At 40.6% G+C, this 144,179-nt stretch overlaps 2 protein-coding genes and 1 long non-coding RNA gene across 4 annotated transcripts; 1 reads left to right on the top strand and 2 right to left on the bottom strand.

Moving 5' to 3' along the window:
• Positions 1-9,003: 9,003 nt before the first annotated feature.
• On the bottom strand, positions 9,004-106,039 carry LOC125784811 (NACHT, LRR and PYD domains-containing protein 12-like; the record flags this gene model as incomplete). Its single annotated transcript, XM_049468555.1, has 9 exons — positions 105,907-106,039; positions 105,415-105,475; positions 103,616-103,831; positions 102,464-102,529; positions 100,307-102,083; positions 99,694-99,864; positions 19,886-20,059; positions 14,028-14,074; positions 9,004-9,095 (listed from the first exon to the last, which is right to left on the bottom strand). Coding segments are annotated over exons 2-9 (2,589 nt in total), but the record flags the coding sequence as incomplete, so codon positions are not given.
• LOC125784813 (uncharacterized) lies at positions 14,760-18,703 on the top strand. 2 transcript variants are annotated; one of them, XM_049468564.1, is made up of 3 exons: positions 15,323-15,407; positions 15,611-18,055; positions 18,217-18,703. In XM_049468564.1, exons 2-3 carry the CDS (start codon positions 16,617-16,619, stop codon positions 18,437-18,439), a joined length of 1,662 nt encoding a protein of 553 aa, XP_049324521.1. In that variant the 5' UTR covers positions 15,323-15,407; positions 15,611-16,616; the 3' UTR covers positions 18,440-18,703. The 2 variants fall into 2 exon arrangements, with proteins under 2 accessions (XP_049324515.1, XP_049324521.1); XM_049468558.1 differs by having other exon boundaries at positions 14,760-18,055.
• A 26,781-nt stretch (positions 106,040-132,820) lies between the features above and the next one.
• LOC125784820 (uncharacterized) lies at positions 132,821-133,830 on the bottom strand. The gene is made up of 4 exons (XR_007427418.1): positions 133,753-133,830; positions 133,367-133,661; positions 133,178-133,258; positions 132,821-133,088 (listed from the first exon to the last, which is right to left on the bottom strand). It is a non-coding gene; the product is annotated as an uncharacterized LOC125784820 (long non-coding RNA).
• Positions 133,831-144,179: the final 10,349 nt, after the last annotated feature.

Here is a 144,179-nt window from a genome sequence, read left to right on the forward strand (position 1 = left end):
TTCCACCTTCAGAGAGTCGCATTTCTCGGCTATGTCATCAGCTCCCAGGGAGTTCTCATGGATGACTCGAAGGTAGACGCCGTAACTAGTTGGCCAGTTCCCCAATCCTTCAAAGACCTCCAACGTTTCTTAGGGTTCGCGAATTTTTACAGGCATTTCATACGAAACTTTAGCAGTATAGCTGCCCCACTTACAGCGCTCACTAAGAATGCCACCAAAATTCTTAAGTGGTCCCCTGAAGCTGACCAAGCTTTCCAGAAGTTAAAAGCCACCTTCGTCTTTGCTCCCATTCTCAAACATCCTAATCCTGACCTACCCTTTGTAGTTGAAGTCAATGCTTCTAATACTGGCATAGGAGCAGTTCTCTCCCAACGCAGCGGTTCACCGCCTAAACTACATCCCATAGCCTTTTTCTCACGGAAAATGTCACCAGCGGAGCGTAATTATGGGATAGGGGATAGAGAGCTGCTGGCTGTTAAACTGGCTCTAGAGGAGTGGCGTCACTGGCTGGAAGGTGCTGCACATTCATTCACCGTTCTAACTGATCACAAGAACCTAGAATATCTCCGTACAGCTAAACGCCTAAACCCCCGTCAAGCTCGTTGGTCATTGTTTTTCTCTCGCTTCAATTTTTCTATCTCGTTTCGTCCAGGTAACCGTAATACTAAAGCTGATGCCTTATCCCGTGTTTTTAGTTCTCCAGACGACACATGCCGCGCTTCCGAACCCGAACACATTCTGCCACCCACTGTTAGAGTAGCAGCTATTAGATGGGAACTAGATGATCTCATTCAGCAGAGTCTAACTAACACACAACCTCCGGAGGGTTGCCCTCCTCACAAGATTTATGTACCCGAACAATTTTGTGATCAACTCATTGGCTGGGCACATGCTGCCCTTACTTCTGGTCACCCTGGTGTTACACGTACGCTACAACTAATCTCAGCTCGGTATTGGTGGGAAACCATGCGAGCTGACATTCAAGCTTTTCGTAGTTCCTGAACGACCATGGTCACATATTGCTGTAGACTTTGTTACAGATTTACCCGAATCTGAAGGTTACACTACTATCCTTACAGTTGTAGACAGATTTTCTAGGGGAGTTAAATTTATCCCTTTTCCTGCACTTCCTACTGCTCTTCAGACAGCTCAAGCTATATACACACACATTTTCAGACATTTTGGGGTCCCCGAGGACATTTTGTCAGATAGAGGTCCTCAATTTACTTCCCGGGTATGGAAATCGTTCTTTGAACACTTAGGTGTACACGTGAGTCTCACTTCTGGGTTTCACCCCACTAGCAACGGTCAATGTGAGAGAGTAAACCAGGAGTTAGGAAAGTTTTTAAGGCTATACTGCTTTAAACATGCTACGGAATGGTCACAGTATTTGATTTGGGCTGAGATAGCTCAAAATTCTCTAATTAACTCCACGTCTGGTCTAACCGTGGTACCACCCCCCAATACCAACCCGGAGACAGGGTGTGGTTGTCGACCCGGGACTTGAGGTTTGAGGGGGCCTGTAGGAAACTGCTGCCTAAGTATAATGGCCCATTTAAGGTTTTGTCTCAGGTTAACGAGGTGACTTATAAGATTGAGTTGCCTGCTCAGTACAGAATGCATAACTCGTTCCATGTCTCTCTGCTCAAGCCTCTTGTCCCAGGTCCGCTTGCTGAGGGTGTTCCTGATGACGTGCCGCCCGCGGCAGTTTAGGGGGAGGATTCGTCTACCTATGCGGTTCGAGAGGTGCTGGATTCACGCAGGCGTGGCGGTGTGCTCCAGTACCTCATAGACTGGGAGGGTTACGGCCCTGAGGAGCGTTGCTGGGTTGCCGCCGGTGACGTGCTGGATCCTGCTCTACTGGCTGAATTTCATGCCCGTCACCCTGGTAAGCCTGCTCCTAGACCCCGTGGGCGTCCCAAGCGCTCACTCTCTTCTTCGGCTCCGGTGCGTCGGGGTTCCCAGTCTCGCAACCCCCGCCTGCCCGGCACCTCTGAGGCTACGCCTGGTCCTCCCGCCGGTACTCCCTGCCCGTCGGGTGGACGTCGTTGTGGTCGTCCCCGTTCCGGCTCCGTTCCGACTCCCTTGGTGGGAGGTACTCTCACATCTGGTACTGTTAGCTCCTCTGTCCCTTCCACACCCAGCTCTAACGGAGGTTCTCAGGTCAACAACTACACTACCCAGAATGCACCACCCGCTGACATCACGCACTCACCTGATCACGTGACACCTCACCTGCTTCCTCCAGGAAGTCCCGAATACTGATTAATGGCACTATAAAGGTGCACGCCACACAAACACCCACGCCGCGTATTGTAGGTTCTCTTTACAAAGCGTTCTATATCTCTTGTCTCAGTTTATCTTGTGTATGACCTTGCTTTTGTTTTCTCGACGCCGATTATTGCCTTTGCCTCTGATACTGGATTGCTTATGTATTACCTGGACTGTGTTTTCACTACTGCCTCTTGGATTACCTCTGACATTGGATCTCTCGTGTATGAACTCTGGACTGTCTCTCGTTTATGGTATGGTTTTGTCTTCATTGCTCTGTTTACTGGTGATCACCCATTTTTCTGTATCGACTACGATTACATCTGTTTATTTTTATAATAAACTTAATATATTTTTATCAGTACCTGCACGTGTCTGCAATTCTGTGCTCATCATGACATTAGTAGCAGTAGTATAATTTATTTTTTTTTACCTCAGAGTGATCAGCACTTTCTGGGAGCTTGACTGTTTGCCTCTTCATACCCGCTTGGAGAAGTACCAATTCTGCAGATGATGTAGGTGTTTGTTCCATGGTTTTGTCAACAAGGTAAAACTGCAGTGATACGGTCTTGCCACTGGTACTGACCTCCTTGGAGGGAGAAAATCTTTTCTTCCCCCTTAAAACACCTTAAAAACAAATTAGGTTTATGTCATCCCCAAACCCAACAATCATATGACAGACAATATTTTTTAGATAATGCTTTAAATTAGAGATGGACTGAACGGGCTGAAAGGATGCACTGCTGAGAGTGGTAATTTCTGGTTGGTGGGATTAAATTCTTTATTCCCTTTTCTCCACAAGACACATTAGCTCCACAAATATGAACTGAAGTAACAGCAAAAACACTGAGCTGAGTAGCAACATATGAAGAACAGCTGAATAGAGTTATTCAGAGCTACATCTAATGGTTGGGCAGGGTTTTGCATTTTCATTTGACAGTGAGGCACACAGTGCTCCTGTAAACCTTAAATTCTGAATCGTACCTGATAAATTGTGAAAATATTGACATATTGATATTGATTAGCTGATCAATCTTTCCATCTCTACTTTAAATACAGGCTGACAAAATGAATGAATATTTAAAAATACAGATACAATGAAATATGGCAAAGTCAGTGCAGGTACTACAGATTTCTAAATATTTCTTCCCTAAGCATAAATAACCTGATCATTGCTTGCTGCTCTGTTACTGCTGCTGCTGCTGCTGGCCGTTATGTGACTACTTATTAAAGTAATCAGTTGACGTGTCACGTCATCTATTGATCCAGTCTGTTAAAGTATAAAACATTTAAATAGCTATTTTAATTAAGCTCACCACATACACAGAAACATGTAGTTATGGCCAGGCCAGAAGCATATAAAAACATAATTAAAAAATGTATTTATTTCATGATTACATTCAAAATGTGAAACTCGTCATAAAGATTCATTACATAAAAACTGATCTAATGAAATATTTATTATGAAAATTATGAATATATTCTAATTTGATTAATATACAAAATCAATTGGAACGTTTGGAAGCGCGGACAGGTACCAAGTGGAGAAATAAATCCACATCTCCATAAAGCTTGTCAGAAGAAGGAAGCATGAAGCACCCTGAAATGTCCTGGTATAGGCTGCACAGACATAGGTCTTGATATAACATGAGACCACCACCAGCAGGGGGCGCTATTTTAAAAGTCAAATGTAATGCTTTTAAAGAACTTTTTAGGACCTCAAAAATTTTTTCTTTAAATTGTGTTCCCTTGTGATGCAGAAGAGAGCCAACATAGCATGTAAGTTGCATTACGTTAAACAACACACTGCATTGCATATAGGAAGCAAAAAAGAATAATGAAAGAACACTTTAAGCAGTCTCCATTATACATTATTAATCAACTCAAAATGAAAAGCCTGTCCTGAGCCAATAATTTATTAATTTATTTATTAATTAATAATTTATTAATTCTCTTTCCCGATAACTTTAGCTAGATTTCTGCTAACCTCGGTTCTCTAATGTTAGCTAGCTCTTACACTAACCTTAGTCCTCTCTCCAAAATTTCTACTTAACTGAGGTAAAGAACGTCGTTCCTTAACACCTGGCAGGTTAGCCTATCTAGCCTACGGCTTGCTAGTTAAGCTAGCTAGCTTAGCGTTAGAGATCCATTTCCACAATGGCTAAGTCAGCTAGGCAACTAACCTAATTCTGACACGGCAGATCGGCTATGTTAGTTAGGTAGTCTCTAAATCTGTTTCACATTCGTAATGCCATAATATATTTACATATATTCCACAGAACATCATATAAAGTAATATGAATACATATATTAGAAGTTACAGGGGGCAGGATGGCGGGGGGATTTCATCGCGTTTTTTTCTACCAATGAGAATGCTGAGCAAGCGGTATTAGGAATTTAATTGGTCAACTGCTGTTGCAACGTCTGATTGGCTTGAGACTTTTGGCAGCTTTGTTGCAGTGAAAAGCTCGGCGCTCGAGCAGAGAACGCTCCGCGAGCACGCAGGGGGAAGTTGAGCGAGCGCGGACGCTCTCGAAACATTAAGAACAGCCAGATACCACACGAGCAAGATATATCCGAGAGAGCGCAGATTCCTACAAGAGGAGAGTTAATCTGAGAGAGAGCATGGTAAATCCGTGAGAGCGCACATATATTTTACACCTGAGCAAATAAAATCCGTGAGAGCGCACCTATATTTTACACCTGAGCAAATAAAATCCGTGAGAGCGCACATATATTTTACACCTGAGCAAATAAAATCCGTGAGAGCGCACATATATTTTACACCTGAGCAAATAAAATCCGTGAGAGCGCACATATATTTTACACCTGAGCAAATAAAATCCGTGAGAGCGCACCTATATTTTACACCTGAGCAAATAAAATCCGTGAGAGCGCACATATATTTTACACCTGAGCAAATAAAATCCGTGAGAGCGCACCTATATTTTACACCTGAGCAAATAAAATCCGTGAGAGCGCACCTATATTTTACACCTGAGCAAATAAAATCCGTGAGAGCGCACATATATTTTACACCTGAGCAAATAAAATCCGTGAGAGCGCACCTATATTTTACACCTGAGCAAATAAAATCCGTGAGCGCTGAATGAAGTAGGCTCTTGCATTCAAAAACTCCGCTCTCGACTTTTGGCAGTAAAATGACGCCATATTAGTGGTGTTTTTACCGGAGATGGAGTCGCTCCACACGGTTTACACGTTATCTTGTTTTTTCGCGACGTCAAAGGAGAAATATATGGCCTCTCCCCTCTCTCTCTCCCTGCTGCTGAACACTGTGGAGTTAATATCTAGCTCCGTAAGTAACGGCAGGTTAATTCCCGGGTTTTGTATTTAACCGTGCAGCGGTTTCGTCTCGTTTTTATTTTTTTAATACTGTTTTTATTTAGTTATCGTCTCGTTTTTGTCTTGAAAAAAAGCTTAGTTGACGAAGACTATGACGAAAATTATTCCTCAACGAAATGAACACTGATTCTAAAGCAGTGATTGGTCGATCTCCTCTGATTTACTCTCTTAGATCTCTGAGATCATCACCCCACAATTTGCTGGCTGGATCTCAGACTCTTCTTAATTCTAAAGGGGAACTCTGGTGTGAAATGAAATAATACAGCGCTTTTAGCCAAAGCTCCCAACAGGCCACAATGCTAGGAGCATAAAGTTACCTGTGGACAGAAATCACTATTTTACACCATTAATAAGCCTAAAGCTGTTTCACACTTCATGAGTAGAATTCAGAGAGCCCTGATGTTTAAAAAAATAGGCACAGAGAAATTTTAAAGTGATCAGAAAGTTTACTAACTGTGATTTTTAGTGTTGATAATGCTGAGTTCCCTTTCACTCACAGGGTCTCGCATCACTAATCTACTCATCAATGATGTTCATAAACATCAGGACCTCAGAGCATCTAAGAGCTGTGTGGAAGGAAGAACCTGGATTAGAACTTTCAGAAGAAGAGTGGAATCATGCACTGTGAAAAGGTCCATCACTGTTTACATTTCAGTAGAAACAGAACAGCTTACTTTTATCTAAGTGTTGATAATCTTGTAATAGGTGTTATAAAGCTCTATGAAATTAGAACATGTATGTTTGGAAAGTACTGTGTTTATCCCTGTATTCAGTCATTTTATTTACTTTTTATTATTTCTTCTTCTGTATGTAATTGTGTAAAATCCACTGTATTGTATTGTTGCATGTATTTGTAAATTCAGACCTGAAAATGTATAAATCAAGTAAAAAAAAAAGACTCAGGACTCAAATACTGCAACTCAAATACTTTATTAAATACGTAGGGGTACAGTGGGTTCTCTAAACGAGCAGATTCAACACCAGTAAACAGCAGCCAGAGAAAATCAACATACCATAAACGATATATATATATATAGTACATAATACAATATATATATATATATATACTAGGGGTGTCATGATGGAAATGATGTCATGGTCTCGAGCCTCGAAGTGAAAAAGAGGATGGATGATCCCTCCCTCTAAGCTACGCTAATGGTGCAGCACACTGTAGCCGACGGCGCGGACATTGTGACTGCTGAAAGAGCAGCTCTTTCTCCAGAGAATGTGAACATTCTCATCTTCTTAAAGAAAAACTTAAAAAATATAAAAATAACAGTTGTTTTGTCTAGCCTCAAATATGTTAATAGTTTTGGTACCTTAAGGAGCATCTTTCTCTCAGATAAAGTTAATAATATATCTTTATTAAAGAAAAAGTCTTAAAGTCTTATTTTTCATGTTTAACTGTTATAGTAGGATACAGTTCAGTTTGTTAAGGCTCTAATTGTTCTATTATTTTGTACATGACTGTTCCTGTATTATTTTATTATTTATTTTGTTATGTTGCACATTGCTGTTTTAATAGTGCACACTGCTGCTTCCAAAAAAAAGCCACTACATGGTATTACATATATATCTTAATTAAATTATTTAGATTTGACCATTAGTGCCTAATGTGGTGTATTACAGATCACTTGTATCACTTTGCATCACTTATATCAAGCCCACCTTTTGAAATAAGATATTGTAAATTTGATGAATTAAACCAGTGACTGACCATAGACTAATCTAAAACTGGCATAGACCTCTCTGCTGTAAAAAAAAGAAAAAAGAAAATGGAGAATCGAATCGAATCGTGATCCTAAAATCGGAAATAAAATGGAATTGAGGATTTAGAGAATTGTGATATATATAGTACAATAATCACTAACAGTGTGCTGAATGATAAAGGAATAAGGACTTTTTTGTGATTATATATATTTATTATTGAAAGAATGTAAAATACAGTTTATCATATACAGATAAAGAATAGATGAAACAAAGCGGTTAAAAAATTAAGAAGAGCAAAAGAGAAAAACAAAAAAACAAAAAGTGACGTTTAAAATTTAACCCACAGCAATGGTGCCATCACACACACACACACACACACACACACACACACACACACACACACACACACACACACACTCACTATACACACACACACACACACTCACTATACACACACACACTCACTATACACACACACACACACACACACACACACTATACACACACACACACACACACTCACTATATACACACACACACACTCACTATACACACACACACACACACACACACTCACTATACACACACACACACTCACTATACACACACACACACACACACTCACTATACACACACACACACACACACACTCACTATACACACACACACACACACACACACACACACTATACACACACACACACACACACACTATATACAAACACACACACACACACACACACACTCACTATACACACACACACACACACACACACTATACACACACACACACTATACACACACATTCACTGCACACACACACACACACACACACTCACTATACACATACACACTCACGTGCACACACACACACTGATATATACACACAGATAAACACACACACATACTGATATACACACACACACACACACACACACACACACACACTATACACACTATACACACACATACAATACACAGAAACACACACAGATAAACACACACACACACACACACACACACACACACACACACACAGGGTTATTCTATTTTACACAGAGTCACTGAGGAGCCAAAACCAACCCAAATCCCTGCATAGAGGGGCTGAGTGAAGGTGGTGTAGAGTGTGTGTAAGTGTGTGAGAGTGTGTGAGGGTGTGTGTGAGGGTGTGTGTGAGTGTGTGAGAGTGTGTGAGGGTGTGTGTGAGTGTGTGAGAGTGTGTGAGGGTGTGTGTGAGTGTGTGTGTAAGTGTGTGAGAGTGTGTGAGGGTGTGTGTGAGGGTGTGTGTAAGTGTGTGAGAGTGTGTGACGGTGTATCAGTGGAGACGCTGTAGAAGGACAGAGTGCCGGCGGGACAGTCCACATACACTCCTACTCTCCTACAGCCGGAGGGAGGAGTGGAGAGATAAGTGGTGTTATTATTGTGAAGAACAGAGTAACTGTTATCAGAGCAGATCAGACTCCAGGAGTTTATATTCTCTCCAAACCCACAGTCTGATCCTCCTCCTTTCCTGCTGATGGTTTTATAACTCAGAGCTACTTCAGCTCCTCCTCCTCCATCTCTCCACTCAGCCTCCCAGTAACAGCGTCCAGTAACACTCTCTCTACTCAGAACCTGCAGACACACATCAAACCTCTCTGGATGATCAGGATATGGCTGCTGCTTCTCTCTAAACTCCACCCTCCTGTTCTCCTCACTCAGAGAGAGAAGAGGGTTTACTGTGTTTGGATCCAGTGTGAAATCACAGCCGTCTGAACACAAGAACACACATTACACACACACATTACACACACATTACACACACATTACACACACATTACACACACATTACACACACACTACACACACATTACACACACACTTTACACACACACACACACAGTGTGTGTAATGTGAGTGTGTATGTGAGTGTGTAGTGTGTAATGTGTATTTGATGTCTGTAGTGTGTGTGTAATGTGTGTAGTGTGTGTGTGTAATGTGTGTGTAGTGTGTGTGTAATGTGTGTGTAGTGTGTAATGTGTGTGTAGTGTGTGTATGTGAGTGTGTAGTGTGTGTGTGAGTGTGTAGTGTGTGTAGTGTGTATGTAGTGTGTGTAGTGTGAGTGTGTAGTGTGTATGTGTAGTGTGTGTAGTGTGTGTAGTGTGAGTGTGTAGTGTGTGTAGTGTGAGTAGTGTGTAGTGTGAGTGTGTGTAGTGTGTGTATGTGAGTGTGTAGTGTGTGTAGTGTGAGTGTGTAGTGTGTGTAGTGTGTGTATGTGAGTGTGTAGTGTGTGTATGTGAGTGTGTAGTGTGTGTAGTGTGTGTATGTGAGTGTGTAGTGTGTGTAATGTGTGTGAGTGTGTAGTGTGTATGTGTAGTGTGTAGTGTGTAGTGTGTGTAGTGTGTATGTGTAGTGTGTGTAGTGTGAGTGTGTAGTGTGTGTAGTCTGTAGTGTGTAGTGTGTAGTGTGTGTAGTGTGAGTGTGTAGTGTGTGTATGTGAGTGTGTAGTGTGTGTAGTGTGTGTATGTGAGTGTGTAGTGTGTGTATGTGAGTGTGTAGTGTGTGTATGTGTAGTGTGTGTAGTGTGTGTATGTGAGTGTGTAGTGTGTTTAGTGTGTGTATGTGAGTGTGTAGTGTGTGTATGTGAGTGTGTAGTGTGTGTATGTGAGTGTGTAGTGTGTGTATGTGAGTGTGTAGTGTGTGTAGTGTGTGTATGTGAGTGTGTAGTGTGTGTATGTGAGTGTGTAGTGTGTGTTGTGTGTGTATGTGAGTGTGTAGTGTGTGTATGTGAGTGTGTAGTGTGTGTAGTGTGTGTATGTGAGTGTGTAGTGTGTGTATGTGAGTGTGTAGTGTATGTGAGTGTGTACTGTGTGTAGTGTGTGTATGTGAGTGTGTAGTGTGTGTATGTGAGTGTGTAGTGTGTGTAGTGTGTGTATGTGAGTGTGTAGTGTGTGTAGTGTGTGTATGTGAGTGTGTAGTGTGTGTATGTGAGTGTGTAGTGTGTGTTGTGTGTGTATGTGAGTGTGTAGTGTGTGTATGTGAGTGTGTAGTGTGTGTAGTGTGTGTATGTGAGTGTGTAGTGTGTGTAGAGTGTGTATGTGAGTGTGTAGTGTGTGTTGTGTGTGTATGTGAGTGTGTAGTGTGTGTTGTGTGTGTATGTGAGTGTGTAGTGTGTGTATGTGAGTGTGTAGTGTGTGAGTGTGTAGTGTGAGTGTGTAGTGTGTGTAGTGTGTGTATGTGAGTGTGTAGTGTGTGTATGTGAGTGTGTAGTGTGTGTAGTGTGTGGTGTGAGTGTGTAGTGTGTGTATGTGAGTGTGTAGTGTGTGTATGTGAGTGTGTAGTGTGTGTATGTGAGTGTGTAGTATGTGTAGTGTGTGAGTGTGTAGTGTGAGTGTGTAGTGTGTGTGTAGTGTGTGTATGTGAGTGTGTAGTGTGTGTATGTGAGTGTGTAGTATGTGTAGTGTGTGAGTGTGTAGTGTGAGTGTGTAGTGTGTGTAGTGTGTGTATGTGAGTGTGTAGTGTGTGTATGTGAGTGTGTAGTGTTTGTAGTGTGTGGTGTGAGTGTGTAGTGTGTGTGTGTGAGTGTGTAGTGTGTGTATGTGAGTGTGTAGTATGTGTAGTGTGTGAGTGTGTAGTGTGTGGTGTGTGTAGTGTGTGTATGTGAGTGTGTAGTGTGTAGTGTGTGTTGTGTGTGTATGTGAGTGTGTAGTGTGTGTATGTGAGTGTGTAGTGTGTGTATGTGAGTGTGTAGTGTGTGGTGTGAGTGTGTAGTGTGTGTAGTGTGTGTATGTGAGTGTGTAGTGTGTGTAGTATGTGAGTGTGTAGTGTGTAGTGTGTGTAGTGTGTGTATGTGAGTGTGTAGTGTGTAGTGTGTGTTGTGTGTGTATGTGAGTGTGTAGTGTGTGTATGTGAGTGTGTAGTGTGTGTATGTGAGTGTGTAGTGTGTGGTGTGAGTGTGTAGTGTGTGTAGTGTGTGTATGTGAGTGTGTAGTGTGTGTATGTGAGTGTGTAGTGTGTGTAGTGTGTGTATGTGAGTGTGTAGTGTGTGTAATGTGTGTGAGTGTGTAGTGTGTATGTGTAGTGTGTAGTGTGTGTAGTGTGTAGTGTGTGTAGTGTGTATGTGTAGTGTGTGTAGTGTGAGTGTGTAGTGTGTGTAGTCTGTAGTGTGTAGTGTGTAGTGTGTGTAGTGTGAGTGTGTAGTGTGTGTATGTGAGTGTGTAGTGTGTGTAGTGTGTGTATGTGAGTGTGTAGTGTGTGTATGTGAGTGTGTAGTGTGTGTATGTGTAGTGTGTGTAGTGTGTGTATGTGAGTGTGTAGTGTGTGTATGTGAGTGTGTAGTGTGTGTATGTGAGTGTGTAGTGTGTGTAGTGTGTGTATGTGAGTGTGTAGTGTGTGTATGTGAGTGTGTAGTGTGTGTAGTGTGTGTATGTGAGTGTGTACTGTGTGTACTGTGTGTAGTGTGTGTAGTGTGTGTATGTGAGTGTGTAGTGTGTGTAGTGTGTGTATGTGAGTGTGTAGTGTGTGTATGTGAGTGTGTAGTGTGTGTAGTGTGTGTATGTGAGTGTGTAGTGTGTGTAGTGTGTGTATGTGAGTGTGTAGTGTGTGTATGTGAGTGTGTAGTGTGTGTATGTGAGTGTGTAGTGTGTGTAGTGTGTGTATGTGAGTGTGTAGTGTGTGTAGTGTGTGTATGTGAGTGTGTAGTGTGTGTATGTGAGTGTGTAGTGTGTGTTGTGTGTGTATGTGAGTGTGTAGTGTGTGTATGTGAGTGTGTAGTGTGTGTATGTGAGTGTGTAGTGTGTGTATGTGAGTGTGTAGTATGTGTAGTGTGTGAGTGTGTAGTGTGTGGTGTGAGTGTGTAGTGTGTGTAGTGTGTGTATGTGAGTGTGTAGTGTGTGTATGTGAGTGTGTAGTGTGTGGTGTGAGTGTGTAGTGTGTGTATGTGAGTGTGTAGTGTGTGTATGTGAGTGTGTAGTATGTGTAATGTGTGAGTGTGTAGTGTGTGTAGTGTGTGTATGTGAGTGTGTAGTGTGTGTAGTGTGTGTATGTGAGTGTGTAGTGTGCGTATGTGAGTGTGTAGTGTGTGTAGTGTGTGAGTGTGTAGTGTGTGTAGTGTGTGTATGTGAGTGTGTAGTGTGTGGTGTGTGTAGTGTGTGTAGTGTGTGGTGTGAGTGTGTAGTGTGTGTAGTGTGTGTATGTGAGTGTGTAGTGTGTGTATGTGAGTGTGTAGTGTGTGTATGTGAGTGTGTAGTGTGTGTAGTGTGTGGTGTGAGTGTGTAGTGTGTGTAGTGTGTGTATGTGAGTGTGTAGTGTGTGTATGTGAGTGTGTAGTGTGTGTATGTGAGTGTGTAGTGTGTGTAGTGTGTGGTGTGAGTGTGTAGTGTGTGTAGTGTGTGTATGTGAGTGTGTAGTGTGTGTATGTGAGTGTGTAGTGTATGTATGTGAGTGTGTATGTGAGTGTTTAGTGTGTGTATGTGAGTGTGTAGTGTGTAGTGTGTGTAGTGTGTGTATGTGAGTGTGTAGTATGTGTAGTGTGTGAGTGTGTAGTGTGTGGTGTGAGTGTGTAGTGTGTGTAGTGTGTGTATGTGAGTGTGTAGTGTGTGTATGTGAGTGTGTAGTGTGTGTATGTGAGTGTGTAGTGTGTGTAGTGTGTGGTGTGAGTGTGTAGTGTGTGTAGTGTGTGTATGTGAGTGTGTAGTGTGTGTATGTGAGTGTGTAGTGTGTGTATGTGAGTGTGTATGTGAGTGTGTAGTGTGTGTATGTGAGTGTGTAGTGTGTGTAGTGTGTGAGTGTGTAGTGTGTGGTGTGAGTGTGTAGTGTGTGTAGTGTGTGTATGTGAGTGTGTAGTATGTGTAGTGTGTGAGTGTGTAGTGTGTGGTGTGAGTGTGTAGTGTGTGTAGTGTGTGTATGTGAGTGTGTAGTGTGTGTATGTGAGTGTGTAGTGTGTGTATGTGAGTGTGTAGTGTGTGTAGTGTGTGTATGTGAGTGTGTAGTGTGTGTATGTGAGTGTGTAGTGTGTGTAGTGTGTGTATGTTATTAATAAACATTGTTATTTAATAATAGGTCTTTGCTTCTTCAGTGCTGTAATGTTAATTTACATAATTCTGAACAGATTTCGCTCATTTAAAAAGCCTGAAAAAGTTTTTAAAACGCTCAGTTTTAACTTTTTACTCACGAAGAAATGTGGGGTTTAAATCAGGCTCGGGTTCATAATGACAGTTTATGGGTCGGGCTGGATTCTTTGGGTCTGATCTTAACTCTAGCGTACACTGTGTGATTATTTTAATGGAGAGCGTTGTGGATAACTCACACTGCACGTTTGAATGGTTTGTTGTATTTGAACAGCGACAGATGCAGCTGAAGCTCATTCTCACTCATTCTCTCTCTAATCGTACAGTTTTAGAAATAAAAAATCACATCGAGAAACTGAGTTCAGACAGAGATAAAACTCAGTTCAGTTCAATAAACCTAAGATGAGTTCATCAAATATTGTAGAAGATAAAGAAGAGGATGAGCTTTTGCTGATTCCATCATTTAAAAGTGAAATGTAATGTAATGTACGTATAGTGTGTGTGTGTGTGTTGTGTGTGTGTGTGTGTTGTGTGTGTGTGAGTGTAGTGTGTGTGTGTGTGAGTGTAGTGTGTGTGAGTGTTGTGTGTGTGAGTGTTGTGTGTGTGAGTGTTGTGTGTGTGTGAGAGAAAACTTACATTTCTTTAATCCAGGTTTGATTCTTATTTCGCCTCCATGTTCCATTCTAAACACACACAGACACATACACACACACAGATCAGCAGGGTGTGAGAGTGAGTGAGAGTTTCTCTCTCTGGGTTTATATTAGTGAACATGGTGAAGGAATATGAAGTTCTGGATTTTCCTGATACACAATAATTAACGTTAATCCTTAAGAAGAAACACCCACTCCTTTATAACACCATTAACACAATTAGAGGAAACCAGAGCATCAGATTTAAATTTTAATATCTAATAACAGATTCAATATGCTGTCACACTTTAGCTTCTTCTTTTATTCCCAGCCTCTAGGGGGCGTGAGGGAGAATTATAGGGTCTCTGTTTAGAACAGGTGAAGAAGTAAAGGCTGAACCATAAAGATCCAGCTACAAAGGAAACATGGAGTCTTCAACTTTTAACCAACAAACATGTGGACTTCACTTTACTCTAAACTCTGATGAGCTCAATCCATTTTATTAACACCTGAAACACTGTGATTTATGAATAACGTACATTGAGGGTTCATCACGCTACGAACTCTGTAGTCCAGAACTTTAATCTTTACGTTCTGTCTATGGGCAAACCCTGATCCTGATTATTATTCCTAGTGTTGATCTGAAGCTGGATAATATGAGTTGCTTTCATCTTATAATATAATTTTAGTTTATAATACAAAATTCACAACAAAAGGCTGAATACACCACATCTGTATATCGTCGCTGTCCGATGAAAAACACGTATCTCCAGTTTTTGCGTTTTTTACTTTTTTTCATGTGTTGAATGTGGGAATGCATCTCTACCTATCCATACAAGTGAAGATGAAAATGACCAATCAAAAGTCTGAAAAATCGCTCATCTGTTTTCCGCGTATCTCCATTGGCTGCTAGACCTGTCTGTCAAACCGCGTATCTCCTCCTCCCAACCCCCGCCACCTCTCTCTGTGGACGTGAAGAAAGTTGTTCTCCGGCAGCGTAGCTCAAACACTTAAGGTAAGAATTAAACTGTATCCGCTTTAACTAGTCGCTAACACGTGTAAATATGTGTCACAGTTCTATGTTACTTCATTTGAGCAGTGTTTATTACAGATTTTCGTTCGTAATAAGGTTAACTTGCTTAAAGGCTAGTCAGCTAAGTTAACTAGCTAGCTAGCTAGTTGTCTAAAACACACATTAGCTAGCTAGCTAACTAGTTAACCGAGGGTCAGGCAGTTAACGTTATGTTTTGTGTGAAATCTGTCTCTTTCAGACCAGAAATGTCTCTCTCATTGAAAGACCTATGTGCACTGGTAAATGTACCGTATGATAGGACACTGGAGGAAAAGGTGTTTAGTGAGGAAGATGAGGAAGACGAGGAAGAGGGTGAGGCTGTAAGGCAAGAAGAAGTCGTGTTAGGATGCATTGAGTCCTCTTGTGAGGAGCAAGGTTTATGGAAAATGTGTATTAGCATTAAGTCAGACAGAGTAAAGATTTCAGAATTTAAGTTTTTACTCTTCAAAACAAAGCCTGAATTCGGTCAACTAGTGCAGGCACTGTTACAATATTTTCTTTTCTTTTTATTGAAGATGCACTTTGCCCCAGAAATATCTCTGGACAAGAACAGGCCACTGAGGATGTGCAAGATCAGGTGGAACATAATGAATCCGAAAAAGACAGTATGTGTCTGAAAAACACACAGAGGGAGAGAAGTGTGGGTGTGAGAGAGAAAGAGAGACTATTTAACCCATAAAAGTTTAGACCCAGTTTTGAATATTGATACAAAATCCCTAAGATACTTTACCTGAGATATTTACCTGTTTATTTCTTATTACATGAGAAAGGGGGTACATAACTTAATATTTTAAGGTTAAAATTCCAATGTAACATAAATGATAAGAATAATTTAGTAATTTGAATTTTAACATTTTGTTCTAGAAATAATTTCAGAGCTAGTTATATGAAAAGTAAAGGGTTTAGGACACGTAATTATGAGATCTATTGGGCTGAGCACTGGAAATGCAAGAAAGCAAATAGCAAATTTTTCTGTTGTTTTTTTATTAAAGATGCACATTGTTCAAAAAATATCTCTGGACAAGAGGATGCTGCTGATGGACAAGATCAAATGGCACACAATGGATCTGAACTACTGGGTATGTGTGTGTCTCTCTCTCTCTCTCCCTTTTTCTCTCTCTCTCTCTCTCTCACACACACACACACACACACACACACACGGATGGACTTGTTATCCCATAAGAGCTCAGACCCGGTTCTGAATATTGATACAAAATCCCTGAGATACTTACCTGAGATACTTACCTGAGATACTTACCTGTTTAAGGTTAAAATTCCAATGTAACATAAATGACAAGACTAATTTCATAACTTGAATTTTAACATTTTGTTCTAGAAATAATTTCAGAGCTAGTTATATGAAAAGTAACACTTTACACTTTAGCGTTTGGGACACTCGTTGTGTTTTTTTATTTTTATTAAACACTTGAAATGAAGTAAGAATGTTTGTTTGTTTTTTTCCTTCAAGAGGGCAATAAAGAAAATGATGTAGCTGAGGAGGCTTTAGGTGGAGAGTCTCGCATGGGAAGACCAAAAAGGCGGACAAACACAGAGACCTGGAAAGTCAACACTCAGAAAAGGAGAAGAATGATGGGTCAGTCATATCTTGGAAGAAGGCAAAATGAGGAAGTGACGAGGGAAGAAAGAAAAATGGGTAGGCCATGCCAGTCTGTATTTTGTAGGAAATCGAAAAAGCTGCACTGTGAAGCAATACAGGAAGCGGACAGGGAGGCAATTTTTAAATACTTCTGGGAAAAATTAGACTGGAGGGAGAGGAAAATTTATGTTGTGTCACTGGTAGATGTAGGCCCTGTGAGAAGACGACGGACAGGAGAAGAACAGTCAAGGAGGTCAGCATCCATTCTGTGTCACCTTAAAGTGGATGGCAAAAGGACCAGGGTATGTCAGAGCATGTTTCTTTCAACACTAGGGATCAAGCAGTGGTGCTTTCTAAGTTGGGTTGGCCGGAGAGAGCCTGAAAAGATAAAGAAAACCAGCATCAGGAATGAAGAGGTTGAGTTCCTTCAGCAGTTTCTAAAGGACCTTCCTAAGGTTCCATCTCATTACTGCAGATCTTCCTCTACAAAAATGTACTTGGAACCTCTTTTTAAATCCATCAGTCATCTTCATTCTGAATACACCCATGCTTGTGCAGAAAATAATGTCCAGTCTCTTTCAAGACAAGTGTTCAGTAGCATTTTTAACAAATTAAATCTCTCGCTGTTTCACCCCAAGAAAGATCAGTGCAATACGTGCTGTTCATATAAAGTTGGAAACATAGATGCTGGCACATGGGAAGAACATTGCAGGAAGAAGGAGTCAGCAAGAGTGAGCAAGCAGGAAGATAAAAACAATGCAACTGAGAAAACAATGGTGGTGTGTATGGATCTGCAGGGTTTACTTCTTTGCCCCAAACTTCAAGCCTCAGCACTCTACTATAAAACCAAGCTTGGTGTCCACAACTTCACAATGTACAACATGGCAACCCATGATGCTACTAATTATTTGTGTCATGAAGGGGAAGGTGGACTCACAGCTAATGAATTTGCTTCATGTATCATCCACTTCCTTGAGGAACACAGCATGCATGATGAATACATCTTATGGAGTGATGGATGCAGCTATCAAAATCGCAACATAGTTTTAAGCAATGCTCTGCTGAAGTTTGCAACTGAGAAGCAAAAGGTCGTTACCCAGAAGTACTTGGAAAAAGGGCATACACAAATGGAATGCGACTCCGTGCACAGCGTGATAGAGAGAAGACTGAGAGACAGAGACATCCATGTTCCAGCCGAGTATGCCACGGTGATCAGAGCAGCACGGTCCAATCCCAGGCCATACAATGTGCAATATGTCAACCACAGTTTCTTCCAGGACTACAGCAAGCTGAAGCTTTGTAAGTCCATCCGTCCTGGCAAAAACCCTGGAGAATCAACTGTGTTTGACCTCCGGGCTATCAGGTATGCTCCATGACATAGATTCTCATCTGTCTCACTCTAGTACGCTCAATTATGTCTCATTGAGTTGCACAAACATAAATAAAAAATTAACAAAACAGACATTCGCGATTAAGATCTCCTGGCCCCTTTCCCATTCTTACTTTTCACCCTCTTTTTCTCAGGTACAACGTGGATGGTACCATGGACTACAAAACTGTCCATGCAGATGACTGGACACCTTACCTCTCACCCACTCTTAGGAAGAGGAACAGTGACACCACAGTGCTGCCACTGTACACATCCAGCCTGAGAATCAAGGCGCTGAAATACAAGCACCTCCAAGAACTTAAGAATTTCATTCCCAAGGACTTTCATGGATTTTATGATTCACTTAACTATGAGTGATATGCATCACCAGTCTGCAGGTTCACTGTTTAATGTGGAGTTGGCTCACGTGTGTACATAAAAAAAAAAAGCCACAGACCATTTTCTTGAGTCTGACTGTGAGTCTCAAAACATGATTTATGTGTTTTCCTAATGATTTCCCACAAGTAATTAAGATTTGTATCCAATATCTACATGGAATTTAGTTATTTATCAAAAAGAGATATAACATTTTATTAGTAGTTGATACAGGTTATTCTATTGAAATGTTTGTTGGTTCGTATGTTTTTTTGTACATATCTGAAATTTATATGAGGTTTTTATTAAATGATTGATGTTTCCTCGTACAGTAAATAATAACTTGATTTATAAATTACATTGTCTGTAACTTTTAAATTTGTATTAGTTGAAAGGTATCTAAGTGACATAGTAAAACATTTCTTAATAAATCTATAAATATCTGTCATGTTGTGTTCTTGATGCAGAATAGATTAAAATATAACAAATATTTTACAATGCAGTATTTCTGAATTATATTTCTGAATTATTCAGATTTTAGTGTTAAGAATTGTTCAGTAGGAATTTCCTAGCTAGTTATCTGGCTAAACTGATTTGTGAAAGACGTATGCATTGGTTGATTCCAAAAGGTGGGAGCAGAGGAAACCAGGAGCATGCATCCTGCCTCTTTAAAAGGCAGTAAGGTATTGTGCAAAACAATATGTAAACAGTCCAGGTCTTGCTAATATAATCAACTGTTTAAATATGCTGTGTTGGGGAAAACCCGTTTTGTAGAAAAATATTTTCGTAGTTTTTTTTAATGTAATGTTTGGTCTCTTTTGGGGTATGAGGATCAGCTGATCGCGCATTTCCGCGCGTCAGATATTAAACCAGCATGGAAACAATAAGTCACACTAAGGATTCAGTGTGATTTTTAGTCAATAACAGTAATACTAGACTCTGCTCCCGTTAAAACATGATTTATACCGGTAGAGTGTAAGGAGAGCGTTCAAACTGCGCAGCTTGGTGGACGTGACTCTTTGGAATTCACTGTAACGCCCGCGTATGGAACACCCGCGTATGTCCTTTTTGCCGTGTACAAAGCACGTAAGTCCATTTAACATATAAAACTATAGAACTTAAGAAATCAAAATAATATATATGAATTTTAGAACTAAATTATATGTAAACAGCGTTATCTGTTGTTTATTTTACCCAATATTATTTAATTAAAAACGTTTTTTGCTTTCCCTGAAAAGTCCGGTTTTTGGAGATACGTGCTTTTCATCGGACAGCGACGATATGCACTGTGCACTTTATTATTAAAATATATTAATTTAACTGAGAAAATGTAGCTCATTCTAACACAGGGTAACACTGGACTCTCTTTTTTTATCTCTAACTGACCCTCATCACTCTATCTAACATCTGCAGCACACCTGAATCTTCCCCCTGAGTACTTCTTCAAACCTGAGTGTCTCCAGTGAGTAGTGTGGATCCTCCAGTCTGGCAGAAAGCAGCTTCTCTCCTGACTCTCCTGGGTGGTTGTAGGTCAGATCCAGCTCTTTCAGGTGGGAGGGGTTTGAATTAAGAGCTGAAGCCAGAGAAGAACAGCCTTTTTCTGTGATCATACACCCAGATAATCTAAAGAGAGAGAAAATTAGAGTAAGTTATTAACAGAGAGAGAAAGAGTGACAGAGGCAGACTGAGAGAGAGATTATACACTTCTGTATTAAACAGAAAACACAACAAACTACTCTAGTCTCTAGGAACACTGGAAAATGAGTCATGAATCCTCTTAAACTTTGTAAATATTGTAATTAGTAATATAATACAGGAAATTGTCAAATCCTGCACCTAACAGCTGGGGTTATGCATAGGGCTCAGCCAGGATCTACTACTCACTCAACTAACAACAATAGCCAAAACCACCACAATCTGATACTGGCTCGACAAGGATCCAGAAGCACAGCCTAACACTATGTTCATGGTCCATCGCCTCAACTGCCAAGTAACAGACCTACCGAAAAATAACCAATGAACAAACAGAATCCCTCCTTAATCTAAGCTCACTTCCTTAATCTATGGCAACAACACACTAACCACAGCACCCTACCTAAGCACAATCACACACAATAAATGACATTATAAGTTGCGTGAGCAGAACACAGCAACCACTACCATCTGATACTGGCTCGACAAAAATCCAGAAGCATAGCGAGCTATGTTCATGGTCCGTGCCTCAACTGCCAAGTACTCAGACGTCTGCAAAAACTCATGAGACAAATTACTACAAGAACAGCAAGACCACACCAATCCCCTTCATCCAAACTCTAACACAAACTTCAGTGCAAGCTCTTCTCGGGGGTCTTCAGGTAGGCACCTTCCTTCGTCAGTGTTTCGCTGAATTAGGCCCACGACACCTCCAGAAGGCTCAACAGTGAAGTCTGGCGTCCCAGACCCACCACCCTCCAAGCCTGCTGTAGAAGCACAAACTCATTCCCTTCCCCACGTAGCCTCAGCCCTTCTGAACCACAACCACTGACTAGATCTTTCAGCTACATCTGACAACTCCTTCACTACTGTCCTCAGCACACGACCTCCAATTCCGAATTCAGACAGCAGTCTTGTGGCAGACTTCGCAACAAAGCCTCTAGTACCTACCTCCACCGGTCTAATATACGCTTGCTAGGGTTGTCACGATACCAAAATTTTGACTTTGATACCGATACCAACTGTAGTATCACGATTCTCGATACCAAAACGATACTTGGAAGAAAAAAAAAACAATAAAAATATCTGAACATAAAATGTTTATTTTTGACTGAACTGGATTGAACACTGAACAATCGGTGCAAACGTTTTTATTCTAAAATGAAACATTTGAACAAAAAACAAGTTTCGTTATTATAACCTTAACTATAACATAATTATCTAAACACTTCCTAAAAACTAAAACCAGAGGTAATGGTAGCCTGACTATGTGAACCTGACGGGCGGGCAGAAGTTAAGTTCTGAATAAGGAAAATAAAGAGACAGAAGAACATTACAATGTTATGTTCATTTTAACACTCACTGCTCCGTTTTATTAATCAACCGTTTACCGTTTTTAATAAGCCCATGTTCAGTGTAACGATCAAGCAGGCTACGTGCCTGACCACAGATTTGCGATGGAAACGCGAAAACGTGAACATCTTGTGTTCATGTTTCACAGCCAATGGGATAATGGAGAAATAGAGAAAACCACGGGTCCAAAACAAAACTCCTGCACACTCCTCTCCGTGTTAACGTGATTTACTAGCAGTCGCTAGTAAATCTTAGTAAAGCTACAGACAGAGTGTATCTTGACTAACTCCACTAACCTGTCGACTTCTCAGCTCTTTGTAGAGATCAGGGTGCTTGTCTGCTAAATGAATGAGCGAAATATGATCAGAATTATGTTAAATAACACTGTAACACAGAAGCATAGAACTATTATTTAATTAAAATGATTTTTAAGAACAGCTAAACACAGTGCTGCAGGTCAAATGCGGAGGCATTCACGTGCGAGAGAGAGAGACACAGAGAAAGAGACACAGCGAGAGTGAGAGAGAGAGACACAGAGAGAGACACAGAGAAAGAGACACAGAGAAAGAGACACAGCGAGAGAGAGAGAGAGAGAGAGAGATTTGCGTGTTCTGGTGTGAGCTACTCACAGGTAAAGGTTCTCTTTTATCTTCTCGTGCTCATATTCTAGTCCCACACATAATCCTGCAGCTCCCTCAGTGTTTTCTGTTGTATTTTGCGGCTAGCGCGAGCGCTTACAACTAACACCGCGGACCGCGAGGCGCCGCCGCGCTTGTGCCGAATCCGCTACTGAATCCGACTCCCGCTTCGCGGACAGAATCAGCACAACACCCCCCGCTGTACAACTGCGGGAGTGAAAACAGCGCTTATAAATAAAGTAGTTTAGTTTCACTTTTCGTTATTTTCCTTATTTTATTTAAAAATAAAAATATAAATAAAAAACAGACGCCTACATCTCAGACTATTTTCCCACACTTCACTCCTCGCGCCCGTTTTGTCCACAAGTCGCGGACGAGAGACATCTGTTATTTTAGCCGTCGCCATTCTACACTCGCTGCTGCTCTGCTGGCTTGCGCATGAATCGATTCATTTGTTCAGAACACTAAGTTTATCTGAATCCTGCCACACCGACTGCTGCGGTGTGAATCAGTTTTCTTATGAACTGAATCAAATCGCGCCTACTAATTTGACTCATTTGAAGCTAGTGACTGGGCTATATACAGTATCGAAAGCATCGAACGCTAAAGAACCGAATCGTTTTTGATGACGTAGTATCGAAAAAGAATCGAACCTTCGGTAACGTGCAACTCTAACGCTTGCCACCCATGCTCTCTTACCTCAGCCACCAAGTCTGTATACTTCAGCCTTTTCCTTTCATAAGCTCCATCTACCTCGTCTTTAAACGGAACAGTCAGCTCTATAAAATACACTATCCGCTTACTTTCAGAGTACAGCAGTGTTATTGATGTGGAAAACAGAATCTTTAAAGTAATTTAGTTTATGTTCATCTCACCCCTTTTTCTTAAATTGTTTTGCTTTTTGCGTGAAATTTCAGTACATTTAAAGCTAATTTTTTTCTGAGGACAGATCTTAAAAATCAACGGCACTGGTCAGTTTAAAGAGTGAAAAGCCCTTATTTTACTTTATAAATTAAGCTGCTAGCAATTAACTGGTGACTAGTCAAGACAAGTTCATTTGTATTGTATCTTTCATACATGCCATCAGTTCTATGTTTTACAGAAACATTTCACACACAATGCAGAACAATTATAAAAAAAAGTTTCTTAGAATTTATAAGAAAACTGAGAACAAAAACTAATAAAATAATTAATAAGGAATTTGAATAAAAAAATAAATAAAACAAAAGGACATTTGTGCTGGTTTGAATCCTAGTGTTGGGGGCATTACTAGTGTGGATGGGGTATCTGGTCTCCCAAACTGGGGAGGACATAGGAGAAAAAAAAAGAACAATCATGTACTAAGAGTTTACCAGAATGCACAAAGATAAAACGTTAAATAGATACGTTTTCAGTTTTTTTTAGAGGTTATAGTCTACGCAGAACATCTCACAGCTTCTGGGAGTTTATTCCAACTGCAGCATAATGTCTCGTCATTGGTTCTAATTCTAGGTAGTGTTAACAGATCTGCCTCTACTGATCTGAGGAGTCTAACAGGGCAGTATTTCTCCAGCATATCAGAGATTTACGTTGGTAAAAACCTTTTTAGTGCTTCATAGAAAAGGAGCAGTATTTTAAACTTTATTCTCCAGCTGATTGTATGATATGAGCACTGGAGTTACACGTCCCTGCCTCTTTGTCCTGGTTAGTATTCTGGCAGCAGCGTACTGAATAAGCTGCAGTTGTCTGACAGATGTTTGGGGAGGCCAGTGAGGAAGCTGTTACAGTAATCTTATCTACTAGAAATAAAGGCGTGAATGAGTTTTTCTAGATTTGCCTTCATAAAGTATTTAAATCTTACTGTTTTTCAGGTAGTATAAAGCTGAATTGATAATTGATTTGATATGGCTGTTAAAACTGAGCTCTGAGTCAATTTCGATTAGGGATAGGTGTTAAAATTCAATACTGAAAAAGCACTGACTGAAATGTCTCAGTACTACAGAGTACAGAAAAGTCAAAGGAAATTTGGTGCCTGTTTTGTATTTGAGTCTTACTGATTGTGTGGGGTGGACAGGTGTCTTTATGCAGCTAACGACCTCAAACAGGTGCTTTTAATTTGTGGAGGCGGACTAACAGGTCTTTGAGGCCCAGAATTTTTTGGTGATTGACAGATGTTAATTAAAAAATTATACTTTTTTTTTTTAGATTATATCTCTCATAGTGGACGTGCACCTAAGATAAAAGTTTCAGACCCCTCCATGATTTCTAATTTGAAGAAGTCGCATTCAATTACTTATTTTACCTTTTTTATATGTAAAAAAGCATGTATAACCCTGTGTGAAAAAGTGTTTGCTGCTCTAAATCTAATACCTTAGTGGATGCCCCAACAAATAAAGTCAAGGAGGGTTTTTGAGCATAAATGTCCTGTTTAATATCAGCTTAGCCACTTAGCCACTCCAAAACCTCCAAAGCCATGTCCTGCTGTCAAACCTGAAAACATCTGAGCTTGAGGTCACGAACAGATGGCCAGATATTCTTTCAGGATTGTCTCTTACAGCAAGTTGGGCAGGTCCTAAAGCAGCAACGCAGACTCTGACCATCATACTACCACCACCATGTTTTACGTTCAGTATGATGTTCTTTATCTGAAATTATGTGCTAGTTTTACACCAGAAGTTACGGGACTTTCCAAAAAAAAAAAAACTTTTGTCTCTTCAGTCAAAAAAATATTTACCCAAAGTCCTGGAGATCATTAAGATGTTTGTTGGTAAATGTGAGACGGGTCGTTGTGTTATTTTTGGTCAGCAGTGTTTTTTATCTTGGAACTCTCCCATTGTGACCATTTTCACCCAGTCTTTTTCTTATTATTGAATCATTAACACTGATCTTAACTGAGGCGAGTGAGACCTGCAGTTCTTTAAATGTTGTTCTAGGTTTTTTTGGGACCTCCTTTTTCAGATTAATGACTTTGTTTTCTTATCTGTTTTTGAACTTCTTCAGATCAGGGCAAGATGTGCTGCTTTTTGAGATCTTTTATCTGCTTCATGTTGTTAGACAGTTCTATTTAAGGGATTTCTGAATTTATTGTACAATAATCCAGCCTGGTTGTGGTTAGGTAAATGTAACTCAGCTTTCCAAAAATGTGATTAGTCACAATTAATTTATGGGGGGGAGGGGAAATACTTTTTTTTTATTTTACAAAGGGCTAGATTGGTTTGGAGTTTTTCCCCTTAAATAATGAAATTATCATTCAAAACGTGCTTGTTCATATTTATAGGTTATATTTGTTTGATATTAAAGTTTATTTGATCATGAAAGGTTTTATTTGATCTGAAAAATGTTAGTATGACAAAAAGAAATGTATATATATATATATATATATATATATATATATATATATATATATATATATATATATATATATATATATACATTACCGTTCAAAAGTTTGGGGTCACATTGAAACATCCTTATTTTTGAAGGAAAAGCACTGTACTTTTCAATGAAGATAACTTTAAACTAGTCCTAACTTTAGACAAATACACTCTGTACATTGCTAATGTGGTAAATGACTATTCTAGCTGCAAATGTCTGGTTTTGGTGCAATATCTACATAGGTGTATAGAGGCCCATTTCCAGCAACTATCACTCCAGTGTTCTAATGGTACAATGTATTTGCTCATTGGCTCAGAAGGCTAATTGATGATTAGAAAACCCTTGTGCAATCATGTTCACACACCTGAAAACAGTCTAGATCATTACAGAAGCTACAAAACTGACCTTCCTTTGAGCAGATTGATTTTCTGGAGCATCACATTTGTGGGGTCAATTAAACGCTCAAAATGGCCAGAAAAAGAGAACTTTCATCTGAAACTCGACAGTCTATTCTTGTTCTTAGAAATGAAGGCTATTCCATGCAAGAAATTACTAAGAAATTGAAGATTTCCTACAACGGTTTGTACTACTCCCTTCAGAGGACAGCACAAACAGGCTCTAACCAGAGTAGAAAAAGAAGTGGGAGGCCGCGTTGCACAACTAAGCAAGAAGATAAGTACATTAGAGTCTCTAGTTTGAGAAACAGACGTCTCACAGGTCCCCAACTGGCATCTTCATTAAATAGTACCCGCAAAACACCAGTGTCAACATCTACAGTGAAGAGGCGGCTGCGGGATTTTGGGCTTCAGGGCAGAGTGGCAAAGAAAAAGCCATATCTGAGACTGGCTAATAAAAGAAAAAGATTAAGATGGGCAAAAGAACACAGACATTGGACAGAGGAAGACTGGAAAAAAGTGTTGTGGACGGATGAATCCAAGTTTGAGGTGTTTGGATCACAAAGAAGAACATTTGTGAGATGCAGAACAAATGAAAAGATGCTGGAAGAATGCCTGACGCCACCTGTTAAGCATGGTGGAGGTAATGTGATGGTCTGGGGTTGCTTTGGTGCTGGTAAGGTGGGAGATTTGTACAGGGTAAAAGGGATTCTGAATAAGGAAGGCTATCACTCCATTTTGCAACACCATGCCATACCCAGTGGACAGCGCCTGATCGGAGCCAATTTCGTCCTACAACAGGACAATGACCCTAAACACACCTCCAAATTGTGCAAGAACTATTTACAGCAGGAGCAGGCAGCTGGTATTCTATTGGTAATGGAGTGGCCAGCGCAGTCACCAGATCTGAACCCCATTGAGCTGTTGTGGGAGCAGCTTGACCGTATGGTACGCCAGAAGTGCCCATCCAACCAATCCAACTTGTGGGAGCTGCTTCTAGAAGCGTGGGGTGCAATTTCTCCAGCTTACCTCAACAAATTAACAGCTAGAATGCCAAAGGTGTGCAATGCTGTAATTGCTGCAAATGGAGGATTCTTTGATGAAAGCAAAGTTTGATGTAAAAACAATGTTATTTCAAATACAAATCATTATTTCTAACCTTGTTAATGTCTTGACTCTATTTTCTATTCATTTCACAACGTATGGTGGTGAATAAGTGTGACTTTTCATGGAAAACACAAAATTGTTTGAGTGACCCCAAACTTTTGAACGGTAGTGTATATATTAGGGGTGTCACGATCTCGATATTTTATCGAAATCGAATCGAAATGAGGTCATGGTCTCGAGTATCGAAGTCAAAAAGAGGATCGACGATCCCTCCCGCGCACGTTACGCAAATAGCGCAGCGCGCTACGCAAATGGCGCGGCACCAACACAGCGCATCCTATTCATTTAAATAGAGAGAGCCTGCATGAGCGCAGCCCCGCCCTCAGTTCTGCTGTGTGAGAGACAGCTGCCTTTCAACCACGGAGGAGAAACTGAAAACGGATTTATAGAAATATAGACAGGGCTCTCAGGTTTTGAGTGTCGGCGGGAGTGTGATCACTGTTTTTTATCTGTCCAACGGGGGAGGGGGGGCGGGGGTTGGGCGCGCAGGTTTTGTATCTGTATCTAACGGAGGGGTGGGTGCGCGCAGGTGAGAGCGTGTGAACTCGCTGAAATGCGTGTGTCAGTGTCACTTGAGAACACTGACTATAGATCACAGTGAGGTGCATTAAAAATCTTAAACTTATAATTGACTACACCTGTTGCTTTCCATTGAATTAAAAAAACATCTTTCTCTCAGATAAAGTAAACACAAGCGTGTTTCTGACTAAAATAAAAGCTTTTCAGGAGAGATATAAGTTATGTGTAAATATTTATAAGACAATACCTGACAAAATCTGTTTTAATGACAATAATAAACATCACTGTGACAGCGCTAGTCACAGTTTCACCACATCACTTATCTAACCAGCCTGTACTGATTTCTGCCCCCCAATAATGCTTTCAATAACCTCTAATAGCCTTTAATAGTCTTCAGTAGCCTTTAAAAGACTTACCTGGCGGCCGTGGTGTGTCCACTAAACTCCGTAGTTATAAACATCCTGAGGTTAGCAGCGCGCTAACTGACCTGTTTATAATGTAATCCGAGCAGTGACTCCGTGTCGGCTGTTCTAACCTGCTGCTGTTAGCTGCTTGGGCTGAAAGATGAACTGTAGTGAGCTGTATTATCCGGTTAGTGGGGTTAAAACCTTTATTTGTTTACAGAAACAGTAAAAACGGACTGGCTGAGCTCTGTAGCCCGTGGCTGGGCTGTACTGAAGTAGTGACTGAGTGAAGAGAGCGGGGCTTGTGCTGCTGCTGCTAGTGGTTGGATGAAGAACTGCAGCTTCATGTAAGTGAGCAGTTTCACCAGCCATCCACACACAGCTCTGATAAACTGCTTGTTTTAATAGTGCACACTGTTGCTACCAAAAAAAGTCACTAGATGGCATTACCATATATATCTTAATAAATAATAATAATAATATTTATAATATTTATAATAATAATAATAATAAATATATTATTTAAATTGTATGAGGCATAAAATAATAACAAGAAAAAAAAACAAGAAAATCGAGAATCGAATCGAATCGTGACCCTCAAATCGAAAATGAAATCGAATCGAGGATGTATATATATGTACATAAAACATGTAAATACACTTTTGGTTTTTAGCTCAGTGTCAGTAGGCTGGATTAATAACTGAATATAAGGTTGAAAACTAGCTGTGGTTTTATTAGGACTTAAAAAGTGAAGCTTTCCAAGAGACAGAACAATAATTATTGCAAGGAAGTAGGTGGACTCGTCCTGTTTTCCTGATTGTACTGGATTGTGTAGTTATAGAGATGTGGATGAAGGGTAAAGAAACAATATAAAATACTATAGTAACAGAATATACATTAACTATTAAACAGAAAGCTCCAGTTCCACAGCTGATCAATTTTACTGTCACCTACATCTATATGCAGCTCATGCTCTTACGGGCTACAGATTATATTCTTCAACGGGGTTAAACTTTTTTTTTTGGAAGCTAGAGTGATTAATCCTGCATATCACTGTAGAGGACATGTTCAGCAAAGCTATTTAAGAGCATCTGCAAGTAAATTAATGATTTTCTTCAAAACATTTGTGATTAGTGTGTGCCTACTTAAAAAATATATTAGTATGGACATCCTAAAGACAACTGCAAACAGAGTTCACATTTGATTGACTGGTGTACTCTGGCCTTGAGTAGAAGCTTCCTATTGTGTGATTTGATATATAAGTATCTCGTTAAAGCTTTAAATAACATATTTTAACACTTATAATTTCCAACTGAACCAACTCACCTGAGAATCTGCAGTTTACAGTCTAAACTCTCTAGTCCAGCAGAGAGCAGCTCCACTCCTGAATCCTGCAGATCATTGTTACTGAGATCCAGCTCTTTCAGGGAGGGGTTTTCCAACTTTAAAACTGATGCCAAAGTTTCACACATCTTCAATTGAAGATTACACAAAGCTAATCTGAAAAATGTGATATAAACACAAAAGATTTTACAATAAACACAAAGTTTAAATAACACATTTTGGTGATTTTCTTAACATATCATATTTCTTAACAATATCAGATTGTGGTGGTTTTGGCTATTGTTGTTAGTTGAGTGAGTAGTAGATCCTGGCTGAGCTCTATGTATAACCCCAGTTGTTAGGTGCAGGATTTGTCCTGTATTTGTCACGCTGGGATGAGACGGGAGGCGGATTTATATGCGGGTAAGACCAAACTTTTAATAAATAACAAATAAACAAACAAGGGAATAACGAATAAATATATATACATAAACAAACAGGGAAAACCAACACAGAGCTAAGCTAAACAGAATAGAACAAAACAAGGTTAGGGAATATATACAAAGGAATAAATACGTAAATAAGTACAAAACAAATAAATAACGTGAAGCAATAACGTGACGTGGTAAACAATAGTAAACGTGGCGAGACAAACGACAGAGGAAGGTGCAAAGACCGACGGAGGACAAGGTGGCAGAGCAGGGCTATTTATAGTAACATAAAACACACTATAATTAGAAACACCTGGGGAAGGGGCGGAGCTACAAATTACACACACGTAATGGAAAAGTACAAGAGAAACACACTAGGAAACGGGGAAAACACAGGAAAACATAGCAAGGGCGTAACAGTATTATACTACTATGTCATTATTTCTGCTCATACTGCAGAGGGAAAGTGGCCTAAATCCATATTTTAGTGTTCAGTGTGATTTTTTTAATATTCACACTGCCTCACAAATGACACCTATATTAAAACAAGATTTGGGACACATTTATCTGCAGTTTAGACAAAGCCAGAGTTACTTGAGGTTTTGTTAAGATCAGATAGAAATGTGGATAAAACAACTTAAGCAGGAATAAAGAATACAGGAAGCGTGGACACAACTGTTACATCACAGTAAAATCTATGCAAAAATATTGACATTAATCCCTAAATACAGAGATATAAACTCATCAATCCAGCACCCACTCTATGCATTACTTTCAGTTAAGACGTGACTCCTATTTCCCTTTAGTCTGTTTAAAATAAAGCGACAGAAACACTGACCTGAGAGTCTGCAGTTTACAGTGTGAACTCTTCAGTCCAGCAGAGAGCAGCTCCACTCCTGAATCCTGCAGGTTGTTGTTACTGAGGTCCAGTTCTATCAGTGAGGAGTTTTCCAGCTTTAAAACTGATGCCAAAGTTTCACACATCTTCAATTGAAGATTACACAAAGCTAATCTGAAAAATGTGATATAAACACAAAAGATTTTACAATAAACACAAAGTTTAAATAACACATTTTGGTGATTTTATTAACATATCATATTTCTTAACAATATCAGATTGTGGTGGTTTTGGCTATTGTTGTTAGTTGAGTGAGTAGTAGATCCTGGCTGAGCTCTATGTATAACCCCAGTTGTTAGGTGCAGGATTTGTCCTGTATTATACTACTATGTCATTATTTCTGCTCATACTGCAGAGGGAAAGTGGCCTAAATCCATATTTTAGTGTTCAGTGTGATTTTTTTTAATATTCACACTGCCTCACAAATGACACCTATATTAAAACATGATTTGGGACACATTTATCTGCAGTTTAGACAAAGCCAGAGTTACTTGAGGTTTTGTTAAGATCAGATAGAAATGTGGATAAAACAACTTAAGCAGGAATAAAGAAGACAGGAAGCGTGGACACAACTGTTAAATCACAGTAAAATCTATGCAAAAATATTGACATTAATCCCTAAATACAGAGATATAACCTCATCAATCCAGCACCCACTCTATGCATTACTTTCAGTTAAGACGTGTCTCCTATTTCCCTTTAGTCTGTTTAAAATAAAGCGACAGAAACACTGACCTGAGAGTCTGCAGTTTACAGTGTGAACTCTTTAGTCCAGCAGAGAGCAGCTCCACTCCTGAATCCTGCAGGTTGTTGTTACTGAGGTCCAGTTCTATCAGTGAGGAGTTTTCCAGCTTTAAAACTGATTCCAGACTTTCACACGTCCTTACTCCAAGATTACATGAAGCTAGTCTATAATATAAGAATAAAGATAAAATAAAGATTTTACTTAAAAATACACTTAAATGAAAATGGAAAATAACAGCGTTATTCATACCATAGCATTTATCAAAATAAAGGTATTTATACAAACACACCCTATTCTTCATGGTGTCCTGATCTAAAAGAATATTTTAACTGACATACAAATAGAACACAAAATGAAACTGTGAAATACAGTATCTGTGAGATGGACTGGTGTTTCTTTATACAGAGATAGTAATCATGCAGAAAGCTAGAGTTACCCATTAGAAAACAGTTTACAGTGAGGGCAGCTCAAGTTCTGGGACAGATTATGAGTTAAAAGAGACGAAGAGTGAAGTTTATTGGGTGCTTTTTTAACCTGCCACCATTTACTTTCTCCCTCCATTTATTTATTGGTTATTAAATAAGATCTGTGTTTTATACAAAAAAAATCAGAAATTCCAGCAAACCAGGCTAAATCTAGATGAGTCAACCCCAAAGCCTCATATACATCCAAACTTTAGTCTCTGTATCTGATTAGTGCAAGACCTCCCAGTGACCTCCTTTATAGATTATCTGATATTATTGATTAGATAACAATAAGGTTTTTTTTTTAATATTTATACTATCAGATATTAAAAGAGGGAATACTGTAAAAAAGATTATATTTTTATTTGACACATACATACACAGAGTAACAGATTATAACCTGGCCTGTAAGTACTTTAAAATGCTGTAAAATTAATTAATTTTCCATTAAAGACAGTAACTGGTTATTGGGTGAGCTACTTCTCTGTAATCCCTTTAAGTTTTGGGGATTTTCTAGAAAGCATGAATGCGTGTTTCTTTCAGCTGATTTAAAAGGTTAATTATGTATCAGCAGTTTTATCAGCACTCATTTTACTCATAACAGCAGCTAACTTTAATAGCTTACTCATTGACAGACTGAAATGACTGTAACACTATCTTGCTAACCATCGGTAGATGCTTGATTAAACTGTACCTGTGGAATGCAGAGTACTTGCCCTTAGCATGCTGGCTTTGTTCAATTTCCAAGTAAAATATAGCATTTTAGCATTTTCACAGTAAAATATCTCCCAACTAATAACTTTATAATCAAATCAGCAGCCAGACATTTAGTCACTGAGGATAAAACTGCTGTGTGTTCATTGTAAACTGTCGAAGTGGAATTTGGATTGGTGCTGTGTCTCATGTTGGTGTTACGTTGGGATTATGGTGTTTGCCTGATATCTAAAACAATAATTTCATCAATATCTACTATATCTACTAATATAAAACATTGTGATTAATACATATTCACCAGTGATTTAATGAAAACTGAGAATGCCTGAATAAAAATACTCACAAAGCTCTTTTGGATATTTTGACTACTGGCAGCAGCCTCAGAAAACACTGCTCTGATGGGTGATATTTTCTGAGGTTAAACTCCTCCAGCTCTTCTTCTGAATTCACCAACACAAACGCCAGAGCTGACCACTGAGCAGGAGAGAGGCTGGCCTGATGAAGACGATCACCTCCACTCAGGTATTTCTGCACTTCCTGCACTAGAGAATGATCATCCAGTTCATTCAGACAGTGGAACATATTGATGGATTTCTCTGGAGAGGAGTTCTCCTCAATCTTCTTCTTGATGTATTTGACTGTTTCCTCACTGCTGTGAGAGCTCTTCTCTTTCTGTGTCAGTATGAATCGTAAAAGAGTCTGATTAGACTCCAGTGAGAGACCCAGAAGGAAGCGAAGGAACAGGTCCAGATGTCCACTCTCACTCTGTAAGGCTTTATCCACGGCACTGCTGAGGAAGCCATTTATCGATGTCCTGCTGAAAAGCTCAGATAGTTCAGTGGTTTGCCGTTCGGGGGTTTGCATAGTCTGATCCTTTGTGTTGAAATAGAGAAACGCATATAAAGCAGCGAGGAACTCCTGAATGCTCAGATGTACAAAGCTGAAGACCTTCCCCAGGTTCAGCAGTTCATGTTCCTGTCTGAAGATCTGGGTACACACTCCTGAGTACACTGATACTTCTTTCATATTGATGCCACTCTCTCTTAGATCTTCCTCATAGAAGATCAGGTTTCCTTTCTCCAGCTGCTGGAACGCCAGTTTCCCCAGAGCCAGGATACTTGTTCTAGTCTGCTGAGGATCAGGGTCACTTTTCCCACTGTATTTCTGGCTCTTGTGTTTGATTTGAACGATCAGGAAGTGTGTGAACATCTGTGTCAAGGTTTTGGGAGTTTCTCCACCCTCAGCTTCACTCAGCATTCTCTCTAGAACAGTGGCTGTAATCCAGCAGAAGACCGGTATGTGGCACATGATGTAGAGGCTTCTTGAAGACCTGATGTGTGTGAAGACTTTTTTGGCCAGGTCCTGATTCCTGATCTTCTTCTTGAAGTACTCCTCTTTCTGAGGGTCATTGAAACCCCGCACTTCTGTTACCTGATCAACACACTCAGGAGGGATCTGACTGACCGCTGCTGGTCGAGAGGTGATCCAGAGGAGAGCAGAGGGAAGCAGATTCCCCTTGATGAGGTTCGTGAGCAGAACATCCACTGAGGTTTGCTCTTCTATATCCACCAAGTTCTCATTGTTCTGGAAATCCAGAGGAAGTCGACATTCGTCCAGACCGTCAAAGATGAACAAAGTCTTGTAGCTCTTATAATGTCTTGGTTTTAAATCTTGTGTTTCTGGGAAGAAGCGCTGAAGAAGATTCACCAGACTGAGCTTTGTCTCATTCATCAGATTCAGTTCTCTAAAAGGAAGTGGAAATATGAAGAGAACATCCTGATTTACTTTTCCTTCAACCCAGTCCAGAATGAACTTCTGCACAGAGACTGTTTTTCCAATTCCAGCAACTCCTTTAGTCAGCACAGTTTTGATGAGCCGGTTCTGTTCTGGTAAAGGTTTAAAGATGTCGTTACATTTGATTGGTCTTTCCTCTGTTGGCCTTTTCCTGGATGCAGCTTCAATCTGTTTCACCTCATGTTCCTGATTGACATCTCCACCTCCTCCCTCTGTGATGTAGAGCTCTGTGTAGATCTCATTCAGAAGTGCTGAGTTTTCATGGCCTGAGATTCCTTCATTAATTTTCTGATATTTTTCCCTCAGTTTGGATTTGAGCTTTTGTTGACATGCTGGAGCCAATTCTGATTACAGAGAAAGACAATACGGAACATGTAATCAGCTGAGATCAACCATTAAAGATGCTGTGTAGAACGACTCTGTGATACAGTAAATTAATAATTTAATAATAATGATTTCATTATGTTGTTTTTATACTGCATTACAGTTTTTATTCTCTTTGAAAATTTGGACTTAAATAAATAAATTAGCACCAGGCTGATACCAATGGTAACTCTTACGTCTCTCTAGTGTGTTGGCGAGGTCTGTCTGCTTCATGTTCCTCAGGATATGCAGTGTGATCTTCAGCACCCCCTCCCTCTGATCATCCTCCACCTCTTTCTCAGAGCATGCTGGGTAATCTGGACTCAGGAGTTTCTTGAATGTGTTCAGCTCGTTCATTACTAGAGAGATAAATTTCTGCTGCAGCTCCTGATTATGAAGAAACATCAGAGAATCACTAAAGCTGTTACAGTACAGAGAGAGATGATCTGAACAATCTGAACATCATTAAGACATCGATCTGAGAAGGGGAGGAGTTATAGATGCTTTGGTGTGTAAAATGTCTAGAGCTTACATTCTCTGCCTGAACCGGACCCGACCCAAAGCCCTTCAGAAAATAGTCTGAGATGTAGGCATCTCTTGTTTAATTATATTTTTATTTTATATAAAGCTCTGGCGTGATAATCACCATGTAGCTAAGTAACCAATTATTATCGTTAACGAAAACGAAGGAAATAAAGAAAACTGAAAGTGAAAAAACTGTAATTAAAAGGAAAAAACATAACTAACTGGAACTGTATTGTGTGTTTATATAACTAACTGAAATGAATTGAAATTATGTTATATTATTATAACCTTGTAAGTTACAAATGAAACTGTTTAAGAAAGGTGCACCAGTTAGAATGTTATAAACACGTGAGCTCAAAGTGGGCACACTTGTCCGCTTTTGACTTGCAGTGCTGTGTTTAGCTGTTCTTAAAATATTTTCAGTAAATAATAGTTCTATGCTTCTATGTAGCAGTGTTAATTAACATCATTCTGAACAGATTTCGCTCATTCAAACAGCTCGAAAATAGACAGTTTATGGATCGGGTCGGGCTCGTAATAACAGTTTATGGATCGGGTCGGGCTCATAATAACAGTTTATGGATCGGGTCGGGCTCAGGCTGATAATAACAGTTTATGGATCGGGTCGGGCTCATAATAACAGTTTATGGGGCGGGTCGGGTCGGCCTCGGGCTGATAATAACAGTTTATGGGTCGGGTCGGCCTCGGGCTTATAATGACAGTTTATGGATCGGGTCGGGCTCATAATAACAGTTTATGGATCGGGTCGGGCTCATAATAACAGTTTATGGGGCGGGTCGGGTCGGTCTCAGGCTGATAATAACAGTTTATGGGTCAGGTCGGGCTCATAATAACAGTTTATGGATCGGGTCGGGCTCATAATAACAGTTTATGGGGCGGGTCGGGTCGGGCTCAGGCTGATAATAACAGTTTATGGATCGGGTCGGGCTCAGGCTGATAATAACAGTTTATGGATCGGCTCGGGCTCGGGCTGATAATAACAGTTTATGGATCGGGTCGGGCTCGGGCTGATAATAACAGTTTATGGATCGGGTCTGGCTCGGGCTGATAATAACAGTTTATGGATTGGGTCGGGTCGGGCTGATAACAGTTTACGGATCGGGTCGGGCTCGGGCTGATGATAACAGTTTAGGGATCGGGTCGGCCTGATAACAGTTTATGGATCGGGTCGGGCTCGGGCTGATAATAACAGTTTATGGATCGGGTCGGGCTCTGGCTGATAATAACAGTTTATGGATCGGGTCGGGCTCGGGCTGATGATAACAGTTTAGGGATCGGGTCAGGCTGATAACAGTTTACGGATCGGATCGGGTCGGGCTCGGGCTGATAATAACAGTTTACGGATCGGGTCGGGCTCGGGCTGATGATAACAGTTTAGGGATCGGGTCGGCCTGATAACAGTTTATGGATCGGGTCGGGCTCAGGCTGATAATAACAGTTTATGGATCGGGTCGGGTCGGGCTGATAACAGTTTATGGATCGGGTCGGGTCGGGCTGATAACAGTTTACGGATCGGGTCGGCCTGATAACAGTTTATGGATCGGGTCGGGCTCGGGCTGATAATAACAGTTTATGGATCGGGTCGGGCTCAGGCTGATAATAACAGTTTATGGATCGAGTCGGGCTGATAATAACAGTTTATGGATCGGGTCGGGCTCAGGCTGATAATAACAGTTTATGGATCGGGTCGCGCTCAGGCTGATAATAACAGTTTATGGATCGGGTCGGGCTGATAATAACAGTTTATGGATCGGGTCGGGCTCAGGCTGATAACAGTTTATGGATCGGGTCGGGCTGATAATAACAGTTTATGGATCGGGTCGGGCTTAGGCTGATAATAACAGTTTATGGATCGGGTCGGGCTGATAATAACAGTTTATGGATCGGGTCGTGCTGATAATAACAGTTTATGGATCGGGTCGGGCTGATAATAAGAGTTTATGGATAGGGTCGGGCTGATAATAACAGTTTATGGATCGGGTCGGGCTCAGGCTGATAATAACAGTTTATGGATCGGGTCGGACTCAGGCTGATAATAACAGTTTATGGATCGGGTCGGGCTAATAATAACAGTTTATGGATCGGGTCGGGCTGATAATAACAGTTTATGGATCGGGTCGGGCTCGGGCTAATAATAACAGTTTATGGATCGGGTCGGGCTCAGGCTGATAATAACAGTTTATGGATCGGGTCGGGCTGATAATAACAGTTTATGGGGCGGGTTGGCTCGGGCTGATAATAACAGTTTATGGATCGGGTCGGGCTGATAATAACAGTTTATGGATCGGGTCGGGCTGATAATAACAGTTTATGGATCGGGTCGGGCTCTGGCTGATAATAACAGTTTATGGATCGGGTCGGGCTCGGGCTGATGATAACAGTTTAGGGATCGGGTCGGGCTGATAACAGTTTACGGATCGGGTCGGGCTCGGGCTGATAATAACAGTTTACGGATCGGGTCGGGCTCGGGCTGATGATAACAGTTTAGGGATCGGGTCGGCCTGATAACAGTTTATGGATCGGGTCGGGCTCAGGCTGATAATAACAGTTTATGGATCGGGTCGGGTCGGGCTGATAACAGTTTATGGATCGGGTCGGGTCGGGCTGATAACAGTTTACGGATCGGGTCGGCCTGATAACAGTTTATGGATCGGGTCGGGCTCGGGCTGATAATAACAGTTTATGGATCGGGTCGGGCTCAGGCTGATAATAACAGTTTATGGATCGAGTCGGGCTGATAATAACAGTTTATGGATCGGGTCGGGCTCAGGCTGATAATAACAGTTTATGGATCGGGTCGGGCTCATAATAACAGTTTATGGATCGGGTCGGGCTCAGGCTGATAATAACAGTTTATGGATCGGGTCGCGCTCAGGCTGATAACAGTTTATGGATCGGGTCGGGCTGATAATAACAGTTTATGGATCGGGTCGGGCTTAGGCTGATAATAACAGTTTATGGATCGGGTCGGGCTGATAATAACAGTTTATGGATCGGGTCGTGCTGATAATAACAGTTTATGGATCGGGTCGGGCTGATAATAATAGTTTATGGATAGGGTCGGGCTGATAATAACAGTTTATGGATCGGGTCGGGCTCAGGCTGATAATAACAGTTTATGGATCGGGTCGGACTCAGGCTGATAATAACAGTTTATGGATCGGGTCGGGCTAATAATAACAGTTTATGGATCGGGTCGGGCTGATAATAACAGTTTATGGATCGGGTCGGGCTCGGGCTAATAATAACAGTTTATGGATCGGGTCGGGCTCAGGCTGATAATAACAGTTTATGGATCGGGTCGGGCTGATAATAACAGTTTATGGGGCGGGTTGGCTCGGGCTGATAATAACAGTTTATGGATCGGGTCGGGCTGATAATAACAGTTTATGGATCGGGTCGGGCTGATAATAACAGTTTATGGATCGGGTCGGGCTCAGGCTGATAATAACAGTTTATGGATCGGGTCGCGCTCAGGCTGATAATAACAGTTTATGGATCGGGTCGCGCTCAGGCTGATAATAACAGTTTATGGATCGGGTCGGGCTCGGGCTGATAATAACAGTTTATGGATCGGGTCGGGCTCGGGCTGATGATAACAGTTTAGGGATCGGGTCGCGCTCAGGCTGATAATAACAGTTTATGGATCGTGTCGGGCTGATAATAACAGTTTATGGATCGGGTCGCGCTCAGGCTGATAATAACAGTTTATGGATCGGGTCGGGCTGATGATAACAGTTTAGGGATCGGGTCGGGCTGATAACAGTTTACGGATCGGGTCGGGCTCGGGCTGATAATAACAGTTTACGGATCGGGTCGGGCTCGGGCTGATGATAACAGTTTAGGGATCGGGTCGGCCTGATAACAGTTTATGGATCGGGTCGGGCTCAGGCTGATAATAACAGTTTATGGATCGGGTCGGGTCGGGCTGATAACAGTTTATGGATCGGGTCGGGTCGGGCTGATAACAGTTTACGGATCGGGTCGGCCTGATAACAGTTTATGGATCGGGTCGGGCTCAGGCTGATAATAACAGTTTATGGATCGAGTCGGGCTGATAATAACAGTTTATGGATCGGGTCGGGCTCAGGCTGATAATAACAGTTTATGGATCGGGTCGGGCTCAGGCTGATAATAACAGTTTATGGATCGGGTCGCGCTCAGGCTGATAATAACAGTTTATGGATCGGGTCGGGCTGATAATAACAGTTTATGGATCGGGTCGGGCTCAGGCTGATAACAGTTTATGGATCGGGTCGGGCTGATAATAACAGTTTATGGATCGGGTCGGGCTTAGGCTGATAATAACAGTTTATGGATCGGGTCGGGCTGATAATAACAGTTTATGGATCGGGTCGTGCTGATAATAACAGTTTATGGATCGGGTCGGGCTGATAATAATAGTTTATGGATAGGGTCGGGCTGATAATAACAGTTTATGGATCGGGTCGTGCTGATAATAACAGGCTCGGGCTGATGATAACAGTTTAGGGATCGGGTCGGGCTGATAACAGTTTACGGATCGGGTCGGGCTCGGGCTGATAATAACAGTTTACGGATCGGGTCGGGCTCGGGCTGATGATAACAGTTTAGGGATCGGGTCGGCCTGATAACAGTTTATGGATCGGGTCGGGCTCAGGCTGATAATAACAGTTTATGGATCGGGTCGGGTCGGGCTGATAACAGTTTATGGATCGGGTCGGGTCGGGCTGATAACAGTTTACGGATCGGGTCGGCCTGATAACAGTTTATGGATCGGGTCGGGCTCGGGCTGATAATAACAGTTTATGGATCGGGTCGGGCTCAGGCTGATAATAACAGTTTATGGATCGAGTCGGGCTGATAATAACAGTTTATGGATCGGGTCGGGCTCAGGCTGATAATAACAGTTTATGGATCGGGTCGCGTTCAGGCTGATAATAACAGTTTATGGATCGGGTCGGGCTGATAATAACAGTTTATGGATCGGGTCGGGCTCAGGCTGATAACAGTTTATGGATCGGGTCGGGCTGATAATAACAGTTTATGGATCGGGTCGGGCTTAGGCTGATAATAACAGTTTATGGATCGGGTCGGGCTGATAATAACAGTTTATGGATCGGGTCGTGCTGATAATAACAGTTTATGGATCGGGTTGGGCTGATAATAATAGTTTATGGATAGGGTCGGGCTGATAATAAAAGTTTATGGATCGGGTCGGGCTCAGGCTGATAATAACAGTTTATGGATCGGGTCGGACTCAGGCTGATAATAACAGTTTATGGATCGGGTCGGGCTAATAATAACAGTTTATGGATCGGGTCGGGCTGATAATAACAGTTTATGGATCGGGTCGGGCTCGGGCTAATAATAACAGTTTATGGATCGGGTCGGGCTCAGGCTGATAATAACAGTTTATGGATCGGGTCGGGCTGATAATAACAGTTTATGGGGCGGGTTGGCTCGGGCTGATAATAACAGTTTATGGATCGGGTCGGGCTGATAATAACAGTTTATGGATCGGGTCGGGCTGATAATAACAGTTTATGGATCGGGTCGCGCTCAGGCTGATAATAACAGTTTATGGATCGGGTCGGGCTGATAATAACAGTTTATGGATCGGGTCGCGCTCAGGCTGATAATAACAGTTTATGGATCGGGTAGCGCTGATAATAACAGTTTATGGGTCGTGTTGGGGCGGTTACTGAAAGCCATCCGAAAATTGTTAACATTAAAAAAAAAGATTGTTTAATTAGTTGCAAAGTCTAATCAAAACTTTAAAGTGAAATTAAACGGAGAAATCAAATAATACAGGATAATCCCCATCATGTATATTAGCACTAACCTTGAATATATTGTCCAGATTTCCCCATTTGTTTTTTTTCTTCTCTCTGTGGACAAATAGAAAATCCACACTGTGATCTACAGGAATAAATCAGCTGATATAGCAGCTCATATCTGCATGTACACCTGATATTTATTATAGCAAAAACTACAATAATAACAAAAGCATGAATTCTCATTTTTATTCCTGGATGCATCTTAGAAACAACACAAGATAAATCAAATAAAGAATACCAGACAGTAACTGATCAAATATATGAAGTTCATTTCCTAAAGGAAATGCAGAATGATGGCACAGAATACATGATTATATCTACATTTATAGGGTGTTGCTATAATATAGTTGTTGGTTGCTAAGGTGTTGCTATACTGCAGATGATGGTTAAGCTGTTCCTAGAATGCTGATAGGCTGTTCCTAGATGTTGCTATGTTATAGTTGTTTGTTGATGAGGCGTTGCTGTGAGCTCCAAGTGTTTACTGAATTTTGTAAAAGATGAATGTTGTAAAGAATGAATGAGTGAATGGGTTAAGGAAGACAGCCTACAGAAAAAAAATGTGATCATATGAGGACCCAGCTGGCACTTAATCGACTTCAATGTTGAAATGTGGTTAAAATATGGTTGAAGTAATGTCTGTTGTTGTTTCAATGTTGATGTTTTTAATTGGGCACCAATTCTTCACCATATCTGGGGAAAGGCTCATGTTTTATTAGTTTTACTGTTAGGTATTTAAAATTAAATGTTGAATCAGATTGGTAGTGGTGGATAACATTCTTTATACTCAGATTTACTGCAGTGATGTAAGTTTATTTTTAACACTCTGTTAACCATAGGATTTTCTACTTTTAGTGAGCTATGGTTTATTAAAGGTTGAACGTATGACGTTGAAACAACGTTGCCATATCAACATTGATTCCCTTTTCAAAATCAACACCAACGCTGATTCAACCATAACATTAACTTCACTACAAAAAACAACAGATAAACTTTATTGTTTTTTGCAAATATTCACTTATTTTGAATTAGATGCTGCAACACGTTGTAAAGAAGTTGTACAGGATGATGTTTATCTCTGTGTTTCATCATCTTTTTTATTTAACACTCAATAAGAGTTTGTGAACTGAGGACACTGATAGCTGAACTTTGTAGGTGGAATTCTTTCTCATTCTTTCTTGATGTAGATCTTCAGCTGATCTACAGTCCGGGTCTCCGGCGTCGTATTTTGAGCTTCATGACGCTCCACAGGTTTTCAGTGGGAGACGGTTCTAGACTGCAGGCGGGTCGATCTAGAACCCGCACTCTTTTACTATGAAGCCGAGCTGCTGCTGCTGAAACTCCTGCAGAATGTGGATCAGCATCGTCCTGCTGAAATAAGCAGCAGGACGTCCTGAAAAAGACGAAGCTCAGACGCAGCAGATGTTCCTCCAGAACCTGGATGAAGCTTTCAGCATTAATGGAGCTTCACAGATGTGCAGGTTCTCCAGGTCATGGGTTCTAACTCACTAACTCACCCCCACACCATCAGAGACGCTGCTTTAGAACTTTACTCTGAGAACAATCCGGACAGTCCTTTTCTTTGTCTCAGTCTTTGGTCCAGAGGACACGACGTCCATGATCTCTAAAAATCATGTTAAATAGTTCAGAAATAAAAAATCTGCTTTAATATTTTATTTTTGAGCCAATATTAAAAGCAAAAAAAAAAAGAATCTCTTTCAAGTTACTAATTTGTGTTTTTATGAGTGTTAAGGCATTTTTAGGCTGTAATGGTCATCTCTTTCTCTCTTTCTCTGGGAAGCAGGTTTAGAAATCCCAGTTTCAAACTAAATAGTCTATATCATGTTAATTGATGAAATCAGTTAATTCCGTTTTACACAATAGAGCTCTCAGGATTAGAGACACATTTTATTATTGAAGATTGTCAGCATTGCTGAAAGAAATGTTTTTATTATTTAAAAACATTGTAAGTAAGATATAGGCGTACTATAATCAGTTTTGGACTGGATTTTTTGTTTTATTGTTAATGTCTGCACTGATATTTTAAAGACTGTACGATCATGAAAATATGAAAAGTGTATGAACCCTGTAACCGCCTCAGACAGCCTGTCCAAAGCTGTGCACCTCAGTTTAGCTGTATAGTTGAAAATAGCGCCACCGGAAGTGTGGAAGGAACAGACATGTGCAGGAGCTTTATTATTGTTTTCCTCATTGAAACGGTCTATAGAGACAGTAAGGTGATCTGTGTTCTGAGATTGGTGTTTAGTTTTTTAAATACACTAAATTACTAAATTACTATATATCTATATTGTTTTCTGCTTTGTATACTTTTTCTTACAACCCCAATTCAATTAAGAGCGTTTTTTTGTGTTTAAAAGCATGAATTCAGCTTTAACTGGAAATATCTGCACTGCTGTCAGAATGAGAGCGCATATTTCACAAATCTCCCAAAAACAGAGCAAACATACGATCAGAAATTAGTAAAAAGTGATCAAACCTCTTTTCCTGATCCTTTTGATAAGGATTTAATAGGGAAGTTCTTTCCTCTGATTTAAAACGCTTGATAGAGGTGATCTACCCAGATCTGATCACTACCTTGTTGAAACGGAGGCAGTGAAAGAGCATTTAATTCATTTCTCAGTGTAAAAGTTGTGAATATTTGTTCCTGTAGTAGAGAAGCATCACTATGGTGAGGTTGTAGCAAGTCAAACGATATCCAGCACGAACTCTGCATGATTTATAGATCAGAAGGAGGGAGGAGTTGTGAGCGGACGCTGTAACTGCAGGCAGGTCAGCAGAGTGAAAAACCAAAGCAGGCGTGTTTACTATGGAGGACCAAAAATGACATAAGCATAAATAAAAAAATGTTGAAATAAATAAATTAATAAATAAATAAATAGTTAAATAAATACATTAATAAATAAATAAATGTTGAAATAAATAAATGCACATATTTATTTACCTATACAATTATTTGTGCATGTATTTATTTATTTATTTATTCACGTATATGTGCATTTATTTATATATTTATTAATTTCAACATTACTTTATTTATTCATTAATTTATTTATATCTTTCTACAGTTATATGTGTATTTATTTATACTTATGTAATGTTTGGTCCTCCATAGTTTACTTGTTTAAAGAACAATTTGACCTGATTTTCAGTGTTTGTGACTATCAGATTAGGTGAAGTTTGAATTCATGTTAAATTAAAAAGTTACGTCCACTGTTTTAAACGCTGTTTACCGCTGAACGGAAGTGTTCTAGGAACAGCGACGTCACTTCCTGTGCTCGTGAATATTCCTCTGAAACGGTCTATATACAGATATATGTGTAATTCTCCCCCCTGTAGCTGATCCTGTAGTTTAGAGCAGCGATTAAATAAATACATTGTTTTTTTTAAGCGTAAAATAATTAACGCTCCTCTGATTTTGTTCTCGTATTTTATATTGGAAAAAAGAGACAGAGAGACGCGTGCAGCATTCTTGCTGCCATGGTAACCACCATTCGTTTGCCGGTGTTGTGCCGTATTTAGCACCCCTCTCGAGAGCGTGCACTCACCTTTCTCTTGACTTTAACTTTACTTAGAAATACGTGGAAAAATGGAAATACCCAAGATGCTGTTCATGGTGGGGGTGGGGATTTCTTCACAGCTGTTGGAACATGCCCAACTGTCTCACTGACTTCCACAAAATACAGGTTAGATAAAATGCTCTTGTTTTGTAGTTTTATTTAATTTATTGTATTTCCCTTTATACCTGCAGTCAGCACGGTCCTTCTCAGTTTCTCACTAATGTTCTCTGAATACAGAGATATGCAGAAAAGTGAAATAGCTAATTTTTGGGCTTATTCTGATATTTAATTTGATTGTAGTAACTTTTATACATGTAGTTGCTTTTAAATTCACTTTGCATGTGTAAGGGGCTGGAAATTTAATAAAGGAAATAGACATCCCTTATGCTTTTATGATTTCTTTAAATAAACTTTATTAGTTTTTAAGCAAATTGAACTGAAGTACTAATAAATGGCACTAGACCAGCAGGGGGAGCGCCTTAATTAGAGATCGGGCCAGAGTACAAAACAGGCAGCGAGGAGTCACTCTTCAGAACGCCAGGTTTTTTGCAAACGCTGACTTCTGTGTCCGTCTCTCTTGTTTTTAAGGGACACGGACGTTTGTACCGTGCCCAAGGTTTCCCCTAGGCCTGAGGCCGGTAACACATGCATATGTATGTGTAAATGTGTTTTTGAGGGTATTTTTCAAAAATAAATTTGTTTGGTTTATATTCTATAAAAAGTGGGTTGTGATTTAATGACCATGAGAAAATTTGAATCTCTGAGGCTTTGATGTTTCACTCACTGTGGGTCAGAGGTCACAGCTTCACCGCTGAACATTGGAGGAGGATTCATGGACGCGTCACTCTTCATAGACACTCCACTGGGTTCTGGAGAAGCTCCTCTCTGGGTTTCAGTTCTGTTAACATTAAACACAGTGAAACTCCAACACACAGCACACCTTTAATAAAGATCAGGAACTGAAGAGCTTCACTCTCAGAACAGAACAGTAGTTTAGTGCAGTGATGTACCGAGACCCAGAGCTTCCTCCTCCACTGCTGAAGTTTAGAGGATGATTCATGGACCGATCACTCTTCATAGACACTCCACTGGGGGCTGGAGATGCTCCTCTCTTCTTCCTGTAAACAGATCTTCATGATGATCCATGATGAGAGTAAAGTGTGGAGTAAACTCATTCACAGGTTCCACACTAACTTTTTCATAACTGTTCCAGAAGCTTCCCAAAGCTTTCTGAAAATCCCTCGTCCAATAAACACACATCATTTTATTCTTTATCAAAACTGCTGCACAAATCTGTAACTTCATAAAGTCATCCGCCATCATGTCTGGATTATATTGAGGATGTGTTTTATATGTATTTATGACCAGCCATCCCATTAATTCAAATTAATACAGTATTATTACTTGAAACAATAATAATGAATAATATTACAAGTGCTCTTCAAGAGTTCAGTGGTTTTATTTGGTAATGCTTAGATTTGTTTTATTTCTGGTCTGTTTACAACCAAATATTTTCAACAAATTCCTGCAGTAATATAATTTTAAATGAAACATGATTAATAATATAATATGGAAAGTTGTTTCCTCTGATTTTCTTCTTTAATAAGACTTTAAATTGTGATCTATACATGATTTAAATACACAGAACCGAGGTTCTCCTCTCCAGAACTACAACCCCCAGCATGCACCTGACAACATCACGTGTTCAGAACTAGCCAATCGCTGCACTTTCTCACGCTCCTCATCTCCGGAATTTTAGAACTGAGTTCAGCTGTTAGTAATTTGTACGTGTATATAAACCCATTTGTTGGTATTATTTTTCTTTAAGTATTTCACTGTTTATCCAGCGACAGACTGAGCGTTTTCTTTCTGATTGTATTTCTGTAAATGTATCTTTTTTTCTCGTGTTGAACTTCGTCTCTTTTGCTCTGTTTTTACTGTGTTTTCTGGTGGTTTGGACTGTATTTCTGGATCAGGATTTCTCTTTTATTAGAGTTTATGTCTCTGATGTATGGGTTTATTCTTACTCTGGTTTTGAACACTGCTTGTATTACGACTACACGTTTTTTCCTTTAGTATTAAAGCCTCATCTACTTTTTACCACACTGATCTGAGTTCAGTCTGTAGAGTTACAAAAACTCTTGTGTTTATTTTCCATGTTCAGTTTCTCTGCAGTAAAAGCGAGCGCAGCTTTCTCCTCCAGCTCCGCTGTGCACACGGCTACCGTAATACACGGTTTATACTCTCACTAAAACTTTCACACAGATTCATCTTTCTTTTCTCCAGCAAATATGTTACTTTTATATTGTTTACATCTGTTAACATGCTTGACATATTTTTATTTTATATATATCGTTATTAAGATCACTATCATTATAATTATTTTACACAAGCCTGATTTTCTGGTGATCCCCCCTACGTGCAGATTATTAAATTAGTTCATTTTAATGAATTCACCTGAATTACTTATATTTATATAATTATTTACCATATACTTTTTTATAAAGAATGAACTGATCCGTAGGGACTGAAAGTTCTGATTAAACTAAATATTAATTATATTTATAATAACTGAGCTAAAGATAACTGATGGAGAGGAATATTATTTGAACTATGGATTTCTGTATTAATCTGCAGGTGAGAGATTTTGTTTTTGCTAGTTTGTTAAATGATTTTCTATGTTTAAAAGCAGCACAGGGTTCTGACTCTGGTTCAGGAGAACCTCGGTTCTGTGTATTTAAATCAGTAAAATTTGTGGAACACAGGTCCAGGATCAGAGCTGCAACCATTACAATATAAAAACTACTTTACTAATAAAATCTATCAGTTAATTTACTCACTTTAGGACAGAGGCTCCTCCTCCACTGCTGGAGTTCTGAGGATCCATCATTTACTCTTCTTCATTCACACACAGCTGGAACCCCTGAGAACAGATCAGCCATTACAATAAAACCACTATTCTTACAATAATAACATTATAATCAGAACTGCATTAAACAATTCCTGATAAACAAACAAAACCAACAAAAACAGGGAACATTTCATAACAGTGTGATTTAACCTCATTACAGATTAACTTAGATTACAGACATTTACTGATTTCTAATTATTATAATTTAATTATTACTAGTAATATAAAATAATAAAAACATTATTTAAGTATAATATAAAACAGCAGGATTAAAAACACTAACACTAATTATTTATATTAATAATTATTAAAATATTACTATTAATAGTATTAAATAAATGTTATTTAAGTATAATATAAAACAGCAGGATTAAAAACTCTAACACTAATTATTTATATTAATAATTATTAAAATATTACTATTAATAGTATTAAATAAATGTTATTTAAGTATAATATAAAACAGCAGGATTAAAAACTCTAACACACCACGTGATCTTGAGCTCCTGCTGGTTGAACAGCGCTACTGCATATAAACACGCCTTTATAGCAGCTCCGTGTTTTTATCTCCCAACAGATCAAAGTCCACATTAAGCAGTAATGCGCTTTAAACAGCACAAACTACACTGTGATCAATAAATATCGATCTATATCTGCGCATTTCTCTTCGGTTTACAGCATTATTGATCTGTTACAGCTGATTGTTCTCCAGCCGGTCTGATCTAGACCAGGTCCAGGTCTGATCCAGGCCCGGTTCAGATCTCCATGCTGATCCTGGTTCTTCCAGTGGAATCGGACACTGAGCTGAGCTTAAAGAACCGGTTCTGGATCTGAGGAACCTTTAGAACCGGTTCTGACTTTAAGCTACACGGTTCTGTTCTACATTCTCTTCAGTTCTGAACTTACCGAGTCAATCCGGACTTCTGTTCTCTTCTAATGGAGGAAACTAAACTTACTTTCACTTTCTCCTTCTATGCGTCACATCCCGCCTACTCTCTCTCTCTCTCTCTCTCTCTCTCTCTCTCTCTCTCTCTCTCTATTCTCTCTCTCTCTCACTCTCTCTCTCTCTCTCTATTCTCTCTCTCTCTCTCTCTCTCTCTATTCTCTCTCTCTCTCACTCTCTCTCACAATTCTAAAACATTATACACTCGTACAAACGTTTCGCATTATTTAAAATGCACGTCATATGCATAAAAATGGTTATCTATTAATCTCCTTATGTGTTAAAACATTTATTCATGTAAAATGTGCTGTTAAACCTGGCTTTCAATGAATGAGGTAAGCCCTCTGCTCCGAACACAAGAAGCTGGCTCTGAATCTGCTGATTTCTTTTAACCAATAAGCAGTGTTCCCTCAAAAAACGAAACAAATGGAGGGAAACTGTACTACATAAATACTAAACCCCTCTCAAAACCATTAGTCCACCATGGATACTGGAGAGTTTGTCTTGCTGGCTGTTGGAGCACTTTACCTCCTGGAGAAAGCGCAGTCACCGCTCTGCGTGGATCCATCAGACCCTGCTGTCCCGCACACAGCATGGAGAATTCCTTCGCCCTGTGCAGGAGCTGAGGCTGGATGATGACAGGTTCCAGCGGTACTTCAGACTGGACAGGAACCAGTTTCATTCCCTTCTTGCTAAAGTGGGTCCCCGAATTAGCCGAATGGACACAAATTACCGCAAGGTTATTTGTGCATCCCAACGCTTGGCTGTTTGCTTAAGGTAAGTGCAACTTATTTAATATAATATATTATAATATATACAAAATTAATAAACTTAATAATATAGGTAACACTTTATAATAAGGGTACATGTCATGACATTAATTCAGGCATTCATTAAGGATGAAGTCATGAGGAATTATACAGGAACAAATGAATGGGTTATGTATTAATAACTGTAAGGTTAAATTAGTCACCATTAACTAATGTCTGTATGAATTAATAAAGATAAATGGAATGAAGGCTTTATTCAGTACATGAATATACCAGGAATTAATGTGTTAATTAAGCCCATCCTGGGTGGGCTTAATGTGGGTTTTTTTTAGCACCACCCAGTCATATTTTTAAGAATGTTAACATTTTTAATCATTAATATAAGAAAATATATTTATAAGAACATAAACTTACATGTTTTAAGCTGTTGTTGAGTATACAATATACACCCACCTGCATGTCCATCCTGTCTTCTTTTCCAGAATGCTAGCTATCTATATCTATTACTACAGTACACATACTTACAGGTGAATGCCGCACAAAACTGTGGTGGTCATTTTAAGATCATTGCTTGGCAGAATTTAATACTGTTTTATTGTTATGTGATCTGTTGTGTCAAAAAAGCAACAAGCTACTTAAGGCGGTTACATTTTTTTCCGGAAAGGGGTGATAGGACACATGTAACCGCCTTAAGTAGCTTGTTGCTTTTTTGACACAACAGATCACATAACAATAAACATTAAAACAGTATTAAATTTTGCCAAGCAATGATATTGAAGTGACCACTACATTTTTGTGCGGCATTGAATAAAGCCTTCATTCCATTCATCTTCATTCATTCATACAGACATTATTTAATAGTGATTAATTTAACCTTACAGTTATTAGTACATAACTCATGTGTTTGTTCCTGTATAATTCCTCATGACTTCATCCTTAATGAATGCCTGAATTAATGTCATGACATTATATATTATATATAACTGTTTGAATAACAGTTTTAATATGCATTTAAACCATGCATTTTAACATTAATATTTTTACAGATTTCTTGCAACTGGAGACTCTTTTCGCACAATAGCTTACAGCTATCGTATTGGATTCAGTACTGTGGCCTGCATAGTTGCGGATGTGTCCAGGGCTATTTGGGCCTCTTTGGTGGAGGAGTACATGCCAGTTCCCACCACTGATGACTGGAGAGCTATTGCAGCAGACTTCCTCCATCGTTGGAACTTTCCAAACTGTGTGGGATCCATTGATGGAAAGCATGTGGTGATCCAGGCTCCTGCTAATTCCGGGTCCTTTTTCCACAACTATAAGGGGACCTTTTCTATCGTCCTCTTGGCAGCTGTGGATGCCAAGTACTGCTTCCGGATTGTGGATGTTGGCGGCTATGGAGGAACCAGTGATGGAGGGATTCTGGACAATTCACCCTTTGGTCATGCTCTCAAAGATGGAACCCTTGGCCTTCCAGAAGATGCTGTGCTGACAGGAGCTGAGCACCTGGGACCTCAGCCACATGTGTTTGTTGGTGATGAGGCCTTTCCTTCTGCGGAGAGATCTAATGCAGCCCTTCTCAGGTTCCAACCTCTCTAGTAGGCAGAGAATCTTCAATTACAGGCTTTCGCGAGCGAGGCTGATTGTTGAGAACACCTTTGGTATCCTCACATCACAATGGCGCATGTACCGCCGGGTCATTGGTATCAGCCCTGCCAACGTGGAAGCTTGTGTGAAGGCCACCTGTGTCCTTCATAACTTCATAAGGAGCACGACAAGGACGAGGAGGGAGCCTATGTCACGGAGTGGTGAGGGCAATGTTGCTGTCCTTCAAGATGCAACAAGATTGGGGAGCAACAACTCAACCCGGGAGGCAGTTTGTGTTAGGGAGACATATGCATCTTACTTCTCAACTGAGGGTGCAGTTCCCTGGCAACCTGCAGTTTGAACCAACAGACACAAAGGCTCTTTTAAGAGCCACAAACCACTCCAAAAGAGCAATAATTCCATTTACACACAGTAATAAGCATTAGTTCCTCCAAGTTCACTTAATAAAACTACACTGCAATATAAAGTATGTGTCATTGTATTATTGTCACCTCCAGTTGTAATTTAAAACATAATTTTATAACAAGAATATCTGAAATCACAGAGATTCATTTAAGTAACTTAGTTTATTAGTGTAGTAACAATTAGTATAGTATTAGTATAGTATAGTAACAATAACTTTGATTATTAACACAAATGTTGACAGTAATAAATTAACTAATTGCATTGAATGAACAAAAAACGAATTAATAACAAAAACAAAGACTTTTCCCTTGAAAAGTCCTTACATTTTTATATCAAAACTATATTAACTATATACAGTCATGTGAAAAAGTTTGGGCACCCCTATTAATCTTAATCATTTTTAGTTGTAAATATTTGGGTGTTTGGAACAGCCATTTCAGTTTGATATATCTAATAACTGATGGACACAGTAATATTTCAGGATTGAAATGAGGTTTATTGTACTAACAGAAAATGTGCAATATGCATTAAATCAAAATTTGACCGGTGCAAAAGTATGGGCACCCTTATCATTTTATTGATTTGAATACTCCTAACTACTTTTTACTGACTTACTGAAGCACAAAATTGGTTTGGTAACCTCATTGAGCTTTGAACTTCATAGCCAGGTGTATCCAATCATGAGAAAAGGTATTTAAGGTGGCCAATTGCAAGTTGTTCTCCTATTTGAATCTCCTCTGAAGAGTGGCATCATGGGCTCATCAAAACAACTCTCAAATGATCTAAAAACAAAGATTGTTCAACATAGTTGTTCAGGGGAAGGATACAAAAAGTTGTCTCAGAGATTTAACCTGTCAGTTTCCACTGTGAGGAACATAGTAAGGAAATGGCTCTGGTCACTAGGTAGGACACTCAGCAATATTCGCCCGCCCAATCCGGACACGTGAGACTGGCAGATGCATACTGGGAATTGTATTGCTGAAGCTGAGTTTTTCCATTGGGTTGAATGGTAAATGGACTACAGAACATGTTTAACCCTCCTGACCCCTTTAAAAGTTTGAAGACCTATGGAAAATAGATAAAAGTGTTTTTTTTTTTTTGTATAAACCTTATTCTGCCTGCCTTAATTAGTGTAAGCAACATATAACCCCCTGCAATAAACAAAAACTAAAACAAAATTAAATTGTTATGTTTTAATGTTATGTAAAACTGTTATTTCTAATATGTTGGTCTTTCAAAAGTAGTAAAGTAGTGAAACATAAAAAAATAACATTTTTAATAATTGTTATTTTGGATAATTGTTATTTTGGATAATTATTATTTTGGATAATTATTATTTTGGATATTAATAGGATAATTAAACATGCACCGGATCAAATTGACCCAGGAACACCATTGCTGTTCCTGACAAATGAACATAACAGGAGGGTTAAGGCATGAAGCCACAGGAAAGTAAAGGACAAAATGCCAAATAATGAATGTGACCAATTTACAGATTCAAAAAGAAGCGACTATTTCATAAAATCAGTCTAACAGATCCACAGACATAAACAGATTCAAACTGTTCAGCTCTTTGTGAAGTCAGTTCCAAATCGGAACCACTAATAATAGATACTGAGTTTATAGCACTTACACAATTCTTTTTGGTAGATGCTACAGCAGACACTAAAATTTAAGGTATTGCCTACAATACTATGCAGTATATTATCAAATTACACATTTAATTAATTTAATTACGCAGACATTAAACAAATAAATAAAACAGTGTATTTAATTTACTATTATTACTATTTTATTGTTTTGCTGCAATGTTTTACAATAAAAATGAATAAACAGTACAGCATTCTCTGTATGTGATTTACACACAAATTACCATCAACAAAACAACTTTATATTTAATGTAAAACAACACAACCACAGCATAAACAGCTCAGCCAATAATCTTACATAGGGCAACACTCCACACACTGAACACACACACACACACACACACCACACACACATACCTGGAATACCATAGAATCAACTTGCAACACCTCTGAAACCATCTAGGATATGATAATTTAAATTAGAGATTAAGATTTAACATTTTAATTCTGACAGAACGATTTGGACAGAACAGAGCATTTGGACTTGTTTTTTTACACTTCAGGGTCTAATGTTTTTACTTCTGTAACCTGTTGTCCCTTAGCTATTACTGACAGGTCCACTGGCAGCCTTTTGATTAGCTCATCAGCCTCTTCAGGTAAGAGCCCTGGGGGTACACTCAGCTCCTCCAGATCTCTTGTTAGGAGCACATTGCCATCATCAGACTCTGCCACTCCAACAACAGTGATTACTCTTCTTTCCTGTTTCTCTTCAGTTTCCTGTAGTAAAAAGTTTGAACATTAAAAATGGCGGGTATGTACTGGACACACATACACATACAGTAAAAGGAACATTTTTCAGTCCACACTTATACCTTCCCTCATCCACAGTTATACCTTCCCTCATCCACAATTATACCTTCCCTCATCCACAGTTATACCTTCCCTCATCCACAGTTATACCTTCCCTCATCCACAACTATACCTTCCCTCATCCACAGTTATACCTTCCCTCATCCACAGTTATACCTTCCCTCATCCACAACTATACCTTCCCTCATCCACAGTTATACCTTCCCTCATCCACAGTTATACCTTCCCTCATCCACAGTTATACCTTCCCTCATCCACAACTATACCTTCCCTCATCCACAGTTATACCTTCCCTCATCCACAGTTATACCTTCCCTCATCCACAACTATACCTTCCCTCATCCACAGTTATACCTTCCCTCATCCACAGTTATACCTTCCCTCATCCACAACTATACCTTCCCTCATCCACAGTTATACCTTCCCTCATCCACAGTTATACCTTCCCTCATCCACAACTATACCTTCCCTCATCCACAGTTATACCTTCCCTCATCCACAGTTATACCTTCCCTCATCCACAGTTATACCTTCCCTCATCCACAGTTATACCTTCCCTCATCCACAATTATACCTTCCCTCATCCACAATTATACCTTCCCTCATCCACAGTTATACCTTCCCTCATCCACAGTTATACCTTCCCTCATCCACAGTTATACCTTCCCTCATCCACAGTTATACCTTCCCTCATCCACAGTTATACCTTCCCTCATCCACAATTATACCTTCCCTCATCCACAGTTATACCTTCCCTCATCCACAGTTATACCTTCCCTCATCCACAGTTATACCTTCCCTCATCCACAGTTATACCTTCCCTCATCCACAACTATACCTTCCCTCATCCACAGTTATACCTTCCCTCATCCACAACTATACCTTCCCTCATCCACAGTTATACCTTCCCTCATCCACAGTTATACCTTCCCTCATCCACAACTATACCTTCCCTCATCCACAGTTATACCTTCCCTCATCCACAGTTATACCTTCCCTCATCCACAGTTATCCCTTCCCTCATCCACAGTTATACCTTCCCTCATCCACAATTATACCTTCCCTCATCCACAGTTATACCTTCCCTCATCCACAGTTATACCTTCCCTCATCCACAACTATACCTTCCCTCATCCACAACTATACCTTCCCTCATCCACAGTTATACCTTCCCTCATCCACAGTTATACCTTCCCTCATCCACAGTTATACCTTCCCTCATCCACAGTTATACCTTCCCTCATCCACAGTTATACCTTCCCTCATCCACAGTTATACCTTCCCTCATCCACAGTTATCCCTTCCCTCATCCACAATTATACCTTCCTAAACACAGGTAAACCTGTTTTAACAGTCTAAAAGGAAACCTGTATTAATGTGTAAAGTACACAAACAGAGCATATTAGCAATTAGCAAGAGGAGTACCTTCAAAAAGGAAACTTGAAGGAAGTTATCGATTTAGTGTGAGAAATTTATCTTACTCACCGAAACACTTGTGTAGGTGGTTGAATTGAAGTTCTTGCCAAAGGCTTTCTTTTCCCCCACTTTTACATGAGTAATAAGGACAGTTTGCCCAATCACCAGTGGCACAGTCGCTGCCTCCCTCCAGAGGGATACTGTGGCGGTGTCACCATTTTCCTCAAGGACAATATCCCTCACAGGGATGCAGCCATCTATTTGGACCTGCCGGGGAGTAGTCAGCTAAATAGGAAAAAAGGGTGGGTAAAGTAAGAACAGAGTACAGATAAAAAGATATTTATACAGTATGTTTTCTCCTGAAAGGCTTTGTCAGTGTATTGATCATTTTTGTTTTTTTTTCCTAGAACATAATTCTGATCTGAAATGCATTTCAATATATTTTCTCATACATCTGTGTTTATATTCAATATAAATTTATAATTTTTTCATCTTTTTTCACAGTAAAAGTGAGTTTACATTAGGGAGCATGAGCAAACTAATAAACCAGGTAAAATCATGATACTTGCCGAAACAATTTTTCCTGATACGGTTAAGTATCCTTCTTTTTGGTACAGTCCCGGGTCTTTCAGGTCCCCTTTTTCAGAGGACGGCATGACGCTTTCTCTTGCGAGGCGAATTTAATGTTCTTGCACCGTCAATGGGGTTATTCGGAACAGCCCTGCCCCATATCCAATGAACAATTTGGGGTAGGGGTGGTCCTGCTTTACTGTAGCGTTCTTTATAATGTACGTCTCCCCCTCCTTAAATTTAGAAATTTGGTCCTCTTTAAGAGGAACCAAAAAAACTGCTGTTCCATCAGTAACAGAACACATAGACTTTTTTTTCTGTATGTGTTATTTTTGCTGTGTCTTCAGCAAATTCAAATTGAGTGGCACGCTCTGATGTTCTAATTGAGATACATTGGACTTTCATCATTGAACAGGATGGGTAGGGTTGGAATTTTTTGTGCATTCTGTGGAAACAAAAAACATGAATTATCAATTAATGTAAATACGTTTTGTTTATATAAACAATATATACATGGTACATACACTGTGTGTGTGTGTGTATATATATATAGATAGATAGATAGATAGATAGATAGATAGATAGATAGATAGATAGATAGATAGATAGATAGATAGATAGATAGATAGATAGATAGATTTATATTTTGAAAGTGATAAGTTATAGAATGTTTTAAAAGAAGATATTTGTTTAATTGAACAAATTGTAAAATAATAAAATTATGTACATATCCAACTCAATGGTTTCTGTTAAAAAACATGTATATATATATATATATATATAGAGAGAGAGAGAGAGAGAGAGAGAGAGAGAGAGGTTTTTTTAAAGGATTGTTTTAACAGAAACCGTTATGAGTTGAATATGTACATATATTTTTTTTTAAATAAACCGAATGTCTTCTTTTAAAATATTTGATAACTTATCACTTGTTGAAAGTTCAAGAACATAATTATAATTGCTTTTAGAAAATGTCCAAAGGGAGGAAACTCTACACTGTGCTGGAGCTAAAAAAAACATACTAATACATGGTGGATCAATTATTATGATTTTTTTATATAGTTTTGTTTGTATAAACAATATATACATAGTACATACATTGTGTGTGTGTGTGTGTGTGTGTGTGTATATATATAGAATGTTTCAAAAGAAAACATTCGGTTTATTTACAAAAAAATGTACATATCCATCTCAATGGTTTCTGTTACAATATATATATATATATATAGACAGAGAGTGAGATAGAGAGAGAGTACCATTATAAGTTGAATATACACATATTTTTTTAATAATATTCTATAACTTATCCCTTGTTGCAAAATATAATATTAGGATAAGTACTGACTACCATACAAGTTCAAGAACATAATTATAATTGCTTTTAGACCATGTCCAAAGGGAGAAGACGCTACACTGTGCTGCAGATTCTCATTATTAGCTTTAAACTAAAATGAAAATCGTACTAATATGTGGTGGATTACAGGAAAAAGACATTTAGCTAGCTTTATTCATCCCATTCATTTTGGACTCGCTGGCTCCATCTAGTGGCGGGCCTAATTTTATGCAGCGTCACAGATGAGCATGGGCAGGCCCAAGCTAGGTAGCGACAGCGACTGGATTGGCTTTCCTCTGACCAATCACAGCATTTTACAGACCCAGCCTGATCTATTTATAGCAACAGTGCTAGAAAATGGAGTCTTGTCAGAAATGTTCTGGTTAGCACAGATGCTAATAAGAAAAAAACTGACTAGTTTTTTAAGCTAAAGCTTTTAAAACATTCAGTGTAAAGGACTTCATTTATTCAACATTACTGGCTAACACAACAATAATTCTAGTAAAATTAGTAGTAGGAAAATGGATGTGATAATGTTAAACTGACCCTTTTTTGGTATGACTTTTAAGTTGTTTGCCCGTGAGGTAAATTCATGGATCAATGTTAGCAACTAAGCTAATGGTCAGGGTCCCACATTTATTACAATAATAAGTTAGTAAAGCATTTATTTTTTATTATTTTATTTTACTTTATTATTATTATTATTATAATTATTATTATTATTATTATTATTATTATTATTATTATTATTATTTTATTATACTTTTTTTATTTTACTCATAGATTTATTACAATATTTAGTTAGTAAAGCTATGTCTTCAAAAACAAAAATCACTATTTTTATACACAAATTGTCCTGTTGTATTGCTGTATTTATTAAGGCATTAGCTAACTATTTTAATATGGTTTAACAATAAATATTCTATTATATATTTTATTAAAATACTTGAAACAAATAAGCAAAAAGACTGACTTAACTTTTAATTTTCCCCTAAAACTTCCTCATTTAAACCAACACTTCAGTAACCTTCAACACAAATCTGAGCAATTAATGCATTTTCTTTAGTGTATGTCTTGTATGTCTTGGACTTGTTAGAGATGAGAGAACTTGACAGACTGACCCACTGACCCACTAACCAGAGGACTAAATGACTGAGGTAGAATCAGTTCTGCAATTCATAATGTATCTTAAGTGTTAGGGTAAGCACTCTAAACCCTATCCCTAAAACCCTAAGCAACATAAAATAATAAAAAATAAAAGAATAAAGTAAAATAATAAAAAATAAAAGCTTTACTAACTTTATATTGTAATATATATATATATTTATATATATATATATTAGGGATGGGGGATATGGCCCTACAATAATATCACAATAATTCATGGTATTTTAGCGATAATATTCTTTGAGATATGACAAAATTGAAAAATTAAATTTTATTATTACATACAATATGATGGGGAACACCTTGAGATATTAAAAATACAAGAATTTTATCAGATTTGTAACAGAAGTCAATGATCCAGAATGTCATTACGCTAATAATGCACTCCAAATATCTCCATATATGCAGAATTAAAGTAAAATAAATGCTACTGGACAGACATAATCTGTCTCTAGTAGATATATAATGAGAAAATGAGACCAGTGTGAATTTTCTTTAGCTAAAAACAGCAAAAAAAAAAAAAAAGTAGAACCTTGATGTGATAATTAGGGGTGGGTGATATGGTACGATATTTCAGGGTATAATATTGTTCACGATATTCAAAAATATCGTACCTGTAAAAATAGTTGGTACCACTTTAAAATAAGACTACGTTTATAAAGGGTTTATAACATGTTTACAATGAGTTTATTAATGGTTACTAATTAGGTTGTAAATGCTATACAAATCATTAATAATCAGTTATAACACATGCGTAGAAAGGGCAACAATATAGATGGCTGTGGGTTCACTATTCGGCAAACAACAGGTCATTGTAGCCCTTTCTATGTATGAGTTATAACTGATTATCAATGATGTTTAAGACATTTACAACCTAGTCAGTAACCATTAATAAACTAATTGTAAACCATTTATAAACCCTTCATAAAGGTAGTCATATTTTAAAGTGGTACCAAATAGCTTTAGCATTACAGATATATATATAAAAGGAACAAAAATTAATAAATATATATTAGAAAACAGTAAAAGTACATCAATGAGTCGACACATAGTGTACTAAAATCTCGATAGATCAACACATTCACAACCCAGAGAGAGAGAGAGAGAGAAAGAGAGAGAGAGAGAGAGAGAGAGAAAAAGGCAGTTGAGGGAGTGAGGACCCTTCAGACTTCATCCAAGCAGTTATACATTTATGCAAATGACATGTGATTGGACAGAACTTATCAATATGATTACGTCAGCAGAGTCCAGTTAACAGCTTGTTGTCCAGTTTTAATGACGTGATCCGCTCCAGCCTGTCTGAGCAACAGGTTCTTATCATGGTGTTGTTCAGCTCTGTGTCCTTCATGAACACAGCAGACAGTCCTTAAGTGTCCTAAAGTCTGTGAGAAGATGAAACGGAGGAAAAGAGTGGATGGAAAGATCTTCTGGTCTGTGTGTGACTTTACGCCGTGTAGAACAGGCATGCGCTGACTATCTGAGGAGAGGTTCCCAGCACTTCACTCAGATAGCTTGTTGTCTCCTAGTTCATATGCACTGGTCCCAGAACAGCAGAACAGCAGTGAAGCTTCTCTGCCGCTCAGGGTCACGTTCTCCTCACAGCTCTCACTGTTGATGAAAACACTCTGACCTTCCTGATTCCTGAAAAAGTACAAACAACCTCCAAAGCCTTGTGTCACTGTGACAGTTAAAAAGAGAGTAAAGATCATAATATCAAAGTAAATTATTAAGTGAACAGTAAAAATAATAACTGTATATATAAATGTATAAAACAATTAAGAATAAGAGTGTGAAGGTGTGGTTATCTCCAATCACACCCATAAATATATATATTTATATAACCCACATATCACACCACATACCCCACCATTTAAACCCCACATACATGCCACACTACGTCACACACACACTACACCCCACACTGCACGCTCCACACACATGCCACACCACCCACACTAGCAACTGTCTGTGAAAACCTTAGCAACCAGTTTAGATAGCAACTGCCTAGAAAACACTTAACAACTTTTCAACGATATTAGCGTACTTTTCCAAGCCAACTTAAAGTTGGTTCAGGAACTTTGCCTTTTCTAGTTCTGGTTTTATTCTTGTTAATATTAGTTTAGGTCATATGTTCCATTCAGGTGCAGTTTTCAGCTCTGCTCTCTTCATACAGAATAACTTAGTAAACCTTATTGCTATTCTGAGGTGAATCCATGTTCCTATTATCCACATACTTCTTCATTATACTTATTTAATGCCTTATTTACCTTGTTATGAATATCCTGTCAATAATTGTGTGTTATTTTTGTGTTTCTTAATATTTGTGACAAACACGGGAGATCCCTGACCTCATGCAACCCTATGACCCATGGGATTCAAACAAGACTGTGTTTTTTACCACCTCTGATAATTAATTAACACAATTCATTGTCTTAGTTGACCAATTAATGAACTGAACACAATAGGGTTAATTTCCCCCTACAAAATACAGGTTAAAAAAGAATAATGACTTTGCTCCAGTTCCTGAAGTAAATCTTGCAGGTGGTTCATTAAGGTCACCTCCAGGTGTTCCTTATTTGACCCCTCCTCGCTGAACTCTGCCCGGCAAACTGACATGACAAAGTCTGCATCAGCCTGACACAATAAATCAGATGAATTAGTAAAACAAAAAATGTAGAGACTTGTTTTTCTACATGACTTTTTCCTGAATATACCGCAAGTTAAGAGTTAACCAATAGTAAAAACAATATTTGAACACATCTGTTGGTACCAGGCAGTACCAACATTTAGTGGTTCAATGAGTAAAATGTGTCAATTTAGAATAAAAAAACATGGACTTACAATCATTTCTACCCCAGGGGTGAAAAGTGGCTGGCAGATATCAGGGTATTTGGCCATTAGATCAGAAAGCCCATACAGCTGCAAACCATTCCTTACCTGCTGCGGTATTGGGAACAGCTTCAGGGTTGCTTCATGGAGAATAACAGCACTGTTTTGAAGCAAAACACAAAAATCACTAAAGTAATGAAATCTAGATATTTCCTGAAAGAAGCAATAAATGTAAAACCTTAACAAGTATTCAGAAACTATGCAACAAAAAATGATGTAGTGTAAAATGTCTGTGTGTGGGGGGGGGGGGGGGGAGTAAATAGTCAATCAGTTACTTTAAATTCAAATACTGACTTTAAATTGACAATTATAAATAAAATACACGGATTGCTTTGCAAGACTGCTACTGAATCTTCCATTTTTTTTATCCGATTTTCGATTTAAATCTATTTTTTCCCCTACTAAAAATAAAATAAAGATGATTCAAAAACTGGTTAAAAACGAAATACATATGGTCTGTAGAAAATCACTCTGATGGTCTTACCTTGGAAATAAGCTCAATATGTTGGTCATCTCCCAGAGCAGTTTTGTCCAGGTCTTCAAATTTCAAAGATCCACTGCACAGAAACTTGTAGCACCAAACCGCTAAAACATTTGGAGCCGGTCCACTTTGCGCCAGGCTGACAGCCATTACATACCTGTCAAGTCTCCCGTTTTGGCCGGGAAACTACCGTATTTTACTCCTCTTTCCCGCCGTCCTCCCGTATTAGTATTTTCCCGTAAATTTCCCGTATTATACTAAATAAAAAAATATATAGGCCACAGGCGACAATGCCCTGACCGCTGTGTGTCTCTTAACCAATCGTGGTCCGGTTCAAGGAGAAAGTCCCGCCTTTCAGGAGAAACAGCCAATCAGCTAGCTGGTTTTGCGGAGCGCAGTTTAGTGTGCGGGAAGCCCCGCCCCTCCCCTCGCTGTGAGTTCAGGCAGCTAGTCGGAGCAGCTGTCGTTAAAACTAATCTGGATATACGGAGATTTTTCTAAAAGAAAGGTAATTAACCATGTAAACTGTGATGAGATTGTTTCTGATAGCTGGTTAAAAAGACTCTTCTCTGAATCAAAACATAAATTAAACCCACTGTGTGTTTAATAAAATACAGCTTGTGACTCAGTTAGCTTAACTTTAGAATTAGCTAGATAGATATTCAGGGTTTGAGAAAAATCTACATATATATATAATGCCCTGCCCTGATGTGCCTGATCAGCCAATAACTATCATTTCCAAACTCTATTAGTTCAGGGCTAGTTTTAGGGTTTGTTAGAATTTGTTTAAATCTCAAGTATTGTGGTGTAATGTATTATATTATTCTGATACTGGATTGCTTGTGTATTACCTGGACTGTGTTTTCACTACTGCCTCTTGGATTACCTCTGATATTGGATCTCTCGTGTATGAACTCTGGACTGTTTCTCGTTTATGGTATGGTTTTGTCTTCATTGCTCTGTTTACTGGTGATCACCCATTTTTCTGTATCGACTACGATTACATCTGTTTATTTTTATAATAAACTTAATATATTTTTATCAGTATCTGCACGTGTCTGCAATTCTGTGCTCATCATGACATTAGTAGCAGTAGTATCATTTATTTTTTTTACCTCAGAGTGATCAGCACTTTCTGGGAGCTCGACTGTTTGCCTCTTCATACCCGCTTGGAGAAGTACCAATTCTGCAGATGATGTAGGTGTTCGTTCCATGGTTTGTCAACAAGGTAAAACTGCAGTGATACGGTCTTGCCACTGGTACTGACCTCCTTGGAGGGAGAAAATCTTTTCTTGCCCCTTACAGGAGTAGATTTGTGAAAACAGCCTGGAAATGATCTGTATAATCACAACACAAAGAAAACGACTTGTATTGAGTGTACAACTAATTAAAATACATCTTAATTTTACTGTAATAGTACTGCAATTTGATAAAATGTCTGCATAAATTACACACCTTAAAAACAAATTAGGTTTATGTCATCCCCAAACCCAACAATCAAATGACAGACAATATTTTTTAGATAATGCTTTAAATTAGAGATGGACTGAACGGGCTGAAAGGATGCACTGCTGAGAGTGGTAATTTCTGGGTGGTGGGATTAAATTCTTTATTCCCTTTTCTCCACAAGGCACATTAGCTCCACAAATATGAACTGAAGTAACAGCAAAAACACTCTGTACTGACAGAGCTGAGTAGCAACATATGAAGAACAGCTGAATAGAGTTATTCAGAGCTACATCTAATGGTTGGGAAGGGTTTTGCATTTTCATTTGACAGTGAGGCACACAGTGCTCCTGTAAACCTTAAATTCTGAATCGTACCTGATAAATTGTGAAAATATTGAAATATTGATATTGATTAGCTGATCAATCTTTCCATCTCTACTTTAAATACAGGCTGACAAAATGAATGAATATTTAAAAATACAGATACAATGAAATATGGCAAAGTCAGTGCAGGTACTACAGATTTCTAAATATTTCTTCCCTAAGCATAAATAACCTGATCATTGCTTGCTGCTCTGTTACTGCTGCTGCTGCTGCTGCTGCTGGCCGTTATGTGACTACTTATTAAAGTAATCAGTTGACGTGTCACGTCATCTATTGATCCAGTCTGTTAAAGTATAAAACATTTAAATAGCTATTTTAATTAAGCTCACCACATACACAGAAACATGTAGTTATGGCCAGGCCAGAAGCATATAAAAACATAATTAAAAAATGTATTTATTTCATGATTAAATTCAAAATGTGAAACTCATCATAAAGATTCATTACATAAAAACTGATCTAATGAAATATTTATTATGAAAATTATGAATATATTCTAATTTGATTAATATACAAAATCAATTGGAACGTTTGGAAGCGCGGACAGGTACCAAGTGGAGAAATAAATCCACATCTCCATAAAGCTTGTCAGAAGAAGGAAGCATGAAGCACCCTGAAATGTCCTGGTATAGGCTGCACAGACATAGGTCTTGATATAACATGAGACCACCACCAGCAGGGGGTTCTTGCGCTATTTTAAAAGTCAAATGTAATGCTTTTAAAGAACTTTTTAGGACCTCAAAAAATATCATTAATTTTTACACTTTTTTCTTTAAATTGTGTTCCCTTGTGATGCAGAAGAGAGCCAACATAGCATGTAAGTTGCATTACGTTCAACAACACACTGAATTGCATATAGGAAGCAAAAAAAATAATGAAAGAACACTTTAAGCAGTCTCCATTATACATTATTAATCAACTCAAAATGAAAAGCCTGTCCTAAGCCAATCATTTATTAATTTATTTATTAATTAATCATTTATTAATTCTCTTTCCCGATAACTTTAGCTAGATTTCTGCTAACCTCGGTTCTCTAATGTTAGCTAGCTCTTACACTAACCTTAGTCCTCTCTCCAAAATTTCTACTTAACTGAGGTAAAGAACGTCGTTCCTTAACACCTGGCAGGTTAGCCTATCTAGCCTACGGCTTGCTAGTTAAGCTAGCTAGCTTAGCGTTAGAGATCCATTTCCACAATGGCTAAGTCAGCTAGGCAACTAACCTAATTCTGACACGGCAGATCGGCTATGTTAGTTAGGTAGTCTCTAAATCTGTTTCACATTCGTAATGCCATAATATATTTACATATATTCCACAGAACATCATATAAACTAATATGAATACATATATTAGAAGTTACAGGGGGCAGCATGGCGGGGGGATTTCATCGCGTTTTTTTCTACCAATGAGAATGCTGAGCAAGCGGTATTAGGAATTTAATTGGTCAACTGCTGTTGCAACGTCTGATTGGCTGGAGACTTTTGGCAGCTTTGTTGCAGTGAAAAGCTCGGCGCTCGAGCAGAGAACGCTCCGCGAGCACGCAGGGGGAAGTTGAGCGAGCGCGGACGCTCTCGAAACATTAAGAACAGCCAGATACCACACGAGCAAGATATATCCGAGAGAGCGCAGATTCCTACAAGAGGAGAGTTAATCTGAGAGAGAGCATGGTAAATCCGTGAGAGCGCACCTATATTTTACACCTGAGCAAATAAAATCCGTGAGAGCGCACCTATATTTTACACCTGAGCAAATAAAATCTGTGAGAGCGCACCTATATTTTACACCTGAGCAAATAAAATCCGTGAGAGCGCACCTATATTTTACACCTGAGCAAATAAAATCCGTGAGAGCGCACCTATATTTTACACCTGAGCAAATAAAATCCGTGAGAGCGCACCTATATTTTACACCTGAGCAAATAAAATCCGTGAGAGCGCACCTATATTTTACACCTGAGCAAATAAAATCCGTGAGAGCGCACCTATATTTTACACCTGAGCAAATAAAATCCGTGAATCGTGATCCTAAAATCAGAAATAAAATGGAATCGAGGATTTAGAGAATTGTGATATACATATATATAGGTCATTTTGCAGGGCTCTGGCAGTGCTCCTCCTGTTCCTTCTTGCACAAAGGCGGAGGTAGCGGTCCTGCTGCTGGGTTGTTGCCCTCCTACGGCCTCCTCCATGTCTCCTGGTGTACTGGCCTGTCTCCTGGTAGCGCCTCCAGCCTCTGGACACTACGCTGACAGACACAGCAAACCTTCCACTACCTGAGCCACTTGTGTGGGTTGTAGAGTCCGTCTCATGCTACCACGAGTGTGAAAGCACCACCAACATTCAAAACTGACCAAAACATCAGCCAGACAGCATAGGTTCTGAGAAGTGGTCTGTGGTCCCCACCTGCAGAACCACTCCTTTATTAAGTGTGTCTTGCTAATTGCCAATAATTTCCACCTGTTGTCTATTCCATTTGCACAACAGCAGGTGAAATTGATTGTCAATCAGTGTTGCTTCCTAAGTGGACAGTTTAATTTCACATTTGATTTACAAAGTTTGATTTACTTAGAGTTATATTGTGTTATTTGAGTGTTCCCTTTATTTTTTTGAGCAGTGTATATATTACAATAATCACTAACAGTGTGCTGAATGATAAAGGAATAAGGACTTTTTTGTGATTATATATATTTATTATTGAAAGAATGTAAAATACAGTTTATCATATACAGATAAAGAATAGATGAAACAAAGGGGTTAAAAAATTAAGAAGAGCAAAAGAGAAAAACAAAAAAACAAAAAGTGACGTTTAAAATTTAACCCATAGCAATGGTGCTGTCACACACACACACACACACACACTCACTATACACACACACACACTATACACACACACTACACACACACACACACACTATACACACACACTACACACACACACACACACACACACACTATACACACACACACACAATCACTATACACACACACACACACTACACACACTCAATATACACACACACACACTATACACACACACTACACACACACACACTATACACACACACTACACACACAATACACAGAAACACACACACACACACACACAGGGTTATTCTATTTTACACAGAGTCACTGAGGAGTCATAACTATAAACCCCGATCCCTGCATAGAGGGGCTGAGTAAAGGTGGTGTAGAATGTGTGTAAGTGTGTGAGAGTGTGTGAGTGTGTATCAGAGGAGACTCTGTAGAAGGACAGAGTGCCGGCGGGACAGTCCACATACACTCCTACTCTCCTACAGCCGGAGGGAGGAGTGGAGAGAGCAGTTCTGTTATTATTGTGACGAACAGTGTATCTGTTATCAGTGCAGATCAGACTCCAGGAGTTTATATTCTCTCCAAACCAACAGACTAATCCGTCTCCTTTCCTGCTGATGGTTTTATAACTCAGAGCTACATCAACTCCTCCTCCATCTCTCCACTCAGCCTCCCAGTAACAGCGTCCAGTTACTCTCTCTCTACTCAGAACCTGCCGATAATAATCAAATCTCTCTGGATGATCAGGATACGACTGCAGCTCCTCTCCACACTCCACCCTCCTGTTCTCCTCACTCAGAGAGAGACCAGGGTGCACTGTGTTTAGATCCAGTGTGAAATAACAGAACCCTGAAAACAAGAACACACACATTACACACACATTACACACACTACACACACATTACACACACATTACACACACACTACACACACTACACACTCTACACATACATTACACACACACACACTACACACACTACACACACATTACACACGCACTACACACACATTACACACATTACACACACATTACACACACACTACACACACTACACAATCTACACATACATTACACACACACACACACTACACACACATTACACACGCACTACACACACATTACACACACTACACACACATTACACACGCACTACACACACATTACACACACTACACATACACTACACACACTACACACACATTACACACACATTACACACACACACACATTACACACACATTACACACATACATTACACACACATTACACACACTACACACATTACACACACATTACACACGCACTACACACGCACTACACACGCACTACACACACATTACACACACACTACACACACACACACACTACACACACATTACACACACTACACGCACTACACACACTACACACACATTACACACACACACACTACACACACATTACAGACATCAAACACACATTACACACAGACGACACACATTAAACACACACACATTACACACACTCAGTGTGTGTAATGTGAGTGTGTAGTGTGTGTAGTGTGTGTATGTGAGTGTGTAGTGTGTGTGTAATGTGTGTAGTGTATGTATGTGAGTGTGTAGTGTGTGTAGAGTGTGTAGTGTGTGTAGTGTGTGTAGTGTGTGTATGTGAGTGTGTAGTGTGTGTATGTGAGTGTGTAGTGTGTGTATGTGAGTGTGTAGTGTGTAGAGTGTGTAGAGTGTGTAGTGTGTGTAGAGTGTGTAGTGTGTGTATGTGAGTGTGTAGTGTGTGTATGTGAGTGTGTGTAGTGTGTATGTGAGTGTGTAGTGTGTGTAGTGTGTGTATGTGAGTGTGTAGTGTGTGTGTAGTGTGTATGTGAGTGTGTAGTGTGTGTATGTGAGTGTGTAGTGTGTGTAGGTGAGTGTGTAGTGTGTGTATGTGAGTGTGTAGTGTGTAGAGTGTGTAATGTGTGTAGTGTGTGTATGTGAGTGTGTAGTGTGTGTATGTGAGTGTGTAGTGTGTGTAGAGTGTGTAGTGTGTGTATGTGAGTGTGTACAGTGTGTATGTGAGTGTGTAGAGTGTGTATGTGAGTGTGTAGTGTGTGTATGTGAGTGTGTAGTGTGTGTATGTGAGTGTGTACAGTGTGTATGTGAGTGTGTAGAGTGTGTATGTGAGTGTGTAGTGTGTGTATGTGAGTGTGTATTGTGTGTATATGAGTGTGTATTGTGTGTAGTGTGTGTAGTGTGTGTGTGTGTGTATAGTGTGTGTAGTGTGTGTGTAGTGTGTAGTGTATGAGTGTGTGTAGTGTGTGTAGTGTGTGTAGTGTGTGTATTGTGTGTAGTGTGTGTATGTGAGTGTGTAGTGTGTGTAGTGTGTGTATGTGAGTGTGTAGTGTGTGTAGTGTGTGTATGTGAGTGTGTAGTGTGTGTACTGTGTGTAGTGTGTGTATGTGAGTGTGTATTGTGTGTATATGAGTGTGTATTGTGTGTAGTGTGTGTAGTGTGTGTGTGTGTGTATAGTGTGTGTAGTGTGTGTGTAGTGTGTAGTGTATGAGTGTGTGTAGTGTGTGTAGTGTGTGTATTGTGTGTAGTGTGTGTATGTGAGTGTGTAGTGTGTGTAGTGTGTGTATGTGAGTGTGTAGTGTGTGTAGTGTGTGTATGTGAGTGTGTAGTGTGTGTATGTGAGTGTGTAGTGTGTGTAGTGTGTATATGTGAGTGTGTAGTGTGTGTATGTGAGTGTGTAGTGTGTGTAGTGTGTATATGTGAGTGTGTAGTGTGTGTATGTGAGTGTGTAGTGTGTGTAGTGTGTGTATAGTGTGTGTATGTGAGTGTGTAGTGTGTGTAGTGTGTGTATGTTATTAATAAACATTGTTATTTAATAATAGGTCTTTGCTTCTTCAGTGTTGTAATGTTAATTTACATAATTCTGAACAGATTTCGCTCATTTAAAAAGCCTGAAAAAGTTTTTAAAACGCTCAGTTTTAACTTTTTACTCATGAAGAAATGTGGGGTTTAAATCAGGCTCGGGTTCATAATGACAGTTTATGGGTCGGGCTGGATTCTTTGGGTCTGATCTTAACTCTAGCGTACACTGTGTGATTATTTTAATGGAGAGCGTTGTGGATAACTCACACTGCACGTTTGAATGGTTTGTTGTGTTTGAACAGCGACAGATGCAGCTGAAGCTCATTCTCACTCATTCTCTCTCTCATCGTACAGTTTTAGAAATAAAAAATCACATCGAGAAACTGAGTTCAGACAGAGATAAAACTCAGTTCAGTTCAATAAACCTAAGATGAGTTCATCAAATATTGTAGAAGATAAAGAAGAGGATGAGCTTTTGCTGATTCCATCATTTAAAAGTGAAATGCAATGTAATGTACGTATAGTGTGTGTGTGTGAGTGTAGTGTGTGTGTGTGAGTGTAGTGTGTGTGTGTAGTGTGTGTGTGAGTGTAGTGTGTGTGTGTGTGTGTGTGTGTGAGTGTAGTGTGTGAGAGAAAACTTACATTTCTTTAATCCAGGTTTGATTCTTATTTCGCCTCCATGTTCCATTCTAAACACACACACACACACACACACACACACACACACACACACACAGAGATCAGCAGGGTGTGAGAGTGAAATGCAGAGTTTCTCTCTCTGGGTTTATATTAGTGAACATGGTGAAGGAATATGAAGTTCTGGATTTTCCTGATACACAATAATTAACGTTAATCCTTAAGAAGAAACACCCACTCCTTTATAACACCATTAACACAATTAGAGGAAACCAGAGCCTCAGATTTAAATTTTAATATCTAATAACAGATTCAATATGCTGTCACACTTTAGCTTGTTCTTTTATTCCCAGCCTCTAGGGGGCGTGAGGGAGAATTATAGGGTCTCTGTTTAGAACAGGTGAAGAAGTAAAGGCTGAACCATAAAGATCCAGCTACAAAGGAAACATGGAGTCTTCAACTTTTAACCAACAAACATGTGGACTTTACTTTACTCTAAACTCTGATGAGCTCAATCCATTTTATTAACACCTGAAACGCTGTGATTTATGAATAACGAGGGTTCATCACGCTACGAAATCTGTAGTCCAGAACCCTAATCTTTATGTTCTGTTTATGGGCAAATTCTGATCCTGAACTTGGATTATTATTATTCCTGTGTTGATCTGAAGCTGGATAATATGAGTTGCTTTCACCTTATAAAATAATTTCAGTTTATAATAGAAAATTCACAACAAAAGGCTGAATACACCACATCTGGATAGGCACTGTGCACTTTATTATTAAAAATATATTAACTCAACTGAGAAAATGTAGCTCATTCTAACACAGGGTAACTTTGGACTCTTTAAACAGTTGATCACTCTTCTTTTATCTTTAACTGACCCTCATCACTCTATCTAACATCTGCAGCACACCTGAATCTTCTCCCTGAGTACTTCTTCAAACCTGAGTGTCTCCAGTGAGCAGTGTGGATCCTCCAGTCTGGCAGAAAGCAGCTTCTCTCCTGACTCTCCTGGGTGGTTGTAGGTCAGATCCAGCTCTTTCAGGTGGGAGGGGTTTGAATTAAGAGCTGAAGCCAGAGAAGAACAGCCTTTTTCTGTGATCATACACCCAGATAATCTAAAGAGAGAGAAAATTATAGTAAGTTATTAACAGAGAGAGAAAGAGTGACAGAGGCAGACTGAGAGAGAGATTATACACTTCTGTATTAAACAGAAAACACAACAAACTACTCTAGTCTCTAGGAACACTGGAAAATGAGTCATGAATCCTCTTAAACTTTGTAAATATTGTAATTAGTAATATAATACAGGAAATTGTCAAATCCTGCACCTAACAGCTGCGGTTATGCATAGGGCTCAGCCAGGATCTACTACTCACTCAACTAACAACAATAGCCAAAACCACCACAATCTGATACTGGCTCGACAAGGATCCAGAAGCACAGCCTAACACTATGTTCATGGTCCATCGCCTCAACTGCCAAGTAACAGACCTACCGAAAAATAACCTATGAACAAACAGAATCCCTCCTTAATCTAAGCTCACTTCCTTAATCTATGGCAACAACACACTAACCACAGCACCCTACCTAAGCACAATCACACACAATAAATGACATAAGTTGCGTGAGCAGAACACAGCAACCACTACCATCTGATACTGGCTCGACAAGAATCCAGAAGCATAGCGAACTATGTTCATGGTCCGTGCCTCAACTGCCAAGTACTCAGACGTCTGCAAAAACTCATGAGACAAATTACTACAAGAACAGCCAGACCACACCAATCCCCTTCATCCAAACTCTAACACAAACTTCAGTGCAAGCTCTTCTCAGGGGTCTTCAGGTAGGCACCTTCCTTCATCAGTGTTTCGCTTAATTAGGCCCACGACACCTTCAGAAGGCTCAACAGTGAAGTCTGGCGTCCCAGACCCACCACCCTCCAAGCCTGCTGTAGAAGCACAAACTCATTCCCTTCCCCACGTAGCCTCAGCCCTTCTGAACCACAACCACTGACTAGATCTTCAGCTACATCTGACAACTCCTTCACTACTGTCCTCAGCACATGACCTCTAATTCCGAATTCAGACAGCAGTCTTGTGGCAGACTTCGCAACAAAGCCTCTAGTACCTACCTCCACCGGTCTAATATACGCTTGCTAGGGTTGTCACAATACCAAAATTTTGACTTCGATACCGATACCAGCTGTAGTATCACGATTCTCGATACCAAAACGATACTTGGAAGAAAAAAAAACAATCAAAATATCTGAACATAAAATGTTTATTTTTGACTGAACTGGATTGAACACTGAACAATCGGTGCAAACGTTTTTATTCTAAAATGAAACATTTGAACAAAAAACAAGTTTCGTTATTATAACCTTAACTAAGATAAGAGATAAGATAATCCTTTATTAATCCCACAATGGGGAAATTTACCATGTTACAGCAGTGCAGAGTAAAGGACAGAGAAACAGGTCAGGAAAAGGTAAATACAAATAATGATAAATCTATATATACAGAAAACCTATTGTAGGAAAATATATAAAGAGTTTAAAAAATTATATATAGTAAAAGAAAAAAATATATATACATCTAGTGCATAGAGATATGATTATGGTAGGGTGGACCAGTATTATTGCACAAGAGTAACAGTGAATAAATATCAAATAAATAATAGATAAAAACAAAAGTGAGAAAAAAAATATTGCACATTAAATAAATTGCACAAATGATGATCACAGTACTCGTAGTGAGATGGATATTGCACACGGTAAGCATCACAGCTACACTGAGTAGTATGTAGGTTTGTATCAAGTCCTGAGATAGTAAACTAGTGTTTACTGGGAGCGCGGTGTGTTCTAAAGTTTGATGGCGTGTGGAACGAAGGACCTGCGGAATCTCTCCTTCACACAGTGTGGTGCAGCAGCCGGGTACTGAAGGAGCTGCTCAGTGCTGTCAGAGAGTGATGCATGGGATGGGACAGGTTCTTCAGCATGTTGTTAAGCTTAGTCCTCATCCTCCTGTTTCCCACCACCTCCACTGGGTCCAGAGGACACCCCAGGACAGAGCTGGACTTCCTAATGATTCTGTCCAGTCTCTTCCTGTCAGTGGTGGAGATGCTGTTGCCCCAGCAGACCACTCCATAAAAGATGGCTGATGCCACCACGGCATCAAAGAAGGTCCTCAGTAGTGTCCCCTGCACGCCAAAGGACCGGAGTCTCCTCAGGAGATGCAGTCTGCTCTGACCTTTCCTGTAGAGAGCAGCCGTGTTGTCAGTCCAGTCCAGCTTGTTGTTAAGGTGGACACCTAGGTACTTGTAGGACCTCACTATCTCAATATCCGAGCCCTGGATGTTCACAGGCACCGGAGGAGAGTGTTTGGTCCTGCGGAAGTCCACCACCAGCTCTTTGTTTTTTCCTGCGTTGATCTGCAGGCAGTTCCTCTGGCACCATTTCACAAAGTCCTGCGTCAGTTCTCTGTACTCCTTGTCATCTCCATCACTGATGAGTCCGACGATAGCAGAGTCGTCTGAGAACTTTTGCAGGTGGCAGCTGGCAGAGCTGTACTTGAAGTCTGCAGTGTAGAGGGTGAACAAGAAAGGAGCAAGAACTGTTCCCTGTGGAGCCCCCGTGCTGCAGATGACCATGTCAGACTGACAGCCCTGCGTCCTCACATACTGCGGTCTGTTAGTAAGATAGTGCAGAATCCAGGTGGTGAGGTGATGGTCCAATCCTGTGACCTCCAGCTTGTCCTTCAGGAGCATGGGTTGGATGGTATTGAAAGCACTGGAGAAATCAAAGAACATGATTCTCACAGTACTCCCAGCATTCTCCAGGTGGGACAGAGATCTGTGTAGCAGGTGGATGATGGCATCTTCCACTCCAATGCCAGGTTGATAGGCAAACTGAAGTGGGTCCATTGATGAATTCACCAGGGGGCGAAGGTGGATGAGGAGCAGTCTCTCCAGGGTCTTCATCAGGTGAGATGTAAGTGCCACTGGCCTGTTGCTGTTGAGGTCTTTTGGATGCGGGGTCTTTGGAATTGGTACCACACAGGATGTTTTCCACAGCTGTGGAACCCTCCCTAGCCTCAAGCTCAGGTTAAAAATGTACTGGGTCACAGTGCACAACTCGTTGGCACAGGTCTTCAGAACTCTTGAGCTGATGCCATCTGGACCCGCAGCCTTTCTGAACTTGATCTTCTTGAGTGCACATCTCACCTGGGATGTTGTGAGTGTGAGGCTGGATTGTGGGGGCTGAGTGCTGGAGCTTGTGTCAGCAGAGGATCCGTCTGGTGGTGACTTTGGGTTGAGAGAGGGAGGGGTGGGTGTAGGGCAGCATGCTGGTAGTGCCAGACGGGGAGATTTCTGCAGTGATGTTTGTGCAGTGGGGAGTAGGTGCGTGATCAAACCTGTTGAAAAACAGATTGAGTTCGTTTACCCATTTTTGATCCCCCACTGCCTGAGAGTCAGGTTTCCTGTGGCCTGAAATAGTTTTGAGGCTATTCCAGACTCTGCTGACATTATTGTGCTGCAGTTGGTCCTCCATCTTCCTCCTGTAACTGGCTTTACCATCCCGGATCTTTCGTCTTAACTCCCTCTGTGCAGATTTCATTCCGTCCTTGTCACCTGATTTAAAAGCCCTCTTTTTCTCCTTCAGGAGAGCTTTAATATCAGGGTTGATCCATGGTTTGTTGTTGGAGAAACACCGCACAGTTTTGGTGGGTACAGTGTTCTCCACACAAAAGTTGACATAGTCCGTTATGCAGTGTGTAAGGCCCTCAATATCGTCCCCGTGAGGATCACACAGTTCCTCCCAGAGTGTCGTGCTGAAACAGTCCTTCAGAGCCTCTTCAGTCTCTGCAGTCCATTTCTTCACAGTGCGGGTGACAGCTGGTTCTCTGTGTGCGAGAGGTTTGTACACAGGCAGGAGATGAACCAGGTTGTGGTCTGATCTTCCTAGAGGGGGGAGGGGTGATGAGTCATATGCCCCCTCTGTATTGGCATAGAACAGGTCCAGTGTTTTATTGTCTCTGGTGTGGCAGGTAACGTACTGGGTGAAGGTAGACAGGGTTGAGGATGGAGTGCAGTGGTTAAAGTCTCCTGAGATCACAAGGAGGGCCTGTGGGTGTTGGGTCTGAATCCTGCTCACAGCTGAGTGCAGGACGTCACAGGCAGTATCAGCATTAGCAGGCGGCGGCACATACGCAGTTATCGCGATAGCGTGCGTGAATTCCCGTGGGAGATAGTACGGTCTCATGCTAACGGCTAACAGTTCAATGTCCTTGTAGCAGATTTGCTCTTTAATAGTGATGTGCCCAGGATTACACCATCTATCATTCACAAACACTGCCAGTCCTCCTCCTTTCCTCTTACCGCTCTCCTCTGTCCTGTCCGCCCGTATGAGGTGAAATCCATCCAGAGAGACGAGCGTGTCCGGAGCTAGCGCTGTTAGCCACGTTTCTGTAAACAGCATAACGCTACACTCACGGAATTCCCTCTGGTGTCGGGTCAGCGCCGCCATCTCATCCATCTTATTGGGGAGAGATCTCACATTCCCCATGATGACAGAAGGAAGAACGGGTTTGTAGCGTCTCCTTCTCGCGCGCCACTGAGCACCCGCACGACACCCCCGCTGCCTCCTCTTTAGCTCACGGGGGATCTCGGGCTGCTCCCCTGGAGGTAGCCTTGTTATGCTAAAGGCTAACAGCTGATCCCGGCTATAAACAAAGAGACCGTCTGCTGGATCCGCGGTCGCGTGTGTAATGTGCCAGAAAAACAAAACAAAGAAAAAGCACAAGCTTGACCAGTTTAGTGTCCATGGTGTGCGAACAGTTTAAAAAGTACTTAAACTTAGAGTTCTATAAAAAAAAGAGAGAAAAAACAAGAGAAAAAGCTCACGAAGAGCAGGAGCTGCTGTAACTGGCTGCCACTCGAGCGGCGCCGGAAGATTAAACACATTATCAAACAATATTAAACAGATATAAACATTTACCGTGTGCGCCTTTAGACCTTGTGTTAGCTATGGTTGTTGTTCTCCCTCTGCTACTAAGATAGTCGTCTCTCTCTGCCGCCAAAGTTAGTTATGACCCACAATTCTACAGTTATCCGCGTCACGTCACGTGACTCATTATGCTCCACAGTAAAGCAGCACTGGACCAAGTACTCTTTTTAACCAAATATTATTTTAGAGACGTATATTTATAAAGACATTTCACCCTCATTTTTAGACCTGTTCATATAGTTTTTTAGCCCTATTTAACAACCATGTGAAATAAAAACAACAATTAATTTATAATAATAAATAAACATAATGTCACGTCTGGTGCTGTAGGCACTTCCTGTCCTTCCACACTGGTCTCCAACGGAGGTTGTCAGCCTAACAACTACAATACCCAGAATGCACCATCCGCTGACAACACACACACTGCTGATCACGTGACACCTCACCTGCCCCGGCCTGGAAGCCCTGAGTATTAGCACCAGTATAAAAGTACAGCTCAGATGCTCACCTGCGCCGCGTAATGCCTAGGTTTCGTCCGACATTACAAAGCGTTATTTCTGTGATTAATTTCTGTGTATGACCTTGCCTTTTGTTTTTGACTACCGATTTTTTGCCTTTGCCTTCGTTGTGGATTTTTTCGTGTATTACCCTGGACTGTTTATCGTTTATGTTTTTCGGATCACCTTTGATACTGCCTGCTTCGTATATGACCATTGGACTGTTTATCGTTTCTGTTTTTGGATTGCCTCTGATACTGCTTACTCCGTGTATGACCACTGGACTGCCTCACTATCCTGTTAAGCTCTTCGCTCCCAGGTATACCTTTACTGGTGTTTTGTTTACACTGCTAATCTCATTCTCTGTACCCTGTGGGTTTTTAATAAAATCCTTGACTGGTTCCGCGAGTGTCTGTATTCTGTACCCCACCATGACAGAATACGCGGCCTCACGTGAACAGACAGTGATCTCTGACCAGTTGAAAACAGGGTTGATTAGCCAGGGACAACTTCTCGGTCAGCACCAACAAACCCTCGTTGGTGTGACTCACGCTGTTACAGAGCTAGCTAGCCAGCAAGCTAATCAGCAACAACAGCTGACTAGCATCCTCGAGCACCTACAGGGATTAGCTTCGGCTAACGCTAGCTCTGCTGCTAACCCTAGCTCCATGGCTAAACACCAGGCCTCATGACCCCAGCGCTTCTTCCTCCGGATTTTTTGTGTGCAAACCGGAGTTATATGACGGTGATCCGTTGAAGTGCAGCGGTTTTATTTTACAGTGCTCTGTGTACTTCAGTAACTCTCCAGTGACTACTGATAAAGCCAAGATAGGCTTTATTACCTCTCGTCTCTCCGGGAAAGCCCTCGAGTGGGCTACTGCTGTGTGGGATAGCATTTCGGTGGCTAGCTACACGGATTTTTTGGACACTTTCCGCTCTGTTTTTGATCACTCGCGTTACAGTCAATCTAATGGAGAGTTACTGCTCGCTCTGAAGCAAGGTCACAAGCCAGTCGCTACGTATGCTCTGGAGTTTCGGACGCTAGCTGCTGGCAGTGGATGGAATGACGCAGCACTTCTCACGGACTCAACCCGGATGTTTTAAGAGAGTTAGCATGCCGAGATGAAGCACTCACTCTGAACCAACTCATTGCTCTCTCTATTCGCCTGGATCAGCTGCTATCTCGTCGTCCCAAGTCCAACACTCACGTCGCTTCTGTACCCCATCCACACGTCTCTGCCAGCGGTTTCAGTGGGTCTACATCTACTCCGGAGTCCACACCTGAACCCATGGATATCCAGAGGTCCAGACTGTCTGCTGCCGAACGCCAACGCCGTATTCGATTCCAGCTATGTCTCTACTGTGGAGAGAAGGGTCATCACAAAGCTGAGTGTGGTTTTCTGACCCGATCCATGAGGTCTCCTGCGACGGGAAAGCGCGTGGAAGGGGTTCCACGCGCCAACGTGGTACGTAACTTGACTCCTTGTCGTAATTCTAAGAGTTTCTCTCTGCCTATGATTTTAAGTTCACCTACTGTTCTTTTCCTGTCGCAGCACTCGTTGATTCCGGATCGGAGGGAAACTTCATAAGCCTGGAGTTGGTGAAAGAGCACAACATCCCCACGAAGGAGCTCCGTCGCCCCATCTCTATCCACGCCGTTGATGGGAAATCGGTGCGCTCCAGACCTGTCACTCTCCAGACTGTACCACTCTCTCTCCAAGCCAGCGCTCTCCACCACGAGGAACTGTCTTTGTTCGTGCTTCCCAGCACGGAACACCCGTTGATTTTGGGCATGCCTTGGCTCAAGACGCACAACCCACTGATTTCCTGGCCTGAGGGGGACATTACGGTTTGGTCTGATTTCTGTTTTGAACATTGTTTAGCCCATTCGGATATAGCCTTACAGTCAGTGTTGGGAAGGTTACTTTTAAAATGTAATCCCTTACAGATTACTGATTACATCCCTCAAAATGTAATTTGTAACGTAATCAGTTACATTACTTCAAGTGAGTAACGTAATCTGATTACTTTGGATTACTTTAAATATTGTCATTTTTTTTAAACCTGAATGAATGTAACAAATAGATAAACAAATAAAACAGCCTTTTCAATCACTCTATAAAAATACTTATGAAACCATTTCATCAAACAATTTTATAAAACACTTCTATAAATTGATGATAAAACCATTTAAAACCAAACAATGTAACAACAACCGTAAGCTATCTATTTGCAGGTTTGCCTCCAGTGTAATTTTAACAACAAATTGTGATTTAGTCTTAGTCATAGTCTTGTGACGAAAATAGTATTTAGTTTTAGTCACAATTTAGTCATCTGAAATGTTTTTAGTTTTAGTCGACTTAATGTCATAAGAATATAGTCGACTAAAATTACAGTAAATTTAGTCAACTAAAATGTAAAGGGTGTAAATGTAAATGCTTTTTCATCAGTTCCCTTGAATTATTAACTCTACATGTATACAAAATGAAACGTTTAATAACCACTTGAGTAATATTGTTAATGTTTGAAAGTGAAATATATTTATATATGATTTAATGTATATTATTATTATTGTAGGTGTGTGACTATACATATTTTACATTTAAAATTTTGCTCTAGAAATCAGGTCATAAAACATCTGAATAGTTAAATTATAGTTTGAACAGAGCTGTAGATGCAAAAACTTTTAAAGGATCTAGTTTTATCTCCAGCACTAACCCAGCACATCTACTGGAGCTACAGTCTATAAATGAACACACATTCACACACTGTCCTGTAGAGATGCTCTCAGGATGTACAGAGAGACTTCATGAGTTAAAGTGAGAAACTTATGAGAAAGTGCTGTAAAGAACTTTCATACCTGTCAAGTCTCCCGTTTTGGCCGGGAAACTACCGTATTTTACTCCTCTTTCCCGCCGTCCTCCCGTATTAGTATTTTCCCGTAAATTTCCCGTATTATACTAAATAAAAAAATATATAGGCCACAGGCAACAATGCACTGTGTGTCTCTTAACCAATCGTGTTGCCGGTTCAAGGAGAAAGTCCCGCCTTTCAGGAGAAACAGCCAATCAGCTTGCTGGTTTAGTGTGGGGGAAGCCCCGCCCCTCCCCTCGCTGTGAGTTCAGGCAGCTAGTCGGAGCAGCTGTCGTTAAAACTTATCTGGATATACGGAGATTTTTCTAAAAGAAAGGTAACTAACCATGTAAACTGTGATGAGATTGTTTCTGATAGCTGGTTAAAAAGACTCTTCTCTGAATCAAAACATAAATTAAACCCATTGTGTGTTTAATAAAATACAGCTTGTGACTCAGTTAGCTTAACTTTAGAATTAGCTAGATAGATATTCAGGGTTTGAGAAAAATCTACATACATATAATGCCCTGCCCTGATGTGCCTGATCAGCCAAAACCTATAATTTCCAAACTCTATTAGTTCAGGGCTAGTTTTAGGGTTTGTTAGAATTTGTTTAAATTTCAAGTATAGTGGTAATGTAATGTAATGTAATGTAATGTATTATTTAGAAGGGGTAGAGCTGGAGAGAGAGAAAATGTGGAGAGGGCTGAAATTAACTGAACTGATCAGGAGTGGACTGAACGATAGAAAGAAGTATTAATGAAAGATTATTAATTGTGTAGGCCCCTTAGGATTATTATTTACTTATGGAATATATCTGATCCATGTCCTTTTTGTAAATTTGTGCACCCTTCAATTTAAATTTTAAATCTATTAAATAATAATAAATATATATATATATATATATATATATATATATATATATATATATATATATATATATATATATATATATATATATATGTAGTGGTTACAAGGGATACCGAACTATTTACCTGATATCAATATTAATTTTAATATTAATATTAAAGGTTAATAGGGCGCCAGTAGCGGCTAGCTACAAAATTTATATTTAACCTCAGGGTGAGTTCTTGTCGGTTTCAGAAAGTCTTTGAACCACGGGAGGAACACACTTAAGTCAAGAATTGGCTAAATCAAGTAATGTTTATTTAGAATAAAAGTAATACATGGATATATGCAGAATTAGATAATGGGCATAATTCAAACAACAATTTGAGAGTGAAATTCAAGCACGCTGATGATAACAGTCTTACAACCAAACCTTCTCATCGCATATATGAATAACCCAAACAACCGAAATGTATAAGTAGATAAAAATAAACAAATCAATACCCAGCTTAATATACCAAAGGGGAAGTAATTATGATAACCCACTAGGAGATAAACCTAAATATGACTAACTAAACCCACTATAAGAATATTAGGAGATTAAACAAGATTATATATGATTATATACTGCTATAAACGAACTAACTACTAAAGAAGCAGAACGCTCTAAATCCAAGCTAATTGAGTTAAACTAGATTACATTAGAACTATGGAACTGACAGGGATCACCACCATCTCAACCGGGAATGACTATAACTGAGAACTTAGCAAGACTCAACCTAACCAGACCAACAGAACGCCACCAGAGAATTAGAGATTTAACCAGCGCCTCACTTTGCGTTGACCGGCCTCGGGCAACCGGTGTCGTCTCTGCCGCGAAGGGAACCGTTGGTGTCGACCGCCAGGAAGGGTAGCTCGATCCAAGTGGCCGAAGCGGGTTCTTCAGGTGGACTTCACGGTGCAAGCAGGGCTTCGGTTCCAACGGCAAGCGGGAGCCTCGCTCCGGGCAGCTGATGGATTCAGGATTCTCTTCGCGTCTGGGTCTGGTACGGCGAGCGATGTATAACGCTAAAGATGAGCGGTGAACTATAGGCAGCTCCGTAGCGCTAAGGTTCAATAGCTGGAAGCACCTAATTCTCTAATTCTGTTGATAATCGCTGGACTTGTGTTGGTCAGCGCGGATGCGCTGCAAGCGCAGCTCAAGCTAAGATCTATGACTCAAAAACTTAAGAATCACTAAGCTGAATCTAAGAGAAAGTAAAACAAAAGAGAGAGTACAAAATTCTAACTAAAACTCTAAGTTAAAATTACTTCTAAGAAAAAAATTGAACTTAACTAAACCTAAAAAGCGCACGAACTCCGAACTGCGAACCACGAACCACCAACCGAATGAACTAACATCCCCCTTTATTGGAAAACACGTTCCCTTCGTGACGTATTGGCCCTAACTTGTGATAGGTTTCCTAACTGCAAGTATAATCTCTAAAAACCCAATCAGCTCCAGGTAGGTGGAGTCTTGCCTGGACGACTCCCCCTTTTTTTCTTTTATTAACTTAAACCTTAACATTCTTAAATGATCAGATTAAACAATTGCTTATTTAAAATATACTTTGACATAGAAAACCCACAATTTCCCCACATTCACCCACTGTTGCATAGCATTTTAGTGATATGAATAAACATCTCAGAACTGAAATCCTAACCAGACAATTAGATAATCATAGTTGATTTTGAGGTGTAAGAATGGAAAGAAATATAACACATGACCAGGGAATACACTAACTTCCACGCATCGGACTCTTAGAAAGGAAAGAAAGAAACTCGTTATGAACTTTAAACTTATTAATTCAAGATTTGGTTATTAACCTGATTAAAGTATTGTGGAAACATGCCCTGATAGCTTTTAAGTAATTATTTTAACCAGACTGCTAGTTTGTTGCCATCCGTATTCTTTTTGTAGTTAATGTTCATTCACGTCTTAAGAACACATTTTGTTTTTAATGTTTTAACATTTTTCAGCCTTAAATTTCCTTTTTGAAAAGGCAGACTCTCTTGTGTATTTGAAGAGATAAGAACTCTGGCTGTCGTAATTCACACCTCTCCCCCACTAAGGAATGCGGGTCTCATTGCTCTGGTTAACATAATTTCAGACCTCTTTAAATCAGAAATTCACTATACCTTTATACTTTTATACTTTGTTCTTTACTAAACAGGAAAATGTATCTATATAACCAAAGCAAAGGTTAAAATTACGCTGACTAGTTGCAATAGTTCAACCAATGACAAACAAGACATAATTCTTCAGCCTGGAACCTGTAGAAGAAAATGAAGGTAAACCTCAAAATTGTTCTCTTGATTAGAAAGTGTTTCATCACATTGCTTGATACCCTGCTTCTCACAATATTAGAATTAACCAACAGTTATTTAAGTTATTGTAAAAGCATATACATATGTAATTTTTCGATCATAGCCTCGTGCTCCAAGAAAAGTTCCTTTCTTCTCCTGCGGGTGGCAGTATTGTCTTGTTAAATGGTCCACGGGTCCTTGACCAGTTAAAGGGTCAAACTGCGTGTGTGTGTGTGTGTAAATTAGCGTGACTGTTTAAGAGGTGTGCTCCGAAGATAGCGGGTCAGCAGGTGACATGTTAATCCCCAAAGTTTATGGGTCTTTTGTTCAGATGCTTTTAGCGAGACAGATGTTTCCAGCAAATGGTCGTAAAAGTCGTTAAAGTGTTATCATTCAAGGTTGGGGAGATCCCCCTATGTTCTCCATTGGAATTCCTTAAATGGATTTAAGGGAACAGAGTTGTGATTTCAAAATGAGATATCAGGCTATCTGCTACATATCCCCCCCCCATCGGGTGATAATCAGCAGAGATCCAGGTTATCAGCCGATGAGATGACGTAGATAGCTGTGGACAAAAGAGGTTACTGGGTATCTCAATTCTTACTGGTGGCATTTGCTGGTCAGTACACAACAGGCTGCATTAGCGTTATCCAAACCAGAGCTAAACCACTTCCCTTACTGCAGCTGCCTGCATAGGTTCATCAGTTGCGTCCTCCTGAGTTTCCACTGACACTTCTTGACCCCCCCTTCTACGTCTCACAAATCTAACCACCTTACCCGACCATGAATCCATCTGTCTCTGTAGCTTCACAGTCTTCCTACGATAAAAACACGTTATACCAAAGGTTGCTACATAACCCAGACATACCAGCGCAGCTAACAAGGTATCGGGCAATGACCAGGAGTATCTTACAGGTTGGACTGTCCATGTGGGACGTGCCTCGATCTCTTTTAAGACATTATTGATGGGGGTCAAATCGATAGACTGGGGACCCTCATACTGTATCCGACCAAGGGTGTCAGGGCTGAGTTCTAAGGAGTGGGTAGTAAAGAAATCAGACACCTCAATTTCACTCTCATATTGATCAGGTACTAAGTGGTACAGGGACCATTCCCCAACATGCAGAGTAGCCCCAGGTGGTACGTCTACCCAAAATGTTTGTTCCGGAAGGGGAATACGTTCATCGATATCATGCTGGTCATAGGACAACACCGCTTCCCGTGCCGCAGTATTTACCAACCACCGGCTCCCTACGATTTCAACCTGAGTCTCGACCTGTTGGTACCTATGAGTGACAGTGGCAGGACACTGGTCCTTAGTGAGCATGGGCTTAAGGCCACAAAGATTGCCGGCACCCTCTCGAGTGAACGGTTTACTGGGACAGAGATAGTGTATATCCTTGGACAGGGTACACATGCGCAAATTTGGGGCCAGATAAAGTCCAGGATTGATGTCTTGGTAAGCTACCAAGGTCGGAGTCTGAATTTTGATGTGTGCTTCTTTTTGCCAAAACCCAACATTTACCACTTCTTTTAAGCGATAAATGTTTTCCGCAGCTATTATAGGTAAGTTGACCAGAAAAGCTACTTCTCTATTTTCTGGATTGACATAAAGAGGTACTGCACTTCCGAGTGTATAGGCTAAATGTGCTTGGAGATCAGTAACTTCCTCTCGGGTAGCCCGACTGAGGATTTCCTGTACCAGGGTTAAAGGCACCAGATAAGCTGGTATCTTGCCCATAGCTAGACTGTCTACTGAGGATCCCACTTCCTGTAGCATGTCATTCAAAAGCATGTTAATCACTTGGATGTGAGCCATATCTGTCTGGATTGCCCGGGTCAGGGAGGTGATCGTTTGCAGAGTTTTGTTTAAAGCTACCGTGTGGGTATTGAGGACCACAATGGTACCCTGTAAAGTTTGTCCAATTGCCTGTAGCTGTCTCTGTTGGGTGTCTATTTGGTCCTTGATGTGTGGTAGTTCTGCCTGTAGTTCCCCTACATTACGGCGGACCGTGGCTAGGCCCACGGCATTAACAGCGGATGTGCCGACGCCAAGGAGTGAGCCTACAGCGGCGGCAGCAGTTAATAAACCTGCAAGAAAACGTTTGGATCTCTTTTGAGCCCCATTCAGTTCAGACTGTGTGACCGCAAATTTTTGCAGCTGTTGTAGCATGTGGGTGGTGTCTCGTTCGGCATGGCTTACTGCCTCTCGTACCCACCAATGCCCAGCCCACCCCACTTGGCGGGACCAATCAGGGAAGTTCTTTTTACATACGTCCTCCGGGTTCAGTCGTACAAACACCCTTTGGGTATGTAACCGGCAGTTTGTGATTAGTAGTCCCGAATTATCCCTAAGAACTACTCCTGAGGTAGGTCCGGGGGAGATCACATCAGGGGCAGCGACGATCGTCCCCAGTACGAGCGTCAGGAGCAGGAGAGTCCTCATCTTCCTAACGAGACAAATGTACATGATTAACCTGGGTGTACTGGTGTGAACCACCAATGAAGTAGAATCTGACAGACAAGTGGCTAACAATCAGTGATATCCTATTCCTTGGCACAAAATGATGGTTCTGTTGGCCGGCTTGATCGGAAGATGTGTAATGGTACTTAGGTCAAAAATCGCAAACAACAGTCTACTGTATACGGATCAAGGGTCAATATATTCCTAAAATTAATAAAAAAAAAATGAAGTTATTAGTTTAGTTGCAAGTTGTACAGCTAAGAGTTGCTAAACACCTAGGGGTCTAGCAGGGGTTTTGTCCACCTGATTAGACTCTAATCAAGGCATTGGCGGCCCCGACTTGTCCCATAGGGCTTTGGTGTGGCTTAATTTGGTTGCGGTGTACCCACTTGCGAGTTGGCTCCTTAGAACCTGGGCTGATCTGGATCTGGTACACCACCGGGGACAATTTGTCCGTGATTGTGTGGGGTCCAGTCCAGCGAGGCATGAGTTTGCGAGCCAGCCTACCCGCATTCGATTGGGGTTTCTCGACAGGTTGAGCGAAAATGTAGTACCACACCTTATCTCCCACCTGAAGCTCGTCATAGGACGCCTTCTGATCATAGTAGGCCTTCCGACCCTGGGCACTTCGTGCCATGTGCTGTTGGGCAAAAGCAAAAGTGGATTTTAGGTGTTTCTGCAAATCGTCTATGTACTGCTGTGTTGTGTAGGCAACTGAGGTATCTGTTCCACCTGGCTGATATAACAGATGCAGTGGAAGTGTCATCTGTCTGCCTGTCATCACCTCGAATGGAGAGATGCCGGTGGAATCGTGAGGAGTTGCCCTAATGGCCATGAGTACCAACGGCAATTTCACATCCCAGTCGCGGTGATGCGTGGCCACAAATTTCTTGAGGATGCTGACCACTGTGCGGTTAGCCCGTTCGACCTGACCAGAGGACTGGGGGTGGTAGCTCACGTGCAACTTGGCTTTTACACCGAGGACGTGCCACATTTGTTGCATGACTTCTGCCGTGAAATGAGTACCTCGATCTGAGTCAACCCTACAAGGAAGACCAAACCGGGTGAAGATATGATTAACCAGGAGACACGCTGTGGTTATAGCGGTGTCATTGGCGGCTGGAAGACACTCCACCCACTTGGTGAATGCACATGTGACTGTGAGGAAATATTTGTTCCCTCGAGCAGACTTTGTGAGCGGGCCCACCCAATCCATTTGCAGATCCGACCACGGGAAGGTTAACCCCTTTCTCTGTAAGGGAGCCCTGTGCAGAGGATTCGCCGGCTGGAACTGGCAGCACACCAAGCATCCTTTAATGTAACTAGCTACATGCTCCCGCATTCGTGGCCAAAAGGCCACCTGTTTGAGTGTCCTATAGGTTTCCTTGATCCCTTTGTGACCTGCTGATGGAGAGTCATGGGCGTGCCCCAACATTACCCCCCTGTGGCACGGAGGCACCACGAACGCAGGAGAAGTGTGGGTCTCAGTGACATGAACAAGCAAGCCCTTGACCACCTTCAAGAATGCGCGGTTGTGCAAGAGTTGTTTAAGCGGAATTGATGCCTCCAGCATTTGGCTGGTTATGGGATTGTTGGTGGGATCAAGCAAGAAAGCCTTAATAGATTTGATGTCGGGGTCTGCGTCTTGTAGCGTGATCAAATCAGCATCTGTGATTTCTGGATCAATGGAGACCGCAGCGCAGGGTGGGATTTCTGTTGTTGAGGTTTGTTTAGCTTGTGCTCTAGTCACGGCTAAAACAGTGGGGTTGGGTTGGGTTGGGTATTTCAACGGGTCAAAGACCCATGAAACTCCTTCCAAGGCACCTCTTTTGGCCAGTGAATCAGCTTGATCATTGTATGTCTTGTCTGTCCCTGGGACACGTGAGTGTCCCCTCACCTTTTTCCAGTAGACAAGCATGTCATGCCGAACTACCAGGTAGTCCGCGGCTGTGAACAGCTCTGTGTGTTTGACTGCTTTCCTGCCAGATGTGAGAAAACCTTTGGTTTTCCAGATTGGCAAGTGACATGTGAAACTTAGACGTGCGTAGTTGGAATCTGTACAGATTACCAGGGTTTTTACCCCTTTGTCGATAGCAAGTTGAATTGTGATGAGTATGGCAGCGATTTCGGCATACTGAGAAGTTTGTGATCCTAGTTTGAACTGTTGTGGTTCGCAAGGGTTGTCATCAAGCCAGACGATTCCTGCACCGGCTTTGAGGCCTTCTTGGTCATGTCGGAAAGAGCATCCATCTACGTAGACCGTGGGAATGTTTTCACACTCCTTGGGGTCAAAGTAACGATGGTTTGTGGGTTTTTGGGAGGCGAGATTGGGAATGGGCGTTGATGTGGCCGGTATGTCAGTTTCACATCGCTGACATGCCGCCAGATCAGTGCCTAGAGGTAACCTCGAGTTTTGCGCATAGCGCACCTCAACCTCAAAACTTTGTAGTGCCATTAACCAGGAGGCGACTCGTGCGTTGGTGACCACACCTTCTCGAATGCGCTGGCTGTTGAGAAAGACCACTGGCTGGTGGTTTGTTTCTACAATGATCTTTTGTCCCCCAAGGTAGTTGGAGAAGTGTTTCACTGCCCAGACCGTGGCCAGAAGTGCTTTCTCACAGTCAGAGTATTTGAGTTCTGGAGCCATCAAAGCTTTGCTTGCATAAGCTACTACTCTCTTGTCTCGATCGTGTACCTGGTATAGACCAGCACTCACACAGTGCTCTGAAAACCCAACTTGAAGGTAGAATTCTCTGCTGTGGTCCGGATAGGTTAAACAGGGTGCCGATGCCAGTTTGTCTTTGAGGGTTTGCATGGCTTGTGCCTGGGCCTCACCCCAAATGAAAGGTACATCCTGCTTTAACAGCTGGTACAGTGGCTTGGCCAGTTCCGCAAAGTTTTCAATGAACTGGCGGGAGTAGTTGCATACCCCCAAGAAGCTGCGAAGGGCGTGGATGGTTTTTGGTTCCGCGATATCCACGATGCCTTGGGCACGACATGGTTGCGGGAGAACACCATCTGGACCAACCAAAAGGCCCACATAGTTGACCTTAGTTTTGCACCACTGACATTTGGCTAGGGATATTTTCGCACCTGCTTTTGTGAGCTGATCTAGCACATGATCAATCTCTTCCAAGTGAGCATCGAGAGAATTGTTCCGGATAAGAACATCGTCAACATAAATCAAGGTTCCTCGTTCTCTTGCATCAGGACAAGCTTTGTTGAGAAAGATGTTGAATTCAGCTGGTGAATTGGAATATCCGAATGGGCAGCGGGTGAATGTAAATTGACGGCCGGCGAATGTGAATGCCAGTTTGTGTTGGTCTTCCACATGGACCGGAATGGTCCAGAACCCCGATGCCACATCTAAGGTTGAAAAATATTTGGCATCTCTGACCCTAGGGAGTTCTTGCTCCAATTGGGTCATGGGCCATCTAGAAAGAGGGACCTGGTCATTTAGGCGGCGATAGTCAATAGTCAGACGCCATTTGCCATTGGGCTTCAACACCGGCCAAAGTGGCGCAGAGTAGGTGCGGTTGCATGGTCGGATTATTCCTTTGTCTAAGAGATCATCTATGATCTCTTGCACCGGCCCGTATGATGCAAGTGGAATCTTGTATTGGCGAACGTAAGCAGGAGCAGCGTCGGGATGCGTCGGAATACGAATCATATGGATGTGGGTCAATCCACAATCCATAGAATCTTGAGAGAAAGACGCACGATACTTAGTCAGCACTGTTCTGAGCTTTACACGCTCTTCGTCTGATTGCAAGGCATCCGCATCTAACAGCATTTGCTGTAGTTGCTTCTCAAACTCTGTTTGAGTTGAAGGAAAACTGTCGGCCTCCTCCTTCTGCTTCACCAGGACTGTGTTAGTGTCAGGTGATGGGACAGAATCGAGACTAAGGACAGTGACTGTATCCAAGACCATCTGGTCCCTGTGGGTCAGATCAATGCGGTACAACGCATCTTCATTGGTCTCCAAGACAGGAAAAATAGCAATTGCCCCAGACGGTCGGGTGTATAATGTCTTGGACTCTTGCTTTGGGAGCAGCTGCTGAGGAATCGGACCGATGACTGGAAGCCGCAGTTCAAAGTCATGAAATTTGGTGCTAACCAGCCAACCCAGTTCTGTGAGTTGGGGAATCACTATGTCCTGAGTTGTACAATTTTGAACGAACAAGTACACTGACCTAGCACGTAACTCCACAAGAGGTGTGGCTTCCACGGTCAGACCAAGATCAAAGAATCGATGTGAGGGTTGGAACAGTGCATGGGGGTGACATAGTTGTTGTCCAGGTAGGATGGTCAGGTAGAGGCCGATATTTTTGGTATTTGCCGGTAGGGTGATGGCTTGGTTGTTTGCCACCTGACAAACTTCAGGTATGGTCTGACCCGAGTGCAGATACTCTGGCTCAGGGGAAGAGCCATCTGCCTGAGTGTTTGTGAGGGACCAAAGGATGTTATTGATGGTGTCTACCTGAACATCCAACCTGACCAACACGTCACCGCCCACATAGATGGAGTGAGGTAAGTCTGGGACCACAAGGAAAAGCTGGGTGAACTCTTTCTTGTTCCAACGGACAGTCAAAGAACAAGTGCCGACTGCCGGCAAGGTGGGTTGAGGAACGGGCCCAAGCGGAAAAGCTCCCTGGGATTGAATGAAATGAAAGCTAGCATGGGTTGCCGATAATGAGTTTACTAAGTCTTGGCTGACTGCGGATTTGTCCGACCACAGGGCGATGACCACGTCATCCACCTGGAAGTCGTCCAATGTGACCCCCTTCTCCACTCTGGGACAATATTCCCCAGGATTTTCAGATGGGACCATGGTACACAAGAAGGTGTCACGTTGTTCCAAGACTGAGCTTGGAGGCCAAGAAGGATTTGTAAACTGTGAAACGGCGGCTGTAGGCCCTTCCTCAATCTCCATAGGAACCACGGGGTCGATCAGTTCCTTGCATGGTTGGAAATGTCCACAAAGACGGTAGCACTGGATCTCCTCCTCACGAGAGGGAAGAACAGGAAGGGGTTGCCGAACCTGCGCCCAGATCTTAAGACCTTGAAAGTCGATAAGGGGCTCGAACCGATTAAGAAGATCTTTCCCTGCGAGGAATGGGATGGACTCCAAGGGAGACACATGAATTGGATGAACAACAGTCACGGGCCCAATCGTAAGTTGAATTAGGGCCATCGAATGTATGGTGATGCCCGTGTGTGAGTAGGGCTGGATATTGAGAGAACAGTTACTCAGCTGTATCTCCCTATTCCGTCGCCGAGCGGATGCCCGCACTCGGTTAAAAAGGGACATGGACATCAGTGTGATGTCTGATGCCGTGTCAAGAAGAGCATCTTGCACAAATTCATCCTCCAAAGTAGTAGCAAGATAGAATTTTCTGGCCACCCCCCTTTCGCTCAGATGGCCCAAGAACTGTCGGAAAGGAAGCTCCCCCCGAATTAGAAATGGGTCTTCTTCCTTGAGAGAGTGGTCAGTGTCTAGTTCCACAACTAGGACTGCACTAGGTGCAGTGTCTTGGGCATGCTCCCAAGTAGCTCGTTTGGGGTCTTTTTCATGGGGAGCAGTGCTCGACTGCTCCTGGATGTTGCGCCCTTGGTTGAGGTTACCCCTTTTCTCCTTGCGCATTTGGTTAACCCATTGCAGGATTAACTCAAGATCCCCTGCCTCCAGGCCGTTAAGGGTTTTGTCAAGTGATGATTTAGGGCTTTTTGCAGTCTGGTTTGGTCCAGAGTGCCTGTTATTCCCATGATGGTGTGGCCTGCCACCACGTTGATGGTGGGAGGCTCGACCTCGATGGGGTCTGCCCTGGCCGCGATTCACCTTATAAGTAGGTGAGCGGCGTCGCTGTGGATCGACCTGCTGACTTTGGGCTGGTTCTTGTCTATAGGGTCTGGACCCGTGAGTCTTATCTGTTCCCTGGAAGCTGTGCTTCCCCTCTAGTTCCATACAAGGGTTACTGGCTACTGCAAGGACTTCGGAGTCTGTTTTTTTTTCCAAACTTTGCTGAACTTTTGCAAAACCTCTAAGAGCTAGATCTCTTAGCTGCCGACTAGTCAGGGTGCGGGGACAAGCCGAGACACCTAAATGGTGGCTGGTTGAAGGATGGAGGTTCTGGACAAACAGGACCTTGAAATTTTCGTCCTCCTCCATCTCTGGTTCATTCTTGAAGCCAAAGTAAGCGCGCCTGAGGCGATAGTAGTACTGTTCGGGACCCTCCTGCCTGTTCTGCCTCACCGCGAATGCAGCAGAGAGGCCTAACTGGGTTGAGAAGCTAGAGAATTCTGCCACCAATGCTTGGCAGAGAGCCCTATAGTTCCCCCTTACGTGTGGTGGTTGGCGTTCAATGAAACTGCTAACGTCGCGGTTGGATGTTATTTTAATGAGATAGATTCTGTCGTCTATGGTGGCCAGAGGGAAGCGCCGTAGATAGTAATCAATGTCATTTAGATAAAGGTGGATATCATTAGGACAGCCAGGCTTAGGTTCAAACCGGCTGATATTGCGGGCAACTTTATCCAAATCTCTATCTGAGGGCGTTATGGGCCTGGCCATATCTGCATTTGTTTGGGGTCGTTGGGTGCGTTCAGATTCGTCCCAGCCAAACAGGGTCCGGTTCACCTTTTTGGGGCCAGCCGGTTCCGGTTTGACTCTGATGGGTGATCGAGGAGCTTCAGCTCCTCCCTGGTAACCCATGGAAGTTACGGGCGTAGGAGTATGTACCTCCGTCTTAAAGAGATGTGGGGTCGCTGGTCTACCCTTTGTTGGGCTTACCTTTGGCCCCCGGGAATATGTCTCATCCCGTTCTAATTTGAACTCTGCCAACTGCGTTTCTGCATCCCTTTTTTCTATACGAGCTAATCTTAAAGCACTCATAGCCTGTGTTAGTTCAGCCTCGAGTTCGGTCTGCTGCTCCTGGGCTTCCTCCAGCTTACCTCGTGACTGGATGGCAAGCTTTGTGGCTGTTGCGGCCTCTTCCTGCAGTGACTTTACTTTATGTTCAAGGGCTTCTTGTTGGGATTGTATCTCTGAACCAGTATTATGCCATTGCGCCAATTCGTCCCTGAGTTTTTGGTTAGTTTGCTGGAGAGCTGTACAGTGGTTAGTAGCATGTTGCTCTCTCTCGTGTGAGAGTTGGAGTTGTCTCCAGAGTATGAGGGCCATTTTGTACACGGTGTCTATTTGTTCTTTTATTTTTAGGGATTTAGTTAGGTGGTCGTCCACACAGCTAGTCATCAAACTCTGAAGGTGGGCATCATCTGCCTGTTGCACGCCTTCAGCATAGTCTGGAATGCGGCAGCTTACTAAATCAAGAAGAGTGGCTTCTACTTGGTCCACCGACTCAGCCTCGCTGAGGAGCGGGGACCCTGCCTCTCTTGGAGAACTCATTTTGACTTGACGAGGGTCAAGCGATGCGAGCTGTATTGGAAGCCAGTCCCGGATGGGTGACTTAGCACTGCTGCTGAGATTGGAGAGATTGATGCTAGGGTAACAACTTTGATGCGTAGTCCCTAGTGAATCTAATAAGCCAAAAGTGTAGTTTTTTTTTTTTTTTTTTTTTTTTTTTTTTTTTTTTTTTTTTTTGGATAATTATTATTTTAATTTTATTTGGGTGACCTTGGATAGGTATAAGTTTTAATAGTTTTGCATAAAAATTGTCAAATACCTATTAGTAATTAATTAATTTGTTAACTAGGTGGTAACTGGCAAGGTTTGAATGACTGTGGATGCATTAAAGATAGCACTGCTGTCACCAACACCACAGTCAAATCCTGTCAAAAACCAGCATAGAGCGGATGTATGTATGTCTATAAGGCTTTGATTTATTTAGAAATTCAACGAAGTGACTCAGACAGAGTCTAAGCTACCTTCAGTATTAGCGAGCAGATTTTTATTATTTTTTTCTTATTTTATTTTTTTTTATATATTTTTTTTTTATTTATTATTTTTTTATATGGCTAAATAGGATAAGGATTATATGCCTGTATTTAGAATAACAAGAAGAAGTGGATAAAATGCTTGACAAAACAAAATAATGAATGGCTACTATGGATTACCTAAGTAACAGGTATTTATAGCAACAAATGATTATAACCTGAATGTTTAAAATACTGGATATTATGGTTATCTCAAATGATTATATTTAATGTAAGCAATGTGAGTAGAACAGCTGACAAGCAAGTTAGCTTTGAGGGTTGACACTATGTTTGAAGTAGGGTGGCTACATAGAACAAAATATTGAATTATTACAATTGAGTTATCTAACTGTATCTATTTGAAGTGAATTCTAATTTGAATATATACTTACTAGTAATTAAGAATGGAAATGACACTTACTAGTATTACTAATAACTAGAACGATACAACATTTAAAATATAACAGTAACCAAGCAAAGAAAACAGGGGAAGAGGGTATCTCGATTAAGGTATGCCAAAACTCATATGAAACCAACACCAACCACACGTAAACACAGTTTACTAAAAGAATTTCCCAAAATAGCGTATAAATGAACTGCAACCCCCTTTAACCTGAGTATTCACCCAAACGACCAGAAGAGGGCAGTGTAGATATAGCTTTACCCCTAGAGGCACGAAAAGGTAAGACAGCCTTGAGGCAAGATGTAGCTGATACAGTTGACCACGAGATGGCGACTAGAGGCCACGGGTGGGGAAGGCTCCGCCTACCGGTGACACAACTGAGTCCCGCCCCCTTGAGTGGGAGGACAAACCTCAGCTCCTGAGAGCTCAGTTGCTTTCAAGCTTTGTGGGGAACACAACGGTCTTGCTGACCTTAACACAGAGACACAGAGAGGAACACAGCACGCAGGGATTTCCTTCACACAGTCTGAGTCAAGCGGGGCTTCCGCTGAGGGCGTGATCCTCGCCCGTCGCGTTTTCGCGACTGTAAACCTCTCTACCACCTAAAAGGATAGCGTTACGCCGCGGTTTGCAAAGCCGCGGGGCACACGAGAGGGTCCCAGTACGACCGGGGTGCGGAAATCCGCGCACACGGGCCGTTTAAACTGGGAAGCGGGTTTACTGCACTGGAAATCCGCAGCTACAGCAACCTCGCTGAGGCCTTTACAAATAGCGCTGATATAATTCACGTGATAATAGTTGTCGGCTGAGCCTGTTTAGATACCCCGGGTAAATGTAAAGCACCAATAACAGTGATAATGAAAGCAGACGCACAGCGGCGTCTACAATACACACACGCGCTCACACTGATCAGCTCTTTGGCGAGTAATATGAGGCGTTTCACAAGTGATTACCAATGCTCTTTAAAACACATACACATAAAGGAGTTGGATATATATATAGATGTATATAGATGTGCGCGCACACAGACAGAGGAGTGACCCGGTTAGCTTTCGCCAGCCCGCTGGCGTTTTACTAACGCGGAGCGTAAGGTAGATATTTAATAAACACAACACACCAATACGTTTCTTAACTCCGTGCTTTCTCCCGTAGATCAGAGATGTGACGTTGGCCCCGCGTCGGCCGCGCCAAATATGTAGTGGTTACAATGGATACCGAACTATTTACCTGATATCAATATTAATTTTAATATTAATATTAAAGGTTAATAGGGCGCCAGTAGCGGCTAGCTACAAAATTTATATTTAACCTCTAAGTGTGTTCCTCCCGTGGTTCAAAGACTTTCTGAAACCGACAAGAACTCACCCTGAGGTTAAATATAAATTTTGTAGCTAGCCGCTACTGGCGCCCTATTAACCTTTAATATTAATATTAAAATTAATATTGATATCAGGTAAATAGTTCGGTATCCATTGTAACCACTACATATATATATATATATATATATATATATATACATTTTTAGCCCTCGGTTGGGCTGTTGGGGCGGCGGAAAAAATCCCTTATTTTTAAGTCCAAAACTTGACAGGTATGAACTTTACACAGACTTTTGGATTCATAGATTCACTTATTTTATTGTTTTATTTTCGTTATATTATTGAGTTCCTTTCTGACCTGCTGCTGATTTAACACTAGCTATATATTTCCCACTGTGAGACTAAACAGATGATCGGATCTTAATGAGTGAGTTCTGTATCAGTTCTGTGTTTTAGTGCACTGCTGAGTTAAACACATCAGCTCATGAAATAACATCAGCATTAAAATGCGGATCTCTGCATGGAGATCTGTGTGACTCTGCTCTGCAGAAGCTGAAAGATTAGTGGTGTTTTTACCGGAGATGGAGTCGCTCCACGCGGTTTACACGTTATCTTGTTTTTCGCGACGTCAAAAGAGAAATATATCGCCTCTCCCCTCTCTCTCTCCCTCTCTCCCTGCTGAACTCTGTCGAGTTAACTTCCAGTCGAGCTCCGTATCGACAGTTTAATTCCGCGCGGCGATGCTGCAGGAGAGGCGGATACTCCACCTTCGCTAAAGTAGCAGTGATTGGATCTCTTCATAACTGGTCCCTACCTTTCACAGACCTAAATCAGTTCTGATTGGATTTCGTCCCTGCCAAACATTTTCGTCTCATTTTTATTTGTTGAGCAAAATGTCAGTTAATTTCGTCTCGTTGTGTGAGCGTGGAGCCGCTGTGAGCCGCTGCCCCTCCTCCCTGTGTGTGTGTGCAGCGAGACGGGAGGAGGGGCAGAGAGTTCCCTGTCATATCAGAGCGATTTCACCGCAAAATGTTATTTGCGTTTTGTCAGTGTTGGATTGGAAGAGCAAAAATAGGAAAGTACCGCAATGTAACCCTTTTATTTTAGCAGAGTAACTGTAATCTGATTACCACTTACTGAAGCAGTAACTGTAACGGATTACAGTTACTTATAATTTGTAATCTGATTACGTAACGCCGTTACATGTTATCCGTTACTTCCCAACACTGCTTACAGTCCACCTCTATTGAAAGCCCCAAAGCCGTAGATTCTCCCGTAGTTCCCTCTGAGTATTCCGATTATCTGGAAGTATTTAGCAAAGCTAATGCTACTAAGCTGCCACCACATCGCCCCTATGACAGTGCCATAGATCTTATTGAAGGTGCCACTCTTCCTAAGGCTAGAATATATCCCCTCACTCTTGACGAAGAGAAGGCTATGGCTACTTATGTAGAGGAGGCTCTTGCGCATGGTTTCATTCGCCCATCTAAGTCTCCTGTAGGTTCGGGCTTCTTTTTTGTTAAGAAGAAAGATGGTGGTCTCCGTCCTTGTATTGATTACCGTGGTTTAAATGATATCACCAAGAAGTTTGCTTACCCGCTCCCTCTCATCCCTAGTGCTCTTGAACAATTACGTGAGGCTAAGTATTTCACCAAGCTCGACTTACGCAGTGCCTATAATCTCATTCGCATCCGTGAGGGGGATGAATGGAAGACTGCCTTTACTACCACCAATGGGCACTATGAGTACTTGGTAATGAGTTTTGGTCTAGCTAACGCACCAAACATTTTTCGCGACATTTTTCGCGACATGATAAACAAGCATGTAGTCCTTTTTATAGATGACATTCTGATTTATTCACCGGATTTAGAATCCCACGTTCGTCATGTCCGCTCCGTACTTAAGCGTTTGCTAGACAACAATTTGTATGCTAAAGCCGAGAAATGTGAGTTCCATCTCCAACGGGTCACATTTCTCGGCTATGTCATTAGTCCCCAAGGATTCCTCATGGACGACACTAAAGTTTCCGCAGTCACCAATTGGCCCGTTCCTCAGTCCATAAAAGACCTCCAACGTTTTTTGGGTTTTGCTAATTTTTATAGGAGGTTCATACGCAACTTTAGCAGTATTGCCGCCCCGCTTACTGCATTATCTAAGGGTGCTACCAAGGTACTTAATTGGTCACCCGCAGCAGAGGCTGCTTTTGCTAGACTTAAGTCCGCGTTTGTTTCAGCTCCCATACTCGCTCACCCCAAACCCAATTTGCCATTTGTGGTCGAGGTTGACGCTTCTGATTCTGGGGTGGGGGCCGTGTTATCTCAGCGTAGTGGCTCTCCACCTAAACTTCATCCCATAGCTTTCTTTTCTAGAAAGATGTCTCCTGCAGAACGCAATTATGGCATAGGGGATAGGGAACTGTTAGCTGTCAAACTAGCTCTCGAGGAGTGGCGTCACTGGTTGGAGGGGGCCGCTCATCCATTCACTGTTCTCACGGATCATAAGAACCTGGAGTACTTACGTAATGCTAAACGCCTCAACCCTCGCCAAGCACGCTGGTCACTGTTTTTCTCCAGGTTTGATTTTTCTATTTCGTTCCAACCTGGTAACCGTAATACCAAGGCGGATGCGCTGTCACGAATCTTCTGCACTCCTGACAGCGCATCTCAGTCCTCTGAGTGTGAGTGCATTCTACCCCCAGACGTTAAAATAGCAGTTATTCGCTGGGAATTGGATGATCTTATTCAGCAGGCTGCTGAACAGTCACCTCTTCCTGAGGGTTGTCCACCTCAGAAAACTTTCGTTCCCTTGCAATATCGTGATCGTCTCATTAGCTGGGCTCACTCTTCCCTCACGTCAGGTCATCCGGGTGTCACGCGCACTTTTCAGTTAATTTCAGCTCGTTATTGGTGGGAGACCATGCGAGCTGACGTACACACTTTTGTAGTCTCTTGCTCGGTATGTGCTCAGTGCAAAACGCCAAAAACCCTTCCAGCCGGTAAGCTAGTTCCTCTACCCGTTCCAGAGCGACCCTGGTCTCATATCGCGGTAGACTTTGTCACGGACTTACCTGAGTCCGAGGGGTACACTACCGTTCTCACGGTTGTAGACAGGTTTTCTAGGGGGGTTAAGTTTATTCCTTTCCCTGCACTACCTACAGCTTTTCAGACAGCTCAGGCCATCTACTCTCACATTTTTAGACACTTTGGTATCCCTGAAGATATCCTTTCGGATAGAGGCCCTCAGTTCACGTCTAGAGTATGGAAAACCTTCTTTGAGCATTTAGGGGTTCATGTGAGTCTGACCTCAGGGTTTCATCCCACTAGCAATGGGCAGTGTGAGCGTGTCAATCAGGAGCTTGGTAAATTCCTCAGGCTTTACTCTCACAAACATCCATCCGACTGGTCTCAGTTTCTTATATGGGCAGAAATTGCTCAAAACTCCCTCACTAACTCTACCTCTGGTCTCACGCCCTTCCAGTGCATTCTGGGGTTCCAACCTCTGTTAGCTCCGTGGACAGCCGTGGCTACTGAGGTTCCGGCAGTAGACGACTGGATGAAACGGAGTGAGCAGGTGTGGGAGGAAACTCATCAGCAGGTCTCGGATGCGTTACACCGTTACAAGGAAAGGTCTGACAGACACCGAGGCAGTACCCCCCAATACCAACCCGGGGATCGGGTTTGGTTGTCTAGACGGGACTTGAGGTTTGAGGGAGAGTGCAGGAAGCTGGTACCTAAATACATTGGTCCCTTTAAGGTGTTGTCCCAGGTTAACGAGGTTACCTATAAAATTGAGCTGCCTGCTCAATACCGTGTACACAACTCATTCCATGTGTCTCTTCTCAAGGCTCTTGTCCCAGGTCCGCTCGCTGAGGGTACTCCAGATGACGTTCCACCCGCAGCAGTGGAGGGGGAGGCCTCGTCTACTTATGCGGTGAGAGAGGTACTGGATTCTCGCAGGCGCGGTGGCGTACTCCAGTATCTGATCGACTGGGAGGGCTACGGCCCCGAGGAGCGTTGCTGGGTTGCTGCCGGTGACGTGCTGGACCCTGCTCTACTGGCTGAGTTTCATGCCCGTTACCCGGGCAAGCCTGCTCCCAGACCCCGTGGGCGTCCCAAGCGCTCACTTTCCTCGTCGGTTCCGGTGCGTCGGGGTTCCCGGTCTCACAGCCCCCGCCTGTCCGGTACCTCTGTGGCGACTCCTGTTCCTCCCGCCGGTACTCCCTGCTCGTCGGGTGGACGTCGTCGTGGTCGTCCTCGTTCCCGTCCGACTCCTTCGGGGGAGGGTACTGTCACGTCTGGTGCTGTAGGCACTTCCTGTCCTTCCACACTGGTCTCCAACGGAGGTTGTCAGCCTAACAACTACAATACCCAGAATGCACCACCCGCTGACAACACACACACTGCTGATCACGTGACACCTCACCTGCCCCGGCCTGGAAGCCCTGAGTATTAGCACCAGTATAAAAGTACTGCTCAGACGCCCTTCGGCGCCGCGTAATGCCTAGGTTTCGTCCGACATTACAAAGCGTTATTTCTGTGATTATTTTCTGTGTATGACCTTGCCTTTTGTTTTTGACTACCGATTTTTTGCCTTTGCCTTCGTTGTGGATTTTTTCGTGTATTACCCTGGACTGTTTATCGTTTATGTTTTTCGGATCACCTTTGATACTGCCTGCTTCGTATATGACCATTGGACTGTTTATCGTTTCTGTTTTTGGATTGCCTCTGATACTACTTACTCCGTGTATGACCACTGGACTGCCTCACTATCCTGTTAAGCTCTTCGCTCCCAGGTATACCTTTACTGGTGTTTTGTTTACACTGCTAATCTCATTCTCTGTACCCTGTGGGTTTTTAATAAAATCCTTGACTGGTTCCGCGAGTGTCTGTATTCTGTACCCCACCATGACACATAAATATCCTAATTAACATGTCATTCTGACAGTTACAGTAACATTTGCCACAAGTCTTTTTTTACCCTGTTACTAACCCTAGTCTAAAATTTGTTTAGCATATCTTTCCACCACTCCACCTAAAATTCCAATTTAATTGCTCTAGACTGGTAGTTTCAAAGCATGCTGTCATTCTAGAGAAGCTAATGTTTTATTTTAGATCAAATTTATATCTCCTTCAGAAATAATCTTATTCAAGATGTTTATCATTTTACTAAATTTTAAACACTGACGTTTAGCAAACAAGTGAACATTTTACACAACTTTTCATTCCATCTTAAATATGGCAGCTTGAGCAGCAGAATCAAAGGGTTTAATTTTATATGCAATCATACAATTCAATTCTCAGATATGGAATTCCATAAGACTGACCTGAGAATCTGTAGTTTACAGTGTGAACTCTTCAGTCCAGCAGAGAGCAGCTCCACTCCTGAATCCTGCAGGTCATTGTTACTGAGGTCAAGCTCTATCAGTGCTGAATCCGAGATGAGTACTGATGCCAGTGTTTCACAGGCGTTTTTACTGAGACTGCAGTGATCCAACCTTCACATTTAATATTATAATTAGCTTTCAGAAACTCTAAAGTGAAGTAATTGCTAAACCTATAGGGTAAAGGGCATTTACCTGTACCTAACACAATCAGTTAGTTTAAAGAATATCAATATAATTACAGACTCAGTGTATGTATAAGGAACAAAAAGCAGCTTAAACATGTTATATATCCTCTAGTATAGCATTAATATTTAGTAAGACCTGTTAACAATATCACATTTCTATTACACTTTGTATATCAACCTTTGTGCAGTTTAGTGATTTAAGATTGTTTTGTTTAGTTATTTCTGGAATCTTTTAAATGTATAATTCTAATCATCAGATATATTATTATTATTATTATTATTATTATTATTATTATTATTATTATTATTATTATAGAATAGTTATTTACTACTATATAAAAAGTATCCCAAAGGGAAATAGTACTTACAAAGCTCGCCGTGTGTTTTTCACCACAGGCAGTAATCTCCTCAGTCCTTCTTCTGATGCTCTGTATTTTTTCAGTTCAAACTTCTCCAGAGTCTCCTCTGACATCATCAGCACAAATACCAGAGCTGACCACTGTGTGGATGAGAGTTCCTGTGTTGAGAGTGTTCCTGAGTTCAGGAAGTTCTGGATTTCTCCTGTGAGTGAGGTGTCTTTCATTTCACTTAGACAGTGGAAGAGATTGATGGTCTTTTCATAAGATTTCTTCTTTTTGAGTTTTCTCTTAATGTAGCCTATAGTCCCCTTCAGATCCTCTTTGTTTATCTCTATTTCTGGCTGTAGACTCTTGAGGAGCCTCTGATTGGACTCCAGAGTGAGGCCAAAGAGGAAGCGGAGGAAAAGATCCAGGTGTCCATTTTTACTCTTCATGGCTTTCTCCACAGCTGTCTTCAGAAGATTATCCAGTGTGTGTTCATACCTCCATTTTATTTTCTCCCACCAGGTCTGGAAGAGTGGATTACTTTCATCACTGGATGTGATGAAAACAAACACAGCAGCGAGGAACTCCTGGAAACTCAAATGTACAAAGCTGTAGAACTTCTCATCCTTTTTAAAGATCTGGGTACAGACTCCAGAGTGCACTACGGCTTCTTCTACCTCAATATCACACTCTTTCAGATCTTCCTCATAGAATATGAGCTGTTCTTTTTGTAGCTGAAGAAAGGCTAATTTTGCCAGTTTCAGTACACTCTCTGCTTCCATTTTTTCTCTCTTAGATGATGGAACTGCACCATCCACGTTCTGTTCTGGGTTGTATTTCTCACTCTTCTGTCTTGTGTGAAAGATCAGGAAACGAATGTACATTTCTGTAAGAGTTGTGGGAGCATTTTCCATCTCTTTGTCTTTCTTAATCATTTCCTGAAGAACAGAGACTGAGATCCGGCAGAAGACTGGAATGTGACACAAGATATGAAGACTTCTTGCGGCTTTGATATGTGAAATGATTCTGCTGGCTTCATCCTGGTTTTGGATTCTCTTTCTGAAGTACTCCTCCTTCTGTGAGTCATTGAATCCACGGATTTCTGTAATGATCAGGAAGTATTTACGTGGGATCTGATTGGCTGCTGCAGGTCGAGAAGTTATCCAAATAACAGCAGTGGGAAGCAGCTCTCCTTTAATGATGCCTGTTAGCAGTTTATTCAGAGAGATCTTCGCTTGTGCATTTAATACTTTCTCTTGATTGAAGTTTAGAGGAATCTTGCTTTCATCCAGTCCATCTAGAATCAAAGCTACAGTGTACTTACCTTTTAAAATCTCCATTACATCTTCTATGTAGAGTTCAGGGTGAAAATATTGTAAAAGATCTGAAAGCCTGAGGGAATTCTCTTTAATCAAATTCAGCTCCCGAAAGGGAAGAAACAGAATGAAATCTAAATCCTGGTTGTGCCTTTCCTCAGCCCAGTCCAGAATAAACTTGTGTACAGAGACTGTTTTACCTACGCCAGCAATTCCCAGTGTAAGAACTTTTGTACCAGACTTATTTTCTTCTTTCACTTTAAAAATTTCACTGAAGTTGACTGATGTTTCTCCTGGTTCGGGATAAAATCCTTCCATCTTTCTCATTTCATGCTGAGCGTTTACTCCTCCTGTGCATCCTTTAATCACATAGAGTTCAGTAAAAATGTCTTTCAGAGGAGCATAATCCCCTTCCTGTGACGTCCCTTCATAAAGGTTTGCAAATTTCTTCTTAAACTCCTCTTTTAGTTTTAATTGCATTTTATCTGATGCAAGGAAAAAAAATAAATATAGTGACTCATTGTCATTAATCAAAATATTTCACTTTCTGTGTAACATCAATGCATTACATTTTATAATGTAAATACATATTTAGTAGCTTTTAATATTATTAAAGACAAGATAAGACTAAGGTTCACTACAATAGAATATAAAATATAAAATCATAGCACAAATGTGGCTAATTTTCTGCATATAACAGTATAACACACAAACTGCATTACACGCCAAATGCAAAGAAAAAGTGCATATCACTACAGAGTTACAGTATATTAGAAAGGCCATGGTGTTTATTGGTAATGTTTCATGGTCATTGGTAATGTTCATGTATTAACACAGAATAACAGTGATCATTTAATGAGCTTACCTGCAGTCAGTGTAGTAGAAGAGGCTGCTGAACTCTCACTCATTACCTGTCCTCCACCTGCTCCACCTGAGAGAGAGCACAGCAGTACAGAATAAGAAACAACATCAGATAATTCAATCACAAAAACACTGAACTGAGGACTAGTCTTTATTATTACTCAACTAAATACAAAAAACTAAATAAAACAGTCTAAATACACAGGTTCTGTTCTGTAAAATGTTAATTTTATTTTTTGTCAATGTACATTATTCTTTAATAATTTATATATAATTGTATCCCTAGTTGAAAGGCCAATTACCCCATCCACTCATTGGGACTCCCCCTATCACTAGGAGGGTAAAGGCCAGAGCACGCCTCCTCCAATACATGTGATAATGCAGCATCACAGTCAGCTAACAGAAGCCACAATGAGAGTGATGAGAGCTGCTGATGGAGAAGCAGCATAACCTACTGTACTCTCTCTCTCTCTCTCTCGGACTCCGGCTGCTGAAGGAAAAGCAGCATGATCTACTGTACTCTCTCTCTCTCTCTCTCTCTCTCTCTCTCTCAGACTCCGGCTGCTGAAGGAAAAGCAGCATGATCTACTGTACTCTCTCTCTCAGACTCCGGCTGCTGATGAAGAAACAGCAGCATGATCTACTGTACTCTCTCTCTCTCTCTCTCTCTCTCAGACTCCGGCTGCTGAAGGAAAAGCAGCATGATCTACTGTACTCTCTCTCTCTCTCTCTCTCTCAGACTCCGGCTGCTGATGGAGAAACAGCATAATCTACTGTACTCTCTCTCTCTCTCTCTCTCTCTCTCTCTCTCAGACTCCGGCTGCTGATGAAGAAACAGCATAATCTACTGTACTCTCAGACTCCGGCTCTCTCTCTGCAGTAGTGCCTGTGTTTAAGGGTTCATATGCTTGCATCTTTATAATAATCAAATAAATATAATCTAACAAATATATTCATTATTTATTCTGTTTTTATTTGTATCAGAACAATCTTAATAAAACTGACCACAGTGTAGTAAAATTATACAGAAACAAAAAAAAATCTATTTGTGTACTTTTTACAATCACTGTCTGAAAAAGGCAGCAAACAAGTTTTTTCCTCTTATTCCTCTTTTACTTTACCTTTTATAGTTTTCAGATGTTTCAGATATTTTTACCTTCATGCTGAGATTCAGCTCCAGTGTGAATATGAACTGGTCCATGAAACACATTTCCATGTAGAACAGGTGCAATGACATTCCCTCCAGTCTGAGCTGTGGGGTTCTGGACCAGTTCACTGGGAGCTGTGGGGTTCTGGGTTGTGGTGGTCTGGACCAGTTCACTGGGAGCTGTGGGGTTCTGGGTTGTGGTGGTCTGGACAGGACTGATTTGATCTGTGTTCAGATGAGAGCAAAAGTCTGAGTTTCAAGTGTATCAAAATTCTCACAGTCAAAACTCAGAATCAACCAAAGGTGGATAGAGTAGCCAAAGGCAGAACTTTTGTAAAAGTAATTTGTACAAAAATTATTTTGTTAAATAACTGAATAATTGTCAGTCCTGACTTTGTCAGTCTACCTATTCAGGACAATTGTCCCCCCCAAAGACTACATTTCCCAGCAATCTCAACCCATGGACTACAATGACTCGGCTGAACACGTGACTCTGCAGCGTTCAGCCTTTCTCACATTCTGATTACACATTTCCCACACCTGTTTGCACCTGTATAAATAGCCCTCTGTTCCCTTTGTTTCTCCCCGAGTATTAACTAGTTTTCTAGCTCTGTTATGACGCGTTTTCCTGACTTTCATGAATTCTTGTTATCGACCCTTTTCTACTCTTAGTTTTCTCTCTTGCCTAGCCCTCTGGTTTTGTTGTGGATTTTTGTTACCGACCTTGTTTCCTCCTCTGACTACTATCTTGCCTTTCCCTGTTTAACCTGCGTGTTTTACCGTGTACTGACTACGTTCTAGTATGATGCTTTGGATCTGTGTTTATAATAAACCTGTGTTTTCTAATCAGCACTTGTCTCTCGTGGTTCCTGGCCCTGCTAACAACAATAAGCTGTAATTAGTCTAACATAGTTAATTCAATAATGTTATACAGTTAATCTGCAGCTTTATTACTATAAATACTGCTGTCGTTCTGAAATTGGATGGACAGAATTTTTTGTATCAAATTTCTTGCAGTGTTCAGTGAACCAGGGGGTGGGGGCTGTAAACCCATGACTGTTTAAAACCCTGTGACCTTTAGCACTGTGTGTTGTTGACCTCTCCAGAGAGTAGATTTAGTGCAGGGTGTAGGGAGTGATGTGGGACGGATCTGTAAACTTTGATGTGTGAAGAGCACTTATAACTATGCGTTATAACAAGAGGACGAAGTAAACGTGAGGAAAACTAGGTGTCTTTTCTCTAAACATTGCATTCGGGTTCGGGGCTCATTAAAAATCGTTCAGCCCAGGACAGATGTTGCTCCTGGTGAACGGACTTGTACAAGGTCCTGAAGGAAGCTTTCAGAGATGTGTTTGAATTAAGCAACAGAAAATGTGCATTGAATTAAAAATGACTCATTACTTATAGTTGTAATGTGTAACGTGAGGAACAAAGGTGAATATAATGGAGTAAAAGATTTCTGACATCACAAATGTACTCAAGTAAAAGTGTTAAAATATAATGTAATTAAGTAAACGTAGCGTGTTACTACCCATCTACCAATCAATTATTCTCTGTCAGCAAATTTCTTTAAAAACTCTTTTCTTTACATGTTTTAGACAAAATGTGTGGGAGTGGACCTGGAAGAAGCGCTAGAGAAAACTTAAATCATGTTACCTTATGATTTCCAATATTTGTTCATTAGTATTTATTTATTTTTTATCTAAATATAAGAAACTATATAAGACATTAGTTAAAAAAATGATTGATCTTGTCCAAGAAAGAAAGAGAAAGGAAAGAAAATGGGGGAGGAGCATCTGCTACATCACCTTTTTGATCTGGATCGTCCTCCAACACTTGTGGATCACCTTCCATCCTGTAGGACTGCTCCTGTAGAAGGAGAGTAGATTCAGGTTTAGTGGAGGATTTCTGGTAAAGATGTAGAAGTTCCTGGATTTCTGAAGGAGGACAGAACCCATGTTTTAATGTTATTAGTAACATCTACAAAACACCAACCGCTCCTTCTTTAAGAAGCTTTACTGGATCAGTGATGGTCAGGAGTGAAGTGGGAGTTTGAGGAGAATTAGGTCAAACAAACAACATAAAGAAACACAAAGAAATCAGACAACACAGTAATTTTCATTACATTTTAATAAAATATTTCTCCAGTTTAGGATAATATTTACTGTACATATTGAAACTGTAGCAGAGGAGTGTTAAAAGTAAAGATCAGAAAGTTCATATTAAAAGACATTGTTCATGTATCCTGTAGAATCCAGAGAGAAAGAGTAAAAATAAATAATTAAATGAAATGATCTTACCTGCTGTGAGCAGAGCTGTATCAGTCCATGAGCTTTTAGTCCTCAGCTTCTAAACTCCTGTACTTTTAGATCTGGAACAGAGGATAGAATTTAGCTTTTAGATCATTCTGATCATAAACTTTCCATATAAAACTTCTTCAGCTTTTAAAGATAAGCTTCAGTGCAGACCCGGACTCCAATACCCAGAATGCACCACATTAAGACATCACCCATTCAGTCCCTCATATGACACATCACATGACACCTCCCCGACCACAATCACCTGAATACTGACTTGAATATTGACCTGTTTCACACACTATACATACCCCTGCACTTCATACACATACATTATGATATATATATATATATATATAATTTATTTGAAAACTGTGTCCAGCCCATAGAGTGTTCTTTTTCTTTTATTTGTGCTACTTAGAATTTTTTTGGTGCATCAAATACATTTAAACATAATTTCCAAAGAGAACTTCTCTAAACCTTAATCCTTTTTTAAATATAACATATATAAAGTTAGTAAAATACACAGAGAGACATGTTTATTAATTAAAATGCTCTTTTATGGATAATTGTAAAACTTACAGAGCTAAAAACTACTAGATGACACACACCAAACCTCGATTACTAGTTAGTAAGAGTCATAACTCAACATTACAAAAGTAAATACAACAATATGTCAGAACTGCAGCACGGAGGATGCGAAACCAAAACTCAAAACAAGATACAAGAACAGACTACTAGAATTACCACTGAAAAAACCAACACTACAGAAAACAAGACCACACAACCTAACACTAAAACACAGGGGCTTTAAATACACAAATGGAGAACAGGAAACAGCTGAGACTGCTGATGAGGGGGCGGAGCTAAAACTGAACATGCAGAGACATGGGGGGTCATGTGCTCTGACAACAAACAAAGGAGAGGAAAACATGGAAGATGACAAAGGGACAGGACAAGGACATGACACAATAACTGCAGCAGAAAGCTTCAGAGAGAGACAGCAATGCATGATGGGATAGAAATCTGCCCACTGCTATTTATAAGATTTTAATAAACTTTTATATATGATCAAGTATATATGCCAAACATTTGTATGAATTCCACATATATTACAATATGAAAATAAATCCTAAAACTTATTTATAATATATGTACCTATACACATTTTTATATGTATTTTTGTCATAAACGTATAATTACACATATCCAGAATATGTTGTTATAACAAATATGTATTTTTTTTTAAATAGAAATAGAGATAAACAGAGTTAAACCAGGGGTCCTCAAACTTTTGCAGAAAACTAAAGATAAATGAATGAACCAATGAATGAATGAATGTTCAGTGTTCTGTGTTCTGGTAGTTATTGTTAGACCAGTGCCGCCCCCTGGTGGCCACATTTCAGATTTGCTGCATTTTTATCAGGGAAGAACTGATGAGTGGAGCATCAGTAAAGTTTCACAATGTTCTCTTCATCCAGACTCATTCCCACAATGCAGTTTTCCCTCAGATGCTGTGAAAGAATTTTATTCAATAAAATCTCTCTAAATCAATCTCTCTAAAACACTAGAAAGAGCTGTTTTAAATCAGATCTCTGGCTTCCTCTCCCAGAATGACCTTCTGGACCAGAACCAATCTGGGTTCAAAAAAGGACACTCTACCGAGACGGCTCTGTTGTCTGTGACTGAAGCGTTGAAAACTGCCAGAGCTGCAGGTCAGTCCTCAGTGCTAATTCTGCTGGACCTCTCGGCCGCATTTGACACAGTTAACCATGACTTCCTCCTAACTATACTCTCAAACATGGGGATCGCAGACAATGTGCTGTCATGGTTCAGATCGTACCTCACTGGGCGCTCGTTCAAGGTGTCGTGGCAAGGACAGCGGTCCTCAGCCCGCTCCTTATCCACTGGGGTTCCTCAAGGTTCGGTACTGGGACCCCTTCTCTTCTCCATATACACCACCTCTCTTGGTCAGGTTATCCACTCACACGGATTTTCCTACCATTGCTTTGCTGATGACACCCAGCTATACCTGTCGTTCTCACCTGAAGATCACTCAATCTCTGCACGGATATCGCAGTGTCTCTCTGACATATCCTCATGGATGAAGGAGCATCACCTTCAATTAAATCTCTCAAAGACTGAACTTCTGGTTATACCAGCAAAACCATCTTTTCAACACAACTTCTCTATAAGTATCGACTCTCTCTCTCTCACCGACAAAGGTTGCTAGGAACCTGGGTGTTCTGGTTGATGACCAACTCTCCTTCACGCACCATGTGGCCTCGGTTGCTCGGTCCTACCGCTTTGCGCTCTATAACATCCGAAAAATTAGACCGTTCTTGACGCAACAGGCCACCCAACTCCTGGTGCAAGCGGTCGTCATCTCACGCCTCGACTAATGCCCTGCTAACTGGCCTCCCGGCCTGCGTAGTAAAACCACTCCAGATGATCCAGAACGCAGCAGCACGTCTGGTCTTCAACCAGCCAAAACAGGCACATGTCACCCCACTGCTCATTGTGCTCCATTGGCTACCAGTTGATGCTCGCATCAAATTCAAAGCTCTTACAATCGCCTACAAGGTGATGACAGAACAGGCTCCTTCCTACCTGCACTCGCTCCTGAAGGCTTACGCTACCTCCCGGCCGCTGCGCTCCTCCAGTGAACGTCGCCTCGCTTTGCCAAAAACTCACACAAAGCAATCCAGATTGTTCTCATATAGAGTTCCCCAATGGTGGAACAAACTACCTTCCACTACCAGATCAGGAGAATCTCTCGCTATCTTTAAGAAACTCCTGAAGACAGAGCTCTTCAAAGAGCACTTACTCTCTTAACACCTCTAACACACTAACTACTTCTAACCTCATTTCCTTCTTCCTCTCCTTCACTCCTCTATCCTATTACTCCCCTTTGTCCTCCTTTTATCCCTATCCAAAGATGTTTTACCTTTAAACTTATTTTACATTGTACTTGACTATTGTAAGTCGCTTTGGACAAAAGCGTCTGCCAAATGTAATGTAATGTAATGTAATGTAAAATAGAGTTATTAATGGTTAGTCTAGTCTAATTTTATTGATATGATTAAAGTTCTATATTCCAATACAACATCAGTTATTTTAGCAACAGTTTCTCCTTTGCTCTTTGCTTCATCTCTAGAACTTCTGGCACAAGCTGTCCATCAATCAACACTGATTTTCCCCACAGTAACTAACAATACAGCTCATTTTATATCTCTTTCTGCAGACCATATTCGATTGTTCATTGATAAATTAATCATATTTGAACACTTTTTGATCATTTTATGCTTTTCTCTGGTTATAAGGTTATAAGATGAACTGAAATAAATTCAGATTTCTTCCTCTTAGTTATGACCCTAGTACTAAAAGCTGTCTAGCATCGTCCCTGTTATTAATTTCATTAAGTATCCTGATATATTTTCCCCTCTAAATGATATAGTGACCAAAATTGTAACGGAATTTTATCTTAAATTGTCTCAGATCTTTCTAAGTGCATTTTTACACCAGCACTATTTGATCTGGTTAAAATGGACTCTTTGTTTCTGCGCTTGCTGTGGTTTTGGCAGGTAGAGAGATAGATAAATACTTTATTGATCCTGAAGAGAATTTATCAGCCAGTAGCAGCTACACAAAACAACACAGTAGAGCAAACAACCAGAACAAGAAAACACAGTAAGAAATATAAGACTGTGCTAACTGAGGCTTGAAAAATGATCTATATCTAATAAGATATAAATAAAACGATGCTGTATCATCAAGATAAGTATCTAGCATGGTCAAAGAATAAAAACAATAATATATAAATACAAACAAAACAAAACTATAGGTGTGAAAACAGTAACTGCACTCGTATTTGGACCAAAACAATCAAACCTAGACCCACAAAAGGAGGTGGATCTTGGTTTGGTTTCGGTTCTGTTCACGGTAAGAATGTAATCTCAATGTGAACTGACTATTAAATATACCCCTAAGGTTTGAGCTAAACAGCTTACTAATTACCCAGATAATTAATACAGTTAGTAAATAATGCCAGCTCTGCTGCCCCTCCATGTTAATCTGTTTTACAGTGAACATGGTATACGTAGCATTCCCTGCTCACTGCCAGTGCAGTCCAGACAGCTCTGACCAATCAGAGAAGACATTGTACTTGTTTGGTTTGTTGGGGAGCATTTTTGTGCTTTTAGGTTTGTACCTGTGTGAAAACAAACCAAATCTATGGGGGAAAACAACCAAAATAAATGAACTGATTCGGACCTGAGAAACAGACTACAGGTGTGAAAACACACTAATTGGTTTAATTTCTCTAATTCCCTAATTCAAAATCTCTCTTCCCCCACCTGTTGTTATCTGGGACGAGCTTAAATCCAAGTTCTTTTTCTACATTTGGAAAGTTATCCACTACACAGTGTAGTAAAATAAAGGGAGGTCTCTTTTTCCATCATTTAAATTATATACCCAAGCTTTTGTCCTTCATCCACTGGCAGTGTGGCTCAATCCAAGCCTTCGCACATCATGGTTCACCATTGAAGAGGCTATAATTTCAGACCAGTAATATCATATTTAATATCCACAAGTTTAAATATCCATTGAGAGATTCTCTCTACAACAAACTGTCTCTTGTAGAATGTCTTTTTTCTGTTAATTCAATCCCCCCCTTTTTCCCATTACACTGATAATATCATCCTCTCCTCACTCCTTTATCCTCTTCTTCTTTCACTCTTATCCTCCCCTTTACCCCAGTGAGAGTTTAACCCTAAATGTTATATTCAGTCAGAGCACTTTTAGCTGAAGCTCCCAACAGACTTACAGTGCGAACAACTACCATCTACCTTCAGAGCAGAGTAATGTAGAGAAATCACACTCATATCATATTATTATGTGATAAAGACAGTTCACCTCATCACCATAACCCCGGGGACATTAGTGAGTGGGAGTGTAGTTGTGTTTACTGACCTCCTGTTCCTGTCTTTAATAAAGCTGTAGAGCCCAAATGGATCCAGTTAAGAGGCTGTTTTATCCCATCGGGAGGATCCACTGATGGGGAGGGAAAGGGGATCACTCTTCTCAGGGGAACCTGTAGAATAGAAATGAAATAGATATGTATAAATTACAGAACATGACCAATCATATAATAATACTTACTGCTAATAACTGTTTGAAGTAATCTAGTTTAATCAGTAATACAGAACTGAGGTTGTTTTGGGATAATTTACCCCTCCATAAAGAATTTAGTCTCCTGGGGGCGGGGCTTCTGCTCTATATGCCCTGGGTTTTTACCCAGCAGGGGTTCTTCTCCCCCCCAGTCTATATCATACCATCAGGCTGATGTTCTAGCTGCTGGTAGTAAGAGTGGGAGAATTGGGTTGAGTTAAGGGTAGAGGCTTGTAGACGTTTCTACACATTTTCAGAGTCTGAAACTGGTGTTAAAGAAAAAGTATTTGCCCCCCACAGATTTCTTTTGGTTTTCCTTTTATGTCATAACAATATTTTTTCAATTATCAAACAAACTTTAATATCAGACAAACCTGAGTAAATATAAAAAGCACTTTCTGAATGATAATTCTATTTACTAAAAAAAAAAAATCAAACCAATCTAGCCCTGTGTAAAAAAGAATTTTCCCCTAAATCTAATAACTAGGTTGTTCCACGGCAATAACTGCAATCAAGCTTTACTGATAACTGATAACGAGTCTTTCTCATCACTGTGGAGGAATTTAGTTCCATTCTTCTTTACAAAACTGTTTTAATCATGATAAGATCATCCACAGCATCTCAATCAGACTTTAACTAGATCCTCCAAACCTGCATTTAGATTATTAATCCATTCAGAAGTGAACTTGTTGTTCTGTGTGCTTTGGGTCATTATCCTGCTGCAGAACCCAAGTTACTCCTGAGCTTTAGGTCACTAAGCCACTGCATTAATTCAGATGAACGATGATTGGTTAAAAGAACTGGAAGGAAGAAAATTAGTGGGAGCAGTTCTTTTAGATCTAAGTGCTGCGTTTGATGTGTTGAATTACGATTTGCTATTAAAAAAACTAGCCTGTTACGGGATAAATCCAACTGTAATAGCATGGTTTAAAAGTTATCTTTCGGATAGGATCAGAGGATTTACTACAATGGAAGTTTGTCTGAGAGTAAAAATGTAGGAAGGAAGGAAGGTGTCTTGGGCCATTATTATTTTCGATATACATAAATGACTTGCCTTTAGTATTGAATGAAGCCAGGCTACAGATGTATGCAGATGATACTACTCTTTATGCGTCAGCTACCACAGTTAATGATCTTTATAATAGGTTGAATAAAGAACTAAAATCAGTAACAAGGTGGATCAGTGAAAATCAACTAATACTAAATATATAAATATATTATATTTGGGCATAAATCAGTTGGATAAACAAAGTTAAATTTAAAAATACATGGAGAAACAATTGAACAAGTTCAAGATGTTAAATTATTAGGAGTTATAATAGACAATAAACTATTATGGGGAAAAGAAATTGAGAATATTGTAACAAAAATGGGAAGAATTTTATCAGTAATAAGAAGATGCGCACATTTTTTTACAAAGAAAACATTTAAAAAAGTCATACAATCCTTAGTTTTATCCAACCTAGATTACTGTGCAGCAGTGTGCTCAAACGCAGCAAAAAAACATTTAACAACATTACAGATATAGCAGAATAAGACAGCAAGAATGGCTTTACTGTCTCCATACAGAACAAACATAAATAAAATGCACAAGGAGCTAAAGTGGCTGAAGGTTGAAGATTTAAAGGTTGAAAACTAACCTTGTGGGACTCATAAAGAACTCGATTGATCTAAAATATCCAGTGGGCCTTTATGATCAATTACAAAAAATAACACAGAGAGAAACTAATACTACCAGATACTCAACAAAACATTACTTTAAACCACCAAGAGCTAAAACCAATTCCATGTGTAAAACAGTAATTTATACAGCCGTTAAAGAGTGGAACTGCTTACCTGATTCACTACTAACCAGATAGACCTGAAATGGGGTCAGACCAGTTGTGGCACACCTGAGGGAGTTCTGGGCCATTTCTGCCCAGACCAGGAACTTGGGCCAGTCCTCTGGATTTTGATGACAGTACACACGAAGGAACTTTCCTAGTTCCTGGTTAGCACGCTCACACTGGCCGTTGCTCTGGGGGTGATACCCTGACGTCAAGCTGACATTCACCCCCAAATGCTGACAAAAGGCACGCCAGACTCTCGATATAAACTGGGGGCCACGGTCGGAGACAATGTCCTCTGGGATACCGAAATTGTGGAATACATGGTCCACCAAGGCTTGGGCAGTCTGGAGGGTGGATGGCAAAGCAGAAAAAGGGATAAAACGCACCCCCCTTGAGAAACGGTCGATGATGGTCAGGACTGTGTTGAAACCCTGTGAGTTGGGCAGATCAGTTACATAATCCAGATGTCTGATCTCATGCCCTCCCACCAGTACTTCGGAGAGAGAAGATGGAAGGTTCTCCTCCCTCCTGGGTGACCTGATGAGGCTAACGTGTGAGCCCAAGTGACGAGGCGGACCCGAAAGGGAGCAGGGACATAGGTCTGTCCCTGTGGACAGGCCTGGGGTATGGAAACATTTACTAAGGCCTGGGATAATTCGTTGTCTAGATCCCACTGAATGGCCTGGATCTTAACACTAGGGGGCAGGACAGGAATGGCACTAGCCTGGATTGGACGACCTTTTTGGAAGACTCTGGACAGGGCATCGGCCTTGGTGTTCTTGGAACCTGGTCTATAAGTAATTGAAAAAGCAAAGCGTGAAAAAAAGAGGGACCAACGGGCCTGACGGGGGTTTACTATCTTTGAGTGTCTTAGATACTCCAAATTCTTGTGGTCAGTGATCACTTGGAAAGGAAAGGCAGCACCTTCTGACCAGTGACGCCATTCGCCCAAGGCCAATTTCACAGCAAGGAGCTCACGATCTCCCACGCCATAATTTTGTTCAGCTGCACTCAACTTACGTGAGAAGAAGGCCACTGGGTAGATTCTGTCACTCTCCCCATGGCGTTGGGAGAGAACAGCCCCCACTCCGGTGTCAGATGCATCTACCTCTACGATAAAAGACTTCTGGGGGTCAGGGTGTCTAAGGATTGGGGCGGAAGTAAAAGCCAACTTAAGGGCCTGGAAGGCTTTATCGGCCTGGGGTGTCCACACTAGCTTCTTAGGGGCACCTTTGAAAAGGGAAGTGATAGGAGCAGCCAGGGTGCTAAAGTTTTTGATAAATCGCCTGTAGAAGTTGGCGAATCCCAGGAAGCTTTGAACCTCTTTGACTGAGGTAGGCTTGGGCCAGTCTAGGACTGCCTGAACCTTTTCCTGATCCATGACTATCCCCTCATTACTAATAATATACACCAGGAAGGAAACTCTGGATAGGTGGAACACACATTTCTCTAACTTGACATATAGCTCGTTCTCAAGTAGACGGACTAGGACCTGGCGAACATGGCTCACATGGGACTGGAAATCAGGGGAGTAAATCAAAATGTCATCCAAATATGCTATCACAAACTTGCCAAGGAACTCCCTGAGGACATCATTTATAAGGCTTTGAAAAAAGGATGGGGCACTGGCCAGCCCATACGGCATAACCCGGTATTGGTAATGGCCGGAGGTGATAAGAAATGCTGTCTTCCACTCGTCCCCCTCCCTGACTTGTAGAAGGTTGTAGGCGCTTCTTAAGTCTAGCTTAGTAAAGACCCGGGCACCTCTAAGCTGTTCCAAAGCGGATGGCACCAGAGGAAGGGGCTAAGGGAAGCGCTTGGTGATTGTGTTCAGGGCCCGATAGTCAATACAGGGACGAAGACCCCCACCCTTTTTCTTGATAAAGAAGAAACCCGAGGCTACTGGGGACCTGGATGGTTCGATGAATCCTTGAGCGAGAGCTTCAGTGATGTATTCCTCCATATCCTTCTCCTCCTCACCTGTCAGTGGATAAATACGGGCCTTAGGGAGGATAGGATTGTCAACCAGGTCTATTGAGCAGTCATAGGGACGGTGAGGAGGAAGCTTGGTGGCCTGGACCTGACTAAAAACTTCCTGGAGGTCGTGATACTCTGGAGGAATGTCAATTAGGTTTAGGGGCTCAGGACTCTCTATACGTGTAGAGTGGGCTTGAACCGGAACTCGTTCCAGGCAGTGACACTGACAGTAAGGGGACCAGGCTATTATCTCCTTCTCAGGCCAAGAGATGTGGGGATTATGGGTCATAAGCCAGGGGAGACCTAATATAATGGCATGGTCTGTCTGAGGCAGGACTAGAATTCTAATTTCTTCACTGTGAAGGCTGGAGACAGCAAGACGTGTGGGTTGGGTGACGTGCGTGATAGGAGCCTGACCCAGCGGCTGACCATCCAGAGCAGTGACACGGAGGGAGGGATTGACAGGTTCAGTGGGGATTTGGAGCCGCTCCATGACCTCGATGAAGTTGCCTTCGGCACCACAGTCTATCAGGGCTAAAACAGAGAAAGACTCATTTACACAGCGTATTAGCACTGGCAACAGGAATGATTTTGAGACCAACCCCCTGGCTGAGGTACTCACTACATTAGCGCCTGGAGTAAACTCCCGGCGCTGTCCAAGGGGTTGGGCGTGGGCTCCTGACGGACGTAGTCCGTAATCACGCCTCACGTGGTTGGAGCCTCCACAATACAAACAGAGACCCTCTCTGAAACGGCGTTGGAGCTCCTCTGGTGAAAGACGGCGGGAACCCAACTCCATGGGCTCAGAAGCAGACAGAGGAGGTGTTGGCACAGGACTTGGGTAGGAGGTGAGGCTGGGTTTGTTGGTCATGGCAGCCCCAAGGGTTCCATCCGTGTTTCGGGCTTGGATGGGGCTGTGGGCTACTGAGCGGCTCAAAAGTTGATCTAGTTTTATGGACAGGGAAATAAGTGGGGTTAACTCGAGCTCATCATCCCGGCAGGCCAACTCCCGCTGGAATGCGTGTGCTTAACCCATGGCGATACATAGCAATGAGCGCTTGCTCATTCCAACCACTCCCCGCGGCTAGTGTCCGGAACTCAAGGGCATAATCTGAGACGGACCGGCTGCCCTGGGCTAGGCGAAGGAGGAGCTCTCCTTTAGCAAGCCCTTTCCTGGGGTGCTGAAACACAGCCTGAAACTCCTCTAAAAATGACTGAAGGGTCCTCCTTTCATATAAGGGGTAAACCGCAGTGGCCCAATCCAGAGCTCTGCCAGCCAGGCAGGAGACTACGAAGCCTTTCTTGGCTTCATCAGTGCCGGCTGGTTGGTTTTTAAAATAAACCGCGCACTGAAGCAGAAACCCCTCACAGAGCTCTGGGTCGCCATAATACGTCTCTGGTTTACTCACTGGATACGAATGGGACGTGACTTGGACAGGGCTAGGGACGCTAGGCAGGTTTAGCGAAGATCTGATCAGTTCCGCTAGGTCTTTAACCTCACTGGCTATTCCAGCAACCTGCTGTTGTTGGCCTTCTTGGTGTTGCGCCACAGTGCCAACAACTTGTGAAACGCGGGACAGCATTTCCTGCTGTTGACCCAGGAATCGTCCCTGTGTCTGAACAGCTGTACTCAAGGCCTCCATCCCAATGGTCTCGGGTTGGGCCGAGTAATCTGTCATACCTGACTGGGATCAGGCAGAGACAGAGAGAAAAGGGAGACACTGCTGGGATGGAATACGAAGCAGTTGTGTTTATTAAGAAAAACGGGAATAATATAAAACTCAAAAATGGAAAACAAATGAAAACACAATGAACATGCAACAATAACTAACTGGGGAAAACTAGAAACAAACTTAGAAACTGACAAATAAAATGGGACTGGGCAAAGTAAAGAAAAAGCTGAAAAACGGGAGAAACGGAAAACGGCCAAAACAATAAAACCAGGAAGTGGCCAAAACAATAAGACCAGCGCGTAGCGCGGTACAACGGGGAAAACGGGACAACTAGGCTACAAACTAGAACGAAAAACTACTAAGCAGAGCTTAGGGAAAACGGCTTAAAAAACTCAAACTGGGCAAAGAAACAAAATAAGAAAATATAACAGAAAATACTTAGGCAAAGGGGACTCCGGGAAAACGGGAAGACAGGATCGTCTGAGAGAACGCTTTGTAAGACAGCTAACAGGCTGGAACCGCAGGGAAACACAGACCATGATAGTGACCATTACTCGGCGAAGAGTGGAGGAGAGCAGCGTGCTTTTAAGCTGCTCTCCGCAGCTGAAGCCAGTCTGTGATCAGGGCTGAGCAGCCGTGTGTGTGTGCTCTGAAGGAGCGGATGTCCTTATATGGGCATAGTGCTCTCTCAGAGAGTGCCGGAGGGGGGGCGCGGTTGCTCAGGCCTGACAGTATTTAAATCAGTAAAATTTGTGGAACACAGGTCCAGGATCAGAGCTGCAACCATTAAAATATAAAAACTACTTTACTAATAAAATCAGTTAATTTACTCACTTTAGGACAGAGGCTCCTCCTCCACTGCTGGAGTTCTGAGGATCCATCATTTACTCTTCTTCATTCACACACAGCTGGAACCCCTGAGAACAGATCAGCCATTACAATAAAACCACTATTCTTACAATAATAACATTATAATCAGAACTGCATTAAACAATTCCTGATAAACAAACAAAACCAACAAAAACAGGGAACATTTAATAACAGTGTGATTTAACCTCATTACAGATTAACTTAGATTACAGACATTTACTGATTTTATAATTACTATAATTTAATTATTACTAGTAATATAAAATAATAAAAACATTATTTAAGTAAAATATAAAACAGCAGGATTAAAAACACTAACACTAATTATTTATATTAATAATTATTAAAATATAACTATTAATAGTATTAAATAAATGTTATTTAAGTATAATATAAAACAGCAGGATCAAAAACACTAACACTAATTATTTATATTAATAATTATTAAAATATTACTATTAATAGTATTAAATAAATGTTATTTAAGTATAATATAAAACTCTAACACACCACGTGATCTTGAGCTCCGTTGCTCCCCCTGCTGGTTGAACAGCGCTACTGCATATAAACACGCCTTTATAGCAGTTCCGTGTTTTTATCTCCCCAACAGATCAAAGCCCACATTAAGCAGTAATGCGCTTTAAACAGCATAAACTACACTGTGATCAATAAATATCGATCTATATCTGCGCATTTCTCTTCAGTTTACAGCATTATTGATCTGTTACAGCTGATTGTTCTCCAGCCGGTCTGATCTAGACCAGGTCCAGGTCTGATCCAGGCCCGGTTCAGATCTCCATGCTGATCCTGGTTCTTCCAGTGGAATCGGACACTGAGCTGAGCTTAAAGAACCGGTTCTGGATCTGAGGAACCTTTAGAACCGGTTCTGACTTTAAGCTACACGGTTCTGTTCTACATTCTCTTCAGTTCTGAACTTACCGAGTCAATCCGGACTTCTGTTCTCTTCTAATGGAGGAAACTGAACTTACTTTCACTTTCTCCTTCACTGCGTCACATCCCGCCTACTGTCTCTCTCTCTTTCTCTCTCTCTCTCTCTCTCACTCTCTCTCTCACTCTCTTTCTCTCTCTCTCTCTCTTTCTCTCTCTCTCTCTATTCTCTCTCTCTCTCTCTCTCACTCTCTCTCTCTCTCTCTCTCTCTCTACTCTCTCTCTCACTCTCTTTCTCTCTCTCTCTCACTCTCTCTCCTCATGCGTCACTACCCCCCCCCCCCTTTCACTCTTTTTATTTTTAATGAATTGTATAATAATAATAAACTGTGCACAAATAATACAATATACAAAACTCCAACAGTCGCTCTGTGTCGCTCGTGCAGCAGGCGATGAGTCGCTTGGGGGCGTGTCTCACTCAGAACGAGCTGTCGCTGGTGGGCGTTTTCCAAACACAGGCACTCAGACAGCAAGAATACAGAAACAGCCTGTCTACACAATTCTAAAACATTATACACTCGTACAAACGTTTCGCATTATTTAAAATGCACGTCATATGCATAAAAATGATTATCTATTAATCTCCTTATGTGTTAAAACATTTATTCATGTAAAATGTGCTGTTAAACCTGGCTTTCAATGAATGAGGTAAGCCCTCTGCTCCGAACACAAGAAGCTGGCTCTGAATCTGCTGATTTCTTTTAACCAATAAGCAGTGTTCCCTCAAAAAACGAAACAAATGGAGGGAAACTGTACTACATAAATACTAAACCCCTCTCAAAACCATTAGTCCACCATGGATACTGGAGAGTTTGTCTTGCTGGCTGTTGGAGCACTTTACCTCCTGGAGAAAGCGCAGTCACCGCTCTGCGTGGATCCATCAGACCCTGCTGTCCCGCACACAGCATGGAGAATTCCTTCGCCCTGTGCAGGAGCTGAGGCTGGATGATGACAGGTTCCAGCGGTACTTCAGACTGGACAGGAACCAGTTTGATTCCCTTCTTGCTAAAGTGGGTCCCCGAATTAGCCGAATGGACACAAATTACCGCAAGGCTATTTGTGCATCCCAACGCTTGGCTGTTTGCTTAAGGTAAGTGCAACTTATTTAATATAATATATTATAATATATACAAAATTAATAAACTTAATAATATAGGTAGCACTTTATAATAAGGGTACATGTCATGACATTAATTCAGGCATTCATTAAGGATGAAGTCATGAGGAATTATACAGGAACAAATGAATGGGTTATGTATTAATAACTGTAAGGTTAAATTAGTCACCATTATCTAATGTCTGTATGAATTAATAAAGATAAATGGAATGAAGGCTTTATTCAGTACATGAATATACCAGGAATTAATGTGTTAATTAAGCCCATCCTGGGTGGGCTTAATGTGGGTTTTCTTTTTTTTTAGCACCACCCAGTCATATTTTTAAGAATGTTAACATTTTTAATCATTAATATAAGAAAATATATTTATAAAAACATAAACTTACATGTTTTAAGCTGTTGTTGAGTATACAATATACACCCACCTGCATGTCCATCCTGTCTTCTTTTCCAGAATGCTAGCTATCTATATCTATTACTACAGTACACATACTTACAGGTGAATGCCACACAAAAATGTGGTGGTCATTTCAATATCATTGCTTGGCAGAATTTAATACTGTTTTATTGTTATGTGATCTGTTGTGTCAAAAAAGCAACAAGCTACTTAAGGCGGTTACATTTTTTTCCGGAAAGGGGTGATAGGACACATATAACCGCCTTAAGTAGCTTGTTGCTTTTTTGACACAACAGATCACATAACAATAAACATTAAAACAGTATTAAATTTTGCCAAGCAATGATATTGAAGTGACCACTACATTTTTGTGCGGCATTGAATAAAGCCTTCATTCCATTCATCTTCATTCATTCATACAGACATTAGTTAATGGTGATTAATTTAACCTTACAGTTATTAGTACATAACTCATGTGTTTGTTCCTGTATAATTCCTCATGACTTCATCCTTAATGAATGCCTGAATTAATGTCATGACATTATATATTATATATAACTGTTTGAATAACAGTTTTAATATGCATTTAAACCATGCATTTTAACATTAATATTTTTACAGATTTCTTGCAACTGGAGACTCTTTTCGCACAATAGCTTACAGCTATCGTATTGGATTCAGTACTGTGGCCTGCATAGTTGCGGATGTGTCCAGGGCTATTTGGGCCTCTTTGGTGGAGGAGTACATGCCAGTTCCCACCACTGATGACTGGAGAGTTATTGCAGCAGACTTCCTCCATCGTTGGAACTTTCCAAACTGTGTGGGATCCATTGATGAAAAGCATGTGGTGATCCAGGCTCCTGATAATTCCGGGTCCTTTTTCCACAACTATAAGGGGACCTTTTCTATCGTCCTCTTGGCAGCTGTGGATGCCAAGTACTGCTTCCGGATTGTGGATGTTGGCGGCTATGGAGGAACCAGTGATGGAGGGATTCTGGACAATTCACCCTTTGGTCATGCTCTCAAAGATGGAACCCTTGGCCTTCCAGAAGATGCTGTGCTGACAGGAGCTGAGCACCTGGGACCTCAGCCACATGTGTTTGTTGGTGATGAGGCCTTTCCTTCTGCGGAGAGATCTAATGCAGCCCTTCTCAGGTTCCAACCTCTCTAGTAGGCAGAGAATCTTCAATTACAGGCTTTCGCGAGCGAGGCTGATTGTTGAGAACACCTTTGGTATCCTCACATCACAATGGCGCATGTACCGCCGGGTCATTGGTATCAGCCCTGCCAACGTGGAAGCTTGTGTGAAGGCCACCTGTGTCCTTCATAACTTCATAAGGAGCACGACAAGGACGAGGAGGGAGCCTATGTCACGGAGTGGTGAGGGCAATGTTGCTGTCCTTCAAGATGCAACAAGATTGGGGAGCAACAACTCAACCCGGGAGGCAGTTTGTGTTAGGGAGACATATGCATCTTACTTCTCAACTGAGGGTGCAGTTCTCTGGCAACCTGCAGTTTGAACCAACAGACACAAAGGCTCTTTTAAGAGCCACAAACCACTCCAAAAGAGCAATAATTCCATTTACACACAGTAATAAGCATTAGTTCCTCCAAGTTCACTTAATAAAACTACACTGCAATATAAAGTATGTGTCATTGTATTATTGTCACCTCCAGTTGTAATTTAAAACATAATTTTATAACAAGAATATCTGAAATCACAGAGATTCATTTAAGTAACTTAGTTTATTAGTGTAGTAACAATTAGTATAGTATTAGTATAGTATAGTAACAATAACTTTGATTATTAACACAAATGTTGACAGTAATAAATTAACTAATTGCATTGAATGAACAAAAAACGAATTAATAACAAAAACAAAGACTTTTCCCTTGAAAAGTCCTTACATTTTTATATCAAAACTATATTAACTATATACAGTCATGTGAAAAAGTTTGGGCACCCCTATTAATCTTAATCATTTTTAGTTATAAATATTTGGGTGTTTGAACAGCCATTTCAGTTTGATATATCTAATAACTGATGGACACAGTAATATTTCAGGATTGAAATGAGGTTTATTGTACTAACAGAAAATGTGCAATATGCATTAAACCAAAATTTGACCGGTGCAAAAGTATGGGCACCCTTATCATTTTATTGATTTGAATACTCCTAACTATTTTTACTGACTTACTGAAGCACAAAATTGGTTTGGTAACCTCATTGAGCTTTGAACTTCATAGCCAGGTGTATCCAATCATGAGAAAAGGTATTTAAGGTGGCCAATTGTAAGTTGTTCTCCTATTTAAATCTTCTCTGAAAAGGCATCATGGGCTCATCAAAACAACTCTCAAATGATCTAAAAACAAAGATTGTTCAACATAGTTGTTCAGGGGAAGGATACAAAAAGTTGTCTCAGAGATTTAACCTGTCAGTTTCCACTGTGAGGAACATAGTAAGGAAATGGCTCTGGTCACTAGGTAGGACACTCAGCAATATTCGCCCGCCCAATCCGGACACGTGAGACTGGCAGATGCATACTGGGAATTGTATTGCTGAAGCTGAGTTTTTCCATTGGGTTGAATGGTAAATGGACTACAGAAAATGTGTAACCCTCCTGACCCCTTTAAAAGTTTGAAGACCTATGGAAAATAGATAAAAGTGTTTTTTTTTGTATAAACCTTATTCTGCCTGCCTTAATTAGTGTAAGCAACATATAACCCCCTGCAATAAACAAAAACTAAAACAAAATTAAATTGTTATGTTTTAATGTTATGTAAAACTGTTATTTCTAATATGTTGGTCTTTCAAAAGTAGTAAAGTAGTGAAACATAAAAAAAATTACATTTTTTAATAATTGTTATTTTGGATAATTATTATTTTGGATAATTATTATTTTGGATATTAATAGGATAATTAAACATGCACCGGATCAAATTGACCCAGGAACACCATTTCTGTTCCTGACAAATGAACATAACAGGAGGGTTAAGGCATGAAGCCACAGGAAAGTAAAGGACAAAATGCCAAATAATGAATGTGACCAATTTACAGATTCAAAAAGAAGCGACTATTTCATAAAATCAGTCTAACAGATCCACAGACATAAACAGATTCAAACTGTTCAGCTCTTTGTGAAGTCAGTTCCAAATCGGAACCACTAATAATAGATACTGAGTTTATAGCACTTACACAATTCTTTTTGGTAGATGCTACAGCAGACACTAAAATTTAAGGTATTGCCTACAATACTATGCAGTATATTATCAAATTACACATTTAATTAATTTAATTACGCAGACATTAAAAAAAACAGTGTATTTAATTTACTATTATTACTATTTTATTGTTTTGCTGCAATGTTTTACAATAAAAATGAATAAACAGTACAGCATTCTCTGTATGTGATTTACACACAAATTAACATCAACAAAACAACTTTATATTTAATGTAAAACAACACAACCACAGCATAAACAGCTCAGCCAATAATCTTACATAGGGCAACACTCCACACACTGAACACACACACACACACCACACACACATACCTGGAATACCATAGAATCAACTTGCAACACCTCTGAAACCATCTAGGATATGATCATTTAAATTAGAGATTAAGATTTAACATTTTAATTCTGACAGAACGATTTGGACAGAACAGAGCATTTGGACTTGTTTTTTTACACTTCAGGGTCTAATGTTTTTACGTCTGTAACCTGTTGTCCCTTAGCTATTACTGACAGGTCCACTGGCAGCCTTTTGATTAGCTCATCAGCCTCTTCAGGTAAGAGCCCTGGGGGTACACTCAGCTCCTCCAGATCTCTTGTTAGGAGCACATTGCCATCATCAGACTCTGCCACTCCAACAACAGTGATTACTCTTCTTTCCTGTTTCTCTTCAGTTTCCTGTAGTAAAAAGTGTGAACATTAAAAATGGCGGGTATGTACTGGACAAACATACACATACAGTAAAAGAAACATTTTTCAGTCCACAATTATACCTTCCCTCATCCACAGTTATACCTTCCCTCATCCACAGTTATACCTTCCCTCATCCACAATTATACCTTCCCTCATCCACAATTATACCTTCCCTCATCCACAGTTATACCTTCCCTCATCCACAGTTATACCTTCCCTCATCCACAGTTATACCTTCCCTCATCCACAGTTATACCTTCCCTCATCCACAGTTATACCTTCCCTCATCCACAATTATACCTTCCCTCATCCACAGTTATACCTTCCCTCATCCACAGTTATACCTTCCCTCATCCACAGTTATACCTTCCCTCATCCACAATTATACCTTCCCTCATCCACAGTTATACCTTCCCTCATCCACAACTATACCTTCCCTCATCCACAGTTATACCTTCCCTCATCCACAACTATACCTTCCCTCATCCACAGTTATACCTTCCCTCATCCACAGTTATACCTTCCCTCATCCACAGTTATACCTTCCCTCATCCACAGTTATACCTTCCCTCATCCACAATTATACCTTCCCTCATCCACAACTATACCTTCCCTCATCCACAATTATACCTTCCCTCATCCACAACTATACCTTCCCTCATCCACAACTATACCTTCCCTCATCCACAGTTATACCTTCCCTCATCCACAGTTATACCTTCCCTCATCCACAACTATACCTTCCCTCATCCACAGTTATACCTTCCCTCATCCACAATTATACCTTCCCTCATCCACAGTTATACCTTCCCTCATCCACAGTTATACCTTCCCTCATCCACAGTTATACCTTCCCTCATCCACAGTTATACCTTCCCTCATCCACAACTATACCTTCCCTCATCCACAGCTATACCTTCCCTCATCCACAGTTATACCTTCCCTCATCCACAGTTATACCTTCCCTCATCCACAGTTATACCTTCCCTCATCCACAGTTATACCTTCCCTCATCCACAGTTATACCTTCCTAAACACAGGTAAACCTGTTTTAACAGTCTAAAAGGAAACCTGTATTAATGTGTAAAGTACACAAACAGAGCATATTAGCAATTAGCAAGAGGAGTACCTTCAAAAAGGAAACTTGAAGACCAAAATGGGAAGTTATCGATTTAGTGTGAGAAATTTATGTTACTCACCGAAACACTTGTGTAGGTGGTTGAATTGAAGTTCTTGCCAAAGGCTTTCTTTTCCCCCACTTTTACATGAGTAATAAGGACAGTTTGCCCAATCACCAGTGGCACAGTCGCTGCCTCCCTCCAGAGGGATACTGTGGCGGTGTCACCATTTTCCTCAAGGACAATATCCCTCACAGGGATGCAGCCATCTATTTGGACCTGCCGGGGAGTAGTCAGCTAAATAGGAAAAAAGGGTGGGTAGAGTAAGAACAGAGTACAGATAAAAAGATATTTATACAGTATGTTTTCTCCTGAAAGGCTTTGTCAGTGTATTGATCATTTTTTTTTTTTTTTCCTAGAACATAATTCTGATCTGAAATGCATTTCAATATATTTTCTCATACATCTGTGTTTATATTCAATATAAATGTATAATTTTTTCATCTTTTTTCACAGTAAAAGTGAGTTTACATTAGGGAGCATGAGCAAACTAATAAACCAGGTAAAATCATGATACTTGCCGAAACAATTTTTCCTGATACGGTTAAGTATCCTTCTTTTTGGTACAGTCCCGGGTCTTTCAGGTCCCCTTTTTCAGAGGACGGCATGACGCTTTCTCTTGCGAGGCGAATTTAATGTTCTTGCACCGTCAATGGGGTTATTCGGAACACCCCTGCCCCATATCCAATGAACAATTTGGGGTAGGGGTGGTCCTGCTTTACTGTAGCGTTCTTTATAATGTACGTCTCCCCCTCCTTAAATTTAGAAATTTGGTCCTCTTTAAGAGGAACCAAAAAAACTGCTGTTCCATCAGTAACAGAACACATACACTTTTTTTCTGTATGTGTTATTTTTGCTGTGTCTTCAGCAAATTCAAATTGAGTGGCACGCTCTGATGTTCTAATTGAGATACATTGGACTTTCATCATTGAACAGGATGGGTAGGGTTGGAATTTTTTGTGCATTCTGTGGAAACAAAAAACATGAATTATCAATTAATGTAAATACGTTTTGTTTATATAAACAATATATACATGGTACATACACTGTGTGTGTGTGTGTATATATATATAGATAGATAGATAGATAGATAGATAGATAGATAGATAGATAGATAGATAGATAGATAGATAGATAGATAGATAGATAGATAGATAGATAGATTTATATTTTGAAAGTGATAAGTTATAGAATGTTTTAAAAGAAGATATTTGTTTAATTGAACAAATTGTAAAATAATAAAATTATGTACATATCCAACTCAATGGTTTCTGTTAAAAAACATGTATATATATATATATATATATATATATATATATATATATATATATAGAGAGAGAGAGAGAGAGAGAGAGAGAGAGAGAGGATTTTTTTAAAGGATTGTTTTAACAGAAACCGTTATGAGTTGAATATGTACATATATTTTTTTTTAAATAAACCGAATGTCTTCTTTTAAAATATTTGATAACTTATCACTTGTTGCAAGTTCAAGAACATAATTATAATTGCTTTTAGAAAATGTCCAAAGGGAGGAAACTCTACACTGTGCTGCAGCTAAAAAAAACATACTAATACATGGTGGATCAATTATTATGATTTTTTTAATATAGTTTTGTTTGTATAAACAATATATACATAGTACATACATTGTGTGTGTGTGTGTGTATAGAATGTTTCAAAAGAAAACATTCGGTTTATTTACAAAAAAATGTACATATCCAACTCAATGGTTTCTGTTACAATATATATATATATATATATATATATATATATATAGACAGAGAGTGAGATAGAGAGAGAGTACCATTAAATTGAATATATACATATTTTTTTAATAATATTCTATAACTTATCCCTTGTTGCAAAATATAATATTAGGATAAGTACTGACTACCATACAAGTTCAAGAACATAATTATAATTGTTTTTAGACCATGTCCAAAGGGAGAAGACGCTACACTGTGCTGCAGATTCTCATTATTAGCTTTAAACTAAAATGAAAATCGTACTAATATGTGGTGGATTACAGGAAAAAGACATTTAGCTAGCTTTATTCATCCCATTCATTTTGGACTCGCTGGCTCCATCTAGTGGCGGGCCTAATTTTATGCAGCGTCACAGATGAGCATGGGCAGGCCCAAGCTAGGTAGCGACAGCGACTGGATTGGCTTTCCTCTGACCAATCACAGCATTTTACAGACCCAGCCTGATCTATTTATAGCAACAGTGCTAGAAAATGGAGTCTTGTCAGAAATGTTCTGGTTAGCACAGATGCTAATAAGAAAAAAACTGACTAGTTTTTTAAGCTAAAGCTGTTAAAACATTCAGTGTAAAGGACTTCATTTATTCAACATTACTGGCTAACACAACAATAATTCTAGTAAAATTAGTAGTAGGAAAATGGATGTGATAATGTTAAACTGACCCTTTTTTGGTATGACTTTTAAGTTGTTTGCCCGTGAGGTAAATTCATGGATCAATGTTAGCAACTAAGCTAATGGTCAGGGTCCCACATTTATTACAATAATAAGTTAGTAAAGCATTTATTTTTTATTATTTTATTTTACTTTATTATTATTATTATTATAATTATTATTATTATTATTTTATTATACTTTTTTTTATTTTACTCATAGATTTATTACAATATTTAGTTAGTAAAGCTATGTCTTCAAAAACAAAAATCACTATTTTTATACACAAATTGTCCTGTTGTATTGCTGTATTTATTAAGGCATTAGCTAACTATTTTAATATGGTTTAACAATAAATATTCTATTATATATTTTATTAAAATACTTGAAACAAATAAGCAAAAAGACTGACTTAACTTTTAATTTTCCCCTAAAACTTCCTCATTTAAACCAACACTTCAGTAACCTTCAACACAAATCTGAGCAATTAATGCATTTTCTTTAGTGTATGTCTTGTATGTCTTGGACTTGTTAGAGATGAGAGAACTTGACAGACTGACCCACTGACCCACTAACCAGAGGACTAAATGACTGAGGTAGAATCAGTTCTGCAATTCATAATGTATCTTAAGTGTTAGGGTAAGCACTCTAAACCCTATCCCTAAAACCCTAAGCAACATAAAATAATAAAAAATAAAAGAATAAAGTAAAATAATAAAAAATAAAAGCTTTACTAACTTTATATTGTAATATATATATATATTTATATATATATTAGGGATGGGGGATATGGCCCTACAATAATATCACAATAATTCATGGTATTTTAGCGATAATATTCTTTGAGATATGACAAAATTGAAAAATTAAATTTTATTATTACATACAATATGATGGGGAACACCTTGAGATATTAAAAATACAAGAATTTTATCAGATTTGTAACAGAAGTCAATGATCCAGAATGTCATTACGCTAATAATGCACTCCAAATATCTCCATATATGCAGAATTAAAGTAAAATAAATGCTACTGGACAGACATAATCTGTCTCTAGTAGATATATAATGAGAAAATGAGACCAGTGTGAATTTTCTTTAGCTAAAAACAGCAAAAAAAAAAAAAAAAGTAGAACCTTGATGTGATAATTAGGGGTGGGTGATATGATACGATATTTCAGGGTATAATATTGTTCACGATATTCAAAAATATCGTACCTGTAAAAATAGTTGGTACCATTTTAAAATAAGACTACGTTTTTAAAGGGTTTATAACATGTTTACAATGAGTTTATTAATGGTCACTAATTAGGTTGTAAATGCTATACAAATCATTAATAATCAGTTATAACACATGCGTAGAAAGGGCAACAATATAGATGGCTGTGGGTTCACTATTCTGCAAACAACAGGTCATTGTACCCCTTTCTATGTATGTGTTATAACTGATTATTAATGATGTTTAAGACATTTACAACCTAGTCAGTAACCATTAATAAACTAATTGTAAACCATTTATAAACCCTTCATAAAGGTAGTCATATTTTAAAGTGGTACCAAATAGTTTTAGCATTACAGATATATATATAAAAGGAACAAAAATTAATAAATATATATTAGAAAACAGTAAAAGTACATCAATGAGTCGACACATAGTGTACTAAAATCTCGATAGATGAACACATTCACAACCCAGAGAGAGAGAGAGAGAGAGAGAGAGAGAGAGAGAGAGAGAGAGAGAAAGAAAAAGGCAGTTGAGGGAGTGAGGACCCTTCAGACTTCATCCAAGCAGTTATACATTTATGCAAATGGCATGTGATTGCTGACGTAATCATATTGATAGATTGTGTCCAGAGTCCAGTTAACAGCTTGTTGTCCAGTTTTAATGACGTGATCCGCTCCAGCCTGTCTGAGCAACAGGTTCTCATCATGGTGTTGTTCAGCTCTGTGTCCTTCATGAACACAGCAGACAGTCCTTAAGTGTCCTAAAGTCTGTGAGAAGATGAAACGGAGGAAAAGAGAGGATGGAAAGATCTTCTGGCCTGTGTAAGTCTTTACGCCGTGTAGAACAGGCATGCGCTGGCTATCTGAGGAGAGGTTCCCAGCACTTCACTCAGAGAGCTTGTTGTCTCCTAGTTCATATGCACTGGTCCCAGAACAGCAGAACAGCAGTGAAGCTTCTCTGCCACTCAGGGTCACGTTCTCCTCACAGCTCTCACTGTTGATGAAAACACTCTGACCTTCCTGATTCCTGAAAAAGTACAAACAACCTCCAAAGCCTTGTGTCACTGTGACACAGTTACAAATAGAGCAAAGATCGTAAAGCTAAATTATTAAGTGAACAGTAAAAATAATAACTGTATATATAAATGTATAAAACAATTAAGAATAAGAGTGTGAAGGTGTGGTTATCTCCAATCACACCCTTATAAATATATATATTTATATAACCCACATATCACACCACATACCCCACCATTTAAACCCCACATACATGCCACACTACGTCACACACACACTACACCCCACACTGCACACCCCACACACATACCACACCACCCACACTAGCAACTGTCTGTGAAAACCTTAGCAACCAGTTTAGATAGCAACTGCCTAGAAAACACTTAACAACTTTTCAACGTTATTAGCGTACTTTTCCAAGCCAACTTAAAGTTGGTTCAGGAACTTTGCCTTTTCTAGTTCTGGTTTTATTCTTGTTAATATTAGTTTAGGTCATATGTTCCATTCAGGTGCAGTTTTCAGCTCTGCTCTCTTCCTACAGAATAACTTAGTAAACCTTATTGCTATTCTGAGGTGAATCCATGTTCCTATTATCCACATACTTCTTCATTATACTTATTTAATGCCTTATTTACCTTGTTATGAATATCCTGTCAATAATTGTGTGTTATTTTTGTGTTTCTTAATATTTGTGACAAACACGGGAGATCCCTGACCTCATGCAACCCTATGACCCATGGGATTCAAACAAGACTGTGTTTTTTACCACCTCTGATAATTAATTAACACAATTCATTGTCTTAGTTGACCAATTAATGAACTGAACACAATAGGGTTAATTTCCCCCTACAAAATACAGGTTAAAAAAGAATAATGACTTTGCTCCAGTTCCTGAAGTAAATCTTGCAGGTGGTTCATTAAGGTCACCTCCAGGTGTTCCTTATTTGACCCCTCCTCGCTGAACTCTGCCCGGCAAACTGACATGACAAAGTCTGCATCAGCCTGACACAATAAATCAGATGAATTAGTAAAACAAAAAATGTAGAGACTTGTTTTTCTACATGACTTTTTCCTGAATATACCTTATATTATATATAATATATATATAGTATATAATATATATATAATTATATATATATATACACCTTATATTAATATATAAGTTAAGAGTTAACCAATAGTAAAAACAATATTTAAACACATCTGTTGGTACCAGGCAGTACCAACATTTAGTGGTTCAATGAGTAAAATGTGTCAATTTAGAATAAAAAACATGGACTTACAATCATTTCTACCCCAGGGGTGAAAAGTGGCTGGCAGATATCAGGGTATTTGGCCATTAGATCAGAAAGCCCATACAGCTGCAAACCATTCCTTACCTGCTGCGGTATTGGGAACAGCTTCAGGGTTGCTTCATGGAGAATAACAGCACTGTTTTGAAGCAAAACACAAAAATCACTAAAGTAATGAAATCTAGATATTTCCTGAAAGAAGCAATAAATGTAAAACCTTAACAAGTATTCAGAAACTATGCAACAAAAAATGATGTAGTGTAAAATATGTGTGTTTGTGGGGGGGGGGGGGTAAATAGTCAATCAGTTACTTTAAATTCAAATACTGACTTTAAATTGACAATTATAAATAAAATACACGGATTGCTTTGCAAGACTGCTACTGAATCTTCCATTTTTTTTTATCCGATTTTCGATTTAAATCTATTTTTTTCCCTACTAAAAATAAAATAAAGATGATTCAAAAATGGTTAAAAACGAAATACATATCGTCTGTAGAAAATCACTCTGATGGTCTTACCTTGGAAATAAGCTCAATATGTTGGTCATCTCCCAGAGCAGTTTTGTCCAGGTCTTCAAATTTCAAAGATCCACTGCACAGAAACTTGTAGCACCAAACCGCTAAAACATTTGGAGCCGGTCCACCTTGCGCCAGGCTGACAGCCATTATTTCTCCTATAGTCCTATAAAAAAAGAAGAAGAAGACCAGGAACATTTAAACAATGACATCCTAGTGCTGTGTAGAATATATAAAATAAAAAATGTGTCTCCAAAACTATAATTGAAAAAAGAAAAAATTAATGTTAATGTAATTAATTTAATTGGGTTTCAAACAATTATGGAGCATTTTATTGGCCCATTTACCATGACACCCAATGTAAAAGGCAACTGCTAATTTTAAAGATGGACATACATTTTTACAGCAATGATAATACAGTATGCATGAGTGTACAACACATACTTAAAGTGGTCTAAATCGGAGATTGAATACTTCGGCCTCTTGCCATGTCTGTCACCCTCGAAAAAGCGCTTTTCAATGCCTTCCATCATTCCTTCAACCAAAGAATACAGAGAATAATTACACATGATTACACATTCATTAAATCATCTATGTAACCTTTGCTCACCTGACAGAAGCTCTTTGCGGAGCGCCCCTGTGTCTATCCCAGCCTCACCTAAAAAGACAACTTTCAGTTGTTTCGCTGGATTTGACTTTTTTTGTCTTTGCCATTGAGAAAGGACTCTCTCCAACATATTATGCCGGGACACTGTGATGTCAAATGAGTAGCCATCTGTTGTGGACACTGCAGCTGTAATGGCCTGGAGAACCCCTTCAAGACTAACACACACACACACACACACACACACACACACAAATACAGATTAAGAAATTACAAATATACCTCTCACTTTCACTGTTACACTGTGATTCCCCTTCAGTGATAAGATGTGTGTCCTCCACCCTGTTACGTACATAATAGATAACCACTGCTTAGCTTTATTTAAATTATCACATCCCTGTGTTGTGTAGAAAATATATTATAAAAAATTTGTATCTTAAGAACTGAAATTTGTGTCCTCCACCCTGTTGTTTTATACATTTGTAGAATTATTAAATCATCAACTAGAACCCTGAAAGGCCTGTGTAATCACAGTTTGGCAACATACCTGATTTAACACATGCTTTTAATTTCCAGAATTAGTGAACCACCAAACTGTAATGATTCTGATCCTCCAGGACCAGAGGCAAACAAATATTGCTATACTTAGACATTAAGAACTGTATAGTTCTTTACAAATATATAAACATAAAAAAAATACTTAAAGGGATTTTCTTTTTTAAAGATTTATACATTAAACAAACATTTTTAATTTGTCACCTTTCACCACACAAGCTAGCATGGACTTCCAAATAATCCAATGGGAAAATCATGAGGCACACTGGACATGAGCCCTGAATAGAAGATATCAATATTACCTCCAGTGAAAAACAAGAAATGTACTACTTAAAATAGAATGAGTGTAATATCTATTAAGTAAGACCAATTGTAGGAATTGCATAAATGCCATTACCTTAGACATAGATGTACTGTTACTATTGGCTGCCACAGAAGAGTTCACTCCAGATAATTCAGACATATCACAGGAAGGCTAAAATGAACATACAGTAAAGAAAAATAATTAAAAATAGATCACAGTGGTAAGTAGAGTATTAATAGCATTACTGAATTTATTCTTACCTTTCTGGATGTACTTGTACCAGTGGTTTCCACAGAGTTCACAGAGGAGAACTCCCCAACAATAGACACATCAGGGGAAGACTAAAAGGAACAGACAATACAAGTAAATATTTGTCAAAACAATAACATTGTGTCTAAAATAATTAACAAAAAAAAATATTATTTATTGAACAAAGGCATTGCTCTTACACAACAATCATCGTAGAGAGAGTCGTACTCTGTGGATGACCTGCCAATGCAACATGATTTAACATGAACAGCCAAAATTTGCAAAGGCATAGACAACCCGCAGGCTTGGCAAGTTGCCTTTGGCATCTTCTGGAATTCATGTGCATCAACAGGAAGAGGCAATGTGTCTAGTTCCTCCTGGAGTGGAACTATGTACAAAGTGTTTTACCCCCTCCACTCACAGATCTTAAATACTGAGTATTATATCCCTCAGCTTCTGGGGGGACGACTGTAAGTTTTCTTTGTCCAGATCCACCTATGAGGAGCAATTAAGAATAATTAAAAGATTGGAAATAAAAAGTAATAAGAAACCCCTGACCTTCTAACCTGTTTAAAGTCTACATTACCAAGAGCCTTGTGCAGAAGCCATCCTCCTGATAATTTGGAAAGTTTGGGGTAATGATGAGTAAGAGCTTTTGAAAACTGCATGAAAGAGAAAACATAATTTTTTTGTAAGGGTGACATTCCAATAATGACAAGCAATAACATTTATTTAAAATTTTAAAATTGCATTCATATGAGACCTTTTTAGTTGTCACATCTGGTACTGTTAGCTCCTCTGTCCCTTCCACACCAAGCTCTAACGGAGGTTGTCAGGTCAACAACTACACTACCCAGAATGCACCACCCGCTGACATCACGCACTCACCTGATCACGTGACACCTCACCTGCTTCCTGCAGGAAGTCCCGAATACTGATTACTGGCACTATAAAGGTGCACTCCACACAAACACCCACGCCGCGTATTGTAGGTTCTCCTCATTACAAAGCGTTCTATATCTCTTGTCTCAGTTTATCTTGTGTAGGACCTTGCTTTTGTTTTCTCGACGCCGATTATTGCCTTTGCCTCTGATACTGGATTGCTTGTGTATTACCTGGACTGTGTTTTCACTACTGCCTCTTGGATTACCTCTGACATTGGATCTCTCGTGTATGAACTCTGGACTGTCTCTCGTTTATGGTATGGTTTTGTCTTCATTGCTCTGTTTACTGGTGATCACCCATTTTTCTGTATCGACTACGATTACATCTGTTTATTTTTATAATAAACTTAATATATTTTTATCTGTATCTGCACGTGTCTGCAATTCTGTGCTCATCATGACAGAATACGGGGCCGTACAAGATCAGATAGCGGATACTGAGGCTATTAAATCTGGTTTAGCCAACCAGGGGAGGCTACTCGGTCAGCACAAGCAAACGCTCGCTGGTGTGACCGAATCTGTTTCAGAGCTAGCCCGCCAGCAAACCACGCAGCAGCAACAACTTTCTGAGCTGCTAGCTCACCTCAGAGGCTTAACTGAGCCTAGCCCTAGCCCTTTTGCCGCCCCCAGTATGCCCAACTCTAAATCCTCTGTGCCTGGTTTTTCTGTGTCTAAACCGGAGATTTTTGATGGGGATCCGGAAAAATGCAGCGGTTTCCTTTTGCAATGCTCCGTGTTTTTCAGTAATTCACCGCCCACAACCGATAATGCTAAGATCGGTTTTATTATCTCCCGGCTTTCTGGTAAGGCACTAGAGTGGGCAACAGCTATTTGGGAGGAAGTTTCTGGGGCTAGTTACACTGACTTTTTGGTCACTTTTCGCTCAGTTTTTGATCATTCGCGTTATGGACAGTCTAATGGAGAACTTTTGCTAGCTCTGAAGCAAGGTCAGAAGCCGGTGGCTTCCTACGCTTTGGGGTTCCGCACTCTCGCAGCTGGTAGTGGTTGGAATAACGCTGCTTTGATAAACGTATTCAGATGCGGACTCAACCCAGATATACAGAGGGAGTTAGCCTGCAGAGATGATTCGCTAACTTTGGACCAGCTCATCTCACTATCTATCCGGTTGGATCAACTTCTCTCGCGCCGCCCCAAGACCAGCCCTCGCGCTCAACACACTCCTGTGACTCTGCCCCGCGCCCCCACACCAGAGAAAGCTGAGCTGTCTGCCCCAGAGCCCATGGACATCCAGAAAACCCAGCTAACTCCAGAGGAGCGACAGCGCCGGATCCGGCTTCGTTTATGCCTTTATTGTGGGGAGGCCGGGCATTTCAAGGCTGAGTGTGGTCTCCTGACCCGACCTGTGAAAGCTCCAGCCCTGGGACAGCGCGTGGAGTTCTCTCCACGCGCTAACGTGGTACGTAAGCAAAACACAATTCTTCGTTCTAAATGTTTCTCATTACCAGTAAATATTGTCTTGCCTGATGGTATGCTCTCTGTCTCAGCGCTTGTAGATTCCGGGTCGGAAGGGAACTTCATCAGTCTGGACCTGGTTAAGGAGCATAACGTACCCACCCGAGAACTTCTGCGTCCCTTATCCATCCATGCTGTGGACGGGAAGACGGTTCGCTCCAAACCAGTTACTCTACAGACACTACCCATCACCCTGCAAGCCAGCGCTCTTCATTTTGAGGAACTTCCACTTTTCGTGCTTCCCTGCACCGAGCATCCTGTTATCCTGGGCATGCCATGGCTGAAAACCCACGATCCCACTGTCTCCTGGCGCGATGGGGATATCACGGTTTGGTCTTCTCACTGTAATGAACATTGTTTAGCCTTGGATAGTCTTATCATTCAGTCCACTTCTGTAGAAAGTCCTGAAGTTTCTGATCCCGTTGTTATTCTCGCTGAATATTCAGATTTTTTAGAGGTGTTTAGCAAGTATAACGCTACTAAATTACCTCCGCATCGCTCTTATGATTGTGCTATCGACCTAGTGGAGGGTGCCACCCTACCCAAAGCTAGAGTCTACCCCCTCACTCTCGATGAGGAAAAGGCTATGAACGATTATGTTACCGAAGCGTTAGCTCAGGGTTTCATTCGGCCGTCAAAGTCCCCTTCTTTGTAAAGAAAAAGGACGGGGGACTGAGACCCTGTATTGATAATAGAGGTTTGAATGCCATAACTAAGAAGTTTGCTTACCCTTTGCCCCTCATTCCTTGTGCTCTCGAGCAACTACGTAAGGCTTCTTACTTTACCAAGCTCGATCTGCGTAGTGCGTATAATTTGATCCGCATTAGGGAGGGGGACGAGTGGAAAACAGCGTTCACTACCACCAATGGCCACTACGAGTATTTGGTTATGAGCTATGGTCTCGCTAACGTCCCCGCAGTATTTCAGTCATTTATGAATGACATATTTAGGGACATGATTGGGAAACACGTCACTCTTTTTATAGATGACATTTTGATTTATTCCCCCGATCTTGAATCGCATGTTCAGCACGTTCGTTCGGTTCTTCAAAGGCTATTGGAGAACAATCTCTTTGCTAAAGCCGAGAAATGCGAGTTCCACCTTCAGAGAGTCGCATTTCTCGGCTATGTCATCAGCTCCCAGGGAGTTCTCATGGATGACTCGAAGGTAGACGCCGTAACTAGTTGGCCAGTTCCCCAATCCATCAAAGACCTCCAACGTTTCTTAGGGTTCGCGAATTTTTACAGGCGTTTCATACGAAACTTTAGCAGTATAGCTGCCCCACTTACAGCGCTCACTAAGAATGCCACCAAAATTCTTAAGTGGTCCCCTGAAGCTGACCAAGCTTTCCAGAAGTTAAAAGCCACCTTCGTCTTTGCTCCCATTCTCAAACATCCTAATCCTGACCTACCCTTTGTAGTTGAAGTCGATGCTTCTAATACTGGCATAGGAGCAGTTCTCTCCCAACGCAGCGGTTCACCGCCTAAACTACATGCCATAGCCTTTTTCTCACGGAAAATGTCACCAGCGGAGCGTAATTATGGGATAGGGGATAGAGAGCTGCTGGCTGTTAAACTGGCTCTAGAGGAGTGGCGTCACTGGCTGGAAGGTGCTGCACATTCATTCACCGTTCTAACTGATCACAAGAACCTAGAATATCTCCGTACAGCTAAACGCCTAAACCCCCGTCAAGCTCGTTGGTCATTGTTTTTCTCTCGCTTCAATTTTTCTATCTCGTTTCGTCCAGGTAATCGTAATACTAAGGCTGATGCCTTATCCCGTGTTTTTAGTTCTCCAGACGACACATGCCGCGCTTCCGAGCCTGAACACATTCTGCCACCCACTGTTAGAGTAGCAGCTATTAGATGGGAACTAGATGATCTCATTCAGCCGAGTCTAACTAACACACAACCTCCGGAGGGCTGTCCTCCTCACAAGATTTATGTACCCGAACAATTTTGTGATCAACTCATTGGCTGGGCACATGCTGCCCTTACTTCTGGTCACCCTGGTGTTACACGTACGCTACAACTAATCTCAGCTCGGTATTGGTGGGAAACCATGCGAGCTGACATTCAAGCTTTCGTAGTTTCATGTTCAGTCTGCGCACAATGCAAAACACCCAAAACCCTTCCAGCTGGTAAACTATGTCCTCTGCCTGTTCCTGAACGACCATGGTCACATATTGCTGTAGACTTTGTTACAGATTTACCTGAATCTGAAGGTTACACAACTATCCTTACAGTTGTAGACAGATTTTCTAGGGGAGTTAAATTTATCCCTTTTCCTGCACTTCCTACTGCTCTTCAGACAGCTCAAGCTATATACACACACATTTTCAGACATTTTGGGGTCCCCGAGGACATTTTGTCAGATAGAGGTCCTCAATTTACTTCCCGGGTATGGAAATCGTTCTTTGAACACTTAGGTGTACACGTGAGTCTCACTTCTGGGTTTCACCCCACTAGCAACGGTCAATGTGAGAGAGTAAACCAGGAGTTAGGAAAGTTTTTAAGGCTATACTGCTTTAAACATGCTACGGAATGGTCACAGTATTTGATTTGGGCTGAGATAGCTCAAAATTCTCTAATTAACTCCACGTCTGGTCTAACCGTGGTACCACCCCCCAATACCAACCCGGAGACAGGGTGTGGTTGTCGGCCCGGGACTTGAGGTTTGAGGGGGCCGGTAGGAAACTGCTGCCTAAGTATAATGGCCCATTTAAGGTTTTGTCTCAGGTTAACGAGGTGACTTATAAGATTGAGTTGCCTGCTCAGTACAGAATGCATAACTCGTTCCATGTCTCTCTGCTCAAGCCTCTTGTCCCAGGTCCGCTTGCTGAGGGTGTTCCTGATGACGTGCCGCCCGCGGCAGTTTAGGGGGAGGATTCGTCTACCTATGCGGTTCGAGAGGTGCTGGATTCACGCAGGCGTGGCGGTGTGCTCCAGTACCTCATAGACTGGGAGGGTTACGGCCCTGAGGAGCGTTGCTGGGTTGCTGCCGGTGACGTGCTGGATCCTGCTCTACTGGCTGAATTTCATGCCCGTCACCCTGGTAAGCCTGCTCCTAGACCCCGTGGGCGTCCCAAGCGCTCACTCTCTTCTTCGGCTCCGGTGCGTCGGGGTTCCCAGTCTCGCAACCCCCGCCTGCCCGGCACCTCTGAGGCTACGCCTGGTCCTCCCGCCGGTACTCCCTGCCCGTCGGGTGGACGTCGTTGTGGTCGTCCCCGTTCCGGCTCCGTTCCGACTCCCTTGGTGGGAGGTACTCTCACATCTGGTACTGTTAGCTCCTCTGTCCCTTCCACACCCAGCTCTAACGGAGGTTCTCAGGTCAACAACTACACTACCCAGAATGCACCACCCGCTGACATCACGCATTCACCTGATCACGTGACACCTCACCTGCTTCCTCCAGGAAGTCCCGAATACTGATTAATGGCACTATAAAGGTGCACGCCACACAAACACCCACGCCGCGTATTGTAGGTTCTCCTCTTTACAAAGCGTTACTATATCTCTTGTCTCAGTTTATCTTGTGTATGACCTTGCTTTTGTTTTCTCGACACCGATTATTGCCTTTGCCTCTGATATTGGATTGCTTGTGTATTACCTGGACTGTGTTTTCACTACTGCCTCTTGGATTACCTCTGACATTGGATCTCTTGTGTATGAACTCTGGACTGTTTCTCGTTTATGGTATGGTTTTGTCTTCATTGCCCTGTTTACTGGTGATCACCCATTTTTCTGTATCGACTACGATTACATCTGTTTATTTTTATAATAAACTTAATATATTTTTATCAGTATCTGCACGTGTCTGCAATTCTGTGCTCATCATGACATTAGTAGCAGTAGTATAATTTATTTTTTTTTACCTCAGAGTGATCAGCACTTTCTGGGAGCTTGACTGTTTGCCTCTTCATACCCGCTTGGAGAAGTACCAATTCTGCAGATGATGTAGGTGTTTGTTCCATGGTTTTGTCAACAAGGTAAAACTGCAGTGATACGGTCTTGCCACTGGTACTGACCTCCTTGGAGGGAGAAAATCTTTTCTTGCCCCTTAAAACACCTTAAAAACAAATTAGGTTTATGTCATCCCCAAACCCAACAATCAAATGACAGACAATATTTTTTAGATAATGCTTTAAATTAGAGATGGACTGAACGGGCTGAAAGGATGCACTGCTGAGAGTGGTAATTTCTGGTTGGTGGGATTAAATTATTTATTCCCTTTTCTCCACAAGGCACATTAGCTCCACAAATATGAACTGAAGTAACAGCAAAAACACTCTGTACTGACAGAGCTGAGTAGCAACATATGAAGAACAGCTGAATAGAGTTATTCAGAGCTACATCTAATGGTTGGGCAGGGTTTTGCATTTTCATTTGACAGTGAGGCACACAGTGCTCCTGTAAACCTTAAATTCTGAATCGTACCTGATAAATTGTGAAAATATTGAAATATTGATATTGATTAGCTGATCAATCTTTCCATCTCTACTTTAAATACAGGCTGACAAAATGAATGAATATTTAAAAATACAGATACAATGAAATATGGCAAAGTCAGTGCAGGTACTACAGATTTCTAAATATTTCTTCCCTAAGCATAAATAACCTGATCATTGCTTGCTGCTCTGTTACTGGTGCTGCTGCTGCTGCTGCTGCTGCTGGCCGTTATGTGACTACTTATTAAAGTAATCAGTTGACGTGTCACGTCATCTATTGATCCAGTCTGTTAAAGTATAAAACATTTAAATAGCTATTTTAATTAAGCTCACCACATACACACAAACATGTAGTTATGGCCAGGCCAGAAGCATATAAAAACATAATTAAAAAATGTATTTATTTCATGATTAAATTCAAAATGTGAAACTCATCATAAAGATTCATTACATAAAAACTGATCTAATGAAATATTTATTATGAAAATTATGAATATATTCTAATTTGATTAATATACAAAATCAATTGGAACGTTTGGAAGCGCGGACAGGTAAGTGGAGAAATAAATCCACATCTCCATAAAGCTTGTCAGAAGAAGGAAGCATGAGGCACCCTGAAATGTCCTGGTATAGGCTGCACAGACATAGGTCTTGATATAACATGAGACCACCACCAGCAGGGGGTTCTTGCGCTATTTTAAAAGTCAAATGTAATGCTTTTAAAGAACTTTTTAGGACCTCAAAAAATATCATTAATTTTTACACTTTTTTCTTTAAATTGTGTTCCCTTGTGATGCAGAAGAGAGCCAACATAGCATGTAAGTTGCATTACGTTAAACAACACACTGCATTGCATATAGGAAGCAAAAAAGAATAATGAAAGAACACTTTAAGCAGTCTCCATTATACATTATTAATCAACTCAAAATGAAAAGCCTGTCCTAAGCCAATAATTTATTAATTCATTTATTAATTAATAATTTATTAATTCTCTTTCCCGATAACTTTAGCTAGATTTCTGCTAACCTCGGTTCTCTAATGTTAGCTAGCTCTTACACTAACCTTAGTCCTCTCTCCAAAATTTCTACTTAACTGAGGTAAAGAACGTCGTTCCTTAACACCTGGCAGGTTAGCCTATCTAGCCTACGGCTTGCTAGTTAAGCTAGCTAGCTTAGCGTTAGAGATCCATTTCCACAATGGCTAAGTCAGCTAGGCAACTAACCTAATTCTGACACGGCAGATCGGCTATGTTAGTTAGGTAGTCTCTAAATCTGTTTCACATTCGTAATGCCATAATATATTTACATATATTCCACAGAACATCATATAAAGTAATATGAATACATATATTAGAAGTTACAGGGGGCAGGATGGCGGGGGGATTTCATCGCGTTTTTTTCTACCAATGAGAATGCTGAGCAAGCGGTATTAGGAATTTAATTGGTCAACTGCTGTTGCAACGTCTGATTGGCTTGAGACTTTTGGCAGCTTTGTTGCAGTGAAAAGCTCGGCGCTCGAGCAGAGAACGCTCAGCGAGCACGCAGGGGGAAGTTGAGCGAGCGCGGACGCTCTCGAAACATTAAGAACAGCCAGATACCACACGAGCAAGATATATCCGAGAGCGCGCAGATTCCTACAAGAGGAGAGTTAATCTGAGAGAGAGCATGGTAAATCCGTGAGAGCGCACCTATATTTTACACCTGAGCAAATAAAATCCGTGAGAGCGCACATATATTTTACACCTGAGCAAATAAAATCCGTGAGAGCGCACCTATATTTTACACCTGTGCAAATAAAATCCGTGAGAGCGCACCTATATTTTACACCTGAGCAAATAAAATCCGTGAGAGCGCACCTATATTTTACACCTGAGCAAATAAAATCCGTGAGAGCGCACATATATTTTACACCTGAGCAAATAAAATCCGTGAGAGCGCACATATATTTTACACCTGAGCAAATAAAATCCGTGAGAGCGCACCTATATTTTACACCTGAGCAAATAAAATCCGTGAGAGCGCACCTATATTTTACACCTGAGCAAATAAAATCTGTGAGAGCGCACATATATTTTACACCTGAGCAAATAAAATCCGTGAGAGCGCACCTATATTTTACACCTGAGCAAATAAAATCCGTGAGCGCTGAATGAAGTAGGCTCTTGCATTCAAAAACTCCGCTCTCGACTTTTGGCAGTAAAATGACGCCATATTAGTGGTGTTTTTACCGGAGATGGAGTCGCTCCACACGGTTTACACGTTATCGTCTCGTTTTTGTCTTGAAAAAAAGCTTAGTTGACGAAGACTATGACGAAAATTATTCCTCAACGAAATGAACACTGATTCTAAAGCAGTGATTGGTCGATCTCCTCTGATTTACTCTCTTAGATCTCTGAGATCATCACCCCACAATTTGCTGGCTGGATCTCTTCTTAATTCTAAAGGGGAACTCTGGTGTGAAATGAAATAATACAGCGCTTTTAGCCAAAGCTCCCAACAGGCCACAATGCTAGGAGCATAAAGTTACCTGTGGACAGAAATCACTATTTTACACCATTAATAAGCCTAAAGCTGTTTCACACTTCATGAGTAGAATTCAGAGAGCCCTGATGTTTAAAAAAATAGGCACAGAGAAATTTTAAAGTGATCAGAAAGTTTTCTAACTGTGATTTTTAGTGTTGATAATGCTGAGTTCCCTTTCACTCACAGGGTCTCGCATCACTAATCTACTCATCAATGATGTTCATAAACATCAGGACCTCAGAGCATCTAAGAGCTGTGTGGAAGGAAGAACCTGGATTAGAACTTTCAGAAGAAGAGTGGAATCATGCACTGTGAAAAGGTCCATCACTGTTTACATTTCAGTAGAAACAGATAAAAGTAAGCTGTTCTAAGTGTTGATAATCTTGTAATAGGTGTTATAAAGCTCTATGAAATTAGAACATGTATGTTTGGAAAGTACTGTGTTTATCCCTGTATTCAGTCATTTTATTTACTTTTTATTATTTCTTCTTCTGTATGTAATTGTGTAAAATCCACTGTATTGTATTGTTGCATGTATTTGTAAATTCAGACCTGAAAATGTATAAATCAAGTAAAAAAAAAAGACTCAGGACTCAAATACTGCAACTCAAATACTTTATTAAATACTTAGGGGTACAGTGGGTTCTCTAAACAAGCAGATTCAACACCAGTAAACAGCAGCCAGAGAAAATCAACATACCATAAACGATAGATATATATATAGTACATAATACAATATATATATATATATACTAGGGGTGTCACGATGGAAATGATGTCATGGTCTCGAGCCTCGAAGTGAAAAAGAGGATGGACGATCCCTCCCTCTAAGCTACGCTAATGGTGCAGCGCACTGTAGCCGACGCCGCGGACATTGTGACTGCTGAAAGAGCAGCTCTTTCTCCAGAGAATGTGAACATTCTCATCTTCTTAAAGAAAAACTTCAAAATATAAAACTAACAGTTGTTTTGTCTAGCCTCAAATATGTTAATAGTTTTGGTACCTTAAGGAGCATCTTTCTCTCAGATAAAGTTAATAATATATCTTTATTAAAGAAAAAGTCTTAAAGTCTTATTTTTCATGTTTAACTGTTATAGTAGGATAGAGTTCAGTTTGTTAAGGCTCTAATTGTTCTATTATTTTGTACATGACTGTTCCTGTATTTTTGTATTATTTATTTTGTTATGTTGCACATTGCTGTTTTAATAGTGCACACTGCTGCTTCCAAAAAAAACCCACTACATGGTATTACATATATATCTTAATTAAATTATTTAAATTTGACCATTAGTGCCTAATGTGGTGTATTACAGATCACTTGTATCACTTTGCATCACTTATATCAAGCCCACCTTTTGAAATAAGATATTGTAAATTTGATGAATCAAACCAGTGACTGACCGTAAACTAATCTAAAACTGGCATAGACCTGTCTGCTGTAAAAAAAGAAAAAAGAAAATGGAGAATCGAATCGAATCGTGACCCTAAAATCAGAAATAAAATGGAATCGAGGATTTAGAGAATTGTGATATATATATATTACAATAATCACTAACAGTGTGCTGAATGATAAAGGAATAAGGACTTTTTTGTGATTATATATATTTATTATTGAAAGAATGTAAAA

This window comes from Astyanax mexicanus, chromosome 1 (genome assembly GCF_023375975.1).
Source record: "Astyanax mexicanus isolate ESR-SI-001 chromosome 1, AstMex3_surface, whole genome shotgun sequence".
Taxonomy (NCBI): Eukaryota; Metazoa; Chordata; class Actinopteri; order Characiformes; family Acestrorhamphidae; genus Astyanax; species Astyanax mexicanus.

Coding starts and splice junctions, on each gene's coding strand:
- LOC125784813 (XM_049468558.1), top strand. CDS start 16,617: ATGGGAAGACCAAAAAGGCGGACAAACACAGAGACCTGGAAAGTCAAC. Junction 18,056..18,216: donor TTTGACCTCCGGGCTATCAG/GTATGCTCCATG, acceptor TCTTTTTCTCAG/GTACAACGTGGATGGTACCA.